A 124,104-nucleotide genomic window follows, 5' to 3' on the forward strand; every position below is an offset into this window, starting at 1 on the left:
GGAGAAGCAGCAGCTGTGGTTTATTTTTTTTTGCTTCAGCTTTGAATATTGAAAGCTTTTCTCCTCTACAACTCCTGTCTCAGGAACCAAACAGCATTCCAGTGACCTGCTTTGCTCCTATTCCAAAGACTATCACAGCCCACCTTGCCTGTGGCACCTGATAAGCAGAACAGAAAGCAACCACAGCAATAAAAGCCACTGCACCCTCAGGACAGTTACTCTCATCCCCTCCTTTACCTCAGCCGCTTACCTACCCCACGTGGCAGATGCTTCCACCCGTTCTCTGAAGCCACCTAGAGCACCTCCAAAAGAGAAACTGGAATTTTACTCTATTGGATGTAGTTAAAAAAACTGCAGCGACAACCGCACCCCAAAAATAACACCTACCTCTGTTCATCACTCACCAGAGTCACTCCAGAGGTAGCTCGGGTCGTGACGTCCTGTACTGCACACTGCGTTTCAGCCTGAACAAAGGAAAACACAGTCAGAAGACAAACATTCAGCTGACAGCATTAGCACCCATCCCTCAACAACAGAAGTCACCCCATATTTAATGGTTTTGTTTCAAAACAGCAGTCCACTTGCCTCTGTACCTGCAAGTTAGATCCAAGCTCCAAAGGAACGGCCACCATCACCCATGCCACCTGGGAACACAGAAGGACAAAATGACCACTGTGCTTGCAAGCAACCACCTGCCACGCTGCTCCTCTGTCCCAGCCAGCCTCACCTCAGACCCTCAGAGGGAAACACCTGAATGTCTTCCCTTCGCTTCAGATAAGGGATCACCAGGCTGATAAAACTCTCACCTTCCCTCACTGCTCCGTGACACGGGGATTTCCCTGTCCAAGACTACACCAAGCACCTGCAGAGGCGAGAGAAAAGCACCCCCTGAGGCACCTCACAGCCACAGCGTACCTGCTGCAATACCTCTCTCTTCCCAGCTCCTTTACTTCAGCTGCTCACCAGCTCGAACTGAGATTCTTCGCTCACAGCGCCGCGGCAAACTCTGCCCGGGCCACACAACACACACTGCACAAGCTACGTTGTTTAAGACACACGAGCTGGAACGTTCCTGCCCAACAATCAGTGGCATCGCACAGGAAGGATGCCGCACGCTCCTAGAAACCAAACCTACCAGTCCTGAACAGCTCCCCTGCCAGACAATTCCCCACCTCCTCCTGCCAACCACGCTCAGCACACACACTACTTAGCCTTAAAAAAAAAAAAAAGAACATACACACACAAAAAAAACAACTGAGCTCCACAAATGCCAAAAAGCCATGCACACACAGCAGCCCCAGCAGGGCTAATCACAGACCTACCCTTTACAGATGAAAAAGGTAACTCTGATACGACCCTGCTCAGTCTCTTGGTAATACTGCGCCTACGTGGTCAAGCCTCTCGCAGTGTGTAATCAAGCTCTTTTTAGTCCTCTGGAGAGTTACACAAGTGGCTTCATACGTCTAGAGATTCAAATACAGCCCAAAAACACACGTGGATCCCACCATCCCAAAAACAAGTGAGCCAGCAACCTCTGCTAAATATCCCTCTAGTAAGTGATTTCCAAGCACTTAAAATCTAGAAAACCATAGACTCCAACCTGCCCAAAGAACCCTGCAACTGACTGAAGGAAAAACAAAGCACTTACCCCAAAGAGCAGCCCAGGCACAATGAACTCCCTAATGGCATACCTGGGGCTCATATACCATTTGGCCCCGCCCAGCACCCAAACCCAATCACCTGGGAAAGGGGAGGGGCAAAGCACAAGAAAGTAGAAAGAGAGCAGGAGCAACAGCTGTGGTGGTTTGTTTCTTGTTTCTGTTTACTGTGTTGTTTTTTTTTTAAATCTGGTTTAGCTCAATAGCATGCAGACTGCAGACAAGAGAACTGGGGTGATTCTAGAAGCAACAATCCCCATGCTTTTGCTTCAGCTTTGAATATTGAAAGGACAATATGACCAAGCAAGTAACTGAAGTTTTTTTCAACTGCAAGCAGCTCAAACCGTTGTTTTTATACAGGAAAAAAAATCTAGGAGCATAGCAGATTACACACCAGAAAAAAAGATCAATTCCATGTAATAACATCACTCGCAGCATAAATCATGTACTTGAGTAGGCTATCTGAAAACCAAAAGGCTATGCTGATGGGTCAAAACACACTACAGGACAATGGAGCCTGGCCCTCTGCTGCACCAGCTTAAATCCTATCCCTACACTCACCAAGGTGCAACCCCAACCCAAACTCAGACACACCATTTCAGGCTACACGGGATGGGGCTTCAGGCATCTCTTCACCTACTGAAGACGACCACCATCATCAGGAGCTGCCACGCCAGACCACCTTTTTCCTCTGCAACACCTTTCTCAGGAACCAAACAGTATTCCAGTGGCCTGCTTTGCTCCTATTCTAAAGACTATCACAGCCCACCTTGCCTGTGGCACCTGATAAACAGAAGAGAAAGCAACCACAGCAATAAAAGCCACTGCACCCCTAGGACAGTTACTCTCAACCGCTCTTTTACTTCACCCACTCACCTAACCCCCGAGGCAGATGTTTCCATCTGCTCTCAAGCCATGTAAAGCACCTCTAAAAGGCAAAATGGATTTTTATTCTACTTTTTGTAATAACCTAACTGCAGTGACAACCGCACCCCAAAAATAACTGCTACCTCTGTTCATTGCTCACCTTGCCTGAGGTAGCTCGGGTCGCAACGTCCTGTATTGTGCACTGCATTTCAGCTTGAACAAAGGAAAACACGGTCAAAAGATAAACATTCAGCTGCCAGCATTACCACCCACCCTTCAACACCACAGGTGACCCTATATTTAATTTTATCATTTCAAAAGACCAGTCCACTTGCCTCTGTACCTGGAAAGTAGATCCAAGCTCAAACGCGGCCACCTGCAAGGCCGGGGGGGGGGGCATTTGGCAGCCACCTGCAAGGTGAGGGGGCACCTGGCAGCTTTGCTCTAACAGACCCTACTAGTTACCTCAAAAAGATGGGCTTACCGGTCTCAATTTGAAATGCATCAGTCCATAGGCTCTGACCCACCTAAAGAACCCTGCAACTGACTGAAGGAAAAACAAAGCCCCTACCCCCAAAGAGCAGCCCAGGCAGAATGCCTGCCCTAATCATGTGGAAAATGGGAGGGGCCGTGCATGAGAAGAGATAAAGAGAGCAGGAGGAACAGCAGCCCTGGTTTTGGTCTGGCTTAGGTCAACAGCGTGCAGAGTGCAGCACAGGCAATCAGCCTGTTTCTCCTGAAAGACTCACCTTAGCTTTGGTGAAGGAAACTGACCGGGCTGACAACCCTCTCACCTTTTTGCACCACTCCACAACATGGGGAATTCACCTCTCCAAGGCTGCACGAGGGAACTGCAGAAACAAGACAAAGCACACCCTGAGGCACCTCATAACCACAGCCTACCTACCTACTGCAATACCTCTGCAATACTTATACCTCTCTTCCCAGCTGCTTTACCTCTGCTGCTCTCCATCTCCAAATCACATTCTTTTAACTGTCACGCAGAGCGGTGGTCCTCCAGGTGCCATAGAGCAGCGCCATTATTTTTTTTCTTTTTTAATTTCAGAACAGCTTCCCTTCAAAACAGCTTTCCGCTTCCCTCTGGAAATGGACAGTAGGTCAAGCCAGTCACCGAGTTGCCAACGCAGAGCTTCACAGTTCCAGAAGGTGCTCTTTCATTCGACCGATTCCTCAAAAGTGTTACCTACCACTAGCAAAAGCAATAAACAGACTGCAAACAGGCACTGCCACATTTGACAAACTTCATGTTTTTAATTTTATCATTTCAAAACAGCAGTCCGCTTGCCTTTACATCTGAAAAGGCAGATCAAGCCAGCCACCAAGTTGCCGAACAAGAACTTGACAGTTCCAGGAAGTGCTGTTTCCTTTGACCGGTTCCTCCTAAGTTTTACCTACTGCTGGAAAAAAAAAGAAAAAAAGACTCTGTGCCAGCTGCCCTTAAGTACTCACCCAGAGCTTGAGTATTCGCCCAGAGACAGACCAGATGTCTTTCCCAAAAGAGTCAGGACAATGTATTATTGCACTGTTGGACCACCATGTTAGCTACCATCACTAATTGCCAGGCAGGACAGCTCCAGGCCAAACACACACATGAAAAGGCACACTACAAACATCATGAACAAAACATGGGAAAAGAATTACTTTTCATGAATTACTTTTTCAAGAATTACTTTTACATGTCGTCTCAGGGAGGAAGTAACTACCCTGAGCAACGTGCCCTTACCCACTAGGAAGCTGAGCGGCAATGTGAAAAACTACATTTCCCGGCATGCCTCGGAAACCAACATGGCCGGCAGGAAGCTCAAAACCCAAAGACCACAACTCCCGGCATGCTGCGGGGCACGAAGCCTGGCAGTTGCTACAGCGCATGCGCATCTCCTCCGTCTGCAGTACCTCCCTTTCGCCAGCAGGTGGGAGCAGAGAGCCACGCGTCACCGCAGCGCCTCTTCGCCTACAGCACCGCTCGCTGTTCGGCCACCAGGTGACACCAGGCGCCGCCGCGCCACCCCGCTCCATGCATGGGCGGAAACAGAACGGCAGGCACGGCTTCCCAGGCCGTGTGCTCGTTAAGGGAAGCGGCGGGAGCCGCGTGGAACACCACACAAGAACGGCAAGAAAAAGCACCCCGCTCCACTGGCACAGAGGAAGTAACTGCCCATCCTAAAAGGCCCCGTGCTGAGCGGCAACGTGAAACTACAGTTCGCAGCATGCTCTGGAAACCAATGTGGCCGATCAAAAGCCCGGAGCCCAAAGACCACAACTCCCGGCATGCTGTGGGGCAAGACGCTCCCAGCCACCTGACCCAGCTGACACCCCGCCCCAGAGTCAAACCCGTGCTTTCTGATCCGCCGCCTACTATCCCAGCCAAGGGTCCTGCAGGACCCAGCCGCCCCAACACCCTTCCCTCCCCTCTGCCACGGACGCCCAGGCCCTCCCTCACCTGCTGCTCCGCAGCAGCCACAGCCCAGGTCACGCTCGCCAATCACTCCCTCTGTGCAGACCAGCCCCAGCACACCTGGCCCAGGGAGCAAAGACAGCACAGGCCTACCCCCACCATTGCTGCCCTTGCCCCCCCCCCGCCTGCAGCCTCCCCAGCAGGGTGCCCCCCACACCCAGATCGCTTGTCTGTGTCCATTGGCTCCCCCACGGACAATAAACACGGGGCCAACACCCCAGCCCCTGCCCCCTCCACACCCAGGAACCTGCACCTAGCAGCACGGCCACAGCCACTTACAGTGTCCACAAACACAGAGGGCAGCACAAGCCGGAAAGCAAACTTTATTAAACTCTTACGCAGGACTCCTGGGAGGGAGACTGCGGCAGAACTCCCTGCCCAGACATTCTCCCCTTCCCCTGGGGGGCTGCGGGGCTCAGGCATCCAGCAGGTCCATCCGTCCGTCTCAGCATCCATGCCCTGGGGAACAGCTGCCTCCTGCAGAAATGGGCTGTGAGGCACAGGAGGTCTTAAAAGGAAAAGGGCACAAGTGGGATACAAGCAGCAGGAGAGGAACTGGGTGGACAGACAGACAGCAAGGCAGAGGGACAGAAGAACCACCCGGCGGACAGGGAGCGGGACAGGGGTGATCGACAGGGTTGGACAGAGAGTCCAACAGAGGCACAATTGCGACAGCCAGGACGACCGAGAGTAATAGCAGTTTTACTGACATCAGACAGCATTAGTTTGGGATGAAATCGGAGTTTTGGTTTTTGGATCAGAGATGACTCTGTTGAACAGTCTCTGCCTTTCCAGTATTTGAAAGGAAAAGGCATGAGGATAAGCACACAAGTATGAAGCTATTATTACCAACAGAGATGCTGGAAGTAGGCTTCTCCATATCGCTTTTGGTACTTGTGGAGTAATTGCCTTAAGTAACTAGGCAAATTAAACTAATATTCACATTTTAAAGAAAATGTGCAGCATTGAAAAAGCTTTCAGGGTGCAGGGTAGCTGCGCTACCTAAGCGTTCCCTAGGCCTCCAACTTTACATGCTATTGCACTAGGGGAACTTGGTGTGCTGACTCTAAGGAACAGTACAGAGCACAGAGCAGAGTGGAGACACCACGGATAGGCTCTGTGATGAGACGGGGACCTGATGCTCTTATGCGCACCAAGACTGATAAGCTGCATGTTTACCATCCTTGTGAGAAAAATCTCAAATAATTTTCTTCAGACAGGATCTTCTGTGAGGCTATTTTATTCGTGATTGCAATGGCGGGCGTCATGTCAATCAGGAACGCATTTTAGTAAACAAATCATAACCTTTTATTCCCTATTACCCGACGCCTGATCACCTCCCCTGTTTCCTCATTGGCTAAGTACTACAGGTTCACAAGCAACTCGACGCTCCTCTATACCATGTATGTACAATTTTTCTGTTTTTTCAACCCTTTAATTTCTCCTTTCTTACGTTTTGAGAACTTGTGATCTTTGTTTTACTGTTCTCACACTGCTCATCTTGTTTTTCTCAAGCTTCTACCTTATTTTGGAACAGTGAGGCCTTCTACTGTCCACTTATCTACAGGTGACCCATTCGGTGATAAACTGGAGCTGATTGATACAGCGGTGCACTAAGGGTTAAGAAGAAGGTTACTCACAGGCATAGAGTGGTAACCAGGCTAGAGTAAGAGAAAGTGGGAACCAGCAAGAAGTAGCTAGGCTCGCACGGGCCTATAGAGGGCTATGCATGATCAAAAGGAATGCACTAATCAGAAGTCTGTAACTACGCACGCTAGCTGCGTGCAGTGCATGTAGCTGGTTCAGAAAGCTATATAATATCTGGCATTGGAACAATAAAGGGTCTCCATTTCTCAACTATCTTGGAGTCTGTGTCCTCATTCCCTTCACTTATCTACTTAGCATTTCTCTTTATTATGACTACACGATTACCTTGGAATACAGAAAAGTAATTCTCTACTGCAAAAACACAACTTTGTTTCTCACACCCTGAGCCAACCACCTGTCATGGTTTTGACGGAACGTTGTACTCTAGTGAACTTTTGCTCATTATATCATCACTATAATACCAAAACACACCTCCATCCCAAAAGCTCCATGCCTCCAAGCTGCGACCACCCCTCACTGAGCACACGCTCTGAATTTCTCAGACCCCTATAGCTTTAAACGAAAGCAAGAAAACTTTACAAATCATAACCAAGATATGCCTGACTAGAGTCACTCAAGCTCCACCTAAAAGGGACAGAAAATAATCACAGAATCATAGAATATCCCGAATTGGAAGGGATCCACAAGGATCATCGAGCCCAACTCCCGGCATCACACAGGTCAACCCAAAAATTCAGACCATATGACTAAGTGCACAGTCCAAATGCTTCTTAAACTCCGGCACACTTGGTGAAGCGACTACCGCCCTGGGGAGACTGTTCCAGTGCTCAACAACCCTCTCAGTGAAGAACCTCTTCCTGATGTCTAGCCTGAACCTCTCCTGCTGCAGGTTGACACCATTCCCACGGGTCCTATCACTGGTCTCTAAAGAGAACAGATTGGTGGATAATGTAAATTGGCTTAAGTGAAAGGGGATGTTAGGGAAGATACCATCACGAAGGATACCTTTCTGACTTCGGGGATCAGTCGACAGGCTGAGCCTCTCTTCCCCCCCGCACTGGGATGTCGTGGGGTAAGATTTGAATGCTTGGTTGTACCAGGCGTCTCCGTAGAAACTCAGAAATCTCTAGAGCCTTTGTGCCTTTTAATGCGTTAATAGCCAGGACGACTACCTGTGTATTTCATGGGTGCTCGCTTGCTTTTGCGGACAGTGAATTTATCGCCGGCAATTCCAAAGAACCTGTGTCCCTGTTGCTGTAATAAACTGCCCTTCGTTGCATTGTTCCTAGCCGTGACAGTTCTCATTGAACACAACTAGAGCGAGGGTGTGCTACGTTATTGGTGAATCCGTGACCGTGGTAGTTCAGTACCCCGAATCCGACCAGACCCGTAACAGTTAGTCAGCTACACCCCTTAACACGATAGTATTTCATAGGGAAAAACATTAAGCCTAAGATTTCTCATCCCTAAGGCCTTAGGGGGGCAGGCCGAGAAGGAACCAGAGATGCTTAGTATGTCTCCTGAGAATCGCAGCTTACAGTTACTCCACATCTTCTGGTCTCACGGGATGAGGCAGAGGTATAATTAATTCCTTCTCCATCTCTCTGGAAAGAGTTTTCCTCCTATCTGTGACAAAGGAGAAAAATGTTATGGTCGTGGAAGTCGTTATACAAAGCCACACTCAGTGAATTCACTATTACAGTTAAGATCGTTTTTAATCGAAAACACCTCAGCAGCAGTGTTACCACTGCAAACATAGCGCTGCACAAAAATTCAACTCAAGATGAAAGGATCAAAGGAAAGGGCGAGCTAAAAGGACAAATGACGTGACCGAAGGCATCTGCAACAACCATCTGGTAGATGGTTGTCCACAGCCCTTGGATTCCATGGTCGTCTTTCCTGCCAAATGAATCCTGGAAGAACAAGAAAAGATACACAACATGTCCACAAAAACTTTTGGGGAGGCTACTGAAAAGAAAAACAAAAAAAACAGAAACAGCATGCAGCTAGTACGTCAGTTTTGTTAACAGAGTAACATTAACATACTAGAAATTTCCACATTCTATGTAGCCCCAAGGTGGTGCTGGGTACATCCACTGATATTAAAGGGGTGGCACAATGTAAGAGATAGTTAATAGACAAGGTACACCTGAGGTGCACAGATTGCATATTCCATGCGATAAAAAAGGCACAGCTTGGCACCCAGTTTGGATCAGCTTGCGTTTGAGTCTGCTGATACGTGAGTATATACAGCAAGCAGACAAGTCTTTTACTCCACAGACTCAGTTTCATTTATGTATATACATACATATGTGTATGTATCTCTCTCTCTCTCTCTATATATATATATAGATAAACAAACAAACATTGGGAACTTCATAACCACTTGAGTAACAATCACTAGCTATGCCTACGCTGAAAGCCAGGACTATGCCTAAGTGATTAAGTGAACACAGACTCTTATCTGTGAAATGCTGAAAATGCCCCATAACCACTGGGGGGCTTATGCACAGTGTACATAATTTTTACGCAAACATGCATCTTAATACACAAAGAGGAGGGGCGAGGCGGACAAAGGTTTTAGGGACGCGTCAAGACCAGAACAGCCACTGGGCAATCGCTCAGATGTGCAAAGCTCAGCTAAAACCTGCACAAATCCACCGAAAGAAGGAGGCTACCTACTTGTCTGCTTAAAATAACCTCTACAAAGAACGTATTACAAAATCAAAAACGAAACCATCATCCAGCAAAGCAAATGTCTGGAGTACAATGGGCTAAAACTGACAGCTGAGGTTTGATTCTTTAGCAATTTCAAAGGTCTTCAGATCCTACCTGACTTCTCGTGCATGGTGGCGTTGCAGCACAGAAATGAGGGGAGCGGGAAGATCGCAACAAGCCAAACGCGGTGCTGAGCTCCTACAGGAGCTGGTGGGATAGCACTGACAAGAGTGAGACAGGCTGTCAGCCTTCTGCACGAGCTGAAGAAGAGGAGCGCAAGTGTCCGAAGAAGCTGTTTCTTCTCATACTTCATTTAATACACACCGTCTTTAAATCCAGGGCGTCTTCTTAGGGAAGAGATAAAGAAGTAGAGTTAGCGGCTCCAAGGACACTTCAGGATCTTAGTTCTTTCTATAGTTAGCTGCTATCCACAAAACCAAACCAGTTAAAATTGAGAGTTACATTAAAAATTCTTGATAATAACAAAAGTATAGGATTTAAAAAAAAAAGACATGCACAGAAAAGAGGTTAAATTATCTCATTCGTTTCTCAATTCCGCCACAAACTCTACGCTCAGCTCCTCTTAACTCACTCACCCCACTTACCCATCCAAACACAGGGCAGATGCAGCAGTTCTCATCATTCTTGGTAAAAAGACAACATTTTCATGTTTGCTGTCAAATATCATCTCTTTCCAGCACAATTTCCTGCAAGCTATGCTAACTCCTCCAGGCTTTTTAATATATGCTAGAAACTTCACTGTTTTATCTTAATGACCATCTCGGTGGAAGTCGCCGAGCTGCTATCTTTGATTCTGCTGTCTTCACAAATACAAATAAAACAGTACTTCAGCAACAATCTATGACAACTAGGCAATACATGCATCTACCTCTTACATAAGAAAGGAAAGAATTTGTAGACAACATCCAGAAAGTATTACCTTGTTAGATATCAGAGTGGTGGGGCAGAATGACAATGCTACACAAGACTGTACTTACACTCCTGGGATTGCACAGGTTTGCTGGAATACAAAAAAAATAAAGTAAGGTCACTATGCGGAACAAGTTCACTCACTCCATTATTACTGTGAATGACAAGAATATTTCAGTAAGCGTTCTTTTAAACCCATGGAAATTTTCAGATTTATGTCAATTTGGCTTCATGAAAACTGAAACTTGCAGTGCAAAGATCATTTATAAAAGCTGTAGCAGGTGAGCTTTTTAGGCACGGATTTTGTCACCTTTTTGGGTAATGTTCGTCTCTCTCCCTCATTACCCCCCTTCCCTCCCCTCCCCCCCCCCCCAAAAAAAAAAAACAAGAAAAAAGATTAAAGACCACAAACTGAGACTTCTCGGAGGTATGACTCCATTTTTCACCTTATACACACAGTTTCTTCGCTATGCTAAACTTTCACAATGACTGTATAATAGAGTCTTACTAATATTGTTTCTGTCTGTGAGTTTGATACTACTTCCCCAGGTTGGATGAAACAAGCATTTTTCATTGTGACGGACATCAAAACAAATAATGTCTCTTGTCAGCTATGGAGTCCTGCTGGCAGTATCACCAGCTCACACAGAATCCCATCTAGTTTTTGGGGTCCACCCCATCTATCCTCAGCAGTGGGAAGTTCTTCCAGAAGCAAACAGACTGTTATTCGTTCCTCAATGGAGCTGAGGCTCTGTAAGGCTTTGCTTTTTTCTTCCGTCACTCCCTCTTCTATTTCCAAGCTTTAACTTAAAAGCTAAGCTTGTGGGGCTGGGGGGAATCCCCAAATCAAATCCCAGCCCCAACACCCCATAGTCCCCTACTCTCAGGCCCAGCAATCTACAAATGCACACAATGCTACAGACTGTGGTGGGCAGGTCCTTCAGGGCAGGGATGTCGTCATCTTTTCAGGTGACGTTCAGCTCCCTGAAAGGGCTGAAATACCACATCCATACTCACTTCCCCTACTTGATTCGCACAGGTGTAGTCAGAGGAACAGGGCCACACCAGCACTCCCTGCTCACAAAGCTCACTGCCTACCTCCAGGTTTGCATCATTTCCTTGTATTACTGTTAATTCTGACACATTTCTGCTATAAAAGCATATCTCAGTGGCATTAAACAACCAAACGCGTGGACTGTGCTGTCTGCAGTATTTTATCCCACACACTCCAGTTACTTAATCAGCTGTTGAGCCCGTGCCTCGAGCAAGCATTTTGCTGGGTAACCATCTCCTAGTCTTGAGGGGACACGTGAGAATGATTTTTTCTTGGATAGTATTTACTTCAAATACTCCTGCCAGGCCAGTTTAAGGAATCCACAAATTCCACAGGAGAGAGGCTTTCCTAAATTGATTCTGTCTTTCTGATAATTTGCTCAATGGAGCATTTCTCCCTTCGGTATTTCTGGGGTAATGACAACAACTTGGATTTCAGAGAAGCAAGGTTTGAAAGGATAGGTAGTATCTTGAAATAGATCAGATTTCAGGAGTACAATCTCAATACATTCCAAAACCTAAATTCCACAATGCTGCTTCTGCAATCTGAGGGACAAACTCTTCTGCCACAGATGGGCAGGGATATCAGACCAGAGCATAGGAACACTTCAGGAGTCAGCAGAAGTGGTAACGAGAGCTGCATCCCTCTGTGATAGATACCTGTGTCCGAACAAGCTTTCCTTCCGCTCACAGAGGAAAAGAGCTGGCGTCCTACAAAACGTCTCGCGTCTACCACTTTGGAGTGTTCTCAGTCAGCTTGTCTGTACTTCAACTTCCCTTTGAAGGAAGTAGCAAAGTACATAAAAACCTCCTTCCGGTAGCTCGGCACTGACCTGCAAGTCAGCACCAGGAGAAGGGCTGTGTCACACTTCGGCCCGGAGAAGAGAAGGCTCTGGGGAGACCTCATTACTACCTTTAAACACGTATAGTGGACTTACAAAAGAGACAGGCAAGGACTTGTTACCAGGGCCTGTAGCGACAAGGCAAGACAAGTTTTAAACTGAAGGAAGATAGATTTAGATTGAACAAAAGGAAGAAGTTCTTCTCAATGAGGGTAGTAAGACACTGAAACAGGCTGCCCAGAGAAGTTGTAGAGGCCTCATTACTGGAGGTACTCAAAGCTGGGCTGGATGGGGCTTTGAGCAACCTGACCTAGTGCAAGACGCCACTGATCGAGGCAGGGGGGATGGACTAGATGATCTTTAAGCGTCCCTTCCAACCCAAACCACTCTACGATTACGTGAAAGGAATTGCCTCCCAAGTCATTCTTGACTGACTACAATTAGCATTCTGGAAAGCCCTGCAAGCACTTGTTCATTATTTCTAGGGTAATTCTTAAAGCTGAAGCAGGACAAAGTTTTGTCAACAAAAGCCTTTTGGGAGACTACTGAAAAGAAAACCAAGCCAAACCAAAGAAAACAGAAACAGCAAGTGGCTATTACATCAGTTTTGTTAACAAAGTAACATTAACGTACTAGGAATTTCCACGTTCTTTACCCTCCACCTTTAAAAAGTCACCCAATACTGTCAGTGTTCACCATTAGCATTCTTTAAAACTTTCACATGGACATCTGAGAAAAACATTCCAAGTCCCTGTCATCGAGGGAGAAGAGGAAAAAAAATAGGGATGAGGGGGAAAGAAGCACAGCCATTCCTTTCCTCGGTAAGGTGAGCAAAAAGCTCAGGCGCTCAGCAAGAACATTCTTTGAAAGATAAAACAGAAGAAACTGCAGGTTATTTAACCTCAGCTTGTCCTGGTTTCAGCTAGTATAGGATTAATTTTCCTCCTAGTAGCTGGTAGGGTGCTATGTTTTGGATTAGGATGAGAAGAGCGCTGATAACATGCTGATGTTTTAATTGTTGCAGAGCAGTGTTTACACCAGGCCAAGGACTTTCCGGCTTCTCGCTCTGTCCTGCCAGCGAGCAGGCTGGGGGTACAGCAGGAGCTGGGAGGGGATAGACCCAGGACAGCTGACCCGAACTGGCCAAAGGGGTATTCCATACCATCTGACGTCATGCTAAACAATATATAGGGGTGGCTGGCCTGGGTGGGGGGCCGGCTGCTCGGGGATAGGCTGGGCATCGGTCAGCAGGTGGTGAGCAATTGCATTGCGCATCACTTGTTTGTGCACATTATTAGTAGTAGTACTATTATCATCATTATTATTATTTTCCTGTTTTTATAAGCTGTCTTTATCTCAACCCACAGGCTTCACTTTCCCGTTTCTCTCCCCCATCCCAGAGAGGGAGGGGGGAGGGCAAGCCAACGGCTATGTGGTGCTTAGCTGCCAGCTACGTTAAACCACAACATGGCTATAGAGTCACATGTATTTGTGCCTGCTCATTTATTCATCTGCCAGTTTATTTTGCTACAGACCGTAGAAACTGCAAGGTTACCACCTTTTGTAACCGATGGGATCTTCGGTAGGAATAGCTGTCTAAAAGAGCCAACAAAATCCTGTTCACCAACAGCCATTTGAACTTTCGTCGTCTAAAAATAGTCCTACAAACATTCCCCGGGATGCTCAACTTCAGCATCTTTCCATTCAACTTGAGGCAGAACAAGCCCTTACCCTGAACATCTTCATCTGGCTCTCCTCTGCTAGCAGAGTAGTACTCTGATACTGACCAGTACGTGCTGCAGCCTACTCGCTTACGTGTATTTACTGCGATCTGGTTCGATATGCTCACAGAGAAACCAATGAAAAATCCACCCTTTCTTTCAGAAAAAAAATAATAATAAAATAACTACGACACGGTAAGGAAAAAAAGCTGAACATGCGGTCCTTTACCAACGGGCAGATCCAACATCAGCACAAGGAGTTTTTGGTCATGTGAGCAATCACCTACACCAGCCATCAGGACAAGCCAAACGCACGCACATGAGACTCCACTTAAAAAACATGTAAAGTTCCTTTATAGCTTATGGAAGTAACAACCTACATCTTAGATGCGGTTAGGCTGCATCGGTTTAGGGACTGCCTCCGTCCAAAAAAAAAAAAAAAATCCTCCAATCTGTTCATCCGTTCACAGTTATGCAAATTCAATCAGGCCTTTGAGCCTGAGGTGCAGGAAAGTTACTAGAGCACACCTGGATTTCACCCGGAGGTCGCTGCGACTTACCCGGACAGCTGGGACAGACGGGCTGCTCTTTCTCCTGGGAAACCTGCGACTGCAGCACGCCAGCTGCAGCTTTCCTCCCTTCAGCTGCCGCGCCACCTTCGCTCGGCGACAAACCCCGCGGGGATCCCAGCGGCGGGGAGCTGCTTCTGCCCTGGTGAGCCGCAGGGAAAGGAGAGAGCCGGCCGTCAGCGCGCGGGGGGAGGAAAACCTCCGAGGCGCAGCCCGACGATCGAGCGCAGCGAGGACCCGCGCCCGGCCGCCGCAGCCCCCACCCCTCCCGGCCCGACGCTCCGGGGAAGCGCCCCCGAAGGCTCTCGCTCGCCTCACCGCCGGCAGCCGCGCTCGCAGCCAGCGGCAACCTGCGCCTCCCGGCGCGCACGGCCCGGCCCCGGCCCCGGCCCCGGCTCGGGGAAAGACCGGCCGCGCGCCACAGAACTACAGCTCCCAGCATGCCGCGGGACGGAGCAGTCCATCCGCCCCAGAGGGGAGTCGGCCAAGCGCACGCAGCCGCCCCCCCCCCCCCCCGCCGCCCTCTCTGCGCCCGCCCGCCCCCCCCCCCGCGCCGCTTCGCCCCCCTCTCCCCCAGCCCTCCGAAGCCCCGCGCAGTGCAGACCCCGCCGCACGCCCGCTCCGCTCCGCTCCGGCGCCGCCCCCGCCCCGCACAAGGGCCGTTTCCGCAGAAGCCGCCGACCGCGTGGCGCCCCAACCGCCCGCCGCCTCGCCCCCTCCCGGCCCGGCCCGACCCGGCCCGGGGCGGCGCCGACCACCAACCTCGTTGCGGCACCGCGCCGCGGCGGCCCGGCCCGGCCCGACAGCTTCCGCCCATAGTGCCGGCAAGCCCTGCACGGCACCTCCGCCCTGCGTTCCTCCGAGCCGATCACGGAGCGTTTCCGCCCTGAGTTAAGGCTAGCCGTGACGCCACTTCCGCCCTCACTGTCCAGCCAATCACGGCGCCGCTTCCCTGTGGGAAGGCGACCCTGAGGCTGCCCCCGTGCTGCCTTTTTATTTATTTATTTATTTATTTATTTTTAAAGAAGGCGCGGGTGTTCTTGGTCCTCTCTCGTCAAGTCTGTCTGCGAGAAACGTCTCAAATAATTTTCTTGACACGCGATCTTCTCTGAGGCTATTTTATTCGCGGTTGCAGTGGCGGGCGTCCTGCCGATCAGGAGCGCATTGCAGTAAGCACAGCATCAACTTTTAGTCCCTGTTCCCCGACACCTGATCCCCTCCCCTGTATGTACCATGTATGTACAATCTTACTTCTTTTTCAACCCTTTAATTTCTCCCTTCTTATTTCCTTTTTTTTTTTTTTTTTTCCCTTTCTTATGTTTCAGGAACCTGTGATCTTTGTTTTACCGTGCCCACGCTGCTCAACCTGTTTTTCCTCAAGCTTCTGCCTTATTTCGGAACAGTGAGGCCGCCTACTGTCCGCTTACCCACGTGGCGTTTCTCCTCATTATGACTGCACAACTACCTCGGAATACAGAAAATTAGTTCTCTACTGCAAAAACACAACTTAGTTTCTCACAGCTCCCTCCTCTCCTTTCCTTACTCCTACTGTTGTTTTTGCACCTCTTCACGTACCGCGCTCTTGAGTTTCTCCAACGTTAAGGCGCAATAGTCTTCTTCGGATGTCACGGGGGATGGGAGGCGTACAATGCCATTATTTTTACAATACCAACAAATAGTGGTTTGAGCCAATTCTGTTCAGGTAACCACGAAGTTAGTTTCTCCCAAATGTTTCTAAATGCCCAGGAACTGTCACATTGAGCTACTCTATGTAGGATCTTTCCCCCCCCACGCCCCCCAGTATACCTTTTTTTCCCCCCAAATATCAGTCAAATCCGTCCCGTTTGATCTACATCTATACAGCAACTAGCATTAATTACAGTGCACGCTCCTCCTTATGAGGTTATTAATGAATCGAATACTATTCGATTCTACGGTGCTATTTTTGCAAACTTATCAAACTTATTTTCTAGTTCTTCAGTTATAGCGGAGATATTTGCAATAGCTTTTTCTAATTCACCCACCCCTCACCGAGGTAAAAACCACCTTGCAAAGCTGTGAAATACTAGAGAATTTTACTAGAGAATTGTCTGGAGTCCGCTTAATCCTGCGTGTGGTCTCAAGGGGGCTTTGGCTTTGTGGGTCTTCAATAATAGTCACGTTTGGAATTACTGCCTCCAGGGTGCAAGCTCCCTTCCATCCCAGGGGCAACACCTTCCTGGCTTTATTGCCACGTAGCCAGTACCACCTCTCGCCATTTGGGACAGGCCATCCAGGTGCAGGATTCTCACGTCGCATCTGGCACGCGCTATGTATATTAGCGTTCCTGTGGCTACCATATTTGGTGCAGCGTGGATTATTCCCTGCGTGGATAATTCCACACCCAGGGTCAGTACTATCGCCCCCTGAGTTTCTATCACTGTTGTTTAAAAGGCACCTTCGATAACGCGGTATATTGTAGCCAGGATTACGCGCAGGGAGCGTGAGAAACACTCCGTAGCCAGTAGCTTAGGCTCAGGCGAGGATCTCAGTGAAGTAGTAATTTATTCGCGATCGCAATGGCACGCGTCCCACAAGCAGGAGCGCGCCTACTAGTCACACAGTATGGTTTGTGTACTTTCTTTCTCGACGACCGGGACCCTCCCCTGTTTCCCCACTGACTGGGTATTCCGGGTTCACAACCTATCCGACGCTTCACAGACACTACGTGGCCTTCAGTTGCCGGCCTGTTCAATTTCAAATTTCTTTTGACTTTTTTACTGTTTGAAGCGGTAATGTTTCTTCACTGATCTGACTTGACGCCGTGATTTTCACCTAGCTGCTCTGAGGGGTCCGGTTGTCTGCATTTTACAAGGTTGTCCGTTAAGCTTTCTTATCACTGCGAGCCTATCTCAACACCGCATTCCTTCCCTCTAAACAACGTAACTCTGCAAAAACAACATTTTTATTCCCACAATTCCCCCCTTTTCTTCTTTATAAACTGTTGATTTTTGCAAAACTTTTCTCTGCGGTGTAATTTGGTAGATCTCTTCCTCTTCTTCACCTTCTTTGCTTTCCATCCCCTCTAATATCATCGCCTTACGTGAGTAAGGTGGTGGCTCCACGGTCATTTGTTTCAACAGCGCAGTTTCAGTGAGCCGCTGTACTAGTCCTTTTACACAGGGGATAATGCAACAACCAAGGGCCGTCAAAACTCCTGCCACTACGATCAAGGATACAGATACGGACGCCACGGTCCCTTTCCATCTAGCCAACCAAAACTGCGAACTTCCCGTGACGGAAGGGCCCGGTCCTAATTACTCTGCCAATTCACTGCCAGGCGCCGGAAGCCCCTGCAACGCCCCGCTTGCTGCGCCACCCTCCGCGCCACTACTGCCGGCCATTGAAGCGCAGCGGCGCTCACTCACCCTCGCACACACGCACCCCCTCCCGCGCCCACCACCCCCACCTCACGGCCGCTGCTCCACCGCCCGCCCCCGCCCTCCCGGGGCTAAACCCGCCGCCCTCGCCCACTCTCGGGCGCTCCGCTCGCAGCCGCGACCCCCGAGCGCCCCGCCGCCGCGTCGCCGGGGCCTCCCAGCGGCCCCTTCGGGCCCCCGCGCGCCCGATTCGCTCGGCCCCGCGCGGAATTTGCATGCCCCGCCCCCGGCACCGCCTCTCCCTCCCCGCGGCTCGCCGCCCGCGTGCCCCGCCCACCGAGCCCCTGCGCCCGACCTCCGCTCCGCGCTGATTGGCGCAGCTCGGCCTCCTCTGGGCGTTCGCCCCGCCCCTTCGCCCGCCCGCCCTCCCTCCCCTCCCCTCCCCTCCGGCGTGATTTGCATGCCCCGCCCCTCTCCCCGGAGCCGCGCCGCCGCCCGCCGCCTCATTGGCCGGGGCCCCGGGCCGCCCGCCCCGGCGGCACCGAGCAGCGCCGCGGGACCTGCGCGCGGCCGGCCGGGCCGGGCCGCTCTCGTCGGCAAGGAAGGCCCGGGCGGCCGGCCGGGCGCGGCAGAAGGGGGAGCGGAGCCGCCGCACGAGGAGGGGCTGCGAGCGCTGAGCGCGCTCGGGCCGGAGGGGAGACGCTTTGTCTGCTCCGGGAGCCGGGAGGAGACGCGACCGGGACGGCGACCCGAGCTGGCCGCGAAGGGGCGTCCGGAACTGGGAAGGACGGCCGGGGGGCGGCTGCTGCTCAGGAACCGGCCGGGCAACCGGACACGCGCGCGGCGGTAGCTTTGCGTGTGCGTACACGCTGTTGTCGTTACTTTCTCTTAATTTGCTGTCCTATTAAACTGTCTTTATCTCAACGCGCACGCTTTACCCACCCCACCCCCGATTCTCCCGCCTTTCCCGGAGGGGGGGGACTCAGGCGGCGAGGAAACGGCTGCGCGGCGCTGAGCTGAGCTGTGCGGCAGGTTGAAGCTCGGCAGCCGGAGAGGCTCCCGCTGCCCCGGCATCGCGGCCAGACCCCGTCGCCTTCCCCTCCCCCGACAGCTGAAGCTGTTCTGTGTTATGTAGCCCCGCTACATAACCTGCTCCCGTAAAGCTGGCAAGCGCCGTGTGCTCGGGGTGCGCGCTACTCCGTGCCCGGGGCGGCACCGGCACCGCGCCTCGGCGGCCCGACCCGGCCGCTGCCGCCCATAGTGCCGGCAAGCCCTGCACGGCACCTCCGCCCTGGGTTCCTCCGAGCCAATCACGGAGCGTTTCCGCCCTGAGTTAAGGCTAGCCGTGACGCCGCTTCCGCCCTGGGTTCCCAGCCAATCCCGGAATGCTCCTGCCCTCACTGACGGCTCGCTCGGACACCGCATCCGCCCTCAGGGTCCAGCCAATCACGGAGCCGTTTTGGCCCTCGGTGAGGGCACGCCCTGACGTCACTTCCGCCCCCGGTTCCCTCCCACGTAACGGGTCTCAAGGCAGTTCGTTCCCTTTAAACAATAACGGAGCGCGGCTGTGCTTCAGAACGATTGCATTTCTTGAAATCTCTAGGAAGCAGTCCGTGAAATGTGATCTCGGACCCTCGCCTTTTAAGCATCAGAGGCAAACGTGCTATCTGTAGATGCTCCTTAGAAGCTAAACTGTCAGTCTGCAATTGTTTTACCTTTACTGCAACTCAGGACCGCACTCGGAGCGCGGACTCAATGCTGTGTGTGCTGTCTCCAGCTAGCTGTCAGGCACACGCTGCTCCACGGAGAAGTCAAATTTCCTCTGAAATTGCTTACCCAAACCAGTATGGGACGCAATAGGAAACTAGGGAGGAAGCAACCTCTCCTCTGCACTCAGAGTCCGTCCTGCCGTCAGCTACAGCATGGGACAGAAACCGTATTATTCAGATGCGGAGGTATCAAAGATGATCCTCTGAAGTCGCATCGGAGAACTTGAGGCTGGGGGCTGGCAGGAAGAAAAGTAACTAATAAGACAAGCCATCCTAAGTCTGTAAAAAAAAAAAAATAGAAAAAAGGAAAAAATAGAAATAGAAAAAAAATAGAAAAAAAAGAAAAAGGTCAGGGGGTGGGAAGGCAGTAAGAATCAGCCTGATAAAAGGTTTACAAATGAGATGAAGAAGAAGAGGAGAAGGGGAGAGATTGTCTATGCAAGGCAAGAGACCCAGGAGGCAAAGGCTGAAGTCTAGGCAGGCAGACTAGAATGTGACGAGGAAACATGCTGGCTTTCTATGAAGAACAGAGCTAGCAGCAAGGAAGTAATAATGCCAGACGAGGGAGACTAGTGCCTTTTCCTTTCACGTGAACATACTCCCTTCACTAGAGCCTACTCCCCTTCAGTATGAAACGAGGACCAACGCTCACAAAATTCAGTTATAAAATAGGAAGCTGCCCTTTGGCAGTCTCTTTCTAAGTGCCCATACCCATCACTTGCTCCTCAAACACTTGCTCATATGTTAGAGAAATGCTCAATCAGTCTTGCTAAAAATACTAGCAGTGAGAGCCTAGACTCATCGCTCCACAAGCGAGTGAAAGCAATCATTCTGCCTCGGTGCAAACATGCAGTATCAGTATGGGACAGACCACTCACAGCCTAGAGCTTCTACTTTCTGTGCTAATTTTTTTTTAGCATATATTCTTAACAGTTGCGATTTGCTATTAGCAATCTATATCAAACATTTGATGTTTAATGGTAGCCTGCAACTCAGCTGCGTTCGGCATGGACAGGAAAGTGCTCATTGGTAGGAACCTCATAAATTGCAAGTTAAGCAGGGAACCTACGTTATAAGACACGTGCAGAAACCGCAGCACCTGAACGTAAGCTAACTCCTTCTCTACGCTGGGTATCAAAAACCAACCCTGAATAACTCTCGACATTGCAGAAGCAAGTCCCAAGAATGTGCCCGTAGAGGAAAAAAAATTGGGATGGCAACAGAATTCATTTCAGAAGAGTCTTTTGAGGCAAGACTTCTTGCAGCCTTCCAGTAACTCACCAACAGAAATACACTTTTGTTATCAAAGATCTCTCTGCATTACAGTTTGCGACGTGCCAGTTTCACACATTTTCTAACCCAAGACCAGCTTCTCGATGCACCCCTCGAACGCAAGAGAACGGATTTAGTCTATGCTGCCTGAACTGTACTTTCCTCGGTCAGAAGGTAACATGGTTCGTTCCGGAAAGCATCATTTTTCAGTAACAACCTTCCCCACAGGGGCCAAACATCACGTTAACCAGCCCAGGAGATACTCATGCTATTTCATACATGACGATAACAGGGCAGATACTTGCTATATTCAATTCCTAAAGCGAGCCTCCTTTGGCAAAAGAAAACGCTATTTATTTATTTATTTAGATTTTTATTTTTTTTTTTTAAACAATGCCGTGGGTTGCTGTTTTCAAAGGCCTCTCTGTCTTCTCTGATGAAGACATCTCTCATGTAATTATGGAAGCTGCAGCTGTTTCCACTGACAAGCTCTCAAAGTCCTGGGCTCACTAACCTGTGACAGCCGTAATATCCAATTGCAGGTGACGGAATATTCTAGTTCTGCTCATTTCCTTTGAGGCCCAGAAAAGCTCATGACAACAGGAGTACCATGAAAGGACCCATAATATTACCTTTATTTTCAGCTTCTTCTAAGTCCTTCTCGTTTGCCAAGAGAATTTCTTCTCTCTGATCAGGTAACAAGTCAGCAAGACGATAATCAATCTCCGCTCTCTGAAAGAGAAAAGTTTCTCAACTGCATCCTTATATGAAGTCCGTGGTGTTTGACATCTGGCTCACTTCAGCTCATTTCTACTGACACATCTTCTCGCCGTCTTGACTCCCTGGATGCTTGGAGCCAGCTGATTTTTTCCAGGACCCATTTGTGTTATAAACCTGTATTTTAAGGCTTGCCACGTGTTCCCAACCTTAAAGAGTGAGCACATACTGTTCTCTCACCTGCTCAGGCTGCAGAGCTGCCAGGGTCCTGCCACCAGCTCGAGCCCTTTCACCCTGCTGCTCTGCTGGAGGGCCTGCCAAAACAAACAAACAAACAAAACACAACCACAAGACACGCAGACAAAGGTTACAGCCCATGTGGGAGGAAACGAACGCTAACCTTTCATCTTCCAACTCTTTACTCAAAGCAGGAAAACAGGTACGGTCCTAATAGACATATCAAAGAAATTCACTGTATGCCAGAACAGGAAAATCTGTATCAGATACCAAAATGCTGCCACGGTCCCCGAGCACAGCCCTTTTCAAGGCATCACGGAGATTCAGCAAGATCATCCAGGTCATAGGGGACAAACAAGCTCGTATCAAAGCTGCACACAGCTTGTATCAAAAAGACTTGACAAAGAGCAAAAGAATACAAGGACGGCTAAATCTCAGGGCGTAGGAGAAAACTGAAAACAGGGAGGCATCCTTTGAAAAAGTTTAATTAGACAACTAACGAAAAGAGAAAAGATTGCAAAACAACACGGGAATGTACAAACAGCGCTGGAAGCCAAAAGCGGCCTGAGTAACAGCTTGCAGAATAGCTGCTCTCTCAACGCCTCTCCCTGTGCACACTGAAGGGTTCCTACAGAAGAAAGGTTTTCTTCTTGGCGTGGATATCAAAGAACCTGTCTCAAACTGAAACGATACAGAACAAGTTTTGAAACAGAAGCAGAAGTAACAAGTCAAAAGGCTCACGCAGCATTTCACTAAGGAGTTCTCAAGTAGCTCACGGATAAGCTACGTTTTCATTTTTAACTCTCTTGAAATTGTCTGTAGGACAGATGACTTGAAATGTGACTAATAGGCCCGGACTTCTATTTCAGAAGCGTCCTACAGAAATTGCCAGAGCAGGAATTCCCACGTTAAGGAAAATAACAGGAGGTAAGAAAAGAACTAGCGGACACTTGATTAAGAAGACTTAATTAAGGAGCGTTAAAACAGCTTTTTAAAGCGAGGTCATACTTTATAAAGTAGAGCGTATTTTCGTGTTCTTTGAAAAAAAGTGACACACGCGAGGAGATAAGAGTTCATTTTAAAAAGGTACCTGACTATTTCAAGCGTGTTTTGGAAGACAGAAGACAAAAGAAAGAATGGGAGTAACCACGTTCCATGGTAGAGGAAGGGTCGCAGTAAGATTTCACCTTTACTTTTGCTGTTCACCATACTTGTAATCGTCTGAGACGTGGGGTTACAAGATGAAAAGCTTTATAGCTGATACAAATTTATTGCAGTAGGACAAAGTGAAAAGCGCTGATATCGCACTTTTTCCCAGAAAGGAACTTCTCGGAAAAGGAGCTAAGTTTCCTGGTGGACGCCAACTTGAACACGAAACAGCAATGTGCCTTTGCTGCAAAAGCAGCTGAGGGTATCCTGGGTGGCATTAGGCAAAGTATTGCCAGCAGGTCAAGAAAGGCGATCCTCCGCCTCTGCTCAGGAACGGTGAGGCCGCACCTGGAGTGCTGGGCCTGGGCCTCCCAGTACAGGAGGGACCTGGACACACTGCAAAGAGTCCAACGGAGGGCCACGAGGACGGTAAGGGACTGAAGCACCTTTCCTATGAGGACAGGCTGGGAGAGCTGGGACCGTTCGGCCTGGAGAAGAGGAGGCTTGGAGGGGATCTCATCGATGTCTGTAAATACACGAAGGGAGGGTGGAAGGAAGACAAAGCCAGACTTTTCTAACTGGTACCCAAGGAACAAAAAAGGAGGCAACAGACACAGGCCGAAACATAGGATGTTCCCCTCCTGTGGTTTCCTGAACATCAGTAAATACTTTTTCGCTGTGAGGGTGACTGAGCACTAGCGTAGGCTGCCCAGGGAGGTCGTGGAGTCACGGTCTTTGTGAGGTTTCAAAACCTGTCTGGACGTGGTCCTGGAAAACCAGATCTGGGTGGCTCTGCTTGAGCAGGGGTGTTGGACCGGGTGACCTCTGGAGGTCCTTCCGACCTCAACCAGCCTGTGATTCCTTTGCAGCCGCTATGCAACCAAATAGCAAGCACAATTCAAAGCAGATAAACGTGAAGAAATGCAGAGGCAAAAGGGGAAATCAGGCCTCGGTACTGCACATAATCCTATGAAAACATCACCCCAATGCTCATCAGCGTCGAAGAGCAACTTACACGTTTAAGCTTTTGGAAAAGGCCTAGGAAAGGCAACAAGAAACATCACCAGTCTGATCAAAACTCAAAGTTAGCCTTGCTATCTCATAAACTGAAGGTTCATTTGCATCTTGGATGCTACACAGAATTTTATTTTTGCCTATCTTAAAAAGGTCACAGTAGAATAAAAACAGTTTCAGCCAAGAGAAACAGGGATCGCCAAACTTTTGGAACAGTTTCTGTAGAAAAGGACTAAGAAAAAACCTTTTTCATGTGACAAAGAGACGATGAGGGAAAAGACGATGTCTCATATCATAGAAGTTGAACAGAGATCGATCACCCGTGTTCTCTTTCCATACAGAAGGCGGGGGCATCAAAAGCTAGCAGGAAGCAAACTTCAACGCTCCTCCTGCCCACAAACACACACAAAATAAAGGAAGCAGTTCTCCACATAGTGCTAGCTCCAGAGTTTACGCACAATACCTAGTTAAGGCTCGTGACTGCTGTGACCCACGGATGCTAAGTGTTTACATGGGTTCAAAGGATATGGCCGATTTTTACAAGAAACACATTAAGCGTTTTTATACTCAAAGGCATTGGCTTGTCTTAAAGTGCAAGTCACAAGTATCGCTCTATACTCGTTCCATTCTGCTAAGACCACCGATCTTTGGTCTGACTTTCTGCGGCCCTTGTTACATTGTCACAGCAACACAGAGGCAGGAAAACATTCCTGCATACGGTAACAAAAGACCGAGTCATTAAAAGAACTTACGACAAAAACCCAAACTACACACTATCTTAGTTCAGCCGTACATTCTATATGCACGCTTTCACCCTGGAATCTTCAATAATAGATGATAACCTCTAAGACTAAAAGCAATACAAATTCTACCCAGTTCTTTGAATGCAAGTCTGATGCAGCAAGTCATCAGCTGGAAGGAACCCGAGCAGAGGATTCAAGATGTTCTATTCCAACATTAAAAGTTACCTTTCAAAAGCCGTTTGTCAAGCAGAGCGTAGTTTCCCATTTGTTGAACAGGCAGGCCTAGCCAAATTTTGACCCTAAACTTCCAGGAAATCTCTACAGCTCCCAATGTACATGTTACTTCCGTACTCACCTGCAGGTTTTACCTCTGAAAAAAAAGTTCCAACTTTCTTCCCTTCCACAACACCTGTGATGACACGACCCGAGATCTTTGGGTGGGTTCCACTTGCAATCACTGCAGAGGTGCCTCCTTGGAGGGCCCACAGAGCTGCTTTCACCTGCGATGAAGGATAGAGCCAGTTCCCGAAAATGCATTTGTTATTTGAATCCCCATGCTCAACACGAATTCTTGCTCCACTTTGATCACTTACGTTTCCCACCTGGGATTTGGTTCCAAACATCACCGATTGTTGGTCTCCTGGGTAGGATATGTCAGTGAGCTTTGCATCATCGGATCCAGGAGGGCTGTCAAAGAGTCCTGAAATGAATAATAAAAAATTGTTAATGTTACATATCTTCTGTTCCAAAGCTCACCAGGGAAAAATAACTAAAGCCTTTGAGGCTAAAAACCTGTATTCCACTCTACAGGATTCAAAACTTCCACTGAACCCTCCTTTTGTGGAACTGAAAGGATGAAACACTAACATGCAGGCTCAAGATGCGTAACTTCACCGGAATTGTAGCTAGTGTGAGGAAACAGAATATCCACATGCTGAATAGTATCACGTACGCTGGGAAGTACCCACACTTCAGTGAGGTTAGAGAGAAAACCGGAAAGAAGTTTCCAGCTTTTATACGGTTCAGAATCAGGGCTGACACACAAGAGTGCACAACTGAACAAAGGACAGTCCTCTTCACCTAAAATCTCAGATGATATTCCCAAATGCTGTGTTGTACACTGATAAACCGGGCAACTTAGAAATATGTATAAAGGCTAACTATTGAGTTCTGCAAAGAAAGGACACAAGACTATAGACACACACTTATTCATTTTAAATAAATATTGTACTTTTATTTAACTATGTTCTGAGTTGAGCGATACTTCTGTTTACCTAACATGTAAACCCTAAACTCTACCGCCAAACTTCCCAGAAGTTCTATGCGAACAAACACGTCACAGATTAAAGCGCACAAGTGAAGAGTACCTGAACTCTTCCTTTACAGCTTGGGAAGGAAAGGACACTTCTTTCCATAAAGAAGATACCACAGCAAATGAATAAGCTGTGAGGAAATGGGAGCGGTGTTTTCGTTTGTTTTTTATTTTTATTTTTTTATAAGTTGTTTGGACTACCATTTTTGTTATTTTTTTTTCCTGAGGCAGTCATTTCAACTAGAATCAACCATGAAATCCATCTGAAACAGCTGGAAGAAATTGTGGTTATGAAAAGCCAACCTCCTTCCTTCTCGGGGCCTACAATATGGACCAAAGTCCAGAAGCCACCGAAGGAAACACGTCTGGAGATGATAAAAAGAGTACGTGATTTTGTTGATGGCCTGGTGTGAAACTGTACCTACCACCTTCCTCTTTCCAGAAAAGTACCTTCGACATCAACAGGTGACAGACTTCACGGCAGCACAGCTCACAAGACTAGACCACTATCAGCCACACGTCTGGGAGACAGAAAAGCTAGCAAGCTCCAGGTATCTGGAAAGCAATATCCAGGACATGTAAAGTACCCATAAATCACTGAAAGACAGAATCCACTGCCGGAAGAAGCAAACGATTGTAGAATAGCGTTCGGCTTATATGCAGGGAAAGACTATGTATTTAGAATCAGGAGCGTTACTCATGACTATATACAATTCCGAGGAGCTAGCAGAAGTACCGTAGCGTCCACACAGGGCGTGCCTTCCAATCCTTTTACCGGCTTTGTTGCCCTCCTCTGTACGCTTTCAGGGATCTTAACGTTCTTTTTATATTGTAGAGCCCAGAATCGCACACAATATCGAAGGAGAGGCTTCGCCAACGCTAAATACAGTGGGAGAATCACCTCTTTTGACCAGCTGCCTACACTGTGTTTAATATATCCCAAAATGCTAGACGATAACCCGTGCTTCTGAATCCTCTAGCTATCTTCCCAGGGCCCTGAAATTTATTTTGATTGAACACAGACTTCTTGCTGCAACTTTGTTGGTACCCACGTGAAAGAGCAGGAGTAGGGAATAATCTGAAGTTTGAACTAAGCTCGTAAGCTCGCTAGCAATGTCCCTGATCCAAGCCCCAGGCAGGTAGAAAAGCTCTCGGTAAAGATGGTCTGGTCTGCAGATGGGAGCCTCTGTTCCCTTCAGAAGGCAGTCACCTGTGACTATAACCTGGCACTATTTCTTCACAACGCTGGCCTTGATCTCTCGATCACTCTACAATTCCACGAAAGGAATTGCCTCCCAAGTCGTTCTTGACTGACCACAACTAGCGTTCCATAAAGCCCTGCAAGCACTTGTTCATTACTTCTAGGATAATTCTTAAAGCTGAAGCAGGACAAAGTTTTGTCCACAAAGGCCTTCGGGGAGACTTCTGAAAGGAAAACCAGGCCAAACCAAAAAACTAGGAACAGCAAGCGGCGTGTACGTCGGTTTTGCTAACAGAGTAACACTAACGTACTAGAAATTTCCACGTTCTTTGCCCTCTACCTTGAAAGTGTCACCCAATTCTGTCAGTGTTCACCATCAGCTTCTTTTTTTTTTTTTTTTTAAATTTTCACATGGACATCTGAGAAAAACATTTCGAGTCCCCGTCATCGAGGGAGGAGAGGAGAGGAAAAAAAAAGAAAAAGAGAGGGGGGTGGGGAAGAAGCACAGCCATTCCTTTCCTCAGTAATGTGAGCAAAAAGCTCAGGCGCTCGGCAACAACAGAATCATAGAATATCCTGAGTTGGAAGGGACCACCGAGGATCATCGTTAAGGACCACCGAGTCAAACAACGCGCTTTGAAAGACAAAACACAGAAGAACCTGCACGTTATTTAATCTCAGCTGTAGAGTCACGTGTATTTGTACCCGCTCATTTCTTCACCTGCCGGTTTATTGTGCTACAGACGTTACAGAACACACAAACTGCAAGGTTACTCCTACCTTTTGTAACCGATGCGACCTTTGGTAGGGCTAGCCGTCTAAGAGAGCCACCAAAATCCCCTTCACGCCTGGATTTCACCCGGAGGTCGCTGCGACTTACCCGGACAGCTGGGACAGACGGGCTGCTCTTTCTCCTGGGAAACCTGCGACTGCAGCACGCCAGCTGCAGCTTTCCTCCCTTCAGCTGCCGCGCCACCTTCGCTCGGCGACAAACCCCGCGGGGGTCCCAGCGGCGGGGAGCTGCTTCTGCCCTGGTGAGCCGCAGGGAAAGGAGAGAGCCGGCCGTCAGCGCGCGGGGGGAGGAAAACCTCCGAGGCGCAGCCCGACGATCGAGCGCAGCGAGGACCCGCGCCCGGCCGCCGCAGCCCCCACCCCTCCCGGCCCGACGCTCCGGGGAAGCGCCCCCGAAGGCTCTCGCTCGCCTCACCGCCGGCAGCCGCGCTCGCAGCCAGCGGCAACCTGCGCCTCCCGGCGCGCACGGCCCGGCCCCGGCCCCGGCCCCGGCTCGGGGAAAGACCGGCCGCGCGCCACAGAACTACAGCTCCCAGCATGCCGCGGGACGGAGCAGTCCATCCGCCCCAGAGGGGAGTCGGCCAAGCGCACGCAGCCGCCCCCCCCCCCCCCCGCCGCCCTCTCTGCGCCCGCCCGCCCCCCCCCCCCGCGCCGCTTCGCCCCCCTCTCCCCCAGCCCTCCGAAGCCCCGCGCAGTGCAGACCCCGCCGCACGCCCGCTCCGCTCCGCTCCGGCGCCGCCCCCGCCCCGCACAAGGGCCGTTTCCGCAGAAGCCGCCGACCGCGTGGCGCCCCAACCGCCCGCCGCCTCGCCCCCTCCCGGCCCGGCCCGACCCGGCCCGGGGCGGCGCCGACCACCAACCTCGTTGCGGCACCGCGCCGCGGCGGCCCGGCCCGGCCCGACAGCTTCCGCCCATAGTGCCGGCAAGCCCTGCACGGCACCTCCGCCCTGCGTTCCTCCGAGCCGATCACGGAGCGTTTCCGCCCTGAGTTAAGGCTAGCCGTGACGCCACTTCCGCCCTCACTGTCCAGCCAATCACGGCGCCGCTTCCCTGTGGGAAGGCGACCCTGAGGCTGCCCCCGTGCTGCCTTTTTATTTATTTATTTATTTATTTATTTTTAAAGAAGGCGCGGGTGTTCTTGGTCCTCTCTCGTCAAGTCTGTCTGCGAGAAACGTCTCAAATAATTTTCTTGACACGCGATCTTCTCTGAGGCTATTTTATTCGCGGTTGCAGTGGCGGGCGTCCTGCCGATCAGGAGCGCATTGCAGTAAGCACAGCATCAACTTTTAGTCCCTGTTCCCCGACACCTGATCCCCTCCCCTGTATGTACCATGTATGTACAATCTTACTTCTTTTTCAACCCTTTAATTTCTCCCTTCTTATTTCCTTTTTTTTTTTTTTTTTCCCTTTCTTATGTTTCAGGAACCTGTGATCTTTGTTTTACCGTGCCCACGCTGCTCAACCTGTTTTTCCTCAAGCTTCTGCCTTATTTCGGAACAGTGAGGCCGCCTACTGTCCGCTTACCCACGTGGCGTTTCTCCTCATTATGACTGCACAACTACCTCGGAATACAGAAAATTAGTTCTCTACTGCAAAAACACAACTTAGTTTCTCACAGCTCCCTCCTCTCCTTTCCTTACTCCTACTGTTGTTTTTGCACCTCTTCACGTACCGCGCTCTTGAGTTTCTCCAACGTTAAGGCGCAATAGTCTTCTTCGGATGTCACGGGGGATGGGAGGCGTACAATGCCATTATTTTTACAATACCAACAAATAGTGGTTTGAGCCAATTCTGTTCAGGTAACCACGAAGTTAGTTTCTCCCAAATGTTTCTAAATGCCCAGGAACTGTCACATTGAGCTACTCTATGTAGGATCTTTCCCCCCCCACGCCCCCCAGTATACCTTTTTTTCCCCCCAAATATCAGTCAAATCCGTCCCGTTTGATCTACATCTATACAGCAACTAGCATTAATTACAGTGCACGCTCCTCCTTATGAGGTTATTAATGAATCGAATACTATTCGATTCTACGGTGCTATTTTTGCAAACTTATCAAACTTATTTTCTAGTTCTTCAGTTATAGCGGAGATATTTGCAATAGCTTTTTCTAATTCACCCACCCCTCACCGAGGTAAAAACCACCTTGCAAAGCTGTGAAATACTAGAGAATTTTACTAGAGAATTGTCTGGAGTCCGCTTAATCCTGCGTGTGGTCTCAAGGGGGCTTTGGCTTTGTGGGTCTTCAATAATAGTCACGTTTGGAATTACTGCCTCCAGGGTGCAAGCTCCCTTCCATCCCAGGGGCAACACCTTCCTGGCTTTATTGCCACGTAGCCAGTACCACCTCTCGCCATTTGGGACAGGCCATCCAGGTGCAGGATTCTCACGTCGCATCTGGCACGCGCTATGTATATTAGCGTTCCTGTGGCTACCATATTTGGTGCAGCGTGGATTATTCCCTGCGTGGATAATTCCACACCCAGGGTCAGTACTATCGCCCCCTGAGTTTCTATCACTGTTGTTTAAAAGGCACCTTCGATAACGCGGTATATTGTAGCCAGGATTACGCGCAGGGAGCGTGAGAAACACTCCGTAGCCAGTAGCTTAGGCTCAGGCGAGGATCTCAGTGAAGTAGTAATTTATTCGCGATCGCAATGGCACGCGTCCCACAAGCAGGAGCGCGCCTACTAGTCACACAGTATGGTTTGTGTACTTTCTTTCTCGACGACCGGGACCCTCCCCTGTTTCCCCACTGACTGGGTATTCCGGGTTCACAACCTATGCGACGCTTCACAGACACTACGTGGCCTTCAGTTGCCGGCCTGTTCAATTTCAAATTTCTTTTGACTTTTTTACTGTTTGAAGCGGTAATGTTTCTTCACTGATCTGACTTGACGCCGTGATTTTCACCTAGCTGCTCTGAGGGGTCCGGTTGTCTGCATTTTACAAGGTTGTCCGTTAAGCTTTCTTATCACTGCGAGCCTATCTCAACACCGCATTCCTTCCCTCTAAACAACGTAACTCTGCAAAAACAACATTTTTATTCCCACAATTCCCCCCTTTTCTTCTTTATAAACTGTTGATTTTTGCAAAACTTTTCTCTGCGGTGTAATTTGGTAGATCTCTTCCTCTTCTTCACCTTCTTTGCTTTCCATCCCCTCTAATATCATCGCCTTACGTGAGTAAGGTGGTGGCTCCACGGTCATTTGTTTCAACAGCGCAGTTTCAGTGAGCCGCTGTACTAGTCCTTTTACACAGGGGATAATGCAACAACCAAGGGCCGTCAAAACTCCTGCCACTACGATCAAGGATGCAGATACGGACGCCAGGATCCCTTTCCATTTAACGAACCAAAATCCCGAACATCCCGCCAAGGGAGGGCGCGGCCCTAATTACTCTGCTAATTCACTGGCAGGCGCCGGAAGCCCCTGCAACGCCCCGCTTGCTGCGCCACCCTCCGCGCCACTACTGCCGGCCATTGAAGCGCAGCGGCGCTCACTCACCCTCGCACACACGCACCCCCTCCCGCGCCCACCACCCCCACCTCACGGCCGCTGCTCCACCGCCCGCCCCCGCCCTCCCGGGGCTCAACCCGCCGCCCTGGCCCACTCTCGGGCGCTCCGCTCGCAGCCGCGACCCCCGAGCGCCCCGCCGCCGCGTCGCCGGGGCCTCCCAGAGGCCCCTTCGGGCCCCCGCGCGCCCGATTCGCTCGGCCCCGCGCGGAATTTGCATGCCCCGCCCCCGGCACCGCCTCTCCCTCCCCGCGGCTCGCCGCCCGCGTGCCCCGCCCACCGAGCCCCTGCGCCCGACCTCCGCTCCGCGCTGATTGGCGCAGCTCGGCCTCCTCTGGGCGTTCGCCCCGCCCCTTCGCCCGCCCGCCCTCCCTCCCCTCCCCTCCCCTCCGGCGTGATTTGCATGCCCCGCCCCTCTCCCCGGAGCCGCGCCGCCGCCCGCCGCCTCATTGGCCGGGGCCCCGGGCCGCCCGCCCCGGCGGCACCGAGCAGCGCCGCGGGACCTGCGCGCGGCCGGCCGGGCCGGGCCGCTCTCGTCGGCAAGGAAGGCCCGGGCGGCCGGCCCGGCGCGGCGAGCGGGGGAGCGGAGCCGCCGCACGAGGAGGGGCTGCGAGCGCTGAGCGCGCTCGGGCCGGAGGGGAGACGCTTTGTCTGCTCCGGGAGCCGGGAGGAGACGCGACCGGGACGGCGACCCGAGCTGGCCGCGAAGGGGCGTCCGGAACTGGGAAGGACGGCCGGGGGGCGGCTGCTGCTCAGGAACCGGCCGGGCAACCGGACACGCGCGCGGCGGTAGCTTTGCGTGTGCGTACACGCTGTTGTCGTTACTTTCTCTTAATTTGCTGTCCTATTAAACTGTCTTTATCTCAACGCGCACGCTTTACCCACCCCACCCCCGATTCTCCCGCCTTTCCCGGAGGGGGGGGACTCAGGCGGCGAGGAAACGGCTGCGCGGCGCTGAGCTGAGCTGTGCGGCAGGTTGAAGCTCGGCAGCCGGAGAGGCTCCCGCTGCCCCGGCATCGCGGCCAGACCCCGTCGCCTTCCCCTCCCCCGACAGCTGAAGCTGTTCTGTGTTATGTAGCCCCGCTACATAACCTGCTCCCGTAAAGCTGGCAAGCGCCGTGTGCTCGGGGTGCGCGCTACTCCGTGCCCGGGGCGGCACCGGCACCGCGCCTCGGCGGCCCGACCCGGCCGCTGCCGCCCATAGTGCCGGCAAGCCCTGCACGGCACCTCCGCCCTGGGTTCCTCCGAGCCAATCACGGAGCGTTTCCGCCCTGAGTTAAGGCTAGCCGTGACGCCGCTTCCGCCCTGGGTTCCCAGCCAATCCCGGAATGCTCCTGCCCTCACTGACGGCTCGCTCGGACACCGCATCCGCCCTCAGGGTCCAGCCAATCACGGAGCCGTTTTGGCCCTCGGTGAGGGCACGCCCTGACGTCACTTCCGCCCCCGGTTCCCTCCCACGTAACGGGTCTCAAGGCAGTTCGTTCCCTTTAAACAATAACGGAGCGCGGCTGTGCTTCAGAACGATTGCATTTCTTGAAATCTCTAGGAAGCAGTCCGTGAAATGTGATCTCGGACCCTCGCCTTTTAAGCATCAGAGGCAAACGTGCTATCTGTAGATGCTCCTTAGAAGCTAAACTGTCAGTCTGCAATTGTTTTACCTTTACTGCAACTCAGGACCGCACTCGGAGCGCGGACTCAATGCTGTGTGTGCTGTCTCCAGCTAGCTGTCAGGCACACGCTGCTCCACGGAGAAGTCAAATTTCCTCTGAAATTGCTTACCCAAACCAGTATGGGACGCAATAGGAAACTAGGGAGGAAGCAACCTCTCCTCTGCACTCAGAGTCCGTCCTGCCGTCAGCTACAGCATGGGACAGAAACCGTATTATTCAGATGCGGAGGTATCAAAGATGATCCTCTGAAGTCGCATCGGAGAACTTGAGGCTGGGGGCTGGCAGGAAGAAAAGTAACTAATAAGACAAGCCATCCTAAGTCTGTAAAAAAAAAAAAATAGAAAAAAGGAAAAAATAGAAATAGAAAAAAAATAGAAAAAAAAGAAAAAGGTCAGGGGGTGGGAAGGCAGTAAGAATCAGCCTGATAAAAGGTTTACAAATGAGATGAAGAAGAAGAGGAGAAGGGGAGAGATTGTCTATGCAAGGCAAGAGACCCAGGAGGCAAAGGCTGAAGTCTAGGCAGGCAGACTAGAATGTGACGAGGAAACATGCTGGCTTTCTATGAAGAACAGAGCTAGCAGCAAGGAAGTAATAATGCCAGACGAGGGAGACTAGTGCCTTTTCCTTTCACGTGAACATACTCCCTTCACTAGAGCCTACTCCCCTTCAGTATGAAACGAGGACCAACGCTCACAAAATTCAGTTATAAAATAGGAAGCTGCCCTTTGGCAGTCTCTTTCTAAGTGCCCATACCCATCACTTGCTCCTCAAACACTTGCTCATATGTTAGAGAAATGCTCAATCAGTCTTGCTAAAAATACTAGCAGTGAGAGCCTAGACTCATCGCTCCACAAGCGAGTGAAAGCAATCATTCTGCCTCGGTGCAAACATGCAGTATCAGTATGGGACAGACCACTCACAGCCTAGAGCTTCTACTTTCTGTGCTAATTTTTTTTTAGCATATATTCTTAACAGTTGCGATTTGCTATTAGCAATCTATATCAAACATTTGATGTTTAATGGTAGCCTGCAACTCAGCTGCGTTCGGCATGGACAGGAAAGTGCTCATTGGTAGGAACCTCATAAATTGCAAGTTAAGCAGGGAACCTACGTTATAAGACACGTGCAGAAACCGCAGCACCTGAACGTAAGCTAACTCCTTCTCTACGCTGGGTATCAAAAACCAACCCTGAATAACTCTCGACATTGCAGAAGCAAGTCCCAAGAATGTGCCCGTAGAGGAAAAAAAATTGGGATGGCAACAGAATTCATTTCAGAAGAGTCTTTTGAGGCAAGACTTCTTGCAGCCTTCCAGTAACTCACCAACAGAAATACACTTTTGTTATCAAAGATCTCTCTGCATTACAGTTTGCGACGTGCCAGTTTCACACATTTTCTAACCCAAGACCAGCTTCTCGATGCACCCCTCGAACGCAAGAGAACGGATTTAGTCTATGCTGCCTGAACTGTACTTTCCTCGGTCAGAAGGTAACATGGTTCGTTCCGGAAAGCATCATTTTTCAGTAACAACCTTCCCCACAGGGGCCAAACATCACGTTAACCAGCCCAGGAGATACTCATGCTATTTCATACATGACGATAACAGGGCAGATACTTGCTATATTCAATTCCTAAAGCGAGCCTCCTTTGGCAAAAGAAAACGCTATTTATTTATTTATTTAGATTTTTATTTTTTTTTTTTAAACAATGCCGTGGGTTGCTGTTTTCAAAGGCCTCTCTGTCTTCTCTGATGAAGACATCTCTCATGTAATTATGGAAGCTGCAGCTGTTTCCACTGACAAGCTCTCAAAGTCCTGGGCTCACTAACCTGTGACAGCCGTAATATCCAATTGCAGGTGACGGAATATTCTAGTTCTGCTCATTTCCTTTGAGGCCCAGAAAAGCTCATGACAACAGGAGTACCATGAAAGGACCCATAATATTACCTTTATTTTCAGCTTCTTCTAAGTCCTTCTCGTTTGCCAAGAGAATTTCTTCTCTCTGATCAGGTAACAAGTCAGCAAGACGATAATCAATCTCCGCTCTCTGAAAGAGAAAAGTTTCTCAACTGCATCCTTATATGAAGTCCGTGGTGTTTGACATCTGGCTCACTTCAGCTCATTTCTACTGACACATCTTCTCGCCGTCTTGACTCCCTGGATGCTTGGAGCCAGCTGATTTTTTCCAGGACCCATTTGTGTTATAAACCTGTATTTTAAGGCTTGCCACGTGTTCCCAACCTTAAAGAGTGAGCACATACTGTTCTCTCACCTGCTCAGGCTGCAGAGCTGCCAGGGTCCTGCCACCAGCTCGAGCCCTTTCACCCTGCTGCTCTGCTGGAGGGCCTGCCAAAACAAACAAACAAACAAAACACAACCACAAGACACGCAGACAAAGGTTACAGCCCATGTGGGAGGAAACGAACGCTAACCTTTCATCTTCCAACTCTTTACTCAAAGCAGGAAAACAGGTACGGTCCTAATAGACATATCAAAGAAATTCACTGTATGCCAGAACAGGAAAATCTGTATCAGATACCAAAATGCTGCCACGGTCCCCGAGCACAGCCCTTTTCAAGGCATCACGGAGATTCAGCAAGATCATCCAGGTCATAGGGGACAAACAAGCTCGTATCAAAGCTGCACACAGCTTGTATCAAAAAGACTTGACAAAGAGCAAAAGAATACAAGGACGGCTAAATCTCAGGGCGTAGGAGAAAACTGAAAACAGGGAGGCATCCTTTGAAAAAGTTTAATTAGACAACTAACGAAAAGAGAAAAGATTGCAAAACAACACGGGAATGTACAAACAGCGCTGGAAGCCAAAAGCGGCCTGAGTAACAGCTTGCAGAATAGCTGCTCTCTCAACGCCTCTCCCTGTGCACACTGAAGGGTTCCTACAGAAGAAAGGTTTTCTTCTTGGCGTGGATATCAAAGAACCTGTCTCAAACTGAAACGATACAGAACAAGTTTTGAAACAGAAGCAGAAGTAACAAGTCAAAAGGCTCACGCAGCATTTCACTAAGGAGTTCTCAAGTAGCTCACGGATAAGCTACGTTTTCATTTTTAACTCTCTTGAAATTGTCTGTAGGACAGATGACTTGAAATGTGACTAATAGGCCCGGACTTCTATTTCAGAAGCGTCCTACAGAAATTGCCAGAGCAGGAATTCCCACGTTAAGGAAAATAACAGGAGGTAAGAAAAGAACTAGCGGACACTTGATTAAGAAGACTTAATTAAGGAGCGTTAAAACAGCTTTTTAAAGCGAGGTCATACTTTATAAAGTAGAGCGTATTTTCGTGTTCTTTGAAAAAAAGTGACACACGCGAGGAGATAAGAGTTCATTTTAAAAAGGTACCTGACTATTTCAAGCGTGTTTTGGAAGACAGAAGACAAAAGAAAGAATGGGAGTAACCACGTTCCATGGTAGAGGAAGGGTCGCAGTAAGATTTCACCTTTACTTTTGCTGTTCACCATACTTGTAATCGTCTGAGACGTGGGGTTACAAGATGAAAAGCTTTATAGCTGATACAAATTTATTGCAGTAGGACAAAGTGAAAAGCGCTGATATCGCACTTTTTCCCAGAAAGGAACTTCTCGGAAAAGGAGCTAAGTTTCCTGGTGGACGCCAACTTGAACACGAAACAGCAATGTGCCTTTGCTGCAAAAGCAGCTGAGGGTATCCTGGGTGGCATTAGGCAAAGTATTGCCAGCAGGTCAAGAAAGGCGATCCTCCGCCTCTGCTCAGGAACGGTGAGGCCGCACCTGGAGTGCTGGGCCTGGGCCTCCCAGTACAGGAGGGACCTGGACACACTGCAAAGAGTCCAACGGAGGGCCACGAGGACGGTAAGGGACTGAAGCACCTTTCCTATGAGGACAGGCTGGGAGAGCTGGGACCGTTCGGCCTGGAGAAGAGGAGGCTTGGAGGGGATCTCATCGATGTCTGTAAATACACGAAGGGAGGGTGGAAGGAAGACAAAGCCAGACTTTTCTAACTGGTACCCAAGGAACAAAAAAGGAGGCAACAGACACAGGCCGAAACATAGGATGTTCCCCTCCTGTGGTTTCCTGAACATCAGTAAATACTTTTTCGCTGTGAGGGTGACTGAGCACTAGCGTAGGCTGCCCAGGGAGGTCGTGGAGTCACGGTCTTTGTGAGGTTTCAAAACCTGTCTGGACGTGGTCCTGGAAAACCAGATCTGGGTGGCTCTGCTTGAGCAGGGGTGTTGGACCGGGTGACCTCTGGAGGTCCTTCCGACCTCAACCAGCCTGTGATTCCTTTGCAGCCGCTATGCAACCAAATAGCAAGCACAATTCAAAGCAGATAAACGTGAAGAAATGCAGAGGCAAAAGGGGAAATCAGGCCTCGGTACTGCACATAATCCTATGAAAACATCACCCCAATGCTCATCAGCGTCGAAGAGCAACTTACACGTTTAAGCTTTTGGAAAAGGCCTAGGAAAGGCAACAAGAAACATCACCAGTCTGATCAAAACTCAAAGTTAGCCTTGCTATCTCATAAACTGAAGGTTCATTTGCATCTTGGATGCTACACAGAATTTTATTTTTGCCTATCTTAAAAAGGTCACAGTAGAATAAAAACAGTTTCAGCCAAGAGAAACAGGGATCGCCAAACTTTTGGAACAGTTTCTGTAGAAAAGGACTAAGAAAAAACCTTTTTCATGTGACAAAGAGACGATGAGGGAAAAGACGATGTCTCATATCATAGAAGTTGAACAGAGATCGATCACCCGTGTTCTCTTTCCATACAGAAGGCGGGGGCATCAAAAGCTAGCAGGAAGCAAACTTCAACGCTCCTCCTGCCCACAAACACACACAAAATAAAGGAAGCAGTTCTCCACATAGTGCTAGCTCCAGAGTTTACGCACAATACCTAGTTAAGGCTCGTGACTGCTGTGACCCACGGATGCTAAGTGTTTACATGGGTTCAAAGGATATGGCCGATTTTTACAAGAAACACATTAAGCGTTTTTATACTCAAAGGCATTGGCTTGTCTTAAAGTGCAAGTCACAAGTATCGCTCTATACTCGTTCCATTCTGCTAAGACCACCGATCTTTGGTCTGACTTTCTGCGGCCCTTGTTACATTGTCACAGCAACACAGAGGCAGGAAAACATTCCTGCATACGGTAACAAAAGACCGAGTCATTAAAAGAACTTACGACAAAAACCCAAACTACACACTATCTTAGTTCAGCCGTACATTCTATATGCACGCTTTCACCCTGGAATCTTCAATAATAGATGATAACCTCTAAGACTAAAAGCAATACAAATTCTACCCAGTTCTTTGAATGCAAGTCTGATGCAGCAAGTCATCAGCTGGAAGGAACCCGAGCAGAGGATTCAAGATGTTCTATTCCAACATTAAAAGTTACCTTTCAAAAGCCGTTTGTCAAGCAGAGCGTAGTTTCCCATTTGTTGAACAGGCAGGCCTAGCCAAATTTTGACCCTAAACTTCCAGGAAATCTCTACAGCTCCCAATGTACATGTTACTTCCGTACTCACCTGCAGGTTTTACCTCTGAAAAAAAAGTTCCAACTTTCTTCCCTTCCACAACACCTGTGATGACACGACCCGAGATCTTTGGGTGGGTTCCACTTGCAATCACTGCAGAGGTGCCTCCTTGGAGGGCCCACAGAGCTGCTTTCACCTGCGATGAAGGATAGAGCCAGTTCCCGAAAATGCATTTGTTATTTGAATCCCCATGCTCAACACGAATTCTTGCTCCACTTTGATCACTTACGTTTCCCACCTGGGATTTGGTTCCAAACGTCACCGATTGTTGGTCTCCTGGGTAGGATATGTCAGTGAGCTTTGCATCATCGGATCCAGGAGGGCTGTCAAAGAGTCCTGAAATGAATAATAAAAAATTGTTAATGTTACATATCTTCTGTTCCAAAGCTCACCAGGGAAAAATAACTAAAGCCTTTGAGGCTAAAAACCTGTATTCCACTCTACAGGATTCAAAACTTCCACTGAACCCTCCTTTTGTGGAACTGAAAGGATGAAACACTAACATGCAGGCTCAAGATGCGTAACTTCACCGGAATTGTAGCTAGTGTGAGGAAACAGAATATCCACATGCTGAATAGTATCACGTACGCTGGGAAGTACCCACACTTCAGTGAGGTTAGAGAGAAAACCGGAAAGAAGTTTCCAGCTTTTATACGGTTCAGAATCAGGGCTGACACACAAGAGTGCACAACTGAACAAAGGACAGTCCTCTTCACCTAAAATCTCAGATGATATTCCCAAATGCTGTGTTGTACACTGATAAACCGGGCAACTTAGAAATATGTATAAAGGCTAACTATTGAGTTCTGCAAAGAAAGGACACAAGACTATAGACACACACTTATTCATTTTAAATAAATATTGTACTTTTATTTAACTATGTTCTGAGTTGAGCGATACTTCTGTTTACCTAACATGTAAACCCTAAACTCTACCGCCAAACTTCCCAGAAGTTCTATGCGAACAAACACGTCACAGATTAAAGCGCACAAGTGAAGAGTACCTGAACTCTTCCTTTACAGCTTGGGAAGGAAAGGACACTTCTTTCCATAAAGAAGATACCACAGCAAATGAATAAGCTGTGAGGAAATGGGAGCGGTGTTTTCGTTTGTTTTTTATTTTTATTTTTTTATAAGTTGTTTGGACTACCATTTTTGTTATTTTTTTTTCCTGAGGCAGTCATTTCAACTAGAATCAACCATGAAATCCATCTGAAACAGCTGGAAGAAATTGTGGTTATGAAAAGCCAACCTCCTTCCTTCTCGGGGCCTACAATATGGACCAAAGTCCAGAAGCCACCGAAGGAAACACGTCTGGAGATGATAAAAAGAGTACGTGATTTTGTTGATGGCCTGGTGTGAAACTGTACCTACCACCTTCCTCTTTCCAGAAAAGTACCTTCGACATCAACAGGTGACAGACTTCACGGCAGCACAGCTCACAAGACTAGACCACTATCAGCCACACGTCTGGGAGACAGAAAAGCTAGCAAGCTCCAGGTATCTGGAAAGCAATATCCAGGACATGTAAAGTACCCATAAATCACTGAAAGACAGAATCCACTGCCGGAAGAAGCAAACGATTGTAGAATAGCGTTCGGCTTATATGCAGGGAAAGACTATGTATTTAGAATCAGGAGCGTTACTCATGACTATATACAATTCCGAGGAGCTAGCAGAAGTACCGTAGCGTCCACACAGGGCGTGCCTTCCAATCCTTTTACCGGCTTTGTTGCCCTCCTCTGTACGCTTTCAGGGATCTTAACGTTCTTTTTATATTGTAGAGCCCAGAATCGCACACAATATCGAAGGAGAGGCTTCGCCAACGCTAAATACAGTGGGAGAATCACCTCTTTTGACCAGCTGCCTACACTGTGTTTAATATATCCCAAAATGCTAGACGATAACCCGTGCTTCTGAATCCTCTAGCTATCTTCCCAGGGCCCTGAAATTTATTTTGATTGAACACAGACTTCTTGCTGCAACTTTGTTGGTACCCACGTGAAAGAGCAGGAGTAGGGAATAATCTGAAGTTTGAACTAAGCTCGTAAGCTCGCTAGCAATGTCCCTGATCCAAGCCCCAGGCAGGTAGAAAAGCTCTCGGTAAAGATGGTCTGGTCTGCAGATGGGAGCCTCTGTTCCCTTCAGAAGGCAGTCACCTGTGACTATAACCTGGCACTATTTCTTCACAACGCTGGCCTTGATCTCTCGATCACTCTACAATTCCACGAAAGGAATTGCCTCCCAAGTCGTTCTTGACTGACCACAACTAGCGTTCCATAAAGCCCTGCAAGCACTTGTTCATTACTTCTAGGATAATTCTTAAAGCTGAAGCAGGACAAAGTTTTGTCCACAAAGGCCTTCGGGGAGACTTCTGAAAGGAAAACCAGGCCAAACCAAAAAACTAGGAACAGCAAGCGGCGTGTACGTCGGTTTTGCTAACAGAGTAACACTAACGTACTAGAAATTTCCACGTTCTTTGCCCTCTACCTTGAAAGTGTCACCCAATTCTGTCAGTGTTCACCATCAGCTTCTTTTTTTTTTTTTTTTTAAATTTTCACATGGACATCTGAGAAAAACATTTCGAGTCCCCGTCATCGAGGGAGGAGAGGAGAGGAAAAAAAAAGAAAAAGAGAGGGGGGTGGGGAAGAAGCACAGCCATTCCTTTCCTCAGTAATGTGAGCAAAAAGCTCAGGCGCTCGGCAACAACAGAATCATAGAATATCCTGAGTTGGAAGGGACCACCGAGGATCATCGTTAAGGACCACCGAGTCAAACAACGCGCTTTGAAAGACAAAACACAGAAGAACCTGCACGTTATTTAATCTCAGCTGTAGAGTCACGTGTATTTGTACCCGCTCATTTCTTCACCTGCCGGTTTATTGTGCTACAGACGTTACAGAACACACAAACTGCAAGGTTACTCCTACCTTTTGTAACCGATGCGACCTTTGGTAGGGCTAGCCGTCTAAGAGAGCCACCAAAATCCCCTTCACGCCTGGATTTCACCCGGAGGTCGCTGCGACTTACCCGGACAGCTGGGACAGACGGGCTGCTCTTTCTCCTGGGAAACCTGCGACTGCAGCACGCCAGCTGCAGCTTTCCTCCCTTCAGCTGCCGCGCCACCTTCGCTCGGCGACAAACCCCGCGGGGGTCCCAGCGGCGGGGAGCTGCTTCTGCCCTGGTGAGCCGCAGGGAAAGGAGAGAGCCGGCCGTCAGCGCGCGGGGGGAGGAAAACCTCCGAGGCGCAGCCCGACGATCGAGCGCAGCGAGGACCCGCGCCCGGCCGCCGCAGCCCCCACCCCTCCCGGCCCGACGCTCCGGGGAAGCGCCCCCGAAGGCTCTCGCTCGCCTCACCGCCGGCAGCCGCGCTCGCAGCCAGCGGCAACCTGCGCCTCCCGGCGCGCACGGCCCGGCCCCGGCCGCGGCCCCGGCTCGGGGAAAGACCGGCCGCGCGCCACAGAACTACAGCTCCCAGCATGCCGCGGGACGGAGCAGTCCATCCGACCCAGAGGGGAGTCGGCCAAGCGCACGCAGCCGCCCCCCCCCGCGCCGCTTCGCCCCCCTCTCCCCCAGCCCTCCGAAGCCCCGCGCAGTGCAGACCCCGCCGCACGCCCGGTCCGCTCCGCTCCGCTCCGCTCCGGCGCCGCCCCCGCCCCGCACAAGGGCCGTTTCCGCAGAAGCCGCCGACCGCGTGGCGCCCCAACCGCCCGCCGCCTCGCCCCCTCCCGGCCCGGCCCGGCCCGGGGCGGCGCCGACCACCAACCTCGTTGCGGCACCGCGCCGCGGCGGCCCGGCCCGACAGCTTCCGCCCATAGTGCCGGCAAGCCCTGCACGGCACCTCCGCCCTGGGTTCCTCCGAGCCAATCACGGAGCGTTTTCGCCCTGAGTTAAGGCTAGCCGTGACGCCACATCCGCCCTCACGGTCCAGCCAATCACGGCGCCGCTTCCCTGTGGGAAGGCGACCCTGAGGCTGCCGCTGTCCTGCCTTTTTTTTTGTTTGTTTGTTTGTTTATTTTTTTTTAAAGAAGGCGCGGGTGTTCTTGGTCCTCTCTCGTCAAGTCTGTCTGCGAGAAACGTCTCAAATAATTTTCTTGACACACGATCTTCTCTGAGGCTATTTTATTCGCGGTTGCAGTGGCGGGCGTCCTGCCGATCAGGAGCGCATTGCAGTAAGCACAGCATCAACTTTTAGTCCCTGTTCCCCGACACCTGATCCCCTCCCCTGTATGTACCATGTATGTACAATCTTACTTCTTTTTCAACCCTTTAATTTCTCCCTTCTTATTTCCTTTTTTTTTTTTTTTCCCTTTCTTATGTTTCAGGAACCTGTGATCTTTGTTTTACCGTGCCCACGCTGCTCAACCTGTTTTTCCTCAAGCTTCTGCCTTATTTCGGAACAGTGAGGCCGCCTACTGTCCGCTTACCCACGTGGCGTTTCTCCTCATTATGACTGCACAACTACCTCGGAATACAGAAAATTAGTTCTCTACTGCAAAAACACAACTTAGTTTCTCACAGCTCCCTCCTCTCCTTTCCTTACTCCTACTGTTGTTTTTGCACCTCTTCACGTACCGCGCTCTTGAGTTTCTCCAACGTTAAGGCGCAATAGTCTTCTTCGGATGTCACGGGGGATGGGAGGCGTACAACGCCATTATTTTTACAATACCAACAAATAGTTGTTTGAGCCAATTCTGTTCAGGTAACCACGAAGTTAGTTTCTCCCACATGTTTCTAAATGCCCAGGAACTGTCATCTTGAGCTACTCTATGTAGGATCTTTCCCCCCCCACGCCCCCCAGTATACCTTTTTTTCCCCCCAAATATCAGTCAAATTCGTCCCGTTTGATCTACATCTATACAGCAACTAGCATTAATTACAGTGCACGCTCCTCCTTATGAGGTTATTAATGAATCGAATACTATTCGATTCTACGGTACTATTTTTGCAAACTTATCAAACTTATTTTCTAGTTCTTCAGTTATAGCGGAGATATTTACAATAGCTTTTTCTAATTCACCCACCCCTCACCAAGGTAAAAACCACCTTGCAAAGCTGTGAAATACTAGAGAATTTTACTAGAGAATTGTCTGGAGTCCGCTTAATCCTGCGTGTGGTCTCAAGGGGGCTTTGGCTTTGTGGGTCTTCAATAATAGTCACGTTTGGAATTACTGCCTCCAGGGTGCAAGCTCCCTTCCATCCCAGGGGCAACACCTTCCTGGCTTTATTGCCACGTAGCCAGTACCACCTCTCGCCATTTGGGACAGGCCATCCAGGTGCAGGATTCTCACGTCGCATCTGGCACGCGCTATGTATATTAGCGTTCCTGTGGCTACCATATTTGGTGCAGCGTGGATTATTCCCTGCGTGGATAATTCCACACCCAGGGTCAGTACTATCGCCCCCTGAGTTTCTATCAATGTTGTTTAAAAGGCACCTTCGATAACACGGTATATTGTAGCCAGGATTACGCGCAGGGAGCGTGAGAAACACTCCGTAGCCAGTAGCTTAGGCTCAGGCGAGGATCTCAGTGAAGTAGTAATTTATTCGCGATCGCAATGGCACGCGTCCCACAAGCAGGAGCGCGCCTACTAGTCACACAGTATGGTTTGTGTACTTTCTTTCTCGACGACCGGGACCCTCCCCTGTTTCCCCACTGACTGGGTATTCCGGGTTCACAACCTATGCGACGCTTCACAGACACTACGTGGCCTTCAGTTGCCGGCCTGTTCAATTTCAAATTTCTTTTGACTTTTTTACTGTTTGAAGCAGTAATGTTTCTTCACTGATCTGACTTGACGCCGTGATTTTCACCTAGCTGCTCTGAGGAGTCCGGTTGTCTGCATTTTACAAGGTTGTCCGTTAAGCTTTCTTATCACTGCGAGCCTATCTCAACACCGCATTCCTTCCCTCTAAACAACGTAACTCTGCAAAAACAACATTTTTATTCCCACAATTCCCCCCTTTTCTTCTTTATAAATTGTTGATTTTTGCAAAACTTTTCTCTGCGGTGTAATTTGGTAGATCTCTTCCTCTTCTTCACCTTCTTTGCTTTCCATCCCCTCTAATATCATCGCCTTACGTGAGTAAGGTGGTGGCTCCACGGTCATTTCTTTCGATAGTGCAGTTTCAGTGAGCCGCTGTACTAGTCCTTTTACACAGGGGATAATGCAACAACCAAGGGCCGTCAAAACTCCTGATATTACGATCAAGGACGCAGATACGGACGCTAGGATCCCTTTCCATTTACCAAACCAAGATTCCGAACATCCCGCGAAGGAAGGGCCGGTTCCTAATTACTCTGCCAATTCACTGGCAAGGTCGGGAAGCCCTTGCAACGCTCTAGTTACTGTGCCATCTGGGGCAGTATTGTTGGGTATAAAAGTGCAACAATGGTTGCTCAGTATCACACACACACACACACACACACCTCCTTTCTCCGCGATCAACATATCTAATGCTATTCTGTTTTCCCAAGCCATTTTGCTGGTGGCATCTAGTTGTTCAGCGATTTCTCTTATCGCATCCCTTGTATGATTTATGAATATCTGCTGACTATAATAAATACTCTTATTGATTGTTACCCACCAGAACAGCGACTCAAACCCTGCAGCAATGTGATTCCTGGCTTTCTGTTCATCGGGAACTCCTCTAGGCACCCCAACAGAATCTATGTACACTCTATCATCAAATGACATTCCTGAGCCTCTTTTACTTCTTCTGTGTATTTGTGATGTTTCTCTTTCAAATGCCAGGGTGAAGGGTATAGCTAATTGAACAAGTGCAAAAGTGCCTCCCCAATTAGATGGTAGGGTGGACCATAAGATCTTCCCTCTGCAGTACCACCACAGATCTGCCCTGGGGATCTCAAGTCTTGAGCAGTTTCCCATCAGGTCCTTGGTAGCATTCAAGGTCCTTGTGCACAAGGCAAATTCTCCCAGATGCCGGGTAGCGCTCACACCCTGCCGTGAGAGGCAAGCTGCATGGTCACCTGTAGCTGTAGAGAATGCAGGGGGAACCCTGATATTGCTATCACGCAAGGAAGGGAACAGCAAAGAGAGAGACTTACAGGCCTCATTTCCCCAGGCAGTCTTTTCTTGGTACAATGCAATCATACATCGCATCCCCTGGGAATCCCTGGTCCACCCCAATGGGAAGGGCACTATCCGGGCAATCCGTCGTCCCGAGGCACAAGCATAGCAAGTGCTACGGTTGAGACTCTGGACAGCATATTTGACCCATTCTATCCAGGCATTCACATCCCCATACCCTGTTTCAATCTCAAATGTTTGAACTGCCACATTTCAAAGAGAGCCTCCTGTTTTCTCTCCTGTTTTCTCCTTGAGTTTCTCCCTTTCTCTGATGGCAATAGAGGATCGTTTCCATACAGCTGCTCTCAATCTGGCTGTTGGGTGTCTCCCAGTTACTTGTTCTCTCTGCTCAGTTGTCATTGGGCATTTAAATCTCCACAAGCTAACACCTCACAAGCATCAAACATGACAGATTGTGGTACATAATCCTCTGTCACATTCACCCCTATTTTGACGGGGTATCCCATCTTACTATTATCTGGTCATGCCTTTTCCAAGTTGCCAATTGACCAAGGCCTTCTCTGAGGCCTACAGTCACTAGAAACAAAATTAATAGTTGATTTTTCCCGGTCATTATTTTTAACCCTTAGGTTTCCAAATAATTACCAATACAAAGAGTAAGATATATGTACCCTACTACTAGAACAAAAACCCCTTGGGAGCACTTTGATTCGCTATAGGCCAGTCCTTTCTCTCAATCACAAGTCACACTCATTAGTTACCTGTGAAAATAAAAGGTTAGTTTACAACTGTAAGCTTTTATCCTGCTCACAGTCCACTACGAGATTTTTCTCTTCGATTTCAACTTCCAACAAGTCTTCTGTAGGAACAGCTTCCCAGGTACTAGGGTCGACGGATGCCTTCACTCGAGTATAGTGAGTCCAGCCTTTTTGTGCAGTTCTTACGGCTGTTTCAGTGGTTAGTAGTACTTGGAATAGTCCTTCCCATTCAGGCTGGAGTTTTGATTCTTTCCAGGTCCGAATCAGGACCCAATTTCCTGGTTGATGGTGGAGAATGGGGAATTCCAAAGGTGGGGTTTGAGCCAACAACCCACGGGTCCTGAGAGATGACAAAGAAGAGGACAACCCCAGAATACAGTTCTTAGGAAACTTCTCTTGTTTTGAATTGTGGTATCTCATCCCTTCTGCCCAGATAGGGGAATCCGAACAGCATCTCATACGGTGAAATTCCTATATCGTTTCTTGGTGCTGTTTGAACCTGGAGGAGTGCTAAAGGTAATCATTCTACCCAAGGAAGTTGGGTTTCTAACACTAACTTAGTTAATTGCTTCTTTAATGTCTGGTTCATTCACTCTACCTTCCCAGAAGAGGAGGGGTGCCAGGGGGTGTGAAAATTCCATTGAATCTCTAAGGCCTGCATTAGCCCTTGCAGTACTCGTGAAGCGAGATGACTTCCGTGACCTGAATCAATGTTTTCAACTATCCCATATCTAGGGACTATTTGCTCCGGTGATACCTTAGCCACCGTGTTCGCAGTGGCAGATACCGAGGGGAAAGCTTACACCCATCCGGTCAACTAGGACAAACAAGTACTTTAGTCTCCCTACTTTAGGTAACTCGGTAAAGTCTACCTGTATGCTTTGGAAAGGTCAAATCCCTGGCTCCCGTCCCCCTCTAGATGGGTTACGGATGACCTTTTTATTTACCTTTTGACATACGGTACGTCCTCTGCATATTTGCTTCGCTACAGTGTATACTCCTACACAGACATACTTTCTTAGCACAACATCACACATTGCTTGCACCTCCCAGTGACTCTCTTGATGTAAAACAGTTAATATTTGCCTCATTGGTGCTTTATTCAGCATTTCTCTCCCATCAGGGAGTATCCATTTTCCCTCAGACTTCGTGGTGCCTGATTCCTTAAAAAAAAAAAAAAATCTCTCAAAACTTTTTAATTCTTTCTTAGTTTTCAACAATTCCCTGAATCCTCTCTGGATTTATTCTTTGTTTTCCCTCAGACATTAGATGCCTTAAATACCTGACTTCTCCTTCTACATATTGTAATTTCTTTTTCAATACTCCCGAGCCGAATAGCTTGTCAGTAGCTTCCTTCACAACTCTTTTCTCCTGTCCTGACAATAAATGATCATCTACATATTTGTAACAGTAATACCTCCTTGGGAGGTTGTAATTGCTCCAAAATCTGTTCTAGAACTTGCCCAAATAAATTGGTGGCCCTGTAAACCCCTGAGGTAAAACTGTCCATCTGTATTGTTGCTTCCGCCCCCATTTCAGGGTCTTTCCAGTCAGAGGTGAATAGATCTTTGCTCTCAGGGCCTGAGAGCACTCCATTAATAACACTGTTATTCCAGTCTAACAATTTGCTATTTGAATGCCCAATTTCATCATCAAATCCCTTCCCTACAAGTTAGTCCCTGCCTTTGGTACATACAGTAATTGCCCAGTAATCATTTTATCCCCTACTCTCAGCCTGGTATCCCCCAAAAGTGGGGCTGTTATCCCAGCCCCTTCTACCCCCATCACTTTTAGGGTTTCATTAGTTAATTTAATCCCTGATACTTTACAAGCCAGTAATGATCTAGCTGCCCCAGTGTATTGGGTTCACATACCAAGGTTTGGGGAGGGAGAGGGGGGGTGGAGCAGGCTGCCCCCCCCCCCCCCCCCCCCATACTTGGGAAACTGACCAAACATCACAGCAAATATACCAAAACTTCTAGACTGTTACTTAGATAATGCCTTCATCCTCTTTCCCTGCTCATTCAACTTCAAACAGCTCTGTCAAACACTACATACCCCACCTTTAACACCTTCAATAACCCTTTTTAACACTTCTATCTTTCTCCAGCCTGTACTTTCCCATTTTCCTTCTCTCCTCCTTCTTCCACTCTGGATATTCCTATTTGAAACGGCCAGCCTGGCCACACTTCAAAGCCTGTCTTTCCTTGCCTGCTATTCCTTCATCTCTCTTCCTCTCCTTTCCATCCTGGCCCTGACTCCCCCAGATGATTTTCTTCCTCTCTCTCCAACCCTCTGCCTCACTACCTGCTACACTGTCAATACCATTAGTTTCGCTCTCTGCTTTTCCTTCTCATCTCCCCTCCCGATATACACCTCCAGGGCCTCCCGCAGGAGGGCCCCCCACAGTGACTGTTCACTACAACCCCCACCTTCTGGAGCTTTTTCTGTGTATCTTGCCAGGCTTTAATCACAAAATGAACTTTCAAGAGACCTTGGGATACCAGGTCCTTGGGATTCATCCACGAGTACTTTCCCATTCTGACCCCAAATCTCTCATATGATTTCTGTGTTGTGCATTATTATTATTCCAGCCAGGATCAGCAAGGATCCTACTAGTTGTTACCTCACAAAGAAGGACGTACCTATCTCTACTTGGAAACGCATCAGTCCGTAGACTCTGACCCACCTAAAGACCCCTGCAACTGACTGAAGCAAAAACAAAGCACTTACCCCAAACTGCAGCCCAGGCAGAATGAGCTCTCTGATGGGATGCCTGTGACTCAATTACCATTAGGCCCTGCCTGGAACCCAAAGCCAATCACCTGGGAAAGGGGAGGGGCAAAGCACAAGAAAGTAGAAAGCAGAAAGAGAGCAGGAGAAGCAGCAGCTGTTTTTCTTTTCCTTTATTTTTTTCTAGCTTATCTGAACAGCATGCAGAGTGCAGACCGGAGAACTGGCGTCTCTCTAGAAGCAACAATACCAATGCTTTTGCTTCAGCTTTGAATATTGAAATGACAATATGAGAAAGCAAGTTACTGAAGCTAACTGGAATTAGCTCAACTTTTCTTCTGCACAGGAAGAAAAATCTAGCAGCATAACAGATTACACCCCAAAACCAAAATCAATGTAGTAACATCACTCGCAGGAAAAAATGTAGTAAATGATGTAGTAACATCACTCGTGGCCCCGAGGCGCCTGCAGTACCCACTTTTGGCCACCAGGCGGCGGCAGAGGGCGCCAGGGGGCGCCACCGCGCATGCGCGGCCCCGGGGCGCCTGCAGTACCCACTTTTGGCCACCAGGCGGCGGCAGAGGGCGCCAGGGGGCGCCACCGCGCATGCGCGGCCCCGGGGCGCCTGCAGTACCCACTTTTCGCCACCAGGCGGCGGCAGAGGGCGCCAGGGGGCGCCACCGCACATGCGCGGCCCCGGGGCGCCTGCAGTACCCACTTTTCGCCACCAGGCGGCGGCAGAGGGCGCCAGGGGGCGCCACCGCGCATGCGCGGCCCCGGGGCGCTTGCAGTACCCACTTGTGGCCACCAGGCGGCGGCAGAGGGCGCCAGGGGGCGCCACCGCGCATGCGCGGCCCCGGGGCGCCTGCAGTACCCACTTTTCGCCACCAGGCGGCGGCAGAGGGCGCCGGGGGCGCCAACGCGCATGCGCGGCCCCGGGGCGCCTGCAGTACCCACTTTTCGCCACCAGGCGGCGGCAGAGGGCGCCACAGCGTATGCGCGGCCCCGAGGCGCCTGCAGTACCCACTTTTGGCCACCAGGTGGCGCAGAGGGCGCCAGGGGGCACCACAGCATATGCGCTGACCCAAGGCGCCTGCAGTACCGGATTTTCACCAGCAGGTGGCGGAAGGGGGCATCCAAAGGCGCCACCGCACATGCGTGGCCCCGCCGCCTGCAGTACCCGCTTCTCGCCGGCAGGATGCGTCCTGAGGGCAGCAGGGACGGCTTCCCAGACCATTTTCCCAGAGAAAGCACAAACGAAAACAGCAGAAATTTGCACCCCGCGCCGCCTCAGGGAGGAAGGGTCTGCCTTGAGCAACGTGCCGCTCACGGCTGGGAAGCTGAGCGGCGGCAAGCTGTAACAGTACATTTTTTATCGGGACAAAAAAGGCAGGGAGATAATAACAACGAACCCAACGCAGGCAACGGGATGCTCTGAGCCCAACGACCACAACTCCCGGCTTGCTGGGCGAATGGTGCTCCTGGCGGCTTGACACTGCAGACACCATGGAGCCAGCCCCAGGCTTCCCCACCTGCAGCCCAGCACCCGCAGACCTGTGCCTGCCACCCCATGCCACCCCCGCCTGGGCTTTCCTTGCCCCAGCCGGCAATCCCCCGGGACCCGGCCTCCACAACGCCATCGCCTGCCCTGGGGGTCCTGCCGGGAACCCCCAGCCCCCTCCCCACTTGCGCCTCTGCAAGCAGCCCCCACCCCACAGAGCAGTCTCCCCACCCCAGGGAGCAAAGACAGCAGCGAGCTGCCCTCCCCGTCCCACAATAGGCAGCTGCCCCCCCACCTGGCAGGGCTGGCCCCGCACTCCGGCCGACAGACACGGGGCCACCCCCCCTCCATACCCACCCCGCTACGGAACCTGCACCCACACACAGACGGCGAAAGCCACTTCCTGGGATGGCAACCACCAAAGGGGGCACGGGCCGGAAAGCAAACTTTATTAAACTGCTGTGCAGGACTCCGGGGAGGGGGGCTGCGGTGGGGCTCCCTGCCCGGTCGTTCTCCCCTTCCCCTGGCGGGCAAGGCAAAGAGCGGCGTCCGTCTGTCCGTCCCTGCGTGGGGAGCGGATGCTGGAAGTGGGCTTCTCACTGTCGCTGCTTTGGGTAGTTGCAGAGTAATTGCCTGAAGTAACTAGGCAAATTAAACTCATATTCACCTTTTAAAGAAAGCGTACAGCATCGAAGCTTTCAGGGTGGAGGGCAGCTGCGCTACCTAAGCGTTCCCTAGGCCTCCAACTTTACGTGCTATCGCACTAGGGGAACTCGGTGTGCTGACTCCAAGGAAGGGGAGGGAGCGTAAAGCGGAGTGGAAACACCACGGATAGGCTCTGCAACGAGATGGGGATCCGATGCTCTCGTGCACACTGAGACCCACTGATAAGCTGAGACACACTGATAAGCTGCACCTTTGCTACCCTGAGCCAACGACCTGTCATGTTTTTAACAAAACACTGTACTCTAGGGAACTTTTGCTCATTCTAGTATCGTCATAATACCAAAACACACCTCCATCCCAAAAGGTCCGTGCCTCCAAGGGACGACCACCCCTCACTGAGGGCGTGCTATGAATTTCTCAGACCCCTTACCTTTAAACAAAAGCAAGAAAACTTTTCACCAATCATAACCAAGGTATGCCTGACGAGAGTCACTCAAGCCCCACCTAAAGGAGAGAAAATAATGTAAACTGTCTGAAGTGAAAGGGGATGTTAGGGAAGATACCATCACGAAGGATACCTTTCTGACTTCTGGGATCAGTCGACGGGCTGAGCCTCTCTTCCCCCTGCCACCCTCCGCACTGGGACTCTGTGGGGTAACATTTGAACACTGCCCTTCATTGCATTGTTCCCAGCCGTGACAGTTCTCATTGAACGTGACTAGACCAAGGGCGTGCTACATTATTTAGGTGAATCCGTGACCATGATAGGTCAGTACCCTGAATCCGACCACAACTGTAACAGTTACTCAGCTATGCCCCTTAACGTGACAGTATTTCATAGGGAAAAACATTAAGCCTAAGATTTCCCATGCCTAAGGCCCTAGGGGTCAGGCAGAGAAGGAACCCGAGACTCTTAGCTATGCAACTCCTGAGAATCGCAGCTTACAGTTAGTCACTCACTGTCTTCCGGTCTCACAGAATGAGGCAGAGGTATAATTAATTCCTTCTCCATCTCTCTGGAAAGAGCTTTTCTCCTATCTGTGACAAAGGAAAAAAAAAAAGTTGCGATCATGGGAGTCATTACACAAAGCCACAATCTGTGAATTCACTACTACAGTTAAGATCATTTTTAGTCAAAAAACACCTCGGCAGCAATGTTACCACTGCAAACAGCGCGGCAAGAAAAATTCCACTCAAGGTAAAGGAAAGGGCGAGCTAAAAGGACGAATGACGTGACCAAAGGCAACTGCAACAACCATCTGGTAGATGGTTGTCCACAGCCCTTGGATTTCATGGTTGTCTTTCCTGACAAATGAATCCTGGAAGAACAGAAAAGATACACAAGGTGTCCTTTGTGGAGCCTTTGGGGAGACTACTGAAAGGAAAACCAAACCAAAAAACTAGGGACAGCAAGCGGCGTGTACGTTGGTTCTGTTAACAGAGTGACACTAACATACTAGAAATTTCCACGTTCTTTGCCCTCTGCCTTAAAAAAGTCACCCAATTCTGTCAGTGTTCACCGTCGCCTTTTTTTTTTTTTTTTTTAAATTTTCACGTGGACATCCGAGGAAAACATTTTGAGTCCCTGTCATCAAGGGAGAGGAGGAGAAAAAAAAAAGAGAGGGATGAGGGGGGAAGAAGCACAGCCATTCCTTGCCTCGGTAACACGAGCAAAAAGCTCAGGCGCTCGGCAACAATGCGCTTTGAAAGACAAAACACAGAAGAAACAGCACGTTATTTAATCTCAGCTGTAGAGTCACGTGTATTTGTACCTGCTCATTTATTCATCTGCCAGTTTATTTTGCTACAGACGCTACAGAACGTAGAGACTGCGAGGTTACTACAACCTTTTGTAACCGATGCAATCTTTGGTAGGAATAGCTATCTAAAAGAGCCAACAAAATCCCCTTCGTCGACAGCCATCTGAACAGCCTGGTTCGATACGCTCACAGAGAGACCCATGAAAAATCCACCCTTTCTTTCAGAAAAGTAAATAAATACATACATACATACGAGACGGTAAGGAAGAAAAGCTGAACACACGGGATGCAGTCCTTTGCCAAGGGGCAGATCCAACATCAGCACAAGGAGCTTTGGGGCATGTGAGTGATCATCTACACCAGCCATCGGGACAAGCCAAACGCACGCACACGAGCCTCGATTAAAAAACAAACAAACAAACAAAAAAACCCAACACGTTAAGTTCCTTTATAGCTTATGGAAGTACCAACCTACAGCTTAGATGCAGTTGGATTGCATCAGCTTAGGGACTGCCTCCTTCAAAACGCACAGGGCGGTGGGAAAACCAGTCTCGAAAACCTGTTGCCTAACAGGAGACTGTTGCCTGCTCCTCCACAGGTTACATTCTTCCAAGCATCGTCCTGTTCCTGGATTTTACCAGCCACAACAGGATGGTCCCACTGGCATGAGTCAGGGACGCTTCGCACGGGGTTTATTTGACGCTGAAGTAAGTCTTCTGTGGGTATAAGTAACGCAGCACGAGATGGAAAGTAAGCTAAGGTACCGTCTGCGGCACAACGCTTGTGCGATATTGGACCTGAGGGGACCAGTCAAAGCCTGCAATAATCGCTGAGCGGGTGGGTAAGTAGGGAGCCCTACGGGAAACAGAGCTTGTGTTCTGCAAAGCTCTTTTCCCGTCAAGAAGAGGACCTTTTCTATTCAGCGTCTTTACCGAACTTTAGGCTACTTCCTATTCGCTTTGGCAAGTTAGCCTCCATAGAAGCCAAGAGATTTTAAACTGCCAAGCACCATTTATAGTTCCTGTCCTCCGATGACAGGGAATTTCAATCGGGGCGCTAGTTAATAGGAAAGTCTGGCTCTGTTTCACGCAAATCAAGTACCTAACCACAGACAGGAGTCTGCAGAAAGAACGCTTTAAAAGATGAATTTAAAGAGAGGGATGATACTCACTTTTCCAACATTTCTGCAATGACTGTGGCAAAAAAGGCTGAACCAGGGACGTCTCTATCATCCCCTCTAGGATTTAGCAGCTCCATACAGTTATGGGTCAAATACCACAGCTTCAACGCAAGGCAGACCTCGAAGGTCACGCTTCTGTCTGCGTACCGAGTTCTGCTGGAAAGCCCCCAGCCGCTCAATTCCCAAGCAACTTTGCCACGGCCAGCGCTTACCTGGAGTTTTGCTTTCTCTCGCTGCTCAGTACGGGCTCAAGGCCTCTTTTGTTGCACACAGTTCAAGCAAAACTCTCGGGACATAACCAACAGACAGACAGACAGGCAGAAATCACCTCTCACGTCTGTCTTGACCGACCACAACCAGCGTTCTGGAAAGCCCCCGCAAGCACTAGTTTATTTCTAGGACAACTCTGAAAGCTGAGGCGGGACAAAGGTTAGCCTCTTGTACCACAGACTGAGCAACAAAGAGACAGAGCTCAACAGGCCAATTCGTTCTAGGTCTAAGAAGCTACTACAGCTTGGCAGGCACTACGTGGCTTTCCTTTGCGCTTCCCACGCCGAGCAGTTCGCGCTTCTGCAAATTTGATTAAGCCTTTGAGCCTGGGCTGCAGGAAGTTTATGAGCACGCCTCGGTTTCACCCAAAGGTTGCTGCGACTTACCCGGACAGCTGGGACAGACGGGCTGCTCTTTCTCCTGGGAAACCTGCGACTGCAGCACGCCAGCTGCAGCTTTCCTCCCTTCAGCTGCCGCGCCACCTTCGCTCGGCGACAAACCCCGCGGGGGTCCCAGCGGCGGGGAGCTGCTTCTGCCCTGGTGAGCCGCAGGGAAAGGAGAGAGCCGGCCGTCAGCGCGCGGGGGGAGGAAAACCTCCGAGGCGCAGCCCGACGATCGAGCGCAGCGAGGACCCGCGCCCGGCCGCCGCAGCCCCCACCCCTCCCGGCCCGACGCTCCGGGGAAGCGCCCCCGAAGGCTCTCGCTCGCCTCACCGCCGGCAGCCGCGCTCGCAGCCAGCGGCAACCTGCGCCTCCCGGCGCGCACGGCCCGGCCCCGGCCCCGGCTCGGGGAAAGACCGGCCGCGCGCCACAGAACTACAGCTCCCAGCATGCCGCTGGACGGAGCAGCCCATCCGCCCCAGAGGGGAGTCGGCCAAGCGCACGCAACCGCCCCCCCCCGCGCCGCTTCGCCCCCCTCTCCCCCAGCCCTCCGAAGCCCCGCGCAGTGCAGACCCCGCCGCACGCCCGGTCCGCTCCGCTCCGCTCCGGCGCCGCCCCCGCCCCGCACAAGGGCCGTTTCCGCAGAAGCCGCCGACCGCGTGGCGCCCCAACCGCCCGCCGCCTCGCCCCCTCCCGGCCCGGCCCGGCCCGGGGCGGCGCCGACCACCAACCTCGTTGCGGCACCGCGCCGCGGCGGCCCGACCCGAGCTGAGCCCGGCGCGGCCCGGCCCGACAGCTTCCGCCCATAGTGCCGGCAAGCCCTGCACGGCACCTCCGCCCTGGGTTCCTCCGAGCCAATCACGGAGCGTTTCCGCCCTGAGTTAAGGCTAGCCGTGACGCCGCTTCCGCCCTGGGTTCCCAGCCAATCATGAACCGTATCCGCCCTCAATGACGGCTCGCCAGAACACCACATCCGCCCTCACGGTCCAGCCAATCACGGAGCCGTTTTGGCCCTCAGGGAAGGCACGCCCTGACGTCACTTCCGCCCTCGGTTCCCTCGCAGGTAACGGGTCTCAAGGCAGTTTGTTCCCTTTAAACAATAACAGAGGGCGGCTGTGCTTCAGAACGATTGCATTTCTTGAAATCTATAGGAAGCAGTCCGTGAAATATGATCTCGGAACCTCGCCTTTTAAGCATTAGAGGCAAACCTGCTATTTGTATGTGCTCCTTAGAAGCTAAACTGTCAGTCTGCAATTGTTTTACCTTTACTGCAACTCAGGACCGCACTCGGAGCGCTGACTCAATGCCGTGTGTGCTGTCTCCAGCTAGCTGTCAGGTGCACGCTGCTCCACTGAGAAGTCAAATTTCCTCTGAAATTGCTTACCCAAACCAGTATGGGACGCAATAGGAAACTAGGGAGGAAGCAACCTCTCCTCTGCACTCAGAGTCCGTCCTGCCGTCAGCTACAGCATGGGACAGAAACCGTATTATTCAGATGCGGAGGTATCAAAGATGATCCTCTGAAGTCGCACCGGAGAACTTGAGGCTGGGGGCTGGCAGGAAAAAAAGTAACTAACAAGACAAGCCATCCTAAGTCTGTAAAAAAAAAAAATAGAAAAAAAGGAAAAAATAGAAAAAGGTCGGAGGGTGGGGGTGGGAAGGCAGTAAGAATCAGCCTGATAAAAGGTTTACAAATGAGATGAAGAAGAAGAGGAGAAGGGGAGAGATTGTCTGTGCAAGGCAAGAGACCCAGGAGGCAAAGGCTGAAGTCTAGGCAGGCAGACTAGAATGTGACGAGGAAACATGCTGGCTTTCTATGAAGAACAGAGCTAGCAGCAAGGAAGTAATAATGCCAGACGAGGGAGACTAGTGCCTTTTCCTTTCACGTGAACATACTCCCTTCACTAGAGCCTACTCCCCTTCAGTATGAAACGAGGACCAACGCTCACAAAATTCAGTTATAAAATAGGAAGCTGCCCTTTGGCAGTCTCTTTCTAAGTGCCCATACCCATCACTTGCTCCTCAAACACTTGCTCATATGTTAGAGAAATGCTCAATCAGTCTTGCTAAAAATACTAGCAGTGAGAGCCTAGACTCATCGCTCCACAAGCGAGTGAAAGCAATCCTTCTGCCTCGGTGCAAACATGCAGTATCAGTATGGGACAGACCACTCACAGCCTAGAGCTTCTACTTTCTGTGCTAATTTTTTTTAGCATATATTCTTAACAGTTGCGATTTGCTATTAGCAATCTATATCAAACATTTGATGTTTAATGGTAGCCTGCAACTCAGCTGCGTTCGGCATGGACAGGAAAGTGCTCATTGGTAGGAACCTCATAAATTGCAAGTTAAGCAGGGAACCTACGTTATAAGACACGTGCAGAAACCGCAGCACCTGAACGTAAGCTAACTCCTTCTCTACGCTGGGTATCAAAAACCAACCCTGAATAACTCTCGACATTGCAGAAGCAAGTCCCAAGAATGTGCCCGTAGAGGAAAAAAAATTGGGATGGCAACAGAATTCATTTCAGAAGAGTCTTTTGAGGCAAGACTTCTTGCAGCCTTCCAGTAACTCACCAACAGAAATACGCTTTTGTTATCAAAGACCTCTCTGCATTACAGTTTGTGACGTGCCAGTTTCACACATTTTCTAACCCAAGACCAGCTTCTCGATGCACCCCTCGAACGCAAGAGAACGGATTTAGTCTATGCTGCCTGAACTGTACTTTCCTCGGTCAGAAGGTAACATGGTTCGTTCCGGAAAGCATCATTTTTCAGTAACAACCTTCCCCACAGGGGCCAAACATTACGTTAACCAGCCCAGGAGATACTCATGCTATTTCATACATGACGATAACAGGGCAGATACTTGCTATATTCAATTCCTAAAGCGAGCCTCCTTTGGCAAAAGAAAACGCTATTTATTTATTTATTTAGATTTTTATTTTTTTTTTTAAACAATGCCGTGGGTTGCTGTTTTCAAAGGCCTCTCTGTCTTCTCTGATGAAGACATCTCTCATGTAATTATGGAAGCTGCAGCTGTTTCCACTGACAAGCTCTCAAAGTCCTGGGCTCACTAACCTGTGACAGCCGTAATATCCAATTGCAGGTGACGGAATATTCTAGTTCTGCTCATTTCCTTTGAGGCCCAGAAAAGCTCATGACAACAGGAGTACCATGAAAGGACCCATAATATTACCTTTATTTTCAGCTTCTTCTAAGTCCTTCTCGTTTGCCAAGAGAATTTCTTCTCTCTGATCAGGTAACAAGTCAGCAAGACAACAATCAATCTCCGCTCTCTGAAAGAGAAAAGTTTCTCAACTGCATCCTTATATGAAGTCCGTGGTGTTTGACATCTGGCTCACTTCAGCTCATTTCTACTGACACATCTTCTCACTGTCTTGACTCCCTGGATGCTTGGAGCCAGCTGATTTTTTCCAGGACCCATTTGTGTTATAAACCTGTATTTTAAGACTTGCCACGTGTTCCCAACCTTAAAGAGTGAGCACATACTGTTCTCTCACCTGCTCAGGCTGCAGAGCTGCCAGGGTCCTGCCACCAGCTCGAGACCTTTCACCCTGCTGCTCTGCTGGAGGGCCTGCCAAAACAAACAAACAAACAAACAAAACACAACCACAAGACACGCAGACAAAGGTTACAGCCCATGTGGGAGGAAACGAACGCTAACCTTTCATCTTCCAACTCTTTACTCAAAGCAGGAAAACAGGTACGGTCCTAATAGACATATCAAAGAAATTCACTGTATGCCAGAACAGGAAAATCTGTATCAGATACCAAAATGCTGCCACGGTCCCCGAGCACAGCCCTTTTCAAGGCATCACGGAGATTCAGCAAGATCATCCAGGTCATAGGGGACAAACAAGCTCGTATCAAAGCTGCACACAGCTTGTATCAAAAAGACTTGACAAAGAGCAAAAGAATACAAGGACGGCTAAATCTCAGGGCGTAGGAGAAAACTGAAAACAGGGAGGCATCCTTTGAAAAAGTTTAATTAGACAACTAACGAAAAGAGAAAAGATTGCAAAACAACACGGGAATGTACAAACAGCGCTGGAAGCCAAAAGCGGCCTGAGTAACAGCTTGCAGAATAGCTGCTCTCTCCACGCCTCTCCCTGTGCACACTGAAGGGTTCCTACGGAAGAAAGGTTTTCTTCTTGGCGTGGATATCAAAGAACCTGTCTCAAACTGAAACGATACAGAACAAGTTTTGAAACAGAAGCAGAAGTAACAAGTCAAAAGGCTCACGCAGCATTTCACTAAGGAGTTCTCAAGTAGCTCACGGATAAGCTACGTTTTCATTTTTAACTCTCTTGAAATTGTCTGTAGGACAGATGACTTGAAATGTGACTAATAGGCCCGGACTTCTATTTCAGAAGCGTCCTACAGAAATTGCCAGAGCAGGAATTCCCACGTTAAGGAAAATAACAGGAGGTAAGAAAAGAACTAGCGGACACTTGATTAAGAAGACTTAATTAAGGAGCGTTAAAACAGCTTTTTAAAGCGAGGTCATACTTTATAAAGTAGAGCGTATTTTCGTGTTCTTCGAAAAAAAGTGACACACGCGAGGAGATAAGAGTTCATTTTAAAAAGGTACCTGAGTATTTCAAGCGTGTTTTGGAAGACAGAAGACAAAAGAAAGAATGGGAGTAACCACGTTCCATGGTAGAGGAAGGGTCGCAGTAAGATTTCACCTTTACTTTTGCTGTTCACCATATTTGTAATCGTCTGAGACGTGGGGTTACAAGATGAAAAGCTTTATAGCTGATACAAATTTATTGCAGTAGGACAAAGTGAAAAGCGCTGATATCGCACTTTTTCCCAGAAAGGAACTTCTCGGAAAAGGAGCTAAGTTTCCTGGTGGACGCCAACTTGAACACGAAACAGCAATGTGCCTTTGCTGCAAAAGCAGCTGAGGGTATCCTGGGTGGCATTAGGCAAAGTATTGCCAGCAGGTCAAGAAAGGCGATCCTCCGCCTCTGCTCAGGAACGGTGAGGCCGCACCTGGAGTGCTGGGCCTGGGCCTCCCAGTACAGGAGGGACCTGGACACACTGCAAAGAGTCCAACGGAGGGCCACGAGGACGGTAAGGGACTGAAGCACCTTTCCTATGAGGACAGGCTGGGAGAGCTGGGACCGTTCGGCCTGGAGAAGAGGAGGCTTGGAGGGGATCTCATCGATGTCTGTAAATACACGAAGGGAGGGTGGAAGGAAGACAAAGCCAGACTTTTCTAACTGGTACCCAAGGAACAAAAAAGGAGGCAACAGACACAGGCCGAAACATAGGATGTTCCCCTCCTGTGGTTTCCTGAACATCAGTAAATACTTTTTCGCTGTGAGGGTGACTGAGCACTAGCGTAGGCTGCCCAGGGAGGTCGTGGAGTCACGGTCTTTGTGAGGTTTCAAAACCTGTCTGGACGTGGTCCTGGAAAACCAGATCTGGGTGGCTCTGCTTGAGCAGGGGTGTTGGACCGGGTGACCTCTGGAGGTCCTTCCGACCTCAACCAGCCTGTGATTCCTTTGCAGCCGCTATGCAACCAAATAGCAAGCACAATTCAAAGCAGATAAACGTGAAGAAATGCAGAGGCAAAAGGGGAAATCAGGCCTCGGTACTGCACATAATCCTATGAAAACATCACCCCAATGCTCATCAGCGTCGAAGAGCAACTTACACGTTTAAGCTTTTGGAAAAGGCCTAGGAAAGGCAACAAGAAACATCACCAGTCTGATCAAAACTCAAAGTTAGCCTTGCTATCTCATAAACTGAAGGTTCATTTGCATCTTGGATGCTACACAGAATTTTATTTTTGCCTATCTTAAAAAGGTCACAGTAGAATAAAAACAGTTTCAGCCAAGAGAAACAGGGATCGCCAAACTTTTGGAACAGTTTCTGTAGAAAAGGACTAAGAAAAAACCTTTTTCATGTGACAAAGAGACGATGAGGGAAAAGACGATGTCTCATATCATAGAAGTTGAACAGAGATCGATCACCCGTGTTCTCTTTCCATACAGAAGGCGGGGGCATCAAAAGCTAGCAGGAAGCAAACTTCAACGCTCCTCCTGCCCACAAACACACACAAAATAAAGGAAGCAGTTCTCCACATAGTGCTAGCTCCAGAGTTTACGCACAATACCTAGTTAAGGCTCGTGACTGCTGTGACCCACGGATGCTAAGTGTTTACATGGGTTCAAAGGATATGGCCGATTTTTACAAGAAACACATTAAGCGTTTTTATACTCAAAGGCATTGGCTTGTCTTAAAGTGCAAGTCACAAGTATCGCTCTATACTCGTTCCATTCTGCTAAGACCACCGATCTTTGGTCTGACTTTCTGCGGCCCTTGTTACATTGTCACAGCAACACAGAGGCAGGAAAACATTCCTGCATACGGTAACAAAAGACCGAGTCATTAAAAGAACTTACGACAAAAACCCAAACTACACACTATCTTAGTTCAGCCGTACATTCTATATGCACGCTTTCACCCTGGAATCTTCAATAATAGATGATAACCTCTAAGACTAAAAGCAATACAAATTCTACCCAGTTCTTTGAATGCAAGTCTGATGCAGCAAGTCATCAGCTGGAAGGAACCCGAGCAGAGGATTCAAGATGTTCTATTCCAACATTAAAAGTTACCTTTCAAAAGCCGTTTGTCAAGCAGAGCGTAGTTTCCCATTTGTTGAACAGGCAGGCCTAGCCAAATTTCGACCCTAAACTTCCAGGAAATCTCTACAGCTCCCAATGTACATGTTACTTCCGTACTCACCTGCAGGTTTTACCTCTGAAAAAAAAGTTCCAACTTTCTTCCCTTCCACAACACCTGTGATGACACGACCCGAGATCTTTGGGTGGGTTCCACTTGCAATCACTGCAGAGGTGCCTCCTTGGAGGGCCCACAGAGCTGCTTTCACCTGCGATGAAGGATAGAGCCAGTTCCCGAAAATGCACTTGTTATTTGAATCCCCATGCTCAACACGAATTCTTGCTCCACTTTGATCACTTACGTTTCCCACCTGGGATTTGGTTCCAAACGTCACCGATTGTTGGTCTCCTGGGTAGGATATGTCAGTGAGCTTTGCATCATCGGATCCAGGAGGGCTGTCAAAGAGTCCTGAAATGAATAATAAAAAATTGTTAATGTTACATATCTTCTGTTCCAAAGCTCACCAGGGAAAAATAACTAAAGCCTTTGAGGCTAAAAACCTGTATTCCACTCTACAGGATTCAAAACTTCCACTGAACCCTCCTTTTGTGGAACTGAAAGGATGAAACACTAACATGCAGGCTCAAGATGCGTAACTTCACCGGAATTGTAGCTAGTGTGAGGAAACAGAATATCCACATGCTGAATAGTATCACGTACGCTGGGAAGTACCCACACTTCAGTGAGGTTAGAGAGAAAACCGGAAAGAAGTTTCCAGCTTTTATACGGTTCAGAATCAGGGCTGACACACAAGAGTGCACAACTGAACAAAGGACAGTCCTCTTCACCTAAAATCTCAGATGATATTCCCGAATGCTGTGTTGTACACTGATAAACCGGGCAACTTAGAAATATGTATAAAGGCTAACTATTGAGTTCTGCAAAGAAAGGACACAAGACTATAGACACACACTTATTCATTTTAAATAAATATTGTACTTTTATTTAACTATGTTCTGAGTTGAGCGATACTTCTGTTTACCTAACATGTAAACCCTAAACTCTACCGCCAAACTTCCCAGAAGTTCTATGCGAACAAACACGTCACAGATTAAAGCGCACAAGTGAAGAGTACCTGAACTCTTCCTTTACAGCTTGGGAAGGAAAGGACACTTCTTTCCATAAAGAAGATACCACAGCAAATGAATAAGCTGTGAGGAAATGGGAGCGGTGTTTTCGTTTGTTTTTTATTTTTATTTTTTTATAAGTTGTTTGGACTACCATTTTTGTTATTTTTTTTTCCTGAGGCAGTCATTTCAACTAGAATCAACCATGAAATCCATCTGAAACAGCTGGAAGAAATTGTGGTTATGAAAAGCCAACCTCCTCCTTCCTTCTCGGGGCCTACAATATGGACCAAAGTCCAGAAGCCACCGAAGGAAACACGTCTGGAGATGATAAAAAGAGTACGTGATTTTGTTGATGGCCTGGTGTGAAACTGTACCTACCACCTTCCTCTTTCCAGAAAAGTACCTTCAACATCAACAGGTGACAGACTTCACGGCAGCACAGCTCACAAGACTAGACCACTATCAGCCACACGTCTGGGAGACAGAAAAGCTAGCAAGCTCCAGGTATCTGGAAAGCAATATCCAGGACATGTAAAGTACCCATAAATCACTGAAAGACAGAATCCACTGCCGGAAGAAGCAAACGATTGTAGAATAGCGTTCGGCTTATATGCAGGGAAAGACTATGTATTTAGAATCAGGAGCGTTACTCATGACTATATACAATTCCGAGGAGCTAGCAGAAGTACCGTAGCGTCCACACAGGGCGTGCCTTCCAATCCTTTTACCGGCTTTGTTGCCCTCCTCTGTACGCTTTCAGGGATCTTAACGTTCTTTTTATATTGTAGAGCCCAGAATCGCACACAATATCGAAGGAGAGGCTTCGCCAACGCTAAATACAGTGGGAGAATCACCTCTTTTGACCAGCTGCCTACACTGTGTTTAATATATCCCAAAATGCTAGACGATAACCCGTGCTTCTGAATCCTCTAGCTATCTTCCCAGGGCCCTGAAATTTATTTTGATTGAACACAGACTTCTTGCTGCAAACTTGTTGGTACCCACGTGAAAGAGCAGGAGTAAGGAATAATCTGAAGTTTGAACTAAGCTCGTAAGCTCGCTAGCAATGTCCCTGATCCAAGCCCCAGGCAGGTAGAAAAGCTCTCGGTAAAGATGGTCTGGTCTGCAGATGGGAGCCTCTGTTCCCTTCAGAAGGCAGTCACCTGTGACTATAACCTGGCACTATTTCTTCACAACGCTGGCCTTGATCTCTCGATCACTCTACAATTCCACGAAAGGAATTGCCTCCCAAGTCGTTCTTGACTGACCGCAACTAGCGTTCCGGAAAGCCCTGCAAGCACTTGTTCATTACTTCTAGGATAATTCTTAAAGCTGAAGCGGGACAAAGTTTTGTCCACAAAGGCCTTCGGGGAGACTTCTGAAAGGAAAACCAGGCCAAACCAAAAAACTAGGAACAGCAAGCGGCGTGTACGTCGGTTTTGCTAACAGAGTAACACTAACGTACTAGGAATTTCCACGTTCTTTGCCCTCTACCTTGAAAGTGTCACCCAATTCTGTCAGTGTTCACCATCAGCTTCTTTTTTTTTTTTTTTTTTAAATTTTCACATGGACATCTGAGAAAAACATTTCGAGTCCCCGTCATCGAGGGAGGAGAGGAGAGGAAAAAAAAAGAAAAAGAGAGGGGGGTGGGGAAGAAGCACAGCCATTCCTTTCTTCAGTAATGTGAGCAAAAAGCTCAGGCGCTCGGCAACAACATAATCGTAGAATATCCTGAGTTGGAAGGGACCACCGAGGATCATCGTTAAGGACCACCGAGTCAAACAACGCGCTTTGAAAGACAAAACACAGAAGAACCTGCACGTTATTTAATCTCAGCTGTAGAGTCACGTGTATTTGTACCCGCTCATTCCTTCACCTGCCAGTTTATTGTGCTACAGACGCTACAGAACACACAAACTGCAAGGTTACTACTACCTTTTGTAACCGATGCGACCTTTGGTAGGGCTAGCCGTCTAAGAGAGCCACCAAAATCCCCTTCACGCCTGGATTTCACCCGGAGGTCGCTGCGACTTACCCGGACAGCTGGGACAGACGGGCTGCTCTTTCTCCTGGGAAACCTGCGACTGCAGCACGCCAGCTGCAGCTTTCCTCCCTTCAGCTGCCGCGCCACCTTCGCTCGGCGACAAACCCCGCGGGGGTCCCAGCGGCGGGGAGCTGCTTCTGCCCTGGTGAGCCGCAGGGAAAGGAGAGAGCCGGCCGTCAGCGCGCGGGGGGAGGAAAACCTCCGAGGCGCAGCCCGACGATCGAGCGCAGCGAGGACCCGCGCCCGGCCGCCGCAGCCCCCACCCCTCCCGGCCCGACGCTCCGGGGAAGCGCCCCCGAAGGCTCTCGCTCGCCTCACCGCCGGCAGCCGCGCTCGCAGCCAGCGGCAACCTGCGCCTCCCGGCGCGCACGGCCCGGCCCCGGCCGCGGCCCCGGCCCCGGCTCGGGGAAAGACCGGCCGCGCACCACAGAACTACAGCTCCCAGCATGCCGCGGGACGGAGCAGTCCATCCGCCCCAGAGGGGAGTCGGCCAAGCGCACGCAGCCGCCCCCCCCCGCGCCGCTTCGCCCCCCTCTCCCCCAGCCCTCCGAAGCCCCGCGCAGTGCAGACCCCGCCGCACGCCCGCTCCGCTCCGCTCCGGCGCCGCCCCCGCCCCGCACAAGGGCCGTTTCCGCAGAAGCCGCCGACCGCGTGGCGCCCCAACCGCCCGCCGCCTCGCCCCCTCCCGGCCCGGCCCGGCCCGGGGCGGCGCCGACCACCAACCTCGTTGCGGCACCGCGCCGCGGCGGCCCGGCCCGGCCCGACAGCTTCCGCCCATAGTGCCGGCAAGCCCTGCACGGCACCTCCGCCCTGGGTTCCTCCGAGCCAATCACGGAGCGTTTCCGCCCTGAGTTAAGGCTAGCCGTGACGCCACATCCGCCCTCACGGTCCAGCCAATCACGGCGCCGCTTCCCTGTGGGAAGGCGACCCTGAGGCTGCCCCTGTGCTGCCTTTTTTTTATTATTATTATTTTTTTTTTTTTTAAAGAAGGCGCGGGTGTTCTTGGTCCTCTCTCGTCAAGTATATCTGCGAGAAACATCTCAAATAATTTTCTTGACACACGATCTTCTCTGAGGCTATTTTATTCGCGGTTGCAGTGGCGGGCGTCCTGCCGATCAGGAGCGCATTGCAGTAAGCACAGCATCAACTTTTAGTCCCTGTTCCCCGACGCCCGATCCCCTCCCCTGTGTCCTCACTGGCCGAGTACTGCAGGTTCACAAGCTACTCGACGCTCCTCTGTCCCATGTATGTACAATTTTACTTCTTTTTCAACCCTTTAATTTCTCCCTTCTTATTTCCTTTTTTTTTTTTCCCCCTTTCTTATGTTTCAGGAACCTGTGATCTTTGTTTTACCGTGCCCACGCTGCTCAACCTGTTTTTCCTCAAGCTTCTGCCTTATTTCGGAACAGTGAGGCCGCCTACTGTCCGCTTACCCACGTGGCGTTTCTCCTCATTATGACTGCACAACTACCTCGGAATACAGAAAATTAGTTCTCTACTGCAAAAACACACCTTAGTTTCTCACAGCTCCCTCCTCTCCTTTCCTTACTCCTACTGTTGTTTTTGCACCTCTTCACGTACCGCGCTCTTGAGTTTCTCCAACGTTAAGGCGCAATAGTCTTCTTCGGATGTCACGGGGGATGGGAGGCGTACAACGCCATTATTTTTACAATACCAACAAATAGTTGTTTGAGCCAATTCTGTTCAGGTAACCACGAAGTTAGTTTCTCCCACATGTTTCTAAATGCCCAGGAACTGTCATCTTGAGCTACTCTATGTAGGATCTTTCCCCCCCCACGCCCCCCAGTATACCTTTTTTTCCCCCCAAATATCAGTCAAATTCGTCCCGTTTGATCTACATCTATACAGCAACTAGCATTAATTACAGTGCACGCTCCTCCTTATGAGGTTATTAATGAATCGAATACTATTCGATTCTACGGTACTATTTTTGCAAACTTATCAAACTTATTTTCTAGTTCTTCAGTTATAGCGGAGATATTTACAATAGCTTTTTCTAATTCACCCACCCCTCACCAAGGTAAAAACCACCTTGCAAAGCTGTGAAATACTAGAGAATTTTACTAGAGAATTGTCTGGAGTCCGCTTAATCCTGCGTGTGGTCTCAAGGGGGCTTTGGCTTTGTGGGTCTTCAATAATAGTCACGTTTGGAATTATTGCCTCCAGGGTGCAAGCTCCCTTCCATCCCAGGGGCAACACCTTCCTGGCTTTATTGCCACGTAGCCAGTACCACCTCTCGCCATTTGGGACAGGCCATCCAGGTGCAGGATTCTCACGTCGCATCTGGCACGCGCTATGTATATTAGCGTTCCTGTGGCTACCATATTTGGTGCAGCGTGGATTATTCCCTGCGTGGATAATTCCACACCCAGGGTCAGTACTATCGCCCCCTGAGTTTCTATCAATGTTGTTTAAAAGGCACCTTCGATAACACGGTATATTGTAGCCAGGATTACGCGCAGGGAGCGTGAGAAACACTCCGTAGCCAGTAGCTTAGGCTTAGGTGAGGATCTCAGTGAAGTAGTAATTTATTCGCGATCGCAATGGCACGCGTCCCACAAGCAGGAGCGCGCCTACTAGTCACACAGTATGGTTTGTGTACTTTCTTTCTCGACGACCGGGACCCTCCCCTGTTTCCCCACTGACTGGGTATTCCGGGTTCACAACCTATGCGACGCTTCACAGACACTACGTGGCCTTCAGTTGCCGGCCTGTTCAATTTCAAATTTCTTTTGACTTTTTTACTGTTTGAAGCGGTAATGTTTCTTCACTGATCTGACTTGACGCCGTGATTTTCACCTAGCTGCTCTGAGGAGTCCGGTTGTCTGCATTTTACAAGGTTGTCCGTTAAGCTTTCTTATCACTGCGAGCCTATCTCAACACCGCATTCCTTCCCTCTAAACAACGTAACTCTGCAAAAACAACATTTTTATTCCCACAATTCCCCCCTTTTCTTCTTTATAAACTGTTGATTTTTGCAAAACTTTTCTCTGCGGTGTAATTTGGTAGATCTCTTCCTCTTCTTCACCTTCTTTGCTTTCCATCCCCTCTAATATCATCGCCTTACGTGAGTAAGGTGGTGGCTCCACGGTCATTTCTTTCGATAGTGCAGTTTCAGTGAGCCGCTGTACTAGTCCTTTTACACAGGGGATAATGCAACAACCAAGGGCCGTCAAAACTCCTGATATTACGATCAAGGACGCAGATACGGACGCTAGGATCCCTTTCCATTTACCAAACCAAGATTCCGAACATCCCGCGAAGGAAGGGCCGGTTCCTAATTACTCTGCCAATTCACTGGCAAGGTCGGGAAGCCCTTGCAACGCTCTAGTTACTGTGCCATCTGGGGCAGTATTGTTGGGTATAAAAGTGCAACAATGGTTGCTCAGTATCACACACACACACACACACACACCTCCTTTCTCCGCGATCAACATATCTAATGCTATTCTGTTTTCCCAAGCCATTTTGCTGGTGGCATCTAGTTGTTCAGCGATTTCTCTTATCGCATCCCTTGTATGATTTATGAATATCTGCTGACTATAATAAATACTCTTATTGATTGTTACCCACCAGAACAGCGACTCAAACCCTGCAGCAATGTGATTCCTGGCTTTCTGTTCATCGGGAACTCCTCTAGGCACCCCAACAGAATCTATGTACACTCTATCATCAAATGACATTCCTGAGCCTCTTTTACTTCTTCTGTGTATTTGTGATGTTTCTCTTTCAAATGCCAGGGTGAAGGGTATAGCTAATTGAACAAGTGCAAAAGTGCCTCCCCAATTAGATGGTAGGGTGGACCATAAGATCTTCCCTCTGCAGTACCACCACAGATCTGCCCTGGGGATCTCAAGTCTTGAGCAGTTTCCCATCAGGTCCTTGGTAGCATTCAAGGTCCTTGTGCACAAGGCAAATTCTCCCAGATGCCGGGTAGCGCTCACACCCTGCCGTGAGAGGCAAGCTGCATGGTCACCTGTAGCTGTAGAGAATGCAGGGGGAACCCTGATATTGCTATCACGCAAGGAAGGGAACAGCAAAGAGAGAGACTTACAGGCCTCATTTCCCCAGGCAGTCTTTTCTTGGTACAATGCAATCATACATCGCATCCCCTGGGAATCCCTGGTCCACCCCAATGGGAAGGGCACTATCCGGGCAATCCGTCGTCCCGAGGCACAAGCATAGCAAGTGCTACGGTTGAGACTCTGGACAGCATATTTGACCCATTCTATCCAGGCATTCACATCCCCATACCCTGTTTCAATCTCAAATGTTTGAACTGCCACATTTCAAAGAGAGCCTCCTGTTTTCTCTCCTGTTTTCTCCTTGAGTTTCTCCCTTTCTCTGATGGCAATAGAGGATCGTTTCCATACAGCTGCTCTCAATCTGGCTGTTGGGTGTCTCCCAGTTACTTGTTCTCTCTGCTCAGTTGTCATTGGGCATTTAAATCTCCACAAGCTAACACCTCACAAGCATCAAACATGACAGATTGTGGTACATAACCCTCTGTCACATTCACCCCTATTTTGACGGGGTATCCCATCTTACTATTATCTGGTCATGCCTTTTCCAAGTTGCCAATTGACCAAGGCCTTCTCTGAGGCCTACAGTCACTAGAAACAAAATTAATAGTTGATTTTTCCCGGTCATTATTTTTAACCCTTAGGTTTCCAAATAATTACCAATACAAAGAGTAAGATATATGTACCCTACTACTAGAACAAAAACCCCTTGGGAGCACTTTGATTCGCTATAGGCCAGTCCTTTCTCTCAATCACAAGTCACACTCATTAGTTACCTGTGAAAATAAAAGGTTAGTTTACAACTGTAAGCTTTTATCCTGCTCACAGTCCACTACGAGATTTTTCTCTTCGATTTCAACTTCCAACAAGTCTTCTGTAGGAACAGCTTCCCAGGTACTAGGGTCGACGGATGCCTTCACTCGAGTATAGTGAGTCCAGCCTTTTTGTGCAGTTCTTACGGCTGTTTCAGTGGTTAGTAGTACTTGGAATAGTCCTTCCCATTCAGGCTGGAGTTTTGATTCTTTCCAGGTCCGAATCAGGACCCAATTTCCTGGTTGATGGTGGAGAATGGGGAATTCCAAAGGTGGGGTTTGAGCCAACAACCCACGGGTCCTGAGAGATGACAAAGAAGAGGACAACCCCAGAATACAGTTCTTAGGAAACTTCTCTTGTTTTGAATTGTGGTATCTCATCCCTTCTGCCCAGATAGGGGAATCCGAACAGCATCTCATACGGTGAAATTCCTATATCGTTTCTTGGTGCTGTTTGAACCTGGAGGAGTGCTAAAGGTAATCATTCTACCCAAGGAAGTTGGGTTTCTAACACTAACTTAGTTAATTGCTTCTTTAATGTCTGGTTCATTCACTCTACCTTCCCAGAAGAGGAGGGGTGCCAGGGGGTGTGAAAATTCCATTGAATCTCTAAGGCCTGCATTAGCCCTTGCAGTACTCGTGAAGCGAGATGACTTCCGTGACCTGAATCAATGTTTTCAACTATCCCATATCTAGGGACTATTTGCTCCGGTGATACCTTAGCCACCGTGTTCGCAGTGGCAGATACCGAGGGGAAAGCTTACACCCATCCGGTCAACTAGGACAAACAAGTACTTTAGTCTCCCTACTTTAGGTAACTCGGTAAAGTCTACCTGTATGCTTTGGAAAGGTCAAATCCCTGGCTCCCGTCCCCCTCTAGATGGGTTACGGATGACCTTTTTATTTACCTTTTGACATACGGTACATCGTCTGCATATTTGCTTCGCTACAGTGTATACTCCTACACAGACATACTTTCTTAGCACAACATCACACATTGCTTGCACCTCCCAGTGACTCTCTTGATGTAAAACAGTTAATATTTGCCTCATTGGTGCTTTATTCAGCATTTCTCTCCCATCAGGGAGTATCCATTTTCCCTCAGACTTCGTGGTGCCTGATTCCTTAAAAAAAAAAAAAAATCTCTCAAAACTTTTTAATTCTTTCTTAGTTTTCAACAATTCCCTGAATCCTCTCTGGATTTATTCTTTGTTTTCCCTCAGACATTAGATGCCTTAAATACCTGACTTCTCCTTCTACATATTGTAATTTCTTTTTCAATACTCCCGAGCCGAATAGCTTGTCAGTAGCTTCCTTCACAACTCTTTTCTCCTGTCCTGACAATAAATGATCATCTACATATTTGTAACAGTAATACCTCCTTGGGAGGTTGTAATTGCTCCAAAATCTGTTCTAGAACTTGCCCAAATAAATTGGTGGCCCTGTAAACCCCTGAGGTAAAACTGTCCATCTGTATTGTTGCTTCCGCCCCCATTTCAGGGTCTTTCCAGTCAGAGGTGAATAGATCTTTGCTCTCAGGGCCTGAGAGCACTCCATTAATAACACTGTTATTCCAGTCTAACAATTTGCTATTTGAATGCCCAATTTCATCATCAAATCCCTTCCCTACAAGTTAGTCCCTGCCTTTGGTACATACAGTAATTGCCCAGTAATCATTTTATCCCCTACTCTCAGCCTGGTATCCCCCAAAAGTGGGGCTGTTATCCCAGCCCCTTCTACCCCCATCACTTTTAGGGTTTCATTAGTTAATTTAATCCCTGATACTTTACAAGCCAGTAATGATCTAGCTGCCCCAGTGTATTGGGTTCACATACCAAGGTTTGGGGGGGGAGAGGGGGGGTGGAGCAGGCTGCCCCCCCCCCCCCCCCCCCCCCATACTTGGGAAACTGACCAAACATCACAGCAAATATACCAAAACTTCTAGACTGTTACTTAGATAATGCCTTCATCCTCTTTCCCTGCTCATTCAACTTCAAACAGCTCTGTCAAACACTACATACCCCACCTTTAACACCTTCAATAACCCTTTTTAACACTTCTATCTTTCTCCAGCCTGTACTTTCCCATTTTCCTTCTCTCCTCCTTCTTCCACTCTGGATATTCCTATTTGAAACGGCCAGCCTGGCCACACTTCAAAGCCTGTCTTTCCTTGCCTGCTATTCCTTCATCTCTCTTCCTCTCCTTTCCATCCTGGCCCTGACTCCCCCAGATGATTTTCTTCCTCTCTCTCCAACCCTCTGCCTCACTACCTGCTACACTGTCAATACCATTAGTTTCGCTCTCTGCTTTTCCTTCTCATCTCCCCTCCCGATATACACCTCCAGGGCCTCCCGCAGGAGGGCCCCCCACAGTGACTGTTCACTACAACCCCCACCTTCTGGAGCTTTTTCTGTGTATCTTGCCAGGCTTTAATCACAAAATGAACTTTCAAGAGACCTTGGGATACCAGGTCCTTGGGATTCATCCACGAGTACTTTCCCATTCTGACCCCAAATCTCTCATATGATTTCTGTGTTGTGCATTATTATTATTCCAGCCAGGATCAGCAAGGATCCTACTAGTTGTTACCTCACAAAGAAGGACGTACCTATCTCTACTTGGAAACGCATCAGTCCGTAGACTCTGACCCACCTAAAGACCCCTGCAACTGACTGAAGCAAAAACAAAGCACTTACCCCAAACTGCAGCCCAGGCAGAATGAGCTCTCTGATGGGATGCCTGTGACTCAATTACCATTAGGCCCTGCCTGGAACCCAAAGCCAATCACCTGGGAAAGGGGAGGGGCAAAGCACAAGAAAGTAGAAAGCAGAAAGAGAGCAGGAGAAGCAGCAGCTGTTTTTCTTTTCCTTTATTTTTTTCTAGCTTATCTGAACAGCATGCAGAGTGCAGACCGGAGAACTGGCGTCTCTCTAGAAGCAACAATACCAATGCTTTTGCTTCAGCTTTGAATATTGAAATGACAATATGAGAAAGCAAGTTACTGAAGCTAACTGGAATTAGCTCAACTTTTCTTCTGCACAGGAAGAAAAATCTAGCAGCATAACAGATTACACCCCAAAACCAAAATCAATGTAGTAACATCAACTCGCAGGAAAAAATGTAGTAAATGATGTAGTAACATCACTCGTGGCCCCGGGGCGCCTGCAGTACCCACTTTTCGCCACCAGGCGGCGGCAGAGGGCGCCAGGGGGCGCCACCGCGCATGCGCGGCCCCGGGGCGCCTGCAGTACCCACTTTTGGCCACCAGGCGGCGGCAGAGGGCGCCAGGGGGCGCCACCGCGCATGCGCGGCCCCGGGGCGCCTGCAGTACCCACTTTTCGCCACCAGGCGGCGGCAGAGGGGGGCGCCATGCGCGTCCCCGGGGGGTACCCACTTTTCGCCACCAGGCGGCGGCAGAGGGCGCAGCATGCGCGGCCCCGATGCGTAAATGATGTAGTAACATCACTCGTGGCCCCGGGGCGCCTGCAGTACCCACTTTTCGCCACCAGGCGGCGGCAGGGGGCGCCCAGCAGTACCCACTTTTGGCCACCAGGCGGCGGCAGAGGGCGCAGGGGGCGCCACCGCGCATGCGCGGCCCCGGGGCGCCTGCAGTACCCACTTTTCGCCACCAGGCGGCGGCAGAGGGCGCCAGGGGGCGCATGCGCGGCCCCGGGGCGCCTGCAGTACCCACTTTTCGCCACCAGGCGGCGGCAGAGGGCGCCAGGGGGCGCCACCGCGCATGCGCGTCCCCGGGGCGCCTGCAGTACCCACTTTTCGCCACCAGGCGGCGGCAGAGGGCGCCACAGCGTATGCGCGGCCCCGAGGCGCCTGCAGTACCCACTTTTGGCCACCAGGTGGCGCAGAGGGCGCCAGGGGGCACCACAGCGTATGCGCTGACCCAAGGCGCCTGCAGTACCGGATTTTCACCAGCAGGTGGCGGAAGGGGGCATCCAAAGGCGCCACCGCACATGCGTGGCCCCGCCGCCTGCAGTACCCGCTTCTCGCCGGCAGGATGCGTCCTGAGGGCAGCAGGGACGGCTTCCCAGACCATTTTCCCAGAGAAAGCACAAACGAAAACAGCAGAAATTTGCACCCCGCGCCGCCTCAGGGAGGAAGGGTCTGCCTTGAGCAACGTGCCGCTCACGGCTGGGAAGCTGAGCGGCGGCAAGCTGTAACAGTACATTTTTTATCAGGACAAAAAAGACAGGGAGATAATAACAACGAACCCAACATGGGCAACGGGATGCTCTGAGCCCAACGACCACAACTCCCGGCTTGCTGGGCGAATGGTGCTCCTGGCGGCTTGACACTGCAGACACCATGGAGCCAGCCCCAGGCTTCCCCACCTGCAGCCCAGCACCCGCAGACCTGTGCCTGCCACCCCATGCCACCCCCGCCTGGGCTTTCCTTGCCCCAGCCGCCAATCCCCCGGGACCCGGCCTCCACAACGCCATCGCCTGCCCTGGGGGTCCTGCCGGGAACCCCCAGCCCCCTCCCCACTTGCGCCTCTGCAAGCAGCCCCCACCCCACAGAGCAGTCTCCCCACCCCAGGGAGCAAAGACAGCAGCGAGCTGCCCTCCCCGTCCCACAATAGGCAGCTGCCCCCCCACCTGGCAGGGCTGGCCCCGCACTCCGGCCGACAGACACGGGGCCACCCCCCCTCCATACCCACCCCGCTACGGAACCTGCACCCACACACAGACGGCGAAAGCCACTTCCTGGGATGGCAACCACCAAAGGGGGCACGGGCCGGAAAGCAAACTTTATTAAACTGCTGTGCAGGACTCCGGGGAATGGGGGCTGCGGTAGGGCACCCTGCCCGGTCGTTCTCCCCTTCCCCTGGCGGGCAAGGCAAAGAGCGGCGTCCGTCTGTCCGTCCCTGCGTGGGGAGCGGATGCTGGAAGTGGGCTTCTCACTGTCGCTGCTTTGGGTAGTTGCAGAGTAATTGCCTGAAGTTAACTAGGCAAATTAAACTCATATTCACCTTTTAAAGAAAGCGTACAGCATCGAAGCTTTCAGGGTGGAGGGCAGCTGCGCTACCTAAGCGTTCCCTAGGCCTCCAACTTTACGTGCTATCGCACTAGGGGAACTCGGTGTGCTGACTCTAAGGAAGGGGAGGGAGCGTAAAGCGGAGTGGAAACACCACGGATAGGCTCTGCAACCAGATGGGGATCCGATGCTCTCGTGCACACTGAGACCCACTGATAAGCTGAGACACACTGATAAGCTGCACCTTTGCTACCCTGAGCCAACGACCTGTCATGTTTTTAACAAAACACTGTACTCTAGGGAACTTTTGCTCATTCTAGTATCATCATAATACCAAAACACACCTCCATCCCAAAAGGTCCGTGCCTCCGAGGGACGACCACCCCTCACTGAGGGCGTGCTATGAATTTCTCAGACCCCTTACCTTTAAACAAAAGCAAGAAAACTTTTCACCAATCATAACCAAGGTATGCCTGACGAGAGTCACTCAAGCCCCACCTAAAGGAGAGAAAATAATGTAAACTGTCTGAAGTGAAAGGGGATGTTAGGGAAGATACCATCACGAAGGATACCTTTCTGACTTCTGGGATCAGTCGACGGGCTGAGCCTCTCTTCCCCCTGCCACCCTCCGCACTGGGACTCTGTGGGGTAACATTTGAACACTGCCTTTCATTGCATTGTTCCCAGCCGTGACAGTTCTCATTGAACGTGACTAGACCAAGGGCGTGCTACATTATTTAGGTGAATCCGTGACCATGATAGGTCAGTACCCTGAATCCGACCACAACTGTAACAGTTACTCAGCTATGCCCCTTAACGTGACAGTATTTCATAGGGAAAAACATTAAGCCTAAGATTTCCCATGCCTAAGGCCCTAGGGGTCAGGCAGAGAAGGAACCCGAGACTCTTAGCTATGCAACTCCTGAGAATCGCAGCTTACAGTTAGTCACTCACTGTCTTCCGGTCTCACAGAATGAGGCAGAGGTATAATTAATTCCTTCTCCATCTCTCTGGAAAGAGCTTTTCTCCTATCTGTGACAAAGGAAAAAAAAAAAGTTGCGATCATGGGAGTCATTACACAAAGCCACAATCTGTGAATTCACTACTACAGTTAAGATCATTTTTAGTCAAAAAACACCTCGGCAGCAATGTTACCACTGCAAACAGCGCGGCAAGAAAAATTCCACTCAAGGTAAAGGAAAGGGCGAGCTAAAAGGACGAATGACGTGACCAAAGGCAACTGCAACAACCATCTGGTAGATGGTTGTCCACAGCCCTTGGATTTCATGGTTGTCTTTCCTGACAAATGAATCCTGGAAGAACAGAAAAGATACACAAGGTGTCCTTTGTGGAGCCTTTGGGGAGACTACTGAAAGGAAAACCAAACCAAAAAACTAGGGACAGCAAGCGGCGTGTACGTTGGTTCTGTTAACAGAGTGACACTAACATACTAGAAATTTCCACGTTCTTTGCCCTCTGCCTTAAAAAAGTCACCCAATTCTGTCAGTGTTCACCGTCGCCTTTTTTTTTTTTTTTTAAATTTTCACGTGGACATCCGAGGAAAACATTTTGAGTCCCTGTCATCAAGGGAGAGGGGGAGAAAAAAAAAGAGAGGGATGAGGGGGGAAGAAGCACAGCCATTCCTTGCCTCGGTAACACGAGCAAAAAGCTCAGGCGCTCGGCAACAATGCGCTTTGAAAGACAAAACACAGAAGAAACAGCACGTTATTTAATCTCAGCTGTAGAGTCACGTGTATTTGTACCTGCTCATTTATTCATCTGCCAGTTTATTTTGCTACAGACGCTACAGAACGTAGAGACTGCGAGGTTACTACAACCTTTTGTAACCGATGCAATCTTTGGTAGGAATAGCTATCTAAAAGAGCCAACAAAATCCCCTTCGTCGACAGCCATCTGAACAGCCTGGTTCGATACGCTCACAGAGAGACCCATGAAAAATCCACCCTTTCTTTCAGAAAAGTAAATAAATACATACATACATACGAGACGGTAAGGAAGAAAAGCTGAACACACGGGATGCAGTCCTTTGCCAAGGGGCAGATCCAACATCAGCACAAGGAGCTTTGGGGCATGTGAGTGATCATCTACACCAGCCATCGGGACAAGCCAAACGCACGCACACGAGCCTCGATTAAAAAACAAACAAACAAACAAAAAAACCCAACACGTTAAGTTCCTTTATAGCTTATGGAAGTACCAACCTACAGCTTAGATGCAGTTGGATTGCATCAGCTTAGGGACTGCCTCCTTCAAAACGCACAGGGCGGTGGGAAAACCAGTCTCGAAAACCTGTTGCCTAACAGGAGACTGTTGCCTGCTCCTCCACAGGTTACATTCTTCCAAGCATCGTCCTGTTCCTGGATTTTACCAGCCACAACAGGATGGTCCCACTGGCATGAGTCGGGGACGCTTCGCACGGGGTTTATTTGACGCTGAAGTAAGTCTTCTGTGGGTATAAGTAACGCAGCACGAGATGGAAAGTAAGCTAAGGTACCGTCTGCGGCACAACGCTTGTGCGATATTGGACCTGAGGGGACCAGTCAAAGCCTGCAATAATCGCTGAGCGGGTGGGTAAGTAGGGAGCCCTACGGGAAACAGAGCTTGTGTTCTGCAAAGCTCTTTTCCCGTCAAGAAGAGGACCTTTTCTATTCAGCGTCTTTACCGAACTTTAGGCTACTTCCTATTCGCTTTGGCAAGTTAGCCTCCATAGAAGCCAAGAGATTTTAAACTGCCAAGCACCATTTATAGTTCCTGTCCTCCGATGACAGGGAATTTCAATCGGGGCGCTAGTTAATAGGAAAGTCTGGCTCTGTTTCACGCAAATCAAGTACCTAACCACAGACAGGAGTCTGCAGAAAGAACGCTTTAAAAGATGAATTTAAAGAGAGGGATGATACTCACTTTTCCAACATTTCTGCAATGACTGTGGCAAAAAAGGCTGAACCAGGGACGTCTCTATCATCCCCTCTAGGATTTAGCAGCTCCATACAGTTATGGGTCAAATACCACAGCTTCAACGCAAGGCAGACCTCGAAGGTCACGTTTCTGTCTGCGTACCGAGTTCTGCTGGAAAGCCCCCAGCCGCTCAATTCCCAAGCAACTTTGCCACGGCCAGCGCTTACCTGGAGTTTTGCTTTCTCTCGCTGCTCAGTACGGGCTCAAGGCCTCTTTTGTTGCACACAGTTCAAGCAAAACTCTCGGGACATAACCAACAGACAGACAGACAGGCAGAAATCACCTCTCACGTCTGTCTTGACCGACCACAACCAGCGTTCTGGAAAGCCCCGCAAGCACTAGTTTATTTCTAGGACAACTCTGAAAGCTGAGGCAGGACAAAGGTTAGCCTCTTGTACCACAGACTGAGCAACAAAGAGACAGAGCTCAACAGGCCAATTCGTTCTAGGTCTAAGAAGCTACTACAGCTTGGCAGGCACTACGTGGCTTTCCTTTGCGCTTCCCACGCCGAGCAGTTCGCGCTTCTGCAAATTTGATTAAGCCTTTGAGCCTGGGCTGCAGGAAGTTTATGAGCACGCCTCGGTTTCACCCAAAGGTTGCTGCGACTTACCCGGACAGCTGGGACAGACGGGCTGCTCTTTCTCCTGGGAAACCTGCGACTGCAGCACGCCAGCTGCAGCTTTCCTCCCTTCAGCTGCCGCGCCACCTTCGCTCGGCGACAAACCCCGCGGGGGTCCCAGCGGCGGGGAGCTGCTTCTGCCCTGGTGAGCCGCAGGGAAAGGAGAGAGCCGGCCGTCAGCGCGCGGGGGGAGGAAAACCTCCGAGGCGCAGCCCGACGATCGAGCGCAGCGAGGACCCGCGCCCGGCCGCCGCAGCCCCCACCCCTCCCGGCCCGACGCTCCGGGGAAGCGCCCCCGAAGGCTCTCGCTCGCCTCACCGCCGGCAGCCGCGCTCGCAGCCAGCGGCAACCTGCGCCTCCCGGCGCGCACGGCCCGGCCCCGGCCGCGGCCCCGGCTCGGGGAAAGACCGGCCGCGCGCCACAGAACTACAGCTCCCAGCATGCCGCGGGACGGAGCAGTCCATCCGCCCCAGAGGGGAGTCGGCCAAGCGCACGCAACCGCCCCCCCCCCGCGCCGCTTCGCCCCCCTCTCCCCCAGCCCTCCGAAGCCCCGCGCAGTGCAGACCCCGCCGCACGCCCGCTCCGCTCCGCTCCGGCGCCGCCCCCGCCCCGCACAAGGGCCGTTTCCGCAGAAGCCGCCGACCGCGTGGCGCCCCAACCGCCCGCCGCCTCGCCCCCTCCCGGCCCGGCCCGGGGCGGCGCCGACCACCAACCTCGTTGCGGCACCGCGCCGCGGCGGCCCGGCCCGGCCCGACAGCTTCCGCCCATAGTGCCGGCAAGCCCTGCACGGCACCTCCGCCCTGGGTTCCTCCGAGCCAATCACGGAGCGTTTCCGCCCTGAGTTAAGGCTAGCCGTGACGCCACATCCGCCCTCGCGGTCCAGCCAATCACGGCGCCGCTTCCCTGTGGGAAGGCGACCCTGAGGCTGCCCCTGTGCTGCCTTTTTATTTATTTATTTATTTATTTATTTTTAAAGAAGGCGCGGGTGTTCTTGGTCCTCTCTCGTCAAGTCTGTCTGCGAGAAACAACTCAAATAATTTTCTTGACACGCGATCTTCTCTGAGGCTATTTTATTCGCGGTTGCAGTGGCGGGCGTCCTGCCGATCAGGAGCGCATTGCAGTAAGCACAGCATCAACTTTTAGTCCCTGTTCCCCGACGCCCGATCCCCTCCCCTGTGTCCTCACTGGCCGAGTACTGCAGGTTCACAAGCTACTCGACGCTCCTCTGTCCCATGTATGTACAATCTTACTTCTTTTTCAACCCTTTAATTTCTCCCTTCGTATTTCCTTTTTTTTTTTCCCCCTTTCTTATGTTTCAGGAACCTGTGATCTTTGTTTTACCGTGCCCACGCTGCTCAACCTGTTTTTCCTCAAGCTTCTGCCTTATTTCGGAACAGTGAGGCCGCCTACTGTCCGCTTACCCACGTGGCGTTTCTCCTCATTATGACTGCACAACTACCTCGGAATACAGAAAATTAGTTCTCTACTGCAAAAACACAACTCAGTTTCTCACAGTTCCCTCCTCTCCTTTCCTTACTCCTACTGTTGTTTTTGCACCTCTTCACGTACCGCGCTCTTGAGTTTCTCCAACGTTAAGGCGCAATAGTCTTCTTCGGATGTCACGGGGGATGGGAGGCGTACAACGCCATTATTTTTACAATACCAACAAATAGTTGTTTGAGCCAATTCTGTTCAGGTAACCACGAAGTTAGTTTCTCCCACATGTTTCTAAATGCCCAGGAACTGTCATCTTGAGCTACTCTATGTAGGATCTTCCCCCCCCCCACGCCCCCCAGTATACCTTTTTTTCCCCCCAAATATCAGTCAAATCCGTCCCGTTTGATCTACATCTATACAGCAACTAGCATTAATTACAGTGCACGCTCCTCCTTATGAGGTTATTAATGAATCGAATACTATTCGATTCTACGGTACTATTTTTGCAAACTTATCAAACTTATTTTCTAGTTCTTCAGTTATAGCGGAGATATTTGCAATAGCTTTTTCTAATTCACCCACCCCTCACCGAGGTAAAAACCACCTTGCAAAGCTGTGAAATACTAGAGAATTTTACTAGAGAATTGTCTGGAGTCCGCTTAATCCTGCGTGTGGTCTCAAGGGGGCTTTGGCTTTGTGGGTCTTCAATAATAGTCACGTTTGGAATTACTGCCTCCAGGGTGCAAGCTCCCTTCCATCCCAGGGGCAACACCTTCCTGGCTTTATTGCCACGTAGCCAGTACCACCTCTCGCCATTTGGGACAGGCCATCCAGGTGCAGGATTCTCACGTCGCATCTGGCACGCGCTATGTATATTAGCGCTCCTGTGGCTACCATATTTGGTGCAGCGTGGATTATTCCCTGCGTGGATAGTTCCACACCCAGGGTCAGTACTATCGCCCCCTGAGTTTCTATCACTGTTGTTTAAAAGGCACCTTCGATAACGCGGTATATTGTAGCCAGGATTACGCGCAGGGAGCGTGAGAAACACTCCGTAGCCAGTAGCTTAGGCTCAGGCGAGGATCTCAGTGAAGCAGTAATTTATTCGCGATCGCAATGGCACGCGTCCCACAAGCAGGAGCGCGCCTACTAGTCACACAGTACGGTTTGTGTACTTTCTTTCTCGACGACCGGGACCCTCCCCTGTTTCCCCACTGACTGGGTATTCCGGGTTCACAACCTATGCGACGCTTCACAGACACTACGTGGCCTTCAGTTGCCGGCCTGTTCAATTTCAAATTTCTTTTGACTTTTTTACTGTTTGAAGCGGTAATGTTTCTTCACTGATCTGACTTGACGCCGTGATTTTCACCTAGCTGCTCTGAGGAGTCCGGTTGTCTGCATTTTACAAGGTTGTCCGTTAAGCTTTCTTATCACTGCGAGCCTATCTCAACACCGCATTCCTTCCCTCTAAACAACGTAACTCTGCAAAAACAACATTTTTATTCCCACAATTCCCCCCTTTTCTTCTTTATAAACTGTTGATTTTTGCAAAACTTTTCTCTGCGGTGTAATTTGGTAGATCTCTTCCTCTTCTTCACCTTCTTTGCTTTCCATCCCCTCTAATATCATCGCCTTACGTGAGTAAGGTGGTGGCTCCACGGTCATTTCTTTCGATAGTGCAGTTTCAGTGAGCCGCTGTACTAGTCCTTTTACACAGGGGATAATGCAACAAACAAGGGCCGTCAAAACTTCTGCCACTACGATCAAGGATGCAGATACGGACGCCAGGATCCCTTTCCATTTAGCGAACCAAAATCCCGAACATCCCGCCAAGGGAGGGCGCGGCCCTAATTACTCTGCTAATTCACTGGCAGGCGCCGGAAGCCCCTGCAACGCCCCGCTTGCTGCGCCACCCTCCGCGCCACTACTGCCGGCCATTGAAGCGCAGCGGCGCTCACTCACCCTCGCACACACGCACCCCCTCCCGCGCCCACCACCCCCACCTCACGGCCGCTGCTCCACCGCCCGCCCCCGCCCTCCCGGGGCTCAACCCGCCGCCCTGGCCCACTCTCGGGCGCTCCGCTCGCAGCCGCGACCCCCGAGCGCCCCGCCGCCGCGTCGCCGGGGCCTCCCAGAGGCCCCTTCGGGCCCCCGCGCGCCCGATTCGCTCGGCCCCGCGCGGAATTTGCATGCCCCGCCCCCGGCACCGCCTCTCCCTCCCCGCGGCTCGCCGCCCGCGTGCCCCGCCCACCGAGCCCCTGCGCCCGACCTCCGCTCCGCGCTGATTGGCGCAGCTCGGCCTCCTCTGGGCGTTCGCCCCGCCCCTTCGCCCGCCCGCCCTCCCTCCCCTCCCCTCCCCTCCGGCGTGATTTGCATGCCCCGCCCCTCTCCCCGGAGCCGCGCCGCCGCCCGCCGCCTCATTGGCCGGGGCCCCGGGCCGCCCGCCCCGGCGGCACCGAGCAGCGCCGCGGGACCTGCGCGCGGCAGGCCGGGCCGGGCCGCTCTCGTCGGCAAGGAAGGCCCGGGCGGCCGGCCCGGCGCGGCGAGCGGGGGAGCGGAGCCGCCGCACGAGGAGGGGCTGCGAGCGCTGAGCGCGCTCGGGCCGGAGGGGAGACGCTTTGTCTGCTCCGGGAGCCGGGAGGAGGCGCGACCGGGACGGCGACCCGAGCTGGCCGCGAAGGGGCGTCCGGAACTGGGAAGGACGGCTGGGGGGCGGCTGCTGCTCAGGAACCGGCCGGGCAACCGGACACGCGCGCGGCGGTAGCTTTGCGTGTGCGTACACGCTGTTGTCGTTACTTTCTCTTAATTTGCTGTCCTATTAAACTGTCTTTATCTCAACGCGCACGCTTTACCCACCCCACCCCCGCTTCTCCCGCCTTTCCCGGAGCGGGGGGACTGGAGGAACGGAGCGAGGAAACGGCTGCGCGGCGCTGAGCTGAGCTGTGCGGCAGGTTGAAGCTCGGCAGCCGGAGAGGCTCCCGCTGCCCCGGCATCGCGGCCAGACCCCGTCGCCTTCCCCTCCCCCGACAGCTGAAGCTGTTCTGTGTTATGTAGCCCCGCTACATAACCTGCTCCCGTAAAGCTGGCAAGCGCCGTGTGCTCGGGGTGCGCGCTACTCCGTGCCCGGGGCGGCACCGGCACCGCGCCTCGGCGCCCCGACCCGGCCGCTGCCGCCCATAGTGCCGGCAAGCCCTGCACGGCACCTCCGCCCTGGGTTCCTCCGAGCCAATCACGGAGCGTTTCCGCCCTGAGTGAAGGCTAGCCGTGACGCCGCTTCCGCCCTGGGCTCCCAGCCAATCCCGGAATGCTCCTGCCCTCACTGACGGCTCGCTCGGACACCACATCCGCCCTCACGGTCCAGCCAATCACGGAGCCGTTTTGGCCCTCGGTGAGGGCACGCCCTGACGTCACTTCCGCCCCCGGTTCCCTCCCACGTAACGGGTCTCAAGGCAGTTCGTTCCCTTTCAACAATAACAGAGGGCGGCTGTGCTTCAGAACGATTGCATTTCTTGAAATCTCTAGGAAGCAGTCCGTGAAATGTGATCTCGGACCCTCGCCTTTTAAGCATCAGAGGCAAACGTGCTATCTGTAGATGCTCCTTAGAAGCTAAACCGTCAGTCTGCAATTGTTTTACCTTTACTGCAACTCAGGACCGCACTCGGAGCGCGGACTCAATGCCGTGTGTGCTGTCTCCAGCTAGCTGTCAGGCACACGCTGCTCCACGGAGAAGTCAAATTTCCTCTGAAATTGCTTACCCAAACCACTATGAGACGCAATAGGAAACTAGGGAGGAAGCAACCTCTCCTCTGCACTCAGAGTCCGTCCTGCCGTCAGCTACAGCATGGGACAGAAACCGTATTATTCAGATGCGGAGGTATCAAAGATGATCCTCTGAAGTCGCATCGGAGAACTTGAGGCTGGGGGCTGGCAGGAAAAAAAGTAACTAACAAGACAAGCCATCCTAAGTCTGTAAAAAAAAAATAGAAAAAAAGGAAAAAATAGAAAAAGGTCGGAGGGTGGGGGTGGGAAGGCAGTAAGAATCAGCCTGATAAAAGGTTTACAAATGAGATGAAGAAGAAGAGGAGAAGGGGAGAGATTGTCTATGCAAGGCAAGAGACCCAGGAGGCAAAGGCTGAAGTCTAGGCAGGCAGACTAGAATGTGACGAGGAAACATACTGGCTTTCTATGAAGAACAGAGCTAGCAGCAAGGAAGTAATAATGCCAGACGAGGGAGACTAGTGCCTTTTCCTTTCACGTGAACATACTCCCTTCACTAGAGCCTACTCCCCTTCAGTATGAAACGAGGACCAACGCTCACAAAATTCAGTTATAAAATAGGAAGCTGCCCTTTGGCAGTCTCTTTCTAAGTGCCCATACCCATCACTTGCTCCTCAAACACTTGCTCATATGTTAGAGAAATGCTCAATCAGTCTTGCTAAAAATACTAGCAGTGAGAGCCTAGACTCATCGCTCCACAAGCGAGTGAAAGCAATCATTCTGCCTCGGTGCAAACATGCAGTATCAGTATGGGACAGACCACTCACAGCCTAGAGCTTCTACTTTCTGTGCTAATTTTTTTTAGCATATATTCTTAACAGTTGCGATTTGCTATTAGCAATCTATATCAAACATTTGATGTTTAATGGTAGCCTGCAACTCAGCTGCGTTCGGCATGGACAGGAAAGTGCTCATTGGTAGGAACCTCATAAATTGCAAGTTAAGCAGGGAACCTACGTTATAAGACACGTGCAGAAACCGCAGCACCTGAACGTAAGCTAACTCCTTCTCTACGCTGGGTATCAAAAACCAACCCTGAATAACTCTCGACATTGCAGAAGCAAGTCCCAAGAATGTGCCCGTAGAGGAAAAAAAATTGGGATGGCAACAGAATTCATTTCATAAGAGTCTTTTGAGGCAAGACTTCTTGCAGCCTTCCAGTAACTCACCAACAGAAATACGCTTTTGTTATCAAAGACCTCTCTGCATTACAGTTTGTGACGTGCCAGTTTCACACATTTTCTAGCCCAAGACCAGCTTCTCGATGCACCCCTCGAACGCAAGAGAACGGATTTAGTCTATGCTGCCTGAACTGTACTTTCCTCGGTCAGAAGGTAACATGGTTCGTTCCGGAAAGCATCATTTTTCAGTAACAACCTTCCCCACAGGGGCCAAACATTACGTTAACCAGCCCAGGAGATACTCATGCTATTTCATACATGACGATAACAGGGCAGATACTTGCTATATTCAATTCCTAAAGCGAGCCTCCTTTGGCAAAAGAAAACGCTATTTATTTATTTATTTAGATTTTTATTTTTTTTTTAAACAATGCCGTGGGTTGCTGTTTTCAAAGGCCTCTCTGTCTTCTCTGATGAAGACATCTCTCATGTAATTATGGAAGCTGCAGCTGTTTCCACTGACAAGCTCACAAAGTCCTGGGCTCACTAACCTGTGACAGCCGTAATATCCAATTGCAGGTGACGGAATATTCTAGTTCTGCTCATTTCCTTTGAGGCCCAGAAAAGCTCATGACAACAGGAGTACCATGAAAGGACCCATAATATTACCTTTATTTTCAGCTTCTTCTAAGTCCTTCTCGTTTGCCAAGAGAATTTCTTCTCTGTGATCACGTAACAAGTCAGCAAGACAACAATCAATCTCCGCTCTCTGAAAGAGAAAAGTTTCTCAACTGCATCCTTATATGAAGTCCGTGGTGTTTGACATCTGGCTCACTTCAGCTCACTTCTACTGACACATCTTCTCACTGTCTTGACTCCCTGGATGCTTGGAGCCAGCTGATTTTTTCCAGGACCCATTTGTGTTATAAACCTGTATTTTAAGACTTGCCACGTGTTCCCAACCTTAAAGAGTGAGCACATACTGTTCTCTCACCTGCGCAGGCTGCAGAGCTGCCAGGGTCCTGCCACCAGCTCGAGCCCTTTCACCCTGCTGCTCTGCTGGAGGGCCTGCCAAAACAAACAAACAAACAAACAAAACACAACCACAAGACATGCAGACAAAGGTTACAGCCCATGTGGGAGGAAACGAACGCTAACCTTTCATCTTCCAACTCCTTACTCAAAGCAGGAAAACAGGTACGGTCCTAATAGACATATCAAAGAAATTCACTGTATGCCAGAACAGGAAAATCTGTATCAGATACCAAAATGCTGCCACGGTCCCCGAGCACAGCCCTTTTCAAGGCATCACGGAGATTCAGCAAGATCATCCAGGTCATAGGGGACAAACAAGCTCGTATCAAAGCTGCACACAGCTTGTATCAAAGAGACTTGACAAAGAGCAAAAGAATACAAGGACGGCTAAATCTCAGGGCGTAGGAGAAAACTGAAAACAGGGAGGCATCCTTTGAAAAAGTTTAATTAGACAACTAACGAAAAGAGAAAAGATTGCAAAACAACACGGGAATGTACAAACGGCGCTGGAAGCCAAAAGCGGCCTGAGTAACAGCTTGCAGAATAGCTGCTCTCTCCACGCCTCTCCCTGTGCACACTGAAGGGTTCCTACAGAAGAAAGGTTTTCTTCTTGGCGTGGATATCAAAGAACCTGTCTCAAACTGAAACGATACAGAACAAGTTTTGAAACAGAAGCAGAAGTAACAAGTCAAAAGGCTCACGCAGCATTTCACTAAGGAGTTCTCAAGTAGCTCACGGATAAGCTACGTTTTCATTTTTAACTCTCTTGAAATTGTCTGTAGGACAGATGACTTGAAATGTGACTAATAGGCCCGGACTTCTATTTCAGAAGCGTCCTACAGAAATTGCCAGAGCAGGAATTCCCACGTTAAGGAAAATAACAGGAGGTAAGAAAAGAACTAGCGGACACTTGATTAAGAAGACTTAATTAAGGAGCGTTAAAACAGCTTTTTAAAGCGAGGTCATACTTTATAAAGTAGAGCGTATTTTCGTGTTCTTTGAAAAAAAGTGACACACGCGAGGAGATAAGAGTTCATTTTAAAAAGGTACCTGAGTATTTCAAGCGTGTTTTGGAAGACAGAAGACAAAAGAAAGAATGGGAGTAACCACGTTCCATGGTAGAGGAAGGGTCGCAGTAAGATTTCACCTTTACTTTTGCTGTTCACCATACTTGTAATCGTCTGAGACGTGGGGTTACAAGATGAAAAGCTTTATAGCTGATACAAATTTATTGCAGTAGGACAAAGTGAAAAGCGCTGATATCGCACTTTTTCCCAGAAAGGAACTTCTCGGAAAAGGAGCTAAGTTTCCTGGTGGACGCCAACTTGAACACGAAACAGCAATGTGCCTTTGCTGCAAAAGCAGCTGAGGGTATCCTGGGTGGCATTAGGCAAAGTATTGCCAGCAGGTCAAGAAAGGCGATCCTCCGCCTCTGCTCAGGAACGGTGAGGCCGCACCTGGAGTGCTGGGCCTGGGCCTCCCAGTACAGGAGAGACCTGGACACACTGCAAAGAGTCCAACGGAGGGCCACGAGGACGGTAAGGGACTGAAGCACCTTTCCCATGAGGACAGGCTGGGAGAGCTGGGACCGTTCGGCCTGGAGAAGAGGAGGCTTGGAGGGGATCTCATCGACGTCTGTAAATACACGAAGGGAGGGTGGAAGGAAGACAAAGCCAGACTTTTCTAACTGGTACCCAAGGAACAAAAAAGGAGGCAACAGACACAGGCCGAAACATAGGATGTTCCCCTCCTCCTGTGGTTTCCTGAACATCAGTAAATACTTTTTCGCTGTGAGGGTGACTGAGCACTAGCGTAGGCTGCCCAGGGAGGTCGTGGAGTCACGGTCTTTGTGAGGTTTCAAAACCTGTCTGGACGTGGTCCTGGAAAACCAGATCTGGGTGGCTCTGCTTGAGCAGGGGTGTTGGACCGGGTGACCTCTGGAGGTCCTTCCGACCTCAACCAGCCTGTGATTCCTTTGCAGCCGCTATGCAACCAAATAGCAAGCACAATTCAAAGCAGATAAACGTTAAGAAATGCAGAGGCAAAAGGGGAAAATCAGGCCTCGGTACTGCACATAATCCTATGAAAACATCACCTCAATGCTCATCAGCGTCGAAGAGCAACTTACACGTTTAAGCTTTTGGAAAAGGCCTAGGAAAGGCAACAAGAAACATCACCAGTCTGATCAAAACTCAAAGTTAGCCTCGCTATCTCATAAACTGAAGGTTCATTTGCATCTTGGATGCTACGCAGAATTTTATTTTTGCCTATCTTAAAAAGGTCACAGTAGAATAAAAACAGTTTCAGCCAAGAGAAACAGGGATCGCCAAACTTTTGGAACAGTTTCTGTAGAAAAGGACTAAGAAAAAAAAAAAACTTTTTCACGTGACAAAGAGACGATGAGGGAAAAGACGATGTCTCATATCATAGAAGTTGAACAGAGATCGATCACCCGTGTTCTCTTTCCATACAGAAGGCGGGGGCATCAAAAGCTAGCAGGAAGCAAACTTCAACGCTCCTCCTGCCCACAAACACACACAAAATAAAGGAATCAGTTCTCCACATAGTGCTAGCTCCAGAGTTTACGCACAATACCTAGTTAAGGCTCGTGACTGCTGTGACCCACGGATGCTAAGTGTTTACATGGGTTCAAAGGATATGGCCGATTTTTACAAGAAACACATTAAGCGTTTTTATACTCAAAGGCATTGGCTTGTCTTAAAGTGCAAGTCACAAGTATCGCTCTATACTCGTTCCATTCTGCTAAGACCACCGATCTTTGGTCTGACTTTCTGCGGCCCTTGTTACATTGTCACAGCAACCCAGAGGCAGGAAAACATTCCTGCATACGGTAACAAAAGACCGAGTCATTAAAAGAACTTAAGACAAAAACCCAAACTACACACTATCTTAGTTCAGCCGTACATTCTATATGCACGCTTTCACCCTGAAATCTTCAATAATAGATGATAACCTCTAAGACTAAAAGCAATACAAATTCTACCCAGTTCTTTGAATGCAAGTCTGATGCAGCAAGTCATCAGCTGGAAGGAACCCGAGCAGAGGATTCAAGATGTTCTATTCCAACACTAAAAATTACCTTTCAAAAGCCGTTTGTCAAGCAGAGCGTAGTTTCCCATTTGTTGAACAGGCAGGCCTAGCCAAATTTCGACCCTAAACTTCCAGGAAATCTCTACAGCTCCCAATGTACATGTTACTTCCGTACTCACCTGCAGGTTTTACCTCTGAAAAAAAAGTTCCAACTTTCTTCCCTTCCACAACACCTGTGATGACACGACCCGAGATCTTTGGGTGGGTTCCACTTGCAATCACTGCAGAGGTGCCTCCTTGGAGGGCCCACAGAGCTGCTTTCACCTGCGATGAAGGATAGAGCCAGTTCCCGAAAATGCATTTGTTATTTGAATCCCCATGCTCAACACGAATTCTTGCTCCACTTTGATCACTTACGTTTCCCACCTGGGATTTGGTTCCAAACGTCACCGATTGTTGGTCTCCTGGGTAGGATATGTCAGTGAGCTTTGCATCATCGGATCCAGGAGGGCTGTCAAAGAGTCCTGAAATGAATAATAAAAAATTGTTAATGTTACATATCTTCTGTTCCAAAGCTCACCAGGGAAAAATAACTAAAGCCTTTGAGGCTAAAAACCTGTATTCCACTCTACAGGATTCAAAACTTCCACTGAACCCTCCTTTTGTGGAACTGAAAGGATGAAACACTAACATGCAGGCTCAAGATGCGTAACTTCACCGGAATTGTAGCTAGTGTGAGGAAACAGAATATCCACATGCTGAATAGTATCACGTACGCTGGGAAGTACCCACACTTCAGTGAGGTTAGAGAGAAAACCGGAAAGAAGTTTCCAGCTTTTATACGGTTCAGAATCAGGGCTGACACACAAGAGTGCACAACTGAACAAAGGACAGTCCTCTTCACCTAAAATCTCAGATGATATTCCCGAATGCTGTGTTGTACACTGATAAACCGGGCAACTTAGAAATATGTATAAAGGCTAACTATTGAGTTCTGCAAAGAAAGGACACAAGACTATAGACACACACTTATTCATTTTAAATAAATATTGTACTTTTATTTAACTATGTTCTGAGTTGAGCGATACTTCTGTTTACCTAACATGTAAACCCTAAACTCTACCGCCAAACTTCCCAGAAGTTCTATGCGAACAAACACGTCACAGATTAAAGCGCACAAGTGAAGAGTACCTGAACTCTTCCTTTACAGCTTGGGAAGGAAAGGACACTTCTTTCCATAAAGAAGATACCACAGCAAATGAATAAGCTGTGAGGAAATGGGAGCGGTGTTTTCGTTTGTTTTTTATTTTTATTTTTTTATAAGTTGTTTGGACTACCATTTTTGTTATTTTTTTTTCCTGAGGCAGTCATTTCAACTAGAATCAACCATGAAATCCATCTGAAACAGCTGGAAGAAATTGTGGTTATGAAAAGCCAACCTCCTCCTTCCTTCTCGGGGCCTACAATATGGACCAAAGTCCAGAAGCCACCGAAGGAAACACGTCTGGAGATGATAAAAAGAGTACGTGATTTTGTTGATGGCCTGGTGTGAAACTGTACCTACCACCTTCCTCTTTCCAGAAAAGTACCTTCAACATCAACAGGTGACAGACTTCACGGCAGCACAGCTCACAAGACTAGACCACTATCAGCCACACGTCTGGGAGACAGAAAAGCTAGCAAGCTCCAGGTATCTGGAAAGCAATATCCAGGACATGTAAAGTACCCATAAATCACTGAAAGACAGAATCCACTGCCGGAAGAAGCAAACGATTGTAGAATAGCGTTCGGCTTATATGCAGGGAAAGACTATGTATTTAGAATCAGGAGCGTTACTCATGACTATATACAATTCCGAGGAGCTAGCAGAAGTACCGTAGCGTCCACACAGGGCGTGCCTTCCAATCCTTTTACCGGCTTTGTTGCCCTCCTCTGTACGCTTTCAGGGATCTTAACGTTCTTTTTATATTGTAGAGCCCAGAATCGCACACAATATCGAAGGAGAGGCTTCGCCAACGCTAAATACAGTGGGAGAATCACCTCTTTTGACCAGCTGCCTACACTGTGTTTAATATATCCCAAAATGCTAGACGATAACCCGTGCTTCTGAATCCTCTAGCTAGCTTCCCAGGGCCCTGAAATTTATTTTGATTGAACACAGACTTCTTGCTGCAAACTTGTTGGTACCCACGTGAAAGAGCAGGAGTAAGGAATAATCTGAAGTTTGAACTAAGCTCGTAAGCTCGCTAGCAATGTCCCTGATCCAAGCCCCAGGCAGGTAGAAAAGCTCTCGGTAAAGATGGTCTGGTCTGCAGATGGGAGCCTCTGTTCCCTTCAGAAGGCAGTCACCTGTGACTATAACCTGGCACTATTTCTTCACAACGCTGGCCTTGATCTCTCGATCACTCTACAATTCCACGAAAGGAATTGCCTCCCAAGTCGTTCTTGACTGACCACAACTAGCGTTCCATAAAGCCCTGCAAGCACTTGTTCATTGTTTCTAGGATAATTCTTAAAGCTGAAGCGGGACAAAGTTTTGTCCACAAAGGCCTTCGGGGAGACTTCTGAAAGGAAAACCAGGCCAAACCAAAAAACTAGGAACAGCAAGCGGCGTGTACGTCGGTTTTGCTAACAGAGTAACACTAATGTACTAGGAATTTCCACGTTCTTTGCCCTCTACCTTGAAAGTATCACCCAATTCTGTCAGTGTTCACCATCAGCTTCTTTTTTTTTTTTTTTTTTTTAAATTTTCACATGGACATCTGAGAAAAACATTTCGAGTCCCCGTCATCGAGGAAGGAGAGGAGAGGAAAAAAAAAGAAAAAGAGAGGGGGGTGGGGAAGAAGCACAGCCATTCCTTTCCTCAGTAATGTGAGCAAAAAGTTCAGGCGCTCGGCAACAACAGAATCATAGAATATCCTGAGTTGGAAGGGACCACCGAGGATCATCGTTAAGGACCACCGAGTCAAACAACGCGCTTTGAAAGACAAAACACAGAAGAACCTGCACGTTATTTAATCTCAGCTGTAGAGTCACGTGTATTTGTACCCGCTCATTCCTTCACCTGCCAGTTTATTGTGCTACAGACGCTACAGAACACACAAACTGCAAGGTTACTACTACCTTTTGTAACCGATGCGACCTTTGGTAGGGCTAGCCGTCTAAGAGAGCCACCAAAATCCCCTTCACGCCTGGATTTCACCCGGAGGTCGCTGCGACTTACCCGGACAGCTGGGACAGACGGGCTGCTCTTTCTCCTGGGAAACCTGCGACTGCAGCACGCCAGCTGCAGCTTTCCTCCCTTCAGCTGCCGCGCCACCTTCGCTCGGCGACAAACCCCGCGGGGGTCCCAGCGGCGGGGAGCTGCTTCTGCCCTGGTGAGCCGCAGGGAAAGGAGAGAGCCGGCCGTCAGCGCGCGGGGGGAGGAAAACCTCCGAGGCGCAGCCCGACGATCGAGCGCAGCGAGGACCCGCGCCCGGCCGCCGCAGCCCCCACCCCTCCCGGCCCGACGCTCCGGGGAAGCGCCCCCGAAGGCTCTCGCTCGCCTCACCGCCGGCAGCCGCGCTCGCAGCCAGCGGCAACCTGCGCCTCCCGGCGCGCACGGCCCGGCCCCGGCCGCGGCCCCGGCTCGGGGAAAGACCGGCCGCGCGCCACAGAACTACAGCTCCCAGCATGCCGCGGGACGGAGCAGTCCATCCGCCCCAGAGGGGAGTCGGCCAAGCGCACGCAACCGCCCCCCCCCGCGCCGCTTCGCCCCCCTCTCCCCCAGCCCTCCGAAGCCCCGCGCAGTGCAGACCCCGCCGCACGCCCGCTCCGCTCCGCTCCGCTCCGGCGCCGCCCCCGCCCCGCACAAGGGCCGTTTCCGCAGAAGCCGCCGACCGCGTGGCGCCCCAACCGCCCGCCGCCTCGCCCCCTCCCGGCCCGGCCCGGCCCGGGGCGGCGCCGACCACCAACCTCGTTGCGGCACCGCGCCGCGGCGGCCCGGCCCGGCCCGACAGCTTCCGCCCATAGTGCCGGCAAGCCCTGCACGGCACCTCCGCCCTGGGTTCCTCCGAGCCAATCACGGAGCGTTTCCGCCCTGAGTTAAGGCTAGCCGTGACGCCACATCCGCCCTCACGGTCCAGCCAATCACGGCGCCGCTTCCCTGTGGGAAGGCGACCCTGAGGCTGCCCCTGTGCTGCCTTTTTATTTATTTATTTATTTATTTATTTTTAAAGAAGGCGCGGGTGTTCTTGGTCCTCTCTCGTCAAGTCTGTCTGCGAGAAACAACTCAAATAATTTTCTTGACACGCGATCTTCTCTGAGGCTATTTTATTCGCGGTTGCAGTGGCGGGCGTCCTGCCGATCAGGAGCGCATTGCAGTAAGCACAGCATCAACTTTTAGTCCCTGTTCCCCGACGCCCGATCCCCTCCCCTGTGTCCTCACTGGCCGAGTACTGCAGGTTCACAAGCTACTCGACGCTCCTCTGTCCCATGTATGTACAATCTTACTTCTTTTTCAACCCTTTAATTTCTCCCTTCGTATTTCCTTTTTTTTTTTTCCCCCTTTCTTATGTTTCAGGAACCTGTGATCTTTGTTTTACCGTGCCCACGCTGCTCAACCTGTTTTTCCTCAAGCTTCTGCCTTATTTCGGAACAGTGAGGCCGCCTACTGTCCGCTTACCCACGTGGCGTTTCTCCTCATTATGACTGCACAACTACCTCGGAATACAGAAAATTAGTTCTCTACTGCAAAAACACAACTCAGTTTCTCACAGTTCCCTCCTCTCCTTTCCTTACTCCTACTGTTGTTTTTGCACCTCTTCACGTACCGCGCTCTTGAGTTTCTCCAACGTTAAGGCGCAATAGTCTTCTTCGGATGTCACGGGGGATGGGAGGCGTACAACGCCATTATTTTTACAATACCAACAAATAGTTGTTTGAGCCAATTCTGTTCAGGTAACCACGAAGTTAGTTTCTCCCACATGTTTCTAAATGCCCAGGAACTGTCATCTTGAGCTACTCTATGTAGGATCTTCCCCCCCCCCACGCCCCCCAGTATACCTTTTTTTCCCCCCAAATATCAGTCAAATCCGTCCCGTTTGATCTACATCTATACAGCAACTAGCATTAATTACAGTGCACGCTCCTCCTTATGAGGTTATTAATGAATCGAATACTATTCGATTCTACGGTACTATTTTTGCAAACTTATCAAACTTATTTTCTAGTTCTTCAGTTATAGCGGAGATATTTACAATAGCTTTTTCTAATTCACCCACCCCTCACCAAGGTAAAAACCACCTTGCAAAGCTGTGAAATACTAGAGAATTTTACTAGAGAATTGTCTGGAGTCCGCTTAATCCTGCGTGTGGTCTCAAGGGGGCTTTGGCTTTGTGGGTCTTCAATAATAGTCACGTTTGGAATTATTGCCTCCAGGGTGCAAGCTCCCTTCCATCCCAGGGGCAACACCTTCCTGGCTTTATTGCCACGTAGCCAGTACCACCTCTCGCCATTTGGGACAGGCCATCCAGGTGCAGGATTCTCACGTCGCATCTGGCACGCGCTATGTATATTAGCGCTCCTGTGGCTACCATATTTGGTGCAGCGTGGATTATTCCCTGCGTGGATAGTTCCACACCCAGGGTCAGTACTATCGCCCCCTGAGTTTCTATCACTGTTGTTTAAAAGGCACCTTCGATAACGCGGTATATTGTAGCCAGGATTACGCGCAGGGAGCGTGAGAAACACTCCGTAGCCAGTAGCTTAGGCTCAGGCGAGGATCTCAGTGAAGTAGTAATTTATTCGCGATCGCAATGGCACGCGTCCCACAAGCAGGAGCGCGCCTACTAGTCACACAGTACGGTTTGTGTACTTTCTTTCTCGACGACCGGGACCCTCCCCTGTTTCCCCACTGACTGGGTATTCCGGGTTCACAACCTATGCGACGCTTCACAGACACTACGTGGCCTTCAGTTGCCGGCCTGTTCAATTTCAAATTTCTTTTGACTTTTTTACTGTTTGAAGCGGTAATGTTTCTTCACTGATCTGACTTGACGCCGTGATTTTCACCTAGCTGCTCTGAGGGGTCCGGTTGTCTGCATTTTACAAGGTTGTCCGTTAAGCTTTCTTATCACTGCGAGCCTATCTCAACACCGCATTCCTTCCCTCTAAACAACGTAACTCTGCAAAAACAACATTTTTATTCCCACAATTCCCCCCTTTTCTTCTTTATAAACTGTTGATTTTTGCAAAACTTTTCTCTGCGGTGTAATTTGGTAGATCTCTTCCTCTTCTTCACCTTCTTTGCTTTCCATCCCCTCTAATATCATCGGCTTACGTGAGTAAGGTGGTGGCTCCACGGTCATTTGTTTCAACAGCGCACTTTCAGTGAGCCGCTGTACCAGTCCTTTTACACAGGGGATAATGCAACAACCAAGGGCCGTCGAAACTTCTGCCACTACGATCAAGTATGCAGATACGGACGCCAGGATCCCTTTCCATTTAGCGAACCAAAATCCCGAACATCCCGCCAAGGGAGGGCGCGGCCCTAATTACTCTGCTAATTCACTGGCAGGCGCCGGAAGCCCCTGCAACGCCCCGCTTGCTGCGCCACCCTCCGCGCCACTACTGCCGGCCATTGAAGCGCAGCGGCGCTCACTCACCCTCGCACACACGCACCCCCTCCCGCGCCCACCACCCCCACCTCACGGCCGCTGCTCCACCGCCCGCCCCCGCCCTCCCGGGGCTCAACCCGCCGCCCTGGCCCACTCTCGGGCGCTCCGCTCGCAGCCGCGACCCCCGAGCGCCCCGCCGCCGCGTCGCCGGGGCCTCCCAGAGGCCCCTTCGGGCCCCCGCGCGCCCGATTCGCTCGGCCCCGCGCGGAATTTGCATGCCCCGCCCCCGGCACCGCCTCTCCCTCCCCGCGGCTCGCCGCCCGCGTGCCCCGCCCACCGAGCCCCTGCGCCCGACCTCCGCTCCGCGCTGATTGGCGCAGCTCGGCCTCCTCTGGGCGTTCGCCCCGCCCCTTCGCCCGCCCGCCCTCCCTCCCCTCCCCTCCCCTCCGGCGTGATTTGCATGCCCCGCCCCTCTCCCCGGAGCCGCGCCGCCGCCCGCCGCCTCATTGGCCGGGGCCCCGGGCCGCCCGCCCCGGCGGCACCGAGCAGCGCCGCGGGACCTGCGCGCGGCAGGCCGGGCCGGGCCGCTCTCGTCGGCAAGGAAGGCCCGGGCGGCCGGCCCGGCGCGGCGAGCGGGGGAGCGGAGCCGCCGCACGAGGAGGGGCTGCGAGCGCTGAGCGCGCTCGGGCCGGAGGGGAGACGCTTTGTCTGCTCCGGGAGCCGGGAGGAGGCGCGACCGGGACGGCGACCCGAGCTGGCCGCGAAGGGGCGTCCGGAACTGGGAAGGACGGCTGGGGGGCGGCTGCTGCTCAGGAACCGGCCGGGCAACCGGACACGCGCGCGGCGGTAGCTTTGCGTGTGCGTACACGCTGTTGTCGTTACTTTCTCTTAATTTGCTGTCCTATTAAACTGTCTTTATCTCAACGCGCACGCTTTACCCACCCCACCCCCGCTTCTCCCGCCTTTCCCGGAGCGGGGGGACTGGAGGAACGGAGCGAGGAAACGGCTGCGCGGCGCTGAGCTGAGCTGTGCGGCAGGTTGAAGCTCGGCAGCCGGAGAGGCTCCCGCTGCCCCGGCATCGCGGCCAGACCCCGTCGCCTTCCCCTCCCCCGACAGCTGAAGCTGTTCTGTGTTATGTAGCCCCGCTACATAACCTGCTCCCGTAAAGCTGGCAAGCGCCGTGTGCTCGGGGTGCGCGCTACTCCGTGCCCGGGGCGGCACCGGCACCGCGCCTCGGCGCCCCGACCCGGCCGCTGCCGCCCATAGTGCCGGCAAGCCCTGCACGGCACCTCCGCCCTGGGTTCCTCCGAGCCAATCACGGAGCGTTTCCGCCCTGAGTGAAGGCTAGCCGTGACGCCGCTTCCGCCCTGGGCTCCCAGCCAATCCCGGAATGCTCCTGCCCTCACTGACGGCTCGCTCGGACACCACATCCGCCCTCACGGTCCAGCCAATCACGGAGCCGTTTTGGCCCTCGGTGAGGGCACGCCCTGACGTCACTTCCGCCCCCGGTTCCCTCCCACGTAACGGGTCTCAAGGCAGTTCGTTCCCTTTCAACAATAACAGAGGGCGGCTGTGCTTCAGAACGATTGCATTTCTTGAAATCTCTAGGAAGCAGTCCGTGAAATGTGATCTCGGACCCTCGCCTTTTAAGCATCAGAGGCAAACGTGCTATCTGTAGATGCTCCTTAGAAGCTAAACCGTCAGTCTGCAATTGTTTTACCTTTACTGCAACTCAGGACCGCACTCGGAGCGCGGACTCAATGCCGTGTGTGCTGTCTCCAGCTAGCTGTCAGGCACACGCTGCTCCACGGAGAAGTCAAATTTCCTCTGAAATTGCTTACCCAAACCACTATGAGACGCAATAGGAAACTAGGGAGGAAGCAACCTCTCCTCTGCACTCAGAGTCCGTCCTGCCGTCAGCTACAGCATGGGACAGAAACCGTATTATTCAGATGCGGAGGTATCAAAGATGATCCTCTGAAGTCGCATCGGAGAACTTGAGGCTGGGGGCTGGCAGGAAAAAAAGTAACTAACAAGACAAGCCATCCTAAGTCTGTAAAAAAAAAATAGAAAAAAAGGAAAAAATAGAAAAAGGTCGGAGGGTGGGGGTGGGAAGGCAGTAAGAATCAGCCTGATAAAAGGTTTACAAATGAGATGAAGAAGAAGAGGAGAAGGGGAGAGATTGTCTATGCAAGGCAAGAGACCCAGGAGGCAAAGGCTGAAGTCTAGGCAGGCAGACTAGAATGTGACGAGGAAACATACTGGCTTTCTATGAAGAACAGAGCTAGCAGCAAGGAAGTAATAATGCCAGACGAGGGAGACTAGTGCCTTTTCCTTTCACGTGAACATACTCCCTTCACTAGAGCCTACTCCCCTTCAGTATGAAACGAGGACCAACGCTCACAAAATTCAGTTATAAAATAGGAAGCTGCCCTTTGGCAGTCTCTTTCTAAGTGCCCATACCCATCACTTGCTCCTCAAACACTTGCTCATATGTTAGAGAAATGCTCAATCAGTCTTGCTAAAAATACTAGCAGTGAGAGCCTAGACTCATCGCTCCACAAGCGAGTGAAAGCAATCATTCTGCCTCGGTGCAAACATGCAGTATCAGTATGGGACAGACCACTCACAGCCTAGAGCTTCTACTTTCTGTGCTAATTTTTTTTAGCATATATTCTTAACAGTTGCGATTTGCTATTAGCAATCTATATCAAACATTTGATGTTTAATGGTAGCCTGCAACTCAGCTGCGTTCGGCATGGACAGGAAAGTGCTCATTGGTAGGAACCTCATAAATTGCAAGTTAAGCAGGGAACCTACGTTATAAGACACGTGCAGAAACCGCAGCACCTGAACGTAAGCTAACTCCTTCTCTACGCTGGGTATCAAAAACCAACCCTGAATAACTCTCGACATTGCAGAAGCAAGTCCCAAGAATGTGCCCGTAGAGGAAAAAAAATTGGGATGGCAACAGAATTCATTTCATAAGAGTCTTTTGAGGCAAGACTTCTTGCAGCCTTCCAGTAACTCACCAACAGAAATACGCTTTTGTTATCAAAGACCTCTCTGCATTACAGTTTGTGACGTGCCAGTTTCACACATTTTCTAGCCCAAGACCAGCTTCTCGATGCACCCCTCGAACGCAAGAGAACGGATTTAGTCTATGCTGCCTGAACTGTACTTTCCTCGGTCAGAAGGTAACATGGTTCGTTCCGGAAAGCATCATTTTTCAGTAACAACCTTCCCCACAGGGGCCAAACATTACGTTAACCAGCCCAGGAGATACTCATGCTATTTCATACATGACGATAACAGGGCAGATACTTGCTATATTCAATTCCTAAAGCGAGCCTCCTTTGGCAAAAGAAAACGCTATTTATTTATTTATTTAGATTTTTATTTTTTTTTTAAACAATGCCGTGGGTTGCTGTTTTCAAAGGCCTCTCTGTCTTCTCTGATGAAGACATCTCTCATGTAATTATGGAAGCTGCAGCTGTTTCCACTGACAAGCTCACAAAGTCCTGGGCTCACTAACCTGTGACAGCCGTAATATCCAATTGCAGGTGACGGAATATTCTAGTTCTGCTCATTTCCTTTGAGGCCCAGAAAAGCTCATGACAACAGGAGTACCATGAAAGGACCCATAATATTACCTTTATTTTCAGCTTCTTCTAAGTCCTTCTCGTTTGCCAAGAGAATTTCTTCTCTGTGATCACGTAACAAGTCAGCAAGACAACAATCAATCTCCGCTCTCTGAAAGAGAAAAGTTTCTCAACTGCATCCTTATATGAAGTCCGTGGTGTTTGACATCTGGCTCACTTCAGCTCACTTCTACTGACACATCTTCTCACTGTCTTGACTCCCTGGATGCTTGGAGCCAGCTGATTTTTTCCAGGACCCATTTGTGTTATAAACCTGTATTTTAAGACTTGCCACGTGTTCCCAACCTTAAAGAGTGAGCACATACTGTTCTCTCACCTGCGCAGGCTGCAGAGCTGCCAGGGTCCTGCCACCAGCTCGAGCCCTTTCACCCTGCTGCTCTGCTGGAGGGCCTGCCAAAACAAACAAACAAACAAACAAAACACAACCACAAGACATGCAGACAAAGGTTACAGCCCATGTGGGAGGAAACGAACGCTAACCTTTCATCTTCCAACTCCTTACTCAAAGCAGGAAAACAGGTACGGTCCTAATAGACATATCAAAGAAATTCACTGTATGCCAGAACAGGAAAATCTGTATCAGATACCAAAATGCTGCCACGGTCCCCGAGCACAGCCCTTTTCAAGGCATCACGGAGATTCAGCAAGATCATCCAGGTCATAGGGGACAAACAAGCTCGTATCAAAGCTGCACACAGCTTGTATCAAAGAGACTTGACAAAGAGCAAAAGAATACAAGGACGGCTAAATCTCAGGGCGTAGGAGAAAACTGAAAACAGGGAGGCATCCTTTGAAAAAGTTTAATTAGACAACTAACGAAAAGAGAAAAGATTGCAAAACAACACGGGAATGTACAAACGGCGCTGGAAGCCAAAAGCGGCCTGAGTAACAGCTTGCAGAATAGCTGCTCTCTCCACGCCTCTCCCTGTGCACACTGAAGGGTTCCTACAGAAGAAAGGTTTTCTTCTTGGCGTGGATATCAAAGAACCTGTCTCAAACTGAAACGATACAGAACAAGTTTTGAAACAGAAGCAGAAGTAACAAGTCAAAAGGCTCACGCAGCATTTCACTAAGGAGTTCTCAAGTAGCTCACGGATAAGCTACGTTTTCATTTTTAACTCTCTTGAAATTGTCTGTAGGACAGATGACTTGAAATGTGACTAATAGGCCCGGACTTCTATTTCAGAAGCGTCCTACAGAAATTGCCAGAGCAGGAATTCCCACGTTAAGGAAAATAACAGGAGGTAAGAAAAGAACTAGCGGACACTTGATTAAGAAGACTTAATTAAGGAGCGTTAAAACAGCTTTTTAAAGCGAGGTCATACTTTATAAAGTAGAGCGTATTTTCGTGTTCTTTGAAAAAAAGTGACACACGCGAGGAGATAAGAGTTCATTTTAAAAAGGTACCTGAGTATTTCAAGCGTGTTTTGGAAGACAGAAGACAAAAGAAAGAATGGGAGTAACCACGTTCCATGGTAGAGGAAGGGTCGCAGTAAGATTTCACCTTTACTTTTGCTGTTCACCATACTTGTAATCGTCTGAGACGTGGGGTTACAAGATGAAAAGCTTTATAGCTGATACAAATTTATTGCAGTAGGACAAAGTGAAAAGCGCTGATATCGCACTTTTTCCCAGAAAGGAACTTCTCGGAAAAGGAGCTAAGTTTCCTGGTGGACGCCAACTTGAACACGAAACAGCAATGTGCCTTTGCTGCAAAAGCAGCTGAGGGTATCCTGGGTGGCATTAGGCAAAGTATTGCCAGCAGGTCAAGAAAGGCGATCCTCCGCCTCTGCTCAGGAACGGTGAGGCCGCACCTGGAGTGCTGGGCCTGGGCCTCCCAGTACAGGAGAGACCTGGACACACTGCAAAGAGTCCAACGGAGGGCCACGAGGACGGTAAGGGACTGAAGCACCTTTCCCATGAGGACAGGCTGGGAGAGCTGGGACCGTTCGGCCTGGAGAAGAGGAGGCTTGGAGGGGATCTCATCGACGTCTGTAAATACACGAAGGGAGGGTGGAAGGAAGACAAAGCCAGACTTTTCTAACTGGTACCCAAGGAACAAAAAAGGAGGCAACAGACACAGGCCGAAACATAGGATGTTCCCCTCCTCCTGTGGTTTCCTGAACATCAGTAAATACTTTTTCGCTGTGAGGGTGACTGAGCACTAGCGTAGGCTGCCCAGGGAGGTCGTGGAGTCACGGTCTTTGTGAGGTTTCAAAACCTGTCTGGACGTGGTCCTGGAAAACCAGATCTGGGTGGCTCTGCTTGAGCAGGGGTGTTGGACCGGGTGACCTCTGGAGGTCCTTCCGACCTCAACCAGCCTGTGATTCCTTTGCAGCCGCTATGCAACCAAATAGCAAGCACAATTCAAAGCAGATAAACGTTAAGAAATGCAGAGGCAAAAGGGGAAAATCAGGCCTCGGTACTGCACATAATCCTATGAAAACATCACCTCAATGCTCATCAGCGTCGAAGAGCAACTTACACGTTTAAGCTTTTGGAAAAGGCCTAGGAAAGGCAACAAGAAACATCACCAGTCTGATCAAAACTCAAAGTTAGCCTCGCTATCTCATAAACTGAAGGTTCATTTGCATCTTGGATGCTACGCAGAATTTTATTTTTGCCTATCTTAAAAAGGTCACAGTAGAATAAAAACAGTTTCAGCCAAGAGAAACAGGGATCGCCAAACTTTTGGAACAGTTTCTGTAGAAAAGGACTAAGAAAAAAAAAAAACTTTTTCACGTGACAAAGAGACGATGAGGGAAAAGACGATGTCTCATATCATAGAAGTTGAACAGAGATCGATCACCCGTGTTCTCTTTCCATACAGAAGGCGGGGGCATCAAAAGCTAGCAGGAAGCAAACTTCAACGCTCCTCCTGCCCACAAACACACACAAAATAAAGGAATCAGTTCTCCACATAGTGCTAGCTCCAGAGTTTACGCACAATACCTAGTTAAGGCTCGTGACTGCTGTGACCCACGGATGCTAAGTGTTTACATGGGTTCAAAGGATATGGCCGATTTTTACAAGAAACACATTAAGCGTTTTTATACTCAAAGGCATTGGCTTGTCTTAAAGTGCAAGTCACAAGTATCGCTCTATACTCGTTCCATTCTGCTAAGACCACCGATCTTTGGTCTGACTTTCTGCGGCCCTTGTTACATTGTCACAGCAACCCAGAGGCAGGAAAACATTCCTGCATACGGTAACAAAAGACCGAGTCATTAAAAGAACTTAAGACAAAAACCCAAACTACACACTATCTTAGTTCAGCCGTACATTCTATATGCACGCTTTCACCCTGAAATCTTCAATAATAGATGATAACCTCTAAGACTAAAAGCAATACAAATTCTACCCAGTTCTTTGAATGCAAGTCTGATGCAGCAAGTCATCAGCTGGAAGGAACCCGAGCAGAGGATTCAAGATGTTCTATTCCAACACTAAAAATTACCTTTCAAAAGCCGTTTGTCAAGCAGAGCGTAGTTTCCCATTTGTTGAACAGGCAGGCCTAGCCAAATTTCGACCCTAAACTTCCAGGAAATCTCTACAGCTCCCAATGTACATGTTACTTCCGTACTCACCTGCAGGTTTTACCTCTGAAAAAAAAGTTCCAACTTTCTTCCCTTCCACAACACCTGTGATGACACGACCCGAGATCTTTGGGTGGGTTCCACTTGCAATCACTGCAGAGGTGCCTCCTTGGAGGGCCCACAGAGCTGCTTTCACCTGCGATGAAGGATAGAGCCAGTTCCCGAAAATGCATTTGTTATTTGAATCCCCATGCTCAACACGAATTCTTGCTCCACTTTGATCACTTACGTTTCCCACCTGGGATTTGGTTCCAAACGTCACCGATTGTTGGTCTCCTGGGTAGGATATGTCAGTGAGCTTTGCATCATCGGATCCAGGAGGGCTGTCAAAGAGTCCTGAAATGAATAATAAAAAATTGTTAATGTTACATATCTTCTGTTCCAAAGCTCACCAGGGAAAAATAACTAAAGCCTTTGAGGCTAAAAACCTGTATTCCACTCTACAGGATTCAAAACTTCCACTGAACCCTCCTTTTGTGGAACTGAAAGGATGAAACACTAACATGCAGGCTCAAGATGCGTAACTTCACCGGAATTGTAGCTAGTGTGAGGAAACAGAATATCCACATGCTGAATAGTATCACGTACGCTGGGAAGTACCCACACTTCAGTGAGGTTAGAGAGAAAACCGGAAAGAAGTTTCCAGCTTTTATACGGTTCAGAATCAGGGCTGACACACAAGAGTGCACAACTGAACAAAGGACAGTCCTCTTCACCTAAAATCTCAGATGATATTCCCGAATGCTGTGTTGTACACTGATAAACCGGGCAACTTAGAAATATGTATAAAGGCTAACTATTGAGTTCTGCAAAGAAAGGACACAAGACTATAGACACACACTTATTCATTTTAAATAAATATTGTACTTTTATTTAACTATGTTCTGAGTTGAGCGATACTTCTGTTTACCTAACATGTAAACCCTAAACTCTACCGCCAAACTTCCCAGAAGTTCTATGCGAACAAACACGTCACAGATTAAAGCGCACAAGTGAAGAGTACCTGAACTCTTCCTTTACAGCTTGGGAAGGAAAGGACACTTCTTTCCATAAAGAAGATACCACAGCAAATGAATAAGCTGTGAGGAAATGGGAGCGGTGTTTTCGTTTGTTTTTTATTTTTATTTTTTTATAAGTTGTTTGGACTACCATTTTTGTTATTTTTTTTTCCTGAGGCAGTCATTTCAACTAGAATCAACCATGAAATCCATCTGAAACAGCTGGAAGAAATTGTGGTTATGAAAAGCCAACCTCCTCCTTCCTTCTCGGGGCCTACAATATGGACCAAAGTCCAGAAGCCACCGAAGGAAACACGTCTGGAGATGATAAAAAGAGTACGTGATTTTGTTGATGGCCTGGTGTGAAACTGTACCTACCACCTTCCTCTTTCCAGAAAAGTACCTTCAACATCAACAGGTGACAGACTTCACGGCAGCACAGCTCACAAGACTAGACCACTATCAGCCACACGTCTGGGAGACAGAAAAGCTAGCAAGCTCCAGGTATCTGGAAAGCAATATCCAGGACATGTAAAGTACCCATAAATCACTGAAAGACAGAATCCACTGCCGGAAGAAGCAAACGATTGTAGAATAGCGTTCGGCTTATATGCAGGGAAAGACTATGTATTTAGAATCAGGAGCGTTACTCATGACTATATACAATTCCGAGGAGCTAGCAGAAGTACCGTAGCGTCCACACAGGGCGTGCCTTCCAATCCTTTTACCGGCTTTGTTGCCCTCCTCTGTACGCTTTCAGGGATCTTAACGTTCTTTTTATATTGTAGAGCCCAGAATCGCACACAATATTGAAGGAGAGGCTTCGCCAACGCTAAATACAGTGGGAGAATCACCTCTTTTGACCAGCTGCCTACACTGTGTTTAATATATCCCAAAATGCTAGACGATAACCCGTGCTTCTGAATCCTCTAGCTATCTTCCCAGGGCCCTGAAATTTATTTTGATTGAACACAGACTTCTTGCTGCAAACTTGTTGGTACCCACGTGAAAGAGCAGGAGTAAGGAATAATCTGAAGTTTGAACTAAGCTCGTAAGCTCGCTAGCAATGTCCCTGATCCAAGCCCCAGGCAGGTAGAAAAGCTCTCGGTAAAGATGGTCTGGTCTGCAGATGGGAGCCTCTGTTCCCTTCAGAAGGCAGTCACCTGTGACTATAACCTGGCACTATTTCTTCACAACGCTGGCCTTGATCTCTCGATCACTCTACAATTCCACGAAAGGAATTGCCTCCCAAGTCGTTCTTGACTGACCACAACTAGCGTTCCATAAAGCCCTGCAAGCACTTGTTCATTGTTTCTAGGATAATTCTTAAAGCTGAAGCGGGACAAAGTTTTGTCCACAAAGGCCTTCGGGGAGACTTCTGAAAGGAAAACCAGGCCAAACCAAAAAACTAGGAACAGCAAGCGGCGTGTACGTCGGTTTTGCTAACAGAGTAACACTAACGTACTAGGAATTTCCACGTTCTTTGCCCTCTACCTTGAAAGTATCACCCAATTCTGTCAGTGTTCACCATCAGCTTCTTTTTTTTTTTTTTTTTTTTTTTTTTTTTAAATTTTCACATGGACATCTGAGAAAAACATTTCGAGTCCCCGTCATCGAGGAAGGAGAGGAGAGGAAAAAAAAAGAAAAAGAGAGGGGGGTGGGGAAGAAGCACAGCCATTCCTTTCCTCAGTAATGTGAGCAAAAAGTTCAGGCGCTCGGCAACAACAGAATCATAGAATATCCTGAGTTGGAAGGGACCACCGAGGATCATCGTTAAGGACCACCGAGTCAAACAACGCGCTTTGAAAGACAAAACGCAGAAGAACCTGCACGTTATTTAATCTCAGCTGTAGAGTCACGTGTATTTGTACCCGCTCATTTCTTCACCTGCCAGTTTATTGTGCTACAGACGTTACAGAACACACAAACTGCAAGGTTACTACTACCTTTTGTAACCGATGCGACCTTTGGTAGGGCTAGCCGTCTAAGAGAGCCACCAAAATCCCCTTCACGCCTGGATTTCACCCGGAGGTCGCTGCGACTTACCCGGACAGCTGGGACAGACGGGCTGCTCTTTCTCCTGGGAAACCTGCGACTGCAGCACGCCAGCTGCAGCTTTCCTCCCTTCAGCTGCCGCGCCACCTTCGCTCGGCGACAAACCCCGCGGGGGTCCCAGCGGCGGGGAGCTGCTTCTGCCCTGGTGAGCCGCAGGGAAAGGAGAGAGCCGGCCGTCAGCGCGCGGGGGGAGGAAAACCTCCGAGGCGCAGCCCGACGATCGAGCGCAGCGAGGACCCGCGCCCGGCCGCCGCAGCCCCCACCCCTCCCGGCCCGACGCTCCGGGGAAGCGCCCCCGAAGGCTCTCGCTCGCCTCACCGCCGGCAGCCGCGCTCGCAGCCAGCGGCAACCTGCGCCTCCCGGCGCGCACGGCCCGGCCCCGGCCGCGGCCCCGGCTCGGGGAAAGACCGGCCGCGCGCCACAGAACTACAGCTCCCAGCATGCCGCGGGACGGAGCAGCCCATCCGCCCCAGAGGGGAGTCGGCCAAGCGCACGCAGCCGCCCCCCCCCCCCCGCCGCCCTCTCTGCGCCCGCCCGCCCCCCCCCCGCGCCGCTTCGCCCCCCTCTCCCCCAGCCCTCCGAAGCCCCGCGCAGTGCAGACCCCGCCGCACGCCCGCTCCGCTCCGCTCCGGCGCCGCCCCCGCCCCGCACAAGGGCCGTTTCCGCAGAAGCCGCCGACCGCGTGGCGCCCCAACCGCCCGCCGCCTGGCCCCCTCCCGGCCCGGCCCGGCCCGGGGCGGCGCCGACCACCAACCTCGTTGCGGCACCGCGCCGCGGCGGCCCGACCCGAGCTGAGCCCGGCGCGGCCCGGCCCGACAGCTTCCGCCCATAGTGCCGGCAAGCCCTGCACGGCACCTCCGCCCTGGGTTCCTCCGAGCCAATCACGGAGCGTTTCCGCCCTGAGTTAAGGCTAGCCGTGACGCCGCTTCCGCCCTGGGTTCCCAGCCAATCATGAAGCGTATCCGCCCTCAATGACGGCTCGCCAGGACACCACATCCGCCCTCACGGTCCAGCCAATCACGGAGCCGTTTTGGCCCTCAGGGAAGGCACGCCCTGACGTCACTTCCGCCCTCGGTTCCCTCGCAGGTAACGGGTCTCAAGGCAGTTTGTTCCCTTTAAACAATAACAGAGGGCGGCTGTGCTTCAGAACGATTGCATTTCTTGAAATCTATAGGAAGCAGTCCGTGAAATGTGATCTCGGAACCTCGCCTTTTAAGCATCAGAGGCAAACCTGCTATTTGTATGTGCTCCTTAGAAGCTAAACTGTCAGTCTGCAATTGTTTTACCTTTACTGCAACTCAGGACCGCACTCGGAGCGCTGACTCAATGCCGTGTGTGCTGTCTCCAGCTAGCTGTCAGGCGCACGCTGCTCCACGGAGAAGTCAAATTTCCTCTGAAATTGCTTACCCAAACCAGTATGGGACGCAATAGGAAACTAGGGAGGAAGCAACCTCTCCTCTGCACTCAGAGTCCGTCCTGCCGTCAGCTACAGCATGGGACAGAAACCGTATTATTCAGATGCGGAGGTATCAAAGATGATCCTCTGAAGTCGCATCGGAGAACTTGAGGCTGGGGGCTGGCAGGAAAAAAAGTAACTAACAAGACAAGCCATCCTAAGTCTGTAAAAAAAAAAAAATAGAAAAAAAGGAAAAAATAGAAAAAGGTCGGAGGGTGGGGGTGGGAAGGCAGTAAGAATCAGCCTGATAAAAGGTTTACAAATGAGATGAAGAAGAAGAGGAGAAGGGGAGAGATTGTCTATGCAAGGCAAGAGACCCAGGAGGCAAAGGCTGAAGTCTAGGCAGGCAGACTAGAATGTGACGAGGAAACATACTGGCTTTCTATGAAGAACAGAGCTAGCAGCAAGGAAGTAATAATGGCAGACGAGGGAGACTAGTGCCTTTTCCTTTCACGTGAACATACTCCCTTCACTAGAGCCTACTCCCCTTCAGTATGAAACGAGGACCAACGCTCACAAAATTCAGTTATAAAATAGGAAGCTGCCCTTTGGCAGTCTCTTTCTAAGTGCCCATACCCATCACTTGCTCCTCAAACACTTGCTCATATGTTAGAGAAATGCTCAATCAGTCTTGCTAAAAATACTAGCAGTGAGAGCCTAGACTCATCGCTCCACAAGCGAGTGAAAGCAATCATTCTGCCTCGGTGCAAACATGCAGTATCAGTATGGGACAGACCACTCACAGCCTAGAGCTTCTACTTTCTGTGCTAATTTTTTTTAGCATATATTCTTAACAGTTGCGATTTGCTATTAGCAATCTATATCAAACATTTGATGTTTAATGGTAGCCTGCAACTCAGCTGCGTTCGGCATGGACAGGAAAGTGCTCATTGGTAGGAACCTCATAAATTGCAAGTTAAGCAGGGAACCTACGTTATAAGACACGTGCAGAAACCGCAGCACCTGAACGTAAGCTAACTCCTTCTCTACGCTGGGTATCAAAAACCAACCCTGAATAACTCTCGACATTGCAGAAGCAAGTCCCAAGAATGTGCCCGTAGAAAAAAAAAATTGGGATGGCAACAGAATTCATTTCATAAGAGTCTTTTGAGGCAAGACTTCTTGCAGCCTTCCAGTAACTCACCAACAGAAATACGCTTTTGTTATCAAAGACCTCTCTGCATTACAGTTTGCGACGTGCCAGTTTCACACATTTTCTAACCCAAGACCAGCTTCTCGATGCACCCCTCGAACGCAAAAGAACGGATTTAGTCTATGCTGCCTGAACTGTACTTTCCTCGGTCAGAAGGTAACATGGTTCGTTCCGGAAAGCATCATTTTTCAGTAACAACCTTCCCCACAGGGGCCAAACATTACGTTAACCAGCCCAGGAGATACTCATGCTATTTCATACATGACGATAACAGGGCAGATACTTGCTATATTCAATTCCTAAAGCGAGCCTCCTTTGGCAAAAGAAAACGCTATTTATTTATTTATTTAGATTTTTATTTTTTTTTTTAAACAATGCCGTGGGTTGCTGTTTTCAAAGGCCTCTCTGTCTTCTCTGATGAAGACATCTCTCATGTAATTATGGAAGCTGCAGCTGTTTCCACTGACAAGCTCTCAAAGTCCTGGGCTCACTAACCTGTGACAGCCGTAATATCCAATTGCAGGTGACGGAATATTCTAGTTCTGCTCATTTCCTTTGAGGCCCAGAAAAGCTCATGACAACAGGAGTACCATGAAAGGACCCATAATATTACCTTTATTTTCAGCTTCTTCTAAGTCCTTCTCGTTTGCCAAGAGAATTTCTTCTCTCTGATCAGGTAACAAGTCAGCAAGACAACAATCAATCTCCGCTCTCTGAAAGAGAAAAGTTTCTCAACTGCATCCTTATATGAAGTCCGTGGTGTTTGACATCTGGCTCACTTCAGCTCATTTCTACTGACACATCTTCTCACTGTCTTGACTCCCTGGATGCTTGGAGCCAGCTGATTTTTTCCAGGACCCATTTGTGTTATAAACCTGTATTTTAAGACTTGCCACGTGTTCCCAACCTTAAAGAGTGAGCACATACTGTTCTCTCACCTGCTCAGGCTGCAGAGCTGCCAGGGTCCTGCCACCAGCTCGAGCCCTTTCACCCTGCTGCTCTGCTGGAGGGCCTGCCAAAACAAACAAACAAACAAACAAAACACAACCACAAGACACGCAGACAAAGGTTACAGCCCATGTGGGAGGAAACGAACGCTAACCTTTCATCTTCCAACTCTTTACTCAAAGCAGGAAAACAGGTACGGTCCTAATAGACATATCAAAGAAATTCACTGTATGCCAGAACAGGAAAATCTGTATCAGATACCAAAATGCTGCCACGGTCCCCGAGCACAGCCCTTTTCAAGGCATCACAGAGATTCAGCAAGATCATCCAGGTCATAGGGGACAAACAAGCTCGTATCAAAGCTGCACACAGCTTGTATCAAAAAGACTTGACAAAGAGCAAAAGAATACAAGGACGGCTAAATCTCAGGGCGTAGGAGAAAACTGAAAACAGGGAGGCATCCTTTGAAAAAGTTTAATTAGACAACTAACGAAAAGAGAAAAGATTGCAAAACAACACGGGAATGTACAAACAGCGCTGGAAGCCAAAAGCGGCCTGAGTAACAGCTTGCAGAATAGCTGCTCTCTCCACGCCTCTCCCTGTGCACACTGAAGGGTTCCTACGGAAGAAAGGTTTTCTTCTTGGCGTGGATATCAAAGAACCTGTCTCAAACTGAAACGATACAGAACAAGTTTTGAAACAGAAGCAGAAGTAACAAGTCAAAAGGCTCACGCAGCATTTCACTAAGGAGTTCTCAAGTAGCTCACGGATAAGCTACGTTTTCATTTTTAACTCTCTTGAAATTGTCTGTAGGACAGATGACTTGAAATGTGACTAATAGGCCCGGACTTCTATTTCAGAAGCGTCCTACAGAAATTGCCAGAGCAGGAATTCCCACGTTAAGGAAAATAACAGGAGGTAAGAAAAGAACTAGCGGACACTTGATTAAGAAGACTTAATTAAGGAGCGTTAAAACAGCTTTTTAAAGCGAGGTCATACTTTATAAAGTAGAGCGTATTTTCGTGTTCTTTGAAAAAAAGTGACACACGCGAGGAGATAAGAGTTCATTTTAAAAAGGTACCTGAGTATTTCAAGCGTGTTTTGGAAGACAGAAGACAAAAGAAAGAATGGGAGTAACCACGTTCCATGGTAGAGGAAGGGTCGCAGTAAGATTTCACCTTTACTTTTGCTGTTCACCATACTTGTAATCGTCTGAGACGTGGGGTTACAAGATGAAAAGCTTTATAGCTGATACAAATTTATTGCAGTAGGACAAAGTGAAAAGCGCTGATATCGCACTTTTTCCCAGAAAGGAACTTCTCGGAAAAGGAGCTAAGTTTCCTGGTGGACGCCAACTTGAACACGAAACAGCAATGTGCCTTTGCTGCAAAAGCAGCTGAGGGTATCCTGGGTGGCATTAGGCAAAGTATTGCCAGCAGGTCAAGAAAGGCGATCCTCCGCCTCTGCTCAGGAACGGTGAGGCCGCACCTGGAGTGCTGGGCCTGGGCCTCCCAGTACAGGAGAGACCTGGACACACTGCAAAGAGTCCAACGGAGGGCCACGAGGACGGTAAGGGACTGAAGCACCTTTCCCATGAGGACAGGCTGGGAGAGCTGGGACCGTTCGGCCTGGAGAAGAGGAGGCTTGGAGGGGATCTCATCGACGTCTGTAAATACACGAAGGGAGGGTGGAAGGAAGACAAAGCCAGACTTTTCTAACTGGTACCCAAGGAACAAAAAAGGAGGCAACAGACACAGGCCGAAACATAGGATGTTCCCCTCCTCCTGTGGTTTCCTGAACATCAGTAAATACTTTTTCGCTGTGAGGGTGACTGAGCACTAGCGTAGGCTGCCCAGGGAGGTCGTGGAGTCACGGTCTTTGTGAGGTTTCAAAACCTGTCTGGACGTGGTCCTGGAAAACCAGATCTGGGTGGCTCTGCTTGAGCAGGGGTGTTGGACCGGGTGACCTCTGGAGGTCCTTCCGACCTCAACCAGCCTGTGATTCCTTTGCAGCCGCTATGCAACCAAATAGCAAGCACAATTCAAAGCAGATAAACGTTAAGAAATGCAGAGGCAAAAGGGGAAATCAGGCCTCGGTACTGCACATAATCCTATGAAAACATCACCTCAATGCTCATCAGCGTCGAAGAGCAACTTACACGTTTAAGCTTTTGGAAAAGGCCTAGGAAAGGCAACAAGAAACATCACCAGTCTAATCAAAACTCAAAGTTAGCCTTGCTATCTCATAAACTGAAGGTTCATTTGCATCTTGGATGCTACGCAGAATTTTATTTTTGCCTATCTTAAAAAGGTCACAGTAGAATAAAAACAGTTTCAGCCAAGAGAAACAGGGATCGCCAAACTTTTGGAACAGTTTCTGTAGAAAAGGACTAAGAAAAAAAAAAACTTTTTCACGTGACAAAGAGACGATGAGGGAAAAGACGATGTCTCATATCATAGAAGTTGAACAGAGATCGATCACCCGTGTTCTCTTTCCATACAGAAGGCGGGGGCATCAAAAGCTAGCAGGAAGCAAACTTCAACGCTCCTCCTGCCCACAAACACACACAAAATAAAGGAAGCAGTTCTCCACATAGTGCTAGCTCCAGAGTTTACGCACAATACCTAGTTAAGGCTCGTGACTGCTGTGACCCACGGATGCTAAGTGTTTACATGGGTTCAAAGGATATGGCCGATTTTTACAAGAAACACATTAAGCGTTTTTATACTCAAAGGCATTGGCTTGTCTTAAAGTGCAAGTCACAAGTATCGCTCTATACTCGTTCCATTCTGCTAAGACCACCGATCTTTGGTCTGACTTTCTGCGGCCCTTGTTACATTGTCACAGCAACCCAGAGGCAGGAAAACATTCCTGCATACGGTAACAAAAGACCGAGTCATTAAAAGAACTTACGACAAAAACCCAAACTACACACTATCTTAGTTCAGCCGTACATTCTATATGCACGCTTTCACCCTGAAATCTTCAATAATAGATGATAACCTCTAAGACTAAAAGCAATACAAATTCTACCCAGTTCTTTGAATGCAAGTCTGATGCAGCAAGTCATCAGCTGGAAGGAACCCGAGCAGAGGATTCAAGATGTTCTATTCCAACACTAAAAATTACCTTTCAAAAGCCGTTTGTCAAGCAGAGCGTAGTTTCCCATTTGTTGAACAGGCAGGCCTAGCCAAATTTCGACCCTAAACTTCCAGGAAATCTCTACAGCTCCCAATGTACATGTTACTTCCGTACTCACCTGCAGGTTTTACCTCTGAAAAAAAAGTTCCAACTTTCTTCCCTTCCACAACACCTGTGATGACACGACCCGAGATCTTTGGGTGGGTTCCACTTGCAATCACTGCAGAGGTGCCTCCTTGGAGGGCCCACAGAGCTGCTTTCACCTGCGATGAAGGATAGAGCCAGTTCCCGAAAATGCATTTGTTATTTGAATCCCCATGCTCAACACGAATTCTTGCTCCACTTTGATCACTTACGTTTCCCACCTGGGATTTGGTTCCAAACGTCACCGATTGTTGGTCTCCTGGGTAGGATATGTCAGTGAGCTTTGCATCATCGGATCCAGGAGGGCTGTCAAAGAGTCCTGAAATGAATAATAAAAAATTGTTAATGTTACATATCTTCTGTTCCAAAGCTCACCAGGGAAAAATAACTAAAGCCTTTGAGGCTAAAAACCTGTATTCCACTCTACAGGATTCAAAACTTCCACTGAACCCTCCTTTTGTGGAACTGAAAGGATGAAACACTAACATGCAGGCTCAAGATGCGTAACTTCACCGGAATTGTAGCTAGTGTGAGGAAACAGAATATCCACATGCTGAATAGTATCACGTACGCTGGGAAGTACCCACACTTCAGTGAGGTTAGAGAGAAAACCGGAAAGAAGTTTCCAGCTTTTATACGGTTCAGAATCAGGGCTGACACACAAGAGTGCACAACTGAACAAAGGACAGTCCTCTTCACCTAAAATCTCAGATGATATTCCCGAATGCTGTGTTGTACACTGATAAACCGGGCAACTTAGAAATATGTATAAAGGCTAACTATTGAGTTCTGCAAAGAAAGGACACAAGACTATAGACACACACTTATTCATTTTAAATAAATATTGTACTTTTATTTAACTATGTTCTGAGTTGAGCGATACTTCTGTTTACCTAACATGTAAACCCTAAACTCTACCGCCAAACTTCCCAGAAGTTCTATGCGAACAAACACGTCACAGATTAAAGCGCACAAGTGAAGAGTACCTGAACTCTTCCTTTACAGCTTGGGAAGGAAAGGACACTTCTTTCCATAAAGAAGATACCACAGCAAATGAATAAGCTGTGAGGAAATGGGAGCGGTGTTTTCGTTTGTTTTTTATTTTTATTTTTTTATAAGTTGTTTGGACTACCATTTTTGTTATTTTTTTTTTCCTGAGGCAGTCATTTCAACTAGAATCAACCATGAAATCCATCTGAAACAGCTGGAAGAAATTGTGGTTATGAAAAGCCAACCTCCTCCTTCCTTCTCGGGGCCTACAATATGGACCAAAGTCCAGAAGCCACCGAAGGAAACACGTCTGGAGATGATAAAAAGAGTACGTGATTTTGTTGATGGCCTGGTGTGAAACTGTACCTACCACCTTCCTCTTTCCAGAAAAGTACCTTCAACATCAACAGGTGACAGACTTCACGGCAGCACAGCTCACAAGACTAGACCACTATCAGCCACACGTCTGGGAGACAGAAAAGCTAGCAAGCTCCAGGTATCTGGAAAGCAATATCCAGGACATGTAAAGTACCCATAAATCACTGAAAGACAGAATCCACTGCCGGAAGAAGCAAACGATTGTAGAATAGCGTTCGGCGTATATGCAGGGAAAGACTATGTATTTAGAATCAGGAGCGTTACTCATGACTATATACAATTCCGAGGAGCTAGCAGAAGTACCGTAGCGTCCACACAGGGCGTGCCTTCCAATCCTTTTACCGGCTTTGTTGCCCTCCTCTGTACGCTTTCAGGGATCTTAACGTTCTTTTTATATTGTAGAGCCCAGAATCGCACACAATATTGAAGGAGAGGCTTCGCCAACGCTAAATACAGTGGGAGAATCACCTCTTTTGACCAGCTGCCTACACTGTGTTTAATATATCCCAAAATGCTAGACGATAACCCGTGCTTCTGAATCCTCTAGCTATCTTCCCAGGGCCCTGAAATTTATTTTGATTGAACACAGACTTCTTGCTGCAAACTTGTTGGTACCCACGTGAAAGAGCAGGAGTAAGGAATAATCTGAAGTTTGAACTAAGCTCGTAAGCTCGCTAGCAATGTCCCTGATCCAAGCCCCAGGCAGGTAGAAAAGCTCTCGGTAAAGATGGTCTGGTCTGCAGATGGGAGCCTCTGTTCCCTTCAGAAGGCAGTCACCTGTGACTATAACCTGGCACTATTTCTTCACAACGCTGGCCTTGATCTCTCGATCACTCTACAATTCCACGAAAGGAATTGCCTCCCAAGTCGTTCTTGACTGACCACAACTAGCGTTCCGGAAAGCCCTGCAAGCACTTGTTCATTACTTCTAGGATAATTCTTAAAGCTGAAGCGGGACAAAGTTTTGTCCACAAAGGCCTTCGGGGAGACTTCTGAAAGGAAAACCAGGCCAAACCAAAAAACTAGGAACAGCAAGCGGCGTGTACGTCGGTTTTGCTAACAGAGTAACACTAACGTACTAGGAATTTCCACGTTCTTTGCCCTCTACCTTGAAAGTGTCACCCAATTCTGTCAGTGTTCACCATCAGCTTCTTTTTTTTTTTTTTTTTTTTAAATTTTCACATGGACATCTGAGAAAAACATTTCGAGTCCCCGTCATCGAGGGAGGAGAGGAGAGGAAAAAAAAAGAAAAAGAGAGGGGGGTGGGGAAGAAGCACAGCCATTCCTTTCCTCAGTAATGTGAGCAAAAAGCTCAGGCGCTCGGCAACAACATAATCGTAGAATATCCTGAGTTGGAAGGGACCACCGAGGATCATCGTTAAGGACCACCGAGTCAAACAACGCGCTTTGAAAGACAAAACACAGAAGAACCTGCACGTTATTTAATCTCAGCTGTAGAGTCACGTGTATTTGTACCCGCTCATTCCTTCACCTGCCAGTTTATTGTGCTACAGACGCTACAGAACACACAAACTGCAAGGTTACTACTACCTTTTGTAACCGATGCGACCTTTGGTAGGGCTAGCCGTCTAAGAGAGCCACCAAAATCCCCTTCACGCCTGGATTTCACCCGGAGGTCGCTGCGACTTACCCGGACAGCTGGGACAGACGGGCTGCTCTTTCTCCTGGGAAACCTGCGACTGCAGCACGCCAGCTGCAGCTTTCCTCCCTTCAGCTGCCGCGCCACCTTCGCTCGGCGACAAACCCCGCGGGGGTCCCAGCGGCGGGGAGCTGCTTCTGCCCTGGTGAGCCGCAGGGAAAGGAGAGAGCCGGCCGTCAGCGCGCGGGGGGAGGAAAACCTCCGAGGCGCAGCCCGACGATCGAGCGCAGCGAGGACCCGCGCCCGGCCGCCGCAGCCCCCACCCCTCCCGGCCCGACGCTCCGGGGAAGCGCCCCCGAAGGCTCTCGCTCGCCTCACCGCCGGCAGCCGCGCTCGCAGCCGGCGGCAACCTGCGCCTCCCGGCGCGCACGGCCCGGCCCCGGCCCCGGCCCCGGCTCGGGGAAAGACCGGCCGCGCGCCACAGAACTACAGCTCCCAGCATGCCGCGGGACGGAGCAGTCCATCCGCCCCAGAGGGGAGTCGGCCAAGCGCACGCAGCCGCCCCCCCCCCCCCCTCGCCGCCCTCTCTGCGCCCGCCCGCCCCCCCCCCCCCGCGCCGCTTCGCCCCCCTCTCCCCCAGCCCTCCGAAGCCCCGCGCAGTGCAGACCCCGCCGCACGCCCGGTCCGCTCCGCTCCGCTCCGGCGCCGCCCCCGCCCCGCACAAGGGCCGTTTCCGCAGAAGCCGCCGACCGCGTGGCGCCCCAACCGCCCGCCGCCTCGCCCCCTCCCGGCCCGGCCCGGGGCGGCGCCGACCACCAACCTCGTTGCGGCACCGCGCCGCGGCGGCCCGGCCCGGCCCGACAGCTTCCGCCCATAGTGCCGGCAAGCCCTGCACGGCACCTCCGCCCTGGGTTCCTCCGAGCCAATCACGGAGCGTTTCCGCCCTGAGTTAAGGCTAGCCGTGACGCCACATCCGCCCTCACGGTCCAGCCAATCACGGCGCCGCTTCCCTGTGGGAAGGCGACCCTGAGGCTGCCCCTGTGCTGCCTTTTTTTTATTATTATTATTTTTTTTTTTTTAAAGAAGGCGCGGGTGTTCTTGGTCCTCTCTCGTCAAGTATATCTGCGAGAAACATCTCAAATAATTTTCTTGACACACGATCTTCTCTGAGGCTATTTTATTCGCGGTTGCAGTGGCGGGCGTCCTGCCGATCAGGAGCGCATTGCAGTAAGCACAGCATCAACTTTTAGTCCCTGTTCCCCGACGCCCGATCCCCTCCCCTGTGTCCTCACTGGCCGAGTACTGCAGGTTCACAAGCTACTCGACGCTCCTCTGTCCCATGTATGTACAATTTTACTTCTTTTTCAACCCTTTAATTTCTCCCTTCTTATTTCCTTTTTTTTTTTTTCCCCTTTCTTATGTTTCAGGAACCTGTGATCTTTGTTTTACCGTGCCCACGCTGCTCAACCTGTTTTTCCTCAAGCTTCTGCCTTATTTCGGAACAGTGAGGCCGCCTACTGTCCGCTTACCCACGTGGCGTTTCTCCTCATTATGACTGCACAACTACCTCGGAATACAGAAAATTAGTTCTCTACTGCAAAAACACAACTTAGTTTCTCACAGCTCCCTCCTCTCCTTTCCTTACTCCTACTGTTGTTTTTGCACCTCTTCACGTACCGCGCTCTTGAGTTTCTCCAACGTTAAGGCGCAATAGTCTTCTTCGGATGTCACGGGGGATGGGAGGCGTACAACGCCATTATTTTTACAATACCAACAAATAGTTGTTTGAGCCAATTCTGTTCAGGTAACCACGAAGTTAGTTTCTCCCACATGTTTCTAAATGCCCAGGAACTGTCATCTTGAGCTACTCTATGTAGGATCTTTCCCCCCCCACGCCCCCCAGTATACCTTTTTTTCCCCCCAAATATCAGTCAAATCCGTCCCGTTTGATCTACATCTATACAGCAACTAGCATTAATTACAGTGCACGCTCCTCCTTATGAGGTTATTAATGAATCGAATACTATTCGATTCTACGGTACTATTTTTGCAAACTTATCAAACTTATTTTCTAGTTCTTCAGTTATAGCGGAGATATTTACAATAGCTTTTTCTAATTCACCCACCCCTCACCAAGGTAAAAACCACCTTGCAAAGCTGTGAAATACTAGAGAATTTTACTAGAGAATTGTCTGGAGTCCGCTTAATCCTGCGTGTGGTCTCAAGGGGGCTTTGGCTTTGTGGGTCTTCAATAATAGTCACGTTTGGAATTACTGCCTCCAGGGTGCAAGCTCCCTTCCATCCCAGGGGCAACACCTTCCTGGCTTTATTGCCACGTAGCCAGTACCACCTCTCGCCATTTGGGACAGGCCATCCAGGTGCAGGATTCTCACGTCGCATCTGGCACGCGCTATGTATATTAGCGTTCCTGTGGCTACCATATTTGGTGCAGCGTGGATTATTCCCTGCGTGGATAATTCCACACCCAGGGTCAGTACTATCGCCCCCTGAGTTTCTATCAATGTTGTTTAAAAGGCACCTTCGATAACACGGTATATTGTAGCCAGGATTACGCGCAGGGAGCGTGAGAAACACTCCGTAGCCAGTAGCTTAGGCTCAGGCGAGGATCTCAGTGAAGTAGTAATTTATTCGCGATCGCAATGGCACGCGTCCCACAAGCAGGAGCGCGCCTACTAGTCACACAGTATGGTTTGTGTACTTTCTTTCTCGACGACCGGGACCCTCCCCTGTTTCCCCACTGACTGGGTATTCCGGGTTCACAACCTATGCGACGCTTCACAGACACTACGTGGCCTTCAGTTGCCGGCCTGTTCAATTTCAAATTTCTTTTGACTTTTTTACTGTTTGAAGCGGTAATGTTTCTTCACTGATCTGACTTGACGCCGTGATTTTCACCTAGCTGCTCTGAGGAGTCCGGTTGTCTGCATTTTACAAGGTTGTCCGTTAAGCTTTCTTATCACTGCGAGCCTATCTCAACACCGCATTCCTTCCCTCTAAACAACGTAACTCTGCAAAAACAACATTTTTATTCCCACAATTCCCCCCTTTTCTTCTTTATAAATTGTTGATTTTTGCAAAACTTTTCTCTGCGGTGTAATTTGGTAGATCTCTTCCTCTTCTTCACCTTCTTTGCTTTCCATCCCCTCTAATATCATCGCCTTACGTGAGTAAGGTGGTGGCTCCACGGTCATTTCTTTCGATAGTGCAGTTTCAGTGAGCCGCTGTACTAGTCCTTTTACACGGGATAATGCAACAACCAAGGGCCGTCAAAACTCCTGATATTACGATCAAGGACGCAGATACGGACGCTAGGATCCCTTTCCATTTACCAAACCAAGATTCCGAACATCCCGCGAAGGAAGGGCCGGTTCCTAATTACTCTGCCAATTCACTGGCAAGGTCGGGAAGCCCTTGCAACGCTCTAGTTACTGTGCCATCTGGGGCAGTATTGTTGGGTATAAAAGTGCAACAATGGTTGCTCAGTATCACACACACACACACACACACACCTCCTTTCTCCGCGATCAACATATCTAATGCTATTCTGTTTTCCCAAGCCATTTTGCTGGTGGCATCTAGTTGTTCAGCGATTTCTCTTATCGCATCCCTTGTATGATTTATGAATATCTGCTGACTATAATAAATACTCTTATTGATTGTTACCCACCAGAACAGCGACTCAAACCCTGCAGCAATGTGATTCCTGGCTTTCTGTTCATCGGGAACTCCTCTAGGCACCCCAACAGAATCTATGTACACTCTATCATCAAATGACATTCCTGAGCCTCTTTTACTTCTTCTGTGTATTTGTGATGTTTCTCTTTCAAATGCCAGGGTGAAGGGTATAGCTAATTGAACAAGTGCAAAAGTGCCTCCCCAATTAGATGGTAGGGTGGACCATAAGATCTTCCCTCTGCAGTACCACCACAGATCTGCCCTGGGGATCTCAAGTCTTGAGCAGTTTCCCTTCAGGTCCTTGGTAGCATTCAAGGTCCTTGTGCACAAGGCAAATTCTCCCAGATGCCGGGTAGCGCTCACACCCTGCCGTGAGAGGCAAGCTGCATGGTCACCTGTAGCTGTAGAGAATGCAGGGGGAACCCTGATATTGCTATCACGCAAGGAAGGGAACAGCAAAGAGAGAGACTTACAGGCCTCATTTCCCCAGGCAGTCTTTTCTTGGTACAATGCAATCATACATCGCATCCCCTGGGAATCCCTGGTCCACCCCAATGGGAAGGGCACTATCCGGGCAATCCGTCGTCCCGAGGCACAAGCATAGCAAGTGCTACGGTTGAGACTCTGGACAGCATATTTGACCCATTCTATCCAGGCATTCACATCCCCATACCCTGTTTCAATCTCAAATGTTTGAACTGCCACATTTCAAAGAGAGCCTCCTGTTTTCTCTCCTGTTTTCTCCTTGAGTTTCTCCCTTTCTCTGATGGCAATAGAGGATCGTTTCCATACAGCTGCTCTCAATCTGGCTGTTGGGTGTCTCCCAGTTACTTGTTCTCTCTGCTCAGTTGTCATTGGGCATTTAAATCTCCACAAGCTAACACCTCACAAGCATCAAACATGACAGATTGTGGTACATAACCCTCTGTCACATTCACCCCTATTTTGACGGGGTATCCCATCTTACTATTATCTGGTCATGCCTTTTCCAAGTTGCCAATTGACCAAGGCCTTCTCTGAGGCCTACAGTCACTAGAAACAAAATTAATAGTTGATTTTTCCCGGTCATTATTTTTAACCCTTAGGTTTCCAAATAATTACCAATACAAAGAGTAAGATATATGTACCCTACTACTAGAACAAAAACCCCTTGGGAGCACTTTGATTCGCTATAGGCCAGTCCTTTCTCTCAATCACAAGTCACACTCATTAGTTACCTGTGAAAATAAAAGGTTAGTTTACAACTGTAAGCTTTTATCCTGCTCACAGTCCACTACGAGATTTTTCTCTTCGATTTCAACTTCCAACAAGTCTTCTGTAGGAACAGCTTCCCAGGTACTAGGGTCGACGGATGCCTTCACTCGAGTATAGTGAGTCCAGCCTTTTTGTGCAGTTCTTACGGCTGTTTCAGTGGTTAGTAGTACTTGGAATAGTCCTTCCCATTCAGGCTGGAGTTTTGATTCTTTCCAGGTCCGAATCAGGACCCAATTTCCTGGTTGATGGTGGAGAATGGGGAATTCCAAAGGTGGGGTTTGAGCCAACAACCCACGGGTCCTGAGAGATGACAAAGAAGAGGACAACCCCAGAATACAGTTCTTAGGAAACTTCTCTTGTTTTGAATTGTGGTATCTCATCCCTTCTGCCCAGATAGGGGAATCCGAACAGCATCTCATACGGTGAAATTCCTATATCGTTTCTTGGTGCTGTTTGAACCTGGAGGAGTGCTAAAGGTAATCATTCTACCCAAGGAAGTTGGGTTTCTAACACTAACTTAGTTAATTGCTTCTTTAATGTCTGGTTCATTCACTCTACCTTCCCAGAAGAGGAGGGGTGCCAGGGGGTGTGAAAATTCCATTGAATCTCTAAGGCCTGCATTAGCCCTTGCAGTACTCGTGAAGCGAGATGACTTCCGTGACCTGAATCAATGTTTTCAACTATCCCATATCTAGGGACTATTTGCTCCGGTGATACCTTAGCCACCGTGTTCGCAGTGGCAGATACCGAGGGGAAAGCTTACACCCATCCGGTCAACTAGGACAAACAAGTACTTTAGTCTCCCTACTTTAGGTAACTCGGTAAAGTCTACCTGTATGCTTTGGAAAGGTCAAATCCCTGGCTCCCGTCCCCCTCTAGATGGGTTACGGATGACCTTTTTATTTACCTTTTGACATACGGTACATCGTCTGCATATTTGCTTCGCTACAGTGTATACTCCTACACAGACATACTTTCTTAGCACAACATCACACATTGCTTGCACCTCCCAGTGACTCTCTTGATGTAAAACAGTTAATATTTGCCTCATTGGTGCTTTATTCAGCATTTCTCTCCCATCAGGGAGTATCCATTTTCCCTCAGACTTCGTGGTGCCTGATTCCTTAAAAAAAAAAAAAAAATCTCTCAAAACTTTTTAATTCTTTCTTAGTTTTCAACAATTCCCTGAATCCTCTCTGGATTTATTCTTTGTTTTCCCTCAGACATTAGATGCCTTAAATACCTGACTTCTCCTTCTACATATTGTAATTTCTTTTTCAATACTCCCGAGCCGAATAGCTTGTCAGTAGCTTCCTTCACAACTCTTTTCTCCTGTCCTGACAATAAATGATCATCTACATATTTGTAACAGTAATACCTCCTTGGGAGGTTGTAATTGCTCCAAAATCTGTTCTAGAACTTGCCCAAATAAATTGGTGGCCCTGTAAACCCCTGAGGTAAAACTGTCCATCTGTATTGTTGCTTCCGCCCCCATTTCAGGGTCTTTCCAGTCAGAGGTGAATAGATCTTTGCTCTCAGGGCCTGAGAGCACTCCATTAATAACACTGTTATTCCAGTCTAACAATTTGCTATTTGAATGCCCAATTTCATCATCAAATCCCTTCCCTACAAGTTAGTCCCTGCCTTTGGTACATACAGTAATTGCCCAGTAATCATTTTATCCCCTACTCTCAGCCTGGTATCCCCCAAAAGTGGGGCTGTTATCCCAGCCCCTTCTACCCCCATCACTTTTAGGGTTTCATTAGTTAATTTAATCCCTGATACTTTACAAGCCAGTAATGATCTAGCTGCCCCAGTGTATTGGGTTCACATACCAAGGTTTGGGGGGGGAGAGGGGGGGTGGAGCAGGCTGCCCCCCCCCCCCCCCCCCCATACTTGGGAAACTGACCAAACATCACAGCAAATATACCAAAACTTCTAGACTGTTACTTAGATAATGCCTTCATCCTCTTTCCCTGCTCATTCAACTTCAAACAGCTCTGTCAAACACTACACACCCCACCTTTAACACCTTCAATAACCCTTTTTAACACTTCTATCTTTCTCCAGCCTGTACTTTCCCATTTTCCTTCTCTCCTCCTTCTTCCACTCTGGATATTCCTATTTGAAACGGCCAGCCTGGCCACACTTCAAAGCCTGTCTTTCCTTGCCTGCTATTCCTTCATCTCTCTTCCTCTCCTTTCCATCCTGGCCCTGACTCCCCCAGATGATTTTCTTCCTCTCTCTCCAACCCTCTGCCTCACTACCTGCTACACTGTCAATACCATTAGTTTCGCTCTCTGCTTTTCCTTCTCATCTCCCCTCCCGATATACACCTCCAGGGCCTCCCGCAGGAGGGCCCCCCACAGTGACTGTTCACTACAACCCCCACCTTCTGGAGCTTTTTCTGTGTATCTTGCCAGGCTTTAATCACAAAATGAACTTTCAAGAGACCTTGGGATACCAGGTCCTTGGGATTCATCCACGAGTACTTTCCCATTCTGACCCCAAATCTCTCATATGATTTCTGTGTTGTGCATTATTATTATTCCAGCCAGGATCAGCAAGGATCCTACTAGTTGTTACCTCACAAAGAAGGACGTACCTATCTCTACTTGGAAACGCATCAGTCCGTAGACTCTGACCCACCTAAAGACCCCTGCAACTGACTGAAGCAAAAACAAAGCACTTACCCCAAACTGCAGCCCAGGCAGAATGAGCTCTCTGATGGGATGCCTGTGACTCAATTACCATTAGGCCCTGCCTGGAACCCAAAGCCAATCACCTGGGAAAGGGGAGGGGCAAAGCACAAGAAAGTAGAAAGCAGAAAGAGAACAGGAGAAGCAGCAGCTGTTTTTCTTTTCCTTTATTTTTTTCTAGCTTATCTGAACAGCATGCAGAGTGCAGACCGGAGAACTGGCGTCTCTCTAGAAGCAACAATACCAATGCTTTTGCTTCAGCTTTGAATATTGAAATGACAATATGAGAAAGCAAGTTACTGAAGCTAACTGGAATTAGCTCAACTTTTCTTCTGCACAGGAAGAAAAATCTAGCAGCATAACAGATTACACCCCAAAACCAAAATCAATGTAGTAACATCACTCGCAGGAAAAAATGTAGTAAATGATGTAGTAACATCACTCGTGGCCCCGAGGCGCCTGCAGTACCCACTTTTCGCCACCAGGCGGCGGCAGAGGGCATTGAAAGGCGGCACCGCGCATGCGCGGCCCCGGGGCGCCTGCAGTACATACTTTTGGCCACCAGGCGGCGGCAGAGAGCGCCAGGGGGCACCACCGCGCATGCGCGGCCCCGGGGCACCTGCAGTACCCACTTTTCGCCACCAGGCGGCGGCAGAGGGCATTGAAAGGCGGCACCGCGCATGCGCGGCCCCGGGGCGCCTGCAGTACATACTTTTGGCCACCAGGCGGCGGCAGAGGGCGCCAGGGGGCGCCACCGCGCATGCGCGGCCCCGGGGCGCCTGCAGTACCCACTTTTGGCCACCAGGCGGCGGCAGAGGGCGCCAGGGGGCGCCACCGCGCATGCGCGGCCCCGGGGCGCCTGCAGTACCCACTTTTCGCCACCAGGCGGCGGCAGAGGGCGCCACAGCGTATGCGCGGCCCCGAGGCGCCTGCAGTACCCACTTTAGGCCACCAGGTGGCGCAGAGGGCGCCAGGGGGCACCACAGCATATGCGCTGACCCAAGGCGCCTG

At 49.7% G+C, this 124,104-nt stretch overlaps 5 protein-coding genes and 7 long non-coding RNA genes across 68 annotated transcripts in view; 4 read left to right on the plus strand and 8 right to left on the minus strand.

Annotated features, from left to right (window-relative positions):
- The window catches only part of LOC136790294 (uncharacterized), an 8,506-nt gene extending 4,781 nt beyond the window's left edge, over positions 1 to 3,725 (minus strand). The window contains exons 1-3 of the long non-coding RNA XR_010829881.1: positions 3,483 to 3,725; positions 3,275 to 3,376; positions 2,686 to 2,738 (exon numbers count right to left, since the gene is read on the minus strand). This is a non-coding gene — a long non-coding RNA (uncharacterized lncRNA). The remainder of the gene's footprint in view (positions 1 to 2,685; positions 2,739 to 3,274; positions 3,377 to 3,482) is intronic.
- Positions 3,726 to 5,306: 1,581 nt separating this feature from the next.
- Positions 5,307 to 28,988, minus strand: LOC136790291 (delta-1-pyrroline-5-carboxylate synthase-like). Its single transcript, XM_066993275.1, has 7 exons — positions 28,868 to 28,988; positions 28,096 to 28,246; positions 25,296 to 25,402; positions 25,058 to 25,202; positions 21,800 to 21,873; positions 21,475 to 21,574; positions 5,307 to 5,509 (listed from the first exon to the last, which is right to left on the minus strand). The coding sequence occupies exons 3-7, from the start codon at positions 25,323 to 25,325 to the stop codon at positions 5,328 to 5,330; spliced, it is 531 nt and encodes a 176-aa protein (XP_066849376.1). The 5' UTR covers positions 25,326 to 25,402; positions 28,096 to 28,246; positions 28,868 to 28,988; the 3' UTR covers positions 5,307 to 5,327.
- On the minus strand, positions 9,758 to 14,872 carry LOC136790293 (uncharacterized). The gene is made up of 3 exons (XR_010829880.1): positions 14,434 to 14,872; positions 10,268 to 10,348; positions 9,758 to 10,148 (listed from the first exon to the last, which is right to left on the minus strand). It is a non-coding gene; the product is annotated as an uncharacterized lncRNA (long non-coding RNA).
- Positions 15,210 to 15,962, plus strand: LOC136790296 (uncharacterized). Its single transcript, XR_010829883.1, has 2 exons — positions 15,210 to 15,611; positions 15,768 to 15,962. It is a non-coding gene; the product is annotated as an uncharacterized lncRNA (long non-coding RNA).
- A 5,886-nt stretch (positions 28,989 to 34,874) lies between the features above and the next one.
- On the minus strand, positions 34,875 to 42,282 carry LOC136790290 (uncharacterized). Of its 2 annotated transcripts, none has more exons than XM_066993274.1 (5): positions 41,758 to 42,282; positions 38,967 to 39,064; positions 38,720 to 38,864; positions 35,462 to 35,535; positions 34,875 to 35,236 (listed from the first exon to the last, which is right to left on the minus strand). In XM_066993274.1, exons 1-5 carry the CDS (start codon positions 42,206 to 42,208, stop codon positions 35,096 to 35,098), a joined length of 909 nt encoding a protein of 302 aa, XP_066849375.1. In that variant the 5' UTR covers positions 42,209 to 42,282; the 3' UTR covers positions 34,875 to 35,095. The 2 variants fall into 2 exon arrangements, with proteins under 2 accessions (XP_066849375.1, XP_066849374.1); XM_066993273.1 differs by having other exon boundaries at positions 38,958 to 39,064; positions 41,758 to 42,276.
- Positions 42,283 to 42,552: 270 nt separating this feature from the next.
- Positions 42,553 to 45,339, plus strand: LOC136790297 (uncharacterized). Its single transcript, XR_010829884.1, has 2 exons — positions 42,553 to 42,899; positions 43,053 to 45,339. It is a non-coding gene; the product is annotated as an uncharacterized lncRNA (long non-coding RNA).
- Positions 45,340 to 51,199: 5,860 nt separating this feature from the next.
- LOC136790287 (delta-1-pyrroline-5-carboxylate synthase-like) lies at positions 51,200 to 65,312 on the minus strand. 46 transcript variants are annotated; one of them, XM_066993250.1, is made up of 10 exons: positions 64,856 to 65,312; positions 62,052 to 62,158; positions 61,814 to 61,958; positions 58,552 to 58,625; positions 55,759 to 58,326; positions 53,451 to 55,184; positions 52,398 to 52,475; positions 52,016 to 52,084; positions 51,868 to 51,941; positions 51,200 to 51,609 (listed from the first exon to the last, which is right to left on the minus strand). In XM_066993250.1, the coding sequence occupies exons 1-5, from the start codon at positions 65,310 to 65,312 to the stop codon at positions 58,186 to 58,188; spliced, it is 924 nt and encodes a 307-aa protein (XP_066849351.1). In that variant the 3' UTR covers positions 51,200 to 51,609; positions 51,868 to 51,941; positions 52,016 to 52,084; positions 52,398 to 52,475; positions 53,451 to 55,184; positions 55,759 to 58,185. The 46 variants fall into 46 exon arrangements, 44 of the variants coding, with proteins under 44 accessions (XP_066849351.1, XP_066849327.1, XP_066849331.1 ...); XM_066993226.1 differs by having other exon boundaries at positions 51,868 to 52,084; positions 52,384 to 55,184; positions 55,759 to 56,117; positions 56,291 to 58,326; XM_066993230.1 differs by having other exon boundaries at positions 51,868 to 52,084; positions 52,384 to 53,593; positions 55,034 to 55,184.
- A 459-nt stretch (positions 65,313 to 65,771) lies between these two features.
- LOC136790295 (uncharacterized) lies at positions 65,772 to 68,482 on the plus strand. The gene is made up of 2 exons (XR_010829882.1): positions 65,772 to 66,109; positions 66,196 to 68,482. It is a non-coding gene; the product is annotated as an uncharacterized lncRNA (long non-coding RNA).
- A 5,980-nt stretch (positions 68,483 to 74,462) lies between these two features.
- LOC136790292 (uncharacterized) lies at positions 74,463 to 78,988 on the minus strand. The gene is made up of 2 exons (XR_010829878.1): positions 78,295 to 78,988; positions 74,463 to 76,855 (listed from the first exon to the last, which is right to left on the minus strand). It is a non-coding gene; the product is annotated as an uncharacterized lncRNA (long non-coding RNA).
- Positions 78,989 to 79,358: 370 nt separating this feature from the next.
- LOC136790288 (delta-1-pyrroline-5-carboxylate synthase-like) lies at positions 79,359 to 106,089 on the minus strand. 11 transcript variants are annotated; one of them, XR_010829874.1, is made up of 8 exons: positions 105,626 to 106,089; positions 102,811 to 102,917; positions 102,573 to 102,717; positions 99,302 to 99,375; positions 90,317 to 99,076; positions 89,145 to 89,251; positions 88,907 to 89,051; positions 85,285 to 88,197 (listed from the first exon to the last, which is right to left on the minus strand). XR_010829874.1 is itself a non-coding variant. In XM_066993270.1 (5 exons), the coding sequence occupies exons 1-5, from the start codon at positions 92,399 to 92,401 to the stop codon at positions 85,270 to 85,272; spliced, it is 909 nt and encodes a 302-aa protein (XP_066849371.1). In that variant the 3' UTR covers positions 79,359 to 85,269. The 11 variants fall into 11 exon arrangements, 3 of the variants coding, with proteins under 3 accessions (XP_066849371.1, XP_066849370.1, XP_066849372.1); XR_010829873.1 differs by having other exon boundaries at positions 90,292 to 99,076; XR_010829871.1 differs by having other exon boundaries at positions 85,285 to 85,410; positions 85,636 to 88,197; positions 89,145 to 99,076.
- Positions 106,090 to 108,557: 2,468 nt separating this feature from the next.
- On the minus strand, positions 108,558 to 115,961 carry LOC136790289 (uncharacterized). The gene is made up of 5 exons (XM_066993272.1): positions 115,496 to 115,961; positions 112,689 to 112,795; positions 112,451 to 112,595; positions 109,182 to 109,255; positions 108,558 to 108,956 (listed from the first exon to the last, which is right to left on the minus strand). Exons 1-5 carry the CDS (start codon positions 115,944 to 115,946, stop codon positions 108,816 to 108,818), a joined length of 918 nt encoding a protein of 305 aa, XP_066849373.1. The 5' UTR covers positions 115,947 to 115,961; the 3' UTR covers positions 108,558 to 108,815.
- A 483-nt stretch (positions 115,962 to 116,444) lies between these two features.
- LOC136790303 (uncharacterized) lies at positions 116,445 to 119,156 on the plus strand. Its single transcript, XR_010829899.1, has 2 exons — positions 116,445 to 116,785; positions 116,872 to 119,156. It is a non-coding gene; the product is annotated as an uncharacterized lncRNA (long non-coding RNA).
- Positions 119,157 to 124,104: the final 4,948 nt, after the last annotated feature.

The sequence above is a fragment of the Anser cygnoides genome, chromosome 3 (assembly GCF_040182565.1).
Source record: "Anser cygnoides isolate HZ-2024a breed goose chromosome 3, Taihu_goose_T2T_genome, whole genome shotgun sequence".
Lineage (NCBI taxonomy): Eukaryota > Metazoa > Chordata > Aves > Anseriformes > Anatidae > Anser > Anser cygnoides.

What these genes read in the sequence shown, in the direction of transcription:
- LOC136790291 (XM_066993275.1), bottom strand. Translation starts at nt 25,325, where the DNA reads ATGTTTGGAACCAAATCCCAGGTGGGAAAC. An exon ending in CAGCTCTGCAGCCTGAGCAG is followed by an intron (nt 21,575 to 21,799) that starts GTGAGAGAACAG and finishes TTTCTCTTTCAG; the next exon opens with AGAGCGGAGATTGATTATCG. An exon ending in AGAAGAAGCTGAAAATAAAG is followed by an intron (nt 5,510 to 21,474) that starts GTAATATTATGG and finishes TTTCCTTTTAAG; the next exon opens with ACCTCCTGTGCCTCACAGCC.
- LOC136790290 (XM_066993273.1), bottom strand. Translation starts at nt 42,208, where the DNA reads ATGCTGGGAGCTGTAGTTCTGTGGCGCGCGGCCGGTCTTTCCCCGAGC. An exon ending in CGTCTGTCCCAGCTGTCCGG is followed by an intron (nt 39,065 to 41,757) that starts GTAAGTCGCAGC and finishes TATTCATTTCAG; the next exon opens with GACTCTTTGACAGCCCTCCT. An exon ending in CCAAATCCCAGGTGGGAAAC is followed by an intron (nt 38,865 to 38,957) that starts GTAAGTGATCAA and finishes CCTTCATCGCAG; the next exon opens with GTGAAAGCAGCTCTGTGGGC.
- LOC136790287 (XM_066993226.1), bottom strand. Translation starts at nt 65,312, where the DNA reads ATGCTGGGAGCTGTAGTTCTGTGGTGCGCGGCCGGTCTTTCCCCGAGC. An exon ending in CCAAATCCCAGGTGGGAAAC is followed by an intron (nt 61,959 to 62,051) that starts GTAAGTGATCAA and finishes CCTTCATCGCAG; the next exon opens with GTGAAAGCAGCTCTGTGGGC. An exon ending in CAGCTCTGCAGCCTGAGCAG is followed by an intron (nt 58,327 to 58,551) that starts GTGAGAGAACAG and finishes TTTCTCTTTCAG; the next exon opens with AGAGCGGAGATTGATTGTTG.
- LOC136790288 (XM_066993269.1), bottom strand. Translation starts at nt 92,401, where the DNA reads ATGCTGGGAGCTGTAGTTCTGTGGCGCGCGGCCGGTCTTTCCCCGAGC. An exon ending in CGTCTGTCCCAGCTGTCCGG is followed by an intron (nt 89,252 to 91,950) that starts GTAAGTCGCAGC and finishes TATTCATTTCAG; the next exon opens with GACTCTTTGACAGCCCTCCT. An exon ending in CAGCTCTGCAGCCTGCGCAG is followed by an intron (nt 85,411 to 85,635) that starts GTGAGAGAACAG and finishes TTTCTCTTTCAG; the next exon opens with AGAGCGGAGATTGATTGTTG.
- LOC136790289 (XM_066993272.1), bottom strand. Translation starts at nt 115,946, where the DNA reads ATGCTGGGAGCTGTAGTTCTGTGGCGCGCGGCCGGTCTTTCCCCGAGC. An exon ending in TTCAGAGGTAAAACCTGCAG is followed by an intron (nt 109,256 to 112,450) that starts GTGAGTACGGAA and finishes TTGTTTTGGCAG; the next exon opens with GCCCTCCAGCAGAGCAGCAG. An exon ending in CAGCTCTGCAGCCTGAGCAG is followed by an intron (nt 108,957 to 109,181) that starts GTGAGAGAACAG and finishes TTTCTCTTTCAG; the next exon opens with AGAGCGGAGATTGATTGTTG.